The 121,896-nt window shown below is 30.7% G+C and overlaps 1 protein-coding gene across 7 annotated transcripts; it reads right to left on the bottom strand.

The window, feature by feature from the left end:
- Positions 1-1,212: 1,212 nt before the first annotated feature.
- On the bottom strand, positions 1,213-120,765 carry LOC127283019 (transcription factor collier). 7 transcript variants are annotated; one of them, XR_007843281.1, is made up of 14 exons: positions 119,859-120,763; positions 108,900-109,053; positions 103,591-103,654; positions 100,079-100,134; positions 86,590-86,663; positions 85,131-85,199; positions 17,552-17,633; positions 15,870-16,008; positions 9,540-9,694; positions 9,289-9,415; positions 8,689-9,027; positions 6,886-7,107; positions 4,374-4,613; positions 1,214-3,794 (listed from the first exon to the last, which is right to left on the bottom strand). XR_007843281.1 is itself a non-coding variant. In XM_051307656.1 (13 exons), exons 1-13 carry the CDS (start codon positions 119,927-119,929, stop codon positions 3,682-3,684), a joined length of 1,665 nt encoding a protein of 554 aa, XP_051163613.1. In that variant the 5' UTR covers positions 119,930-120,763; the 3' UTR covers positions 1,213-3,681. The 7 variants fall into 7 exon arrangements, 3 of the variants coding, with proteins under 3 accessions (XP_051163613.1, XP_051163615.1, XP_051163616.1); XR_007843282.1 differs by having other exon boundaries at positions 1,215-3,794; positions 15,876-16,008; positions 119,859-120,762; XR_007843284.1 differs by having other exon boundaries at positions 1,216-3,794; positions 8,689-8,991; positions 119,859-120,761.
- Positions 120,766-121,896: the final 1,131 nt, after the last annotated feature.

Here is a 121,896-nt window from a genome sequence, read left to right as displayed (position 1 = left end):
TTTTATTTCCGCCATATAAATGGGCTAGTAGGCTGTGAGACAATTATACGTTTATTTAAGTCAAATGTATTATATTTGGTTCAAATAAAACATTTCTCTGGGTGAAGTAATCGATTATTTGAATCAAATAAATAATTATTTGAATCAAATAAATAATTATTTGAATCAAATAAATTTTTCTTTCATTGTAATAACTAATTATTGGTAGTAAAAATTAAGATTAGTGGTTAAAAATTGAAACAAAAGAGAAGCAAAAAAAAAAAAAAAAATTACTTATAATGACAAGTAAAGTAAACTTTTATTAGAGGCTTGTTTCATTGTGCGCGGTGAAAAAAAAAGAAAAAAAAAAATTGGAGAGAACATGTTACCAGGGTCAACAAAATAGCGACGAAACAGGATATGTTCTCTCTTGAGGACCACTTCGGAACGATTAGTTCACATGGTGTCCCATTACATGAAAACGCACGCTATTGTGGGGTGGCTGTTTGTGTTATTAGATTTAGATTGAGAGGCACGTGCACATAAAACGGGATTGGTCGCGTGCCGAATCGCAAACGTTACAAAATACAAAAACATTGTGTATATGAAATTACTTTCGCGCTTTTTCTTATATACATCCACTAAAAATAGTCTCACATTAATTAGTTATATAATGTATATATGTATCAAATAGCATATTTGCTTTTATGAAAAAAGCACTTTCATCTTTTTTTTTTTTTGTCATTGTGCATACAATTTTACCCTTAAAAAAATTTATAGCTAAATTTTGTTAAAACAATTTTTTTTTTAATTATTATTCTTTTATTATATTCTAAATAATTATCATTTTATCTGTAATTTATTTATAAATAAATTTATAAATATATATATAATTATTATAAATATTATAATTTACTATATTTATAAATATTTTATAATTTATTATATCACTATGTATAATTTACTATACCCAGAGAAATGTTTTATTTAAACCTAGAAAACCTATTCTAGAATTACCGACATAGAAATCTACCTTAACGACTGATGGTAAAACAGTTTTAAAAAAGTTGATAAAAATCTAAAAAAAAATCTTTACCATCAGTCGGTAAGGTTGATTTCTATGTCGGTAATTTTTTATATCTTTCAAAAAAATGCATTTAAAATATAAATAAAGAAAATATAAATAAAACTGTTATTCAGGATAGAGGGAATGAATAATAAAAATTATTTCAGTGAATCCAAAATGTTTAATTCCCAAAAATGTAGTACAATTTATAGTAATATACATAGACATGTTCTTGTTTTGTGTATTTGAGTGAGTTTTTTTTTTTTTTTTTTTTTGTTTTTCTTTAATGTATATTGAAATAGCGGTAACATTATGTGTAGAATGTTATTTAATAAATAGATTAAATAAAAAAGTATACAATAACGAAGCAATGAAGAAACATTCTTTTCTTTTCAATATTATAATTTTTAGAATACAGTAAATTTCAATTAGAAAAAGTGTTCCAGTGAGATATGTATTCTCTTCACTTATATAATTAATATTTATGATATGCAAAAAACAACTTCTATTAGGACCGAAGTTACAATATAATTTATATTCTCTCGTCAATATATATAAATGATTGTTAAATAAAAATTATTTTTCAAAAAATTGTACTTGAGTTCTTGTTTTTTTTTTTTTTTATGAAATTGTGGACTCGTCTTCGGATACTTTGGTTCTTTTCGTATACTTTCATATATATGAGTCATGTATATTAAGATTTGTTTTGTATCGATCTTTTTTCCGAACAATCCAAAACTAATATACGTTTATACATTACAAATGCAGGGTTTAACTTTTCAATGATCCGTGGGAAATTATTTCTTTTTTTTTCAATTAACTTAAAATCTAATTGATATTAAATTAAATAAATAATTTTTTTTTTAAAAAAGATATTGTATTTTAGTCACATAAACATTTTGGAAACATTTTCAAAAGTTAAACCATGTCTTTTTCCATGTGGAATAAACTACGGACTCTCTAAAGATTATGTACACTTATATATAACAACGTTTATTCTACAAACGCGTTACTACGCCTCAAAAACGCGTATCATGGAAATAGCTAATTATATATATTTTTAATTTTTTTGTATTTTGTACATCGCAACAATATTTACAATTAATGTACAAATTATTTATTTTATTTTCGCAGTTGACGTTTATATATGTTTAATAATAATAATAATAATAATAATAATAAACTATCACGATATTGGGTTAGTCTGCTTGTGAGACAATTTTTAAATTTTTTTTTCATTTTTTATGGATTTGTGGACAAAATTCACTTTTGTCTTTCTAAAAACTATTAAGTCTGTTACTCATTGATAAGCGATATGTCCGTCTATTGGAATTTTTCTTCTTTTCTTTTTCTTCTTCCATCTTTTCTTTATATTTCGCAAGCTCTCTTTCTCTCACTATATCTCTAAACTTCCCGAACTGTACAACATCGTCCGACTGATATAAAATATTCACTGTTTTGTTACTTCTTTGCTGGCAGATGAGGCGAAACTTGCTATATTTTCTCCTTAGCTAGGAAAAGAATTCTTCGATAACATGCCCCTTACATTGTTTTTTATATATAAAATTTTTAACAAAAATTTTTTTTTCCTACTTTTTTTTTTTTGCCTTGAATTTCAGTTTTTTATTTTGCACTTATGCGGAAATGAAAATTTTTACAAAATAGAAAATTTCAATTGAAAATTTTAATTGTCAAATGGAATTTTTTTTTATTAAAATAACTAATTGCAAAATTAAATAAATTATTATAATATAAATCTAATGTGAAAATTTTCATTTATACAAGGGCGATATTTATTTTTTTTTTTCATTTACAAAATTAAGAATTTTTGTTAAATATAGAAACAATTCGTTGCATCACAGCTATAAATGGTGTTTTTAATAAAAATAATTGTTGAATCATTTTTAAGTAACTCAATTCCTTTAACGAATCATCAATTTCCTTTAATTTGTTTTTTTTTTTAATCAATTGAAAACAAGGCATAAAAATTGACATTGAACAAAATAATTTCTTTTATCACAAAATATGAATTAAAAAAAGAAACAAAAAAAAAATTATTGATTTTTGAAAATTTTTTTAATTTTACCTGTTATTTTACTGTCATTTCTTTTTTTCTTCTAATTCTATCACAAATCAATTATTTTTTTTACAATAAATGATGCGAAGAATTAATTTTTATATTAGGTAAGTTTTTTTTTTCTTGCGTGAAAAATTCCAATATGAATTTTCCACGAGGAAAATCCTGCTTCCTCTTATTAAAAATTATTATTAGATATGTATACAATATTATATAATTCGACTGTGTCAACTAATTTAGACGATTTCTTTTTCTTTTTTTGTAAATTGAAATTTGCACTGGTCTTTTAATTTTTTTAACTCGTCATTATATAATTTCTAATTACTATTTTAAAAATTTCCTATAATTCAGTGATTGTTATTTCTATTGATACAATTCATGTTATGATGTTTTTTTTTTTGAGAAAAAAAATAAATTTTTTTGCAGGAAAATTGAATCAGCAGATGAGGTGAGTTGAAATTTTTTTTTTCCAGAATATCAAAGCTCCGCCGCAATTTTCTTATTGACTTGCCAATAAATATAAGATATTCACTCTCGGCGTAGCTTACATCTCGTAACACTATTTACCATTCGAGGATAAAAGTGGACTACCAGTTGTTGAATATCCTTGATTACAGGTAGGCAACATAAATGGATTCATATTGAATGGTGATCCAACTACTTCTCCCAATCCTGAAACATTATTTATTTTTACAATTTTTGAAAAGAAAATTATTTTAATAAACAAAGTATCAAAAAAAAAAAAATTAAAAAAATTAATAACATTAAAAGACAATTTTTTTTACCGAAAACAATTTTTTATCACTTTCTTGGAAGGAAAAAAAATTGTTCTTTAAAAAGTAATTGTCTTTTAAAATGTTTCGCAAATTTATTTTTTTTAAAAAAAGAACAAAAAGGAGGTACAGAGGAGAAAATTTAAACAAATTATTATAAACAAGCACGTGCATGAAATGGAAGTAATTAGAGAAATTCATTGTAAAATAACAAATTTTTGTTGAAAAAAAAAATATTTATCGACGAAATTTAGTATTTATATTATTTTAAGAGTAAAATTTGTCTTATAAATATAAAAATTCTATCTTGGCTAAATTATAAATATAAAAAAGGGGGGATAAATTTTTTTTTCATTAAAACATGCAACATGCAAATTTATAATTTGTTTAAATAATTTATGTTTATTATTATTATTTATTTTATATAAAAAATTGAAAAAATGGGAAGAAAAAAATAATTTATGTGCGGAGTACCTACACTCTTTTTCTTAGCCGGATTCTCATAATTTTTTTGTTTTTTGTTTTTTTTTTTTTTTTTTTAATCACAGTGCATGGGGTTGGTGATGGTGGTGGTGGACGGTTAGCGGTTACTGGGCGGCTGTGGCGAGGTGGTGCTGTGTGGACCAGTGCGGTGGGACTGAGGTGGTCGGTGGTCGAACTACAGGGGCGAACGCACTTCCGTCCCCGGACGTATAGAAAATGCCATATTGTTCGTGCGCTAAAATGAAAATCCACAAGGAAAATCATAAGTGTGAATGCAAACAAAAGTGTGATAAAAAAAAGAGAAAGAAAGAAAAAGGAAAATTGTGTGCAGCAAAAAAAAAATGCGTGCCAGGCTCGTGCGCATGCAATTAAAAAAAAAAAATTCTTACATAAGAAAAAAATAATAAAAAAAAAAGAATTTAATATTTTAACAGTCTTCTAAAAACAATAAAATTATTGTATTTTATATTCTGATTATTTTTATTTATTATTATTTTTATTCTTTACTATTTTTATTCTTTGCTATTTTTATTCTTTATTCTTTGATATTTCTATTCTTTGATATTTCTATTCTTTGCTATATTTATTCTTTACTATTTTTATTCTTTATTCTTTGATATTTATATTCTTTGCTCTTTTACTTTTTGATATTTCTATTCTTTGCTATTTTTATTCTTTATTCTTTGATATTTTTATTCTTTCCATTTTTATTCTTTATTCGTTGATATTTCTATTCTTTGATATTTCTATTCTTTGCTATTTCTATTCTTTGCTATTTCTATTCTTTGATATTTTTATTCTTTAATATTTTTATTCTTTATTCTTTGATATTTCTTTTCTTGGATATTTCTATTCTTTGCTATTTCTATTCTTTGCTATTTTTATTCTTTACTATTTTTATTCTTTAATATTTTTATTCTTTATTCTTTGATATTTCTATTCTTTGCTATTTTTACTTTTTGCTATTTATATTCTTTGCTATTTTTATTATTTATTCTTTAATATTTATATTCTTTGCTATTTTTATTCTTTATTCTTTGATATTTCTATTCTTTGCTATTTTTATTCTTTATTCTTTGATATTTCTATTCTTTGCTTTTTTACTTTTTAGTATTTCAATTCTTTGCTATTTTTACTCTTTATTCTTTAATATTTCTATTCTTTATTCTTTAATATTTCTATTCTTTGCTATTTATATTCTTTGCTATTTTTATTCTTTATTCTTTGACATTTCTATTCTTTGCTATTTCTATTCTTTGCTATTTTTATTCTTTACTATTTTTATTCATTAATATTTTTATTCTTTATTCTTTGATGTTTATATTCTTTGATATTTCTATTCTCTGCTATTTTTATTCTTTGATATTTGTATTTTTTGTTATTTTTATTCTTTAATATTTTTATTCTTTACTATTTTTATTCTTTATTCTTTAATATTTTTATTCTTTGCTATTTTTATTCTTTGATATTTATTTTCTTTGCTATTTCTACTCTTTGTTATTTTTATTCTTTAATATTTTTATTCTTTGCTATTTATAGTCTTTTTTATTTTTATTCTTAAAATTTTGTTCTATTCTTCGCTATTTATATTCTTTGCTATTTCTATTCTTTGTTATTTTTATTCTTTATTCTTTAATATTTTTATTCTTTATTCTTTAATATTTTTATTCTTTGCTATTTTTATTCTTTGATATTTATTTTCTTTGCTATTTCTACTCTTTGTTATTTTTATTCTTTAATATTTTTATTCTTTGCTATTTATATTCTTTTTTATTTTTATTCTTAAAATTTTTTTCTATTCTTTGCTATTTTTATTCTTTATTACTATTTTTATTATTATAATAGGACCAATATATTAGGACAATATATTTTAAATTCCTATAATTATTATTAATTATATCAAATTATTTTTTTATTATTATTATTATTATTATTATTATTAATTTTATTGAAAATATTTTATTGGTAGAAATTTTAAATAAGTAATAAAATGAATTAGAAACTCTAAAAGAGTTCTTTGTTTCGCAAAATACACTTGTACTCTTGTAATTGAGACGCCTCGGTATTGTGTCTCAATAACTCGAGTTTTAGTGTATAATAAAACTATAAATTTTTTTTTTCAAACTAGTGTTGAAGATTATTATATATTATTACATTGCAATCAAAATAGAAATTATTATTTAAATTATTAGCAAATAGAAATTTATTTATTTAAAATAAAAATTATTTTCTCAATTTGCAAAAAAAAAATATCTTCATCAATTGTCACCGTTAATTTTTATTAGCAAATTTTCAAAAAAAAAAAAGTGCGATTTTAAAATTGTTGGGCAATTTGAAGTTTTTTCAGAATATAAAATTAATATACTGCTTTCTCGTTGTATCGTATCTTGTAACATTAAGAAGATAAGCGCTTGCGCCATATAATAGAAAGAGAAAGAGAGAGAGAGTGAGAGAGAGAGAGAAATGTTCGCTGTTAATTAGGCTTTTGGTATGGTGGTAAGACTTACGCGAAGTGTAGAGGGTCGGACTTCCGGTGTAGGGATTGGCGACGGAGTAGCTTCCGCTGGTGCTGTGACTGTGCGGCGTACTGGCGGAACTTCCACAATAACCACCACTGGTTACAACCCCCCGTGGACTCGCGCTACTACTTTGCCTATAGGCGTCGACAGTGCCGCCGTTACCGCCGCCACCTCCACCGCCTCCGGCACCTGACGTCACTGAACCACCGTCTAAAAATAGAAACCTGCCCGTCATACAACAAAATCGTCAGTATCCGATTTTTTAACTTCAACAATAACTAAATTTGCCTCAAACAAAATTTAATCCCTCCTATTTAATCCCTAATTTTTTTATTTATTTTATTTTACTACTTTTTTATTTTTATTATTTTACTATTTTTTTTACTATTTTTTATACTATTTTTTTACTATTTTTTTTACTATTTTTTTTACTATTTTTTTTACTATTTTTTTACTATTTTTTTTACTATTTTACTATTTCGGAAATTGATATAGAGAATTTTGTATGACAAAAGCGTTTTTAATTCTTTGTTGGTTTAGTTTCAGTAGTAAAAGTCAGTTTTAGTCAGACAAAATTTTGTCATTATTTTTGTTTAAATTCAGTATCAGTAGAAAAAGTCAAATTTAGTCAGCCCAAATGCTGAAAATTGTAGTATCAGTAGTAAAAATCAGTGTTAGTCAGACAGAATATTGAAAATTTTTATTATTGTATAAAAAGTAGAAATAAATATTTTAGTCAGGTTTTTATTATTTTTAATATCAGTAGTAAAAGTCGATATTAGTAAGACGAAATGTTTCAAATTGTTGTAAATTTAATATCAGTAGTAAAAGTCAATTTTAATCAGGCATAATATTAAAAAACTCTTTATCATTGTATAAACAGTAGTAAAGACATATTTTAGTCAGACAAAAAAAATTTATTATTTGGATTTTTAGTAGTAAATGTCGATTTTAGTTAGACAAAACCTTATAGATTTTTATTATTTTTTCTTTCAGTAGTAAAAGTCGATTTAAGTCAGACTAATGGAATAAATTTTTTGTAAATTGAATGTCAGTAGTAAAGGTCAGTTTTAGTCAGACATAATATTGAAAATTTCTATTATTTTATAAGCAGTAGTAAATAAATATTTTAGTCAAACAAAAAAATTCTTATTAGTAATAAAAGTCGATTTTAGTCAGGCGAAATGCTTAACATTATTGTAAATTTAATATCAGTAGTAAAAATCAGTTTTAGTCAGACGTAATATTAAAAATTCTTATTCTTGTATAAACAGTAGGAAAGACATATTTTAGTCAAACAAAAAAATTCTTATCATTTGGATTTCAGTAGTAAATGTCGATTTTAGTCAGCCCGTTAGCTTAAATTGTTCTAAATTTAATATCAGTAGTAAAAATCAGCTTTAGTCAGACAGATTGTTAAATATTTTCTATAAAATACAAAAATAGTAGTAAAAGTCGATTTTAGTCAGACATAACACCTAAATTTTTGAAAAATTGTATAATTAGTAGTAAAAGTCAATTTTGATCGGACACTGCATTTAAATTCTAGTAAATAAACAATTAGTAGTCAATGTTAGTCTTGTCTATAAAAAAATAATTAAATTTTAGTAGTACAAAAAATTTTTAAATTCTTGTAAATTTAACACAAGTAGTAAAAAAATATTTCAGTCAGACAAATTTCGTTACAATTTGCTAAATCACTGCAATAATATTTAATATTCAAAAATTGTGAAATTTAAATTAAAAAATTTGTTTCTTTTCTTTTTTTTTGTTTTAAACAAATTTACTCACCATCCGTCCATTTGGCGGCGCTGCCATTTTCCTGGACGGTGACAGCAAGTTGACCGGTATATGAATTAAATGCTGTCGCTGAACTTGATGTTGGTGGCGCTGGTGGATGACTCGATACAGGACTTCTTGGCGCTCCTGTGATACTTGCATTACTACCCCTTGGCATACTATAAAGTGCCTCAGCAAGATCGGCAGCTCTTTTTAAAATAATTTCTTTTGGCAATTTTTCTGGATCGCCAGGATGTCGTGGTATTAATTTTTGTAACCTCTGGAATCCATAGTCAATCGTTGGTTCGTTCAATGCTGAAAATTTCGAAAAATTCTCATTTTTTTCTAAACCTAAAAAAAATAAAAACAAAAATTCTTTCGATTGTAATTAAAAAAAAAAAAATTTCCTGTAAAAAAAATTTTTGATTTCTTTGCAGAAAAAAAAGAAGTAAATCATAAAATGTAAAAATAATTTTTTTTTGTTTTATTATTATTATTATAATTACTAAATAATATTATTATTATATAATTTTTATCACTTTTATATCGTTTTATTATTTTTATTTGGAAAAAAAATAATTATAGAAAAAAAAATGAATAATATTTACTTACAGACATAAACAAATCTTCCTGGAGAACCTTTACAGAATTGTTTACTTTTATAGGATAATGTCACTTCAACAACTCCGGGTATTTGTCGTGGTGGTGTTTGCACTCTTATTGCATGGGCCGTTATTAACTGTGAATAAAAAAAAACAAAAGTAAGAAACAATATCTGTATAACGTTGAAAAAGCATAAAGATATATGAGAAAAGTGAAATTATTTTCTGTAGAAATTTCATGCAATTAAAGTTATAACGAACCTCACTCCATACGAGCATTGTGCCGAATACGACTTGTAACCCATCGAAGAAATTGTCACCGATTATTATCACTGTTGAACCCCCCTGCGTCCACCCCTCGCTAGGTGATATCGCTTTTATGCAGGGAGTCGCAACTGGAATTGGTGGATAGATGCCTGTAAAAAAAAAACAGAAAAGAAATTTTTTTTAGTTTATTTTTATAGTAATTTTGGAAAATTTGACATTTTATAATATTTAATATTTTTGTTAATGTAATTTTATTGGCAATAGTAATTTATATTAGTAGTAATTTTATTACTGATAGTAATTTTTATTAGTAATAGTACTTTTTATTATTGGTAATTTTTACAACTAATAGTATTTTTTATTAAGAATAGTAATTTTATTAGTAATAGTAATTTTTATTAGTAATAGTAACTTTTATTAGTAATAGTAATTTCATTACTGTTAGTAATTTTTAAAAATAATATTGTTTACTACTAATAGTAATTTTTATTAGTAATAGTAATTTTTTCATTAGTAATTTTTAATACTGATAGTATTATGTATTACTAATAGTAATTGTAATTAATAAAAGTAATTTTATCACCTATAGTATTTTTTATTAGTAATTGTAGGTAATTTCATTTCTGATAGTAACTTTTAAAATTAATAGTATTGTTTTCTACTAATAGTAATTTTATTACTGATAGTAATTTTTATTAGTAATAGTATTTTTTTATTAGTAATTTTTAATACTAATAGTATTTTGTATTACTAATAGTAATTGTAATTAGTAAAAGTAATTTTATCACCTATAGTATTTTTTATTAGTAATTGTAGGTAATTTCATTACTGATAGTAACTTTTAAAATTAATAGTATTGTTTTCTACTAATAGTAATTTTATTACTGATAGTAATTTTTATTAGTAATAGTACTTTTTATTATTGGTAATTTTTACTACTAATATTATTTTTTATTAAGAATAGTAATTTTATTATCAAAAGTAATTTTTATTAGTAATAGTAATTTCATTACTGATAGTAATTTTTAAAAATAATATTGTTTACTACTAATAGTAATTTTTATTAGTAATAGTAATTTTTTTATTAGTAATTTTTAATACTAATAGTATTTTGTATTACTAATAGTAATTGTAATTAGTAAAAGTAATTTTATCACCTATAGTATTTTTTATTAGTAATTGTAGGTAATTTCATTTCTGATAGTAACTTTTAAAATTAATAGTATTGTTTTCTACTAATAGTGATTTTATTACTGATAGTAATTTTTATTAGTAATAGTACTTTTTTTGATTGGTAATTTTTACTACTAATAGTATTTTTTATTAAGAATAGTAATTTTATTATCAAAAGTAATTTTTATTAGTAAAAGTAATTTCATTACTGATAGTAATTTTTAAAAATAATATTGTTTACTACTAATAGTAATTTTTATTAGTAATAGTAATTTTTTTATTAGTAATTTTTAATACTAATAGTATTTTGTATTACTAATAGTAATTGTAATTAGTAAAAGTAATTTTATCACCTATACTATTTTTTATTAGTAATTGTAGGTAATTTCATTACTGATAGTAACTTTTAAAATTAATAGTATTGTTTTCTACTACTAGTAATTTTTAATACTTGTAGTATTTTTAAAATACTGATAGTAATTTCATTACTAATAGTAATTTTAATTAGTAAAAGTAATTTGATTACCAATAGTAATAGCAATTACTAATAGTAATTTTAATTAGTAAAAGTAATTTTATTACCAACAGTAATAGTAATTACTGATAGTAATTTTAATTAGTAAAAGTAATTTTATTACCAATAGTAATAGTAATTACTAATAGGAATTTTAATTATTAGTAATTTTTAATACTAATAGTAATTTCAATTATTAGTAATTTTTAATACTAATAGTAATTTCAATTATTAGTAATTTTTAATACTAATAGTAATTTTAATTATTAGTAATTTTATTATTACTAGTATACTATAATAATAATTTGATTACTAATTGTAATTTTATAACTAATAGTACACGGAAAAAAAAATCTTCACCTGAAACAGCAAAAGTTTTCACTATTCTAGAGAACAATATCGCTGTTTCAGATAAAGATTTTTTCCCTGTAATAATATATAAATTAAAAAAAAGAGAGAAATATTTTTTAAGAACACCAATTATATTAATTACTGATATAATTAATGAAGAAATCGGTTTAAAAAAAAGAAAATTGTAGCAAAACCAAATTGAAATGCTCATTAGTCGAACAGAGATAAAAAGAAAAAAAAAAAAAGAAAAACCACCCCCCTCCTCCATATAAATTGCGATCTGTTTGTTCATCAGGGACGTTTGCCCCGTAAGTGACTATAGTGAGAGGTAAAAAAAAAAAACCACTCGTGTATAAGAGGAGAATGAAAGGTAAAACAAAATCGTGTGCAACCGCGCGTGGGGGATCCAGTTGGTCCAGGGGGTTGGGATATGGAAAATTATCTGAATATTCTGTTTATTCGTTGGAGGCCGAATATATATATATATATATTTCCTCGCGTTATACAGTACAAGGAGATTTCACATGAAAGTGGGATGAGGGGGAAGGGGAAGAAAATACACGCCTGTAGTTGGAAGAGAATAAGAAAAGGAAACGATGTGAAAGATAGAGAAACAAAAATAGGATATATAGAGAGACAAAATGAGAGAGAGAGAGAGAGAGAAATGGAAGATCGAGAGAAAGGGGGAGATCGAGAATGAGAGTCACAGAAGAGAAGGGTTGTGCAACAAGAGGGAAAAGGACGAACGATTTTCTCTCTTTGCTTCGAATTTATAACCCAATGATATCATTTTGTACCTCGGGAAAGTCAAGCCTCCCCCGTAACACGTTTTCAGCCTTCCTCGGCATGAATCGAGCCACCAGCGAACGTTGGCGGCACAGTGGCTGACATCGTGTGGTATATTGCCAAGCAGTGACTCTCAAACACTTTTCGTGAGCGTTGACTGCGAATAATAAATCTCGTCGTTCTTAACAAACTGCCGCGAGAGTCGTTTGTCGCTCACCCCCCCCCCACCACCCCTCCTCCCTTTTTCTCATCCCTTGTGCGAGCGTTTTATATATATGAAACACTCTATACATTACGAATCTACTCTATTGTCTCTATCTTTTTCTCTCCCTCTCTTCTTTTTTTTTTAAATCGAGCAATTTTTTCTCATTTAGTAATTGTTTTAGTAGTTAATTTTAAATTTAGTTGGGAAAAAACACTTTAATAAAGTAAAAGTTTTAGTAGTAAAAGTCGATTTTAGTCAGACAAATAGTTATTAAAATTGTTGTTAATTGAATGTCAGTAGTAAAAATCATATTTAGTCAGACAGAAGGTTCTAAATTCTTCGTTTTATTAAATCAGTAGTAAAAAAGTGTTTAGTCAGGCAAAACGATTTTTTAAATTTTGAATTCAGTAGTAAAAAAAGTGTTTAGTCAGACAAAACAATTTCTTTAATTTTGTCTTCAGTAGTAAAAGTCGTTTTTAGTCAGACAAAATTTCTTTGAATTCTTGCATATCAAATACCAATTAGTAGTAAAAATCGATTTTAGTCAGACAAAAAGCTTTCACTTGTTGTAATTTTTAATATTAGTACCTAGTAAAAATAATTTTTAGTCGGATTGTATATTTTAATTTTTTTCTATTGTATAATCAGTAGTAAAAATCGATTATAGTCAGACAAAAAGCTTTCACTTGTTGTATTTTTTAATATTAGTAGTAAAAATCATTTTTTGTCAGACTGTATATTTTAATTTTTTTCTATTGTATAATCAGTAGTAAAAGACAATTTTAGTCAGACAAAAGCTTTAAAAAAAATTTTCAGTAGTGAAAGTAGTTTCTGGTTTGACAAATAGCTACAAATTGATGTAAATTTAATATTAGTAGTAAAAATAATTTCTAGTCGGACAAAATGTTTCTATTTTTTTTATAAAAATGTATAATTAGTAGTAAAAGTTGATTTTAGTCAGACGAAATGCTTACAATTGTTGTTAATTCAATATCAGTAGTAAAAATCAGTTTTAGTCAGACAGGATATTGAAAATTCTTCTCATTATATGAACAGTAGTAAATAGGAGTAAAAGTCGATTTTGGTCAGACAAAATGCTTAAAATTGTTTTAACTTTAATATCAGTAGTAAAAACCACATTTAGTCAGACAGAATATTAAAAATTCTTATTGCCTAAACAGTAAAGATATATTTAAGTCAGAGAAAAAGATTTTTATAATTTTAATTTCAGTAGTAAAAGTGGTTTTTAGTCAGCCAAACATATTTTTATAATTTTTATTTCAGTAGTAAAAGTCGTTTTTAGTCAGACGAAATTTTATTCTCAATCTAATATTAGTAGTAGAATACGAGTAGTGTCAGACAAAACATTTTTTACTTTTTTGTAAGTATAATAAATAACTTTCTAAAAAAAATTAATTCTCCTAAACGTACCAGTAGTAAAAGTCAGTCACAGTCAGACAAAAAATTGTTGTTGTTAGTTCCTTATTTCTCTCCTTACTAATCTTTGAAAATTAGAAATGGGCGATAGAGAACGAAGACAAGAGGTGTGTAAAATAAAGAATAAAGAATAAAGAATAAAGAATAAAGAATAAAGAATAAAGAATAAAGAATAAAGAATAAAGAATAAAGAATAAAGAATAAAGAATAAAGAATAAAGAATAAAGAATAAAGAATAAAGAATAAAGAATAAAGAATAAAGAATAAAGAATAAAGAATAAAGAATAAAGAATAAAGAATAAAGAATAAAGAATAAAGAATAAAGAATAAAGAATAAAGAATAAAGAATAAAGAATAAAGAATAAAGAATAAAGAATAAAGAATAAAGAATAAAGAATAAAGAATAAAGAATAAAGAATAAAGAATAAAGAATAAAGAATAAAGAATAAAGAATAAAGAATAAAGAATAAAGAATAAAGAATAAAGAATAAAGAATAAAGAATAAAGAATAAAGAATAAAGAATAAAGAATAAAGAATAAAGAATAAAGAATAAAGAATAAAGAATAAAGAATAAAGAATAAAGAATAAAGAATAAAGAATAAAGAAAGAAGAAATAAGAAGGAAGAAAAATAAAGAAGAAATAAAATAGAAGAAAGAAGTAATTTCAAGCCCCTGTCTTTGCGATTCGTGGCATCCAACCAGACAAAAGGTATAGAAGAGTGGAAATGAAGGGGAGAGAGAGAGAGAGAGAATAAGAGTGAGAGATGGAGATAAAGAGCATAGTGGGAAAGAAGAAGACGATAAAGAAAATCAAGAGGGTGAAAAGAAAGCCTGAGAGTATAAAAGGGAGAGAGAAAGAGAGAGAGAGAGAAAGAAAATGGAATATCCTTTCGCGTTCTTCTCCTTCTCCCATTGATTTACATCTTGTCTTTCGAATAGTGGTAGGAACCCAAGAAACGAACAAACGAATGGTGGAACGCCAACGGGGTTATACTAGTGTAGGTTGCAAGGGGGATGATATCAGCCGTTTGTATGCGCGGCCGAGGCCAAACTTTGCTGAATTGCCCTATGACTCCTCTCCCCGAGACACTCCTTTCCTCTCACTTTCCGCACGTGCCCACCATTTCAGAATTTCTCCATCCAGCCTATATATATATATATATATATATATATATATATATATATATATATATATATATATATATATGTTGTTAACCGATCTTCCCAAAATTTCTCTCGCATGTTATTCCCCGACATATAAAAAAAAACTTTACTGTTATTCTTACATTATTCAAAATTCCCCAGCAATCTTCTTATTGCTAGTGTAAGTTATTTTCTTTTTATAAAAAAAATTAAATTTTCGAAATTTTTCCCCCTCCCCCCAAAAAAAAATATATATATACTGCAAAAAAAAATTAGATTAAGTGAAATACACCGAAAAAAATAAAATCTCATAATAAACGGAATTATTTTATTTCAATTTTAATAAAGAAATTATTTTCTACTAATTATTGTTTTATTATTTTATTTATTATTTATCATCTACCAATGAGAATATATTTTTTTTCAATGTAAAAAATAATTAGCCGCTTAAACTTGATTACCAAGTTATTGAAATTAAATATTCATTTATATCTTGTACTGATAATAATCACCTTTGTTGAGAATCGTTCCATCAGCTAAGTAGTAGATTGTTTCTGCGAACATAGGCTTTATGTTTATATTTATATTATAATTGTTTTAAAAAATTTGCAAATTTGCGGTAAACAAGTTTAAGCGGATGGTATATATATATATATTTTTTTTCAAAAAAAAATTTTGCAAAAAATAAAAATTTCTTTTTTCTTTTTTTCTTACACTCACTATTATATTCGCCAGGATCACTTGGGTCCAACCTCTTTGCTCTACGTCCATGTTTGCTGTTATTATGCACAAACATATTGTCCGAAACAGCCAATAAAGGACCTTCCACACCAACTTGCGTCGATATTACAACCTGTAAATTGAAAAAAAAAAATTTATTTATAAAATTAGAATGTAAAAAAAAATTTTTTTTTTTATTTTTTAATTATTAAAAATAAAGGGAAAGAAAAAAGTTATTACAAAATTTGTCAAGAGGTTATCTGGAGAGAATATACATATATATTCCATAAGGAAAGGAAATTTTCTCGAGAGCTTAGCATTTTAATTTTCAACTTTCAGCGATAAGCAATTCCCAAAGAAATTTCTAAGTGTAGTAAATGTTTTAATTTTGGTTGGGCTTCTTGGCTATAGTACGCGTTGAACCGCCAACTACACCAAACGAAAGTACAAAGGGGTCAAGATATATACATATATATATAAAGAAAAGTTGGTGGGGGGGGGAGAGGTAATATTGTGAGATTTTTTTTTTTATTTTCTATTCTTTAATTCTGTCTTTTGTTTTTTGCTCATGGAAAATAATGAAATGTCTGCAACAAATGTTTTCTGGACAAAATTAGTTATCTTATCTAAAAAAAAAAGTTTTTTTTTGTATTTTGCAAAATTTAAATAAAATTACATAATTTTCTGACATTTTTAAAATTAATTATTCAATTTTACTTAATCTCGGTAATTTACTACGTGATTTTTTATAATTTTTTTTTGCAACCAAATTTTTTTTACATCAAATACATTTTTTTTCAGAAATAAATTATTTTGAATTCAACAAATTTTCTCTCCCACTTGGAAAGATTCCCTGGAAAGTGACCCGTGGAGGTTCTATCAGAATTCCGCCGGAACTTCCAACGTAATTCCGTCGAAATTCCATCGGAGTTTCAAAGAATTTCCGATGGGATTCCGACGGAGTTCTGACGGAATTCCGATTAATTTTTTCCAAAATTTTTAGAGTCCTAATTCCGTCGGAATCTCATCGGAAATTCTTTGGAACTTCGATGGAATTCCGACGGAATTACGTTGGAAGTTCCGGCGGAATTCTGAAAGAACCTCCAGGGGGCAATTTCCGGGGAATCTTTCCAAGTGGGCTAAATTAAAAAAAAAATTTCCGATCCTATATTAAAGAAATATTTCTTTGATTCAAAGAAACATTTTTTTGGATGTAGTCTCTCTCACGCGAGAGGATAAAGAAGAAAAAAAAAGGGAAGTCGCGTCTTTATAAATGGGATTTTTTTTTTGCAAATGGGATGCTGAGCTAATTGCCAGACTCTCTTTCTCTCTCTCTCTCTGGCGATTATATACAAGATTCTTAATAGAGAGCTCATTCTCTCTCTCTCTTTTGACTTCTGACACATTTCCTTATCGTAAAAATGAACTTTTTCTTCAATGTAAAATTTTACTCGTTAATATATTAAAAAAAATTAAATTAAATTAAATTAAATTAAATTGTTTCTTATTCTTTGAAGAAGAAGTTAAAGTCAAACTGTCGCTGATGAATTTTGTTAAAAAGATTCTGATTCTCTTGGATTATTTTAAAATTTGTCAAGTATCTCCAGTTGGTTTTTCTTTGAAAAAGCCCAGAAAGGATGTGAAATTAATTCAAATTAAATTTTCCACGCTCTCACCTGAAAACGTCTCATGTCCCTTGGATTTCCAGCGTTCTTAAGACAGTTTTGGTTGCACTTGAGGAAGAACTTGAGGAAGAATCTGAAAGCAAAGTGAGAAAGAGATGGTGAATGAATGAGTGAGATCGGGTTATATATATATATATACTTGGTGGCTTAAACGGTTGACATGGTACTTAACGCTCTTCAACGTTGGGAAACTTAATTAGAACGCCAACTCGGCCGGAAAGCGTGTCTGAATACTGCATAAGCCAATCGTGACCCTGCTTCACTTGCTTCTATTATTCAGCATTTCTCTAGATTAAACCCTCCCCCCTCCTGCGAACCTGACTCACGTGTATGTGTGTGTGTGTGTGTATGTTTCCTCGACCTTTATAACCAAATGGGGCCGTAACATAGAAAATAGTACGCCACAGGTACGCAGCTTCTTAAATGTCAATAGAAACTTTCTCTCTCTCTCTCTCTCTCTCTCTCTCTCTCTCTCTCTCTCTCTGTATATTTGAATTATTTCTCACAATAAGGTTCACTTGTATTTTAAATTTTAACCCTATAGCCTACATTTTAGTCTATATAAATTATTTATATTTTTTTTTCAAAAAAGTATTTTTTGAAAATTTGCCAAAAAAATTTTGGGAATTTTCCGAAAATCCTTCAACATGGACAAAAGAATGGCACAATATTGGCAGCATTGGCCCAATATTGGACCAACATTAATCCTATAATGACCCAATGGTTACTATTTGCATTTTTCCACTGTGAAATAAATATTTACTTAATACAAATAAATATTTATTTGATAATAGTCAAGTAACTGATTATTCTTATAAATTTTAGCCTCACAGTAGAAGGGTAATGTTTCAGTCAGACAGTAAGTTCGAAATTTTTTCTAACTAGGTACAGAAAAGAAATTTTCAATCAGACTTGACTCTATAAATTCTTGTAAATTTACTGTCAGTAGTAAAAGTCAGACAAAGCTTTTCTAAATTCTTGTAAATCAAAGAAAAGTAGTAAAATCCCGTTTCTGTCAGACAAAAACATTTTTATTTCTTGTAAAATTAGTAGTAAATGTCAATTCTAGTCAGACAAAAAATTATTGTTATTTATGTAAATTTTTGTATCACTAGTTAATATTAAATTCAGTTGAATAAAACAATTGAATAATGTAAAAGTTTCAGTAGTAAATATCGATTTTAGTCAGACCAATTGTTGTAAATTGCATTTCAGTAGTAAAAATCGTATTTAGTCAGGCAGAATGTTCTAAATTCTTCGTTTTGTAAAATCAGTAGTAAAAGCTAATTTTAGTTAGACAAAACCTTTGAAGATTTTTTTTTTGTTTTTCAGTAGTAAAAGTCGTTTTTAGTCAAACAATTTTTTTCTCTGAATTTAATAAAACAAATTTAAAAATTTAGTAGTATTTGTTTTAAATTTGACGAAATACTTTTTAGATTTTCATGTTTGAAACAATTTTGTTTTATTCACTTATTGCAATTTTTTTTTTCCAAAAAAAAAAGAAGATAGGAACAATTTAATAAATATACGACACGAGTGTAACGCAACAAACGTGTTACGCGAAGAAATACAGTTACGGTGAAGCTATATTTTTTGCTTTGGGAGAAAGTATGCGTTTGATTTTTCCATGGAATCCCGGAACGCACTCCGTAGGGGGATGACAATGGCGTCCCATGGGACACACACCAGGCCTACCAACCAAAACCAACGAATCAACCAAACCACCCTCTCTCTCTTTTCTTTTTTCTCCCTCTCTCTCGTCTTTTTCTATCCTTCTCTCTTTCTCTCTCTCTCTCTCTCCTTTTTTTCTCTTTCTCTGTTGCGACTCACTCTCTGGCCCATTCCTGATTGTTTCCTGCGCGTCTCTTCCACTTTCTAGATCCTTCTCGATTCACATATCTACTTCATCCTTTTTTTTTTTTTTTTTTGCCTCTACATTCCCTCCCGTAAAAGTACGCCCGAAAAATTTCACCGAATTCAATATCCCCCCCACGATATTCTACATAATTCATGAAAATTGAGCCTCCGGCTTTTTGGCTACACACACACACACACGACGACGAAGTTGTACCTTATGCGAATCCTTCTATCTTTCTCGTCGCTCCTCGGGTTCAGAGTCGCTTTTCTCGCTTTTACCCTTTCCAACTCCTCGTTTTTTTTTCTTTTTTTTTTTTGACTACGTCACTTTTCTTTTTTCGAACCGCTCACGACCTTCCAATATTCGCGATATCTCCGATATAGTATAAGCGTCGCATAAGTTGGCAAAGAGTGCATACATATATATATATATATATATATATATATATATATATATATATATATATATAATATCTTCCATGCCCGGAAATCTGAATTTTTTTTTTGTATAATATATATAGAAAATTTATATGTCAATGCAAAAAAATTAAATAATTGAGAAATACCCAGGTAGAAATTTTGAAAGGGCCCTGGCAGGGCCCAGATCAGGAAGCTCCAAATTCGCATGAAATAGTGAACCCGATCGCCCACTTGGAAAGATTCCCCGGAAAGTGCCCCCTGGAGGTTCTATCAGAATTCCGCCGGAACTTCCAACGTAATTCCGTCGGAATTCCATCGGAGTTCCAAAGAATTTCCTATGGGATTCCGACGAAGTTCCGATGGAATTCCGACGGAATTAGGACTCTAAAAATTTTGAAAAAAATTAATCGGAATTCCGTCAGAACTCCGTTGGAATCCCATCGGAAATTCTTTGGAACTCCGATGGATTTCCGACGGAATTACGTTTGAAATTCCGGCGGAATTCTGATAGAACCTACAGTGGGTACTTTCTGGGGAATCTTTCCAAGTGGGAGAGAAAATTTGTTGAATTCAAAATAATTTATTTCTGGAAAAAAATGTATTTGATGTAAAAAAATTTGGTTGCAAAAAAAATTATAAAAAATCACGTAGTAAATTACCGAGATTAAGTAAAATTGAATAATTAATTTTAAAAAAAGTCAGAAAATTATGTTATTTTATTCTGCAAAATTCAAAAAAAAAACTTTTTTTTTTAGATAAGATAACTAATTTTGTCCAGAATTCCGCCGGAACTTTCAACGTAATTCCGTCGGAATTTCATCGAAGTTCCAAAGAATTTCCTATGGGATTCCGACGGAGTTCCGATGGAATTCCGACGGAATAGGACTGTAAAAATTTTGAAAAAAATTAATCAGAATTCCGTAAGAATTCCGTCCGAACTCCGTTAGAATTCAATCGGAAATTCTTTGGAACTCCGATGGAATTACGACGGAATTACGTTCCGGCGGAATTCTGATAGAACCTCCAGGGGGCACTTTCCGGGGGAATCTTTACAAGTGGGCGGGGCCACAAAAAAAAACCCTATTTCAATTAAAATCGATTATAACCGGGGCCCGACCAGAGCCTGCTTTGGCCCTGGTTCCCTGTTTCAACCAGGTAAGAGCCAGGTTGCCGATTTTTTGCACGGGTAATTCAGTTATTGTAATATTGCTTAACAATACCTCAAGAAAATTTATATCCTGTGTAGAAATTGACCTACCAGGGCCCTAGTGGGAAATGAAACGCTAATCGGGGTCAAATCAGGGCGGCCAGAACATTTAGATTTGCTAATCAGGGCTAAATCAGGCACGACATTTTATTTTCCTAATAGGGCAGTCTGATCCGGCCCCGATCTGGGCCATGGCAAAATTTATGCACAGGTACTTGACTATTAGCAAAAAATAATTATTTTAATCAATTAAATGGTATTTATTTCAAATAAAGAAATTATTAGTTCAAAGACAATTTAATTAATTTAAATAAAAATTACCCGTGCGGAAATTTTGACAGGGCTCAAATCGGGGCTAGATAAGGCTGCCCTATTAGGGAATGAAACACCGCGCCTGATGTGGCTCTAATTAATGTAACCCCTGATGTAACTCTAATCAGATTTTTCTATAGTCGCCCTAATTTGACCCTGATCAGCGTTTCATTCCCTACCAGGGCCCCGATAGGGCAATTTCTACACGTGTATTTGGTTCAAGTAAATATTTATTTGATAATAGTCAAATATAAACGAGTATTTGAATAAAATAAATTTTTTTCCAGTGCAATTAATTATTTTGCAAAAACAGGTAAATATTGCGAATTTGCTGTTTTCATATATATAGTGATATGTATAATTTAATGAATTTGTTAGCTAAAGTTATGACGAGAGAAAATGATGTGTATAGGAGATTTGAGAAAATTGAATTTCTAGAGTTTGTCTAAAGTACATGAAGATATATATAGAATCTGCTTTCTCGACAGCAAGGCGAATTTAATTTCGTTTACTCTTAGAGGGCGTTAAGATCCTATCGAAATGCTGGATGGGTATTCAAAGCATTGTACAGTGGCTTATCGAGGAAACAGATCTCGCTCTAAACACGATGTCTCTCCTTGCCTGAGGCATCGTACCACACACCTTACAACAGGATAGAAATTCCATCGACCTTTTACACATACTATATATATGTATATATAAGAAAACACCTATACTGTAGGGTTGTTAAAGCCCTTTTCAGAAACAGATGTCGAAGGACTATCAAAATCTTTATTTGAATTCGTGAAATGATTCAGGTTTTTTTTTTTTTTTAATTTTCTTGACACAACCAAATAGGAAAAATAAAAGAATTTTGCTGTGCTTGACCAAAAATTTTGGTTATGCCTACTAATTAGGACAAATAAATAGGGAAAAAAAAGAAATTTTGTTGGCATAAAAATTTAGTTAAGGCAAAAAAAAATAGGAAGGAAAGGAATTTTGTTGACATAAAAATTTAGTTGAGGTAACAAAAGAGGAAGAAAAGGAATTTTGTTGACATAAAAATTTAGTTGAGGCAACAAAATAGGAAGATGAGAAATTTTGTTGGCATAAAAATTTAGTTGAGACAACAAAATACGAAGAAAAAGAATTTTGTTGGCATAAAAATTTAGTTAAGGCAAAAAAAAATAGGAAGAAAAGATATTTTGTTGGCAGAAAAATTTGGTTGATGCGATCAAATTGAAAAAATAAAAGAATTTTATTGTCTCAACCAAAATTTTGATGATGCCAACTAATATTTGATGGGAGAAACCAAAATTTAGTTGACGCAACTAAATAGGAAAAATAAATTAATTTTGTTGGTATAAAAAATAAATTGGCACAACCAAATATGGAAAAAATGAATTTTGTTGTCTTAACTAAAATTTGTTTATGCTAACTAATTGAGAGAACCAAATAGGAAAAAAAGGGAATTTTTTTGGCATAAAAAATTTAGTTGACGCAACCAAATAGGAAAATCAAATTTTGTTGGCATAAAAATTTGGTTGAAGCGATGAAATTGAAAAAATAAAAGAATTTTATTGTCTTAACCAAAATTTTGATTATGCCAACTAATATTTGATGGGAAAAACCAAAATTTAGTTGACGCAACTAAATAGGAAAAATAAATTAATTTTGTTGGTATAAAAAATAAATTGGCACAACCAAATATGGAAAAAATGAATTTTGTTATCTTAACTAAAATTTGGTTATGCTAACTAATAGAGAGCAAAATATGAAAAAAGGAATTTTGTTGGCATAAAAAATGTAGTTGACGCAACCAAATAGGAAAAACAGATTTTGTTGGCATAAAAAATTTAGTTGACGCAATCAAATAGAAAAAAAAAAGAATTTTATTGTCTTAACCAAAACTTAGTTATGTTAATTGATGGGAAAAACCAAAATTTAGTTGACGCAACCAAATAGGAAAAATAAATTAATTTTGTTGGTATAAAAAATAAATTGGCACAACCAAATATGGAAAAAATGAATTTTGTTGTTTTAACTAAAATTTGGTTATACTAACTAATTGTGGGAACCAAATAGGAAAAAAAAGGAAATTTTTTTGGTATAAAAAATTTAGTTGACACAACCAAATAGGAAAAACAAATTTTGTTGGCATAAAAAATTTAGTTGACTCGATCAAATAGAAAAAAAAGAAGTTTATTGTCATAACCAAAACTTAGTTATGCCAACTAATATTTGATGGGAAAAACCAAAATTTAATTGACGCAACCAAATAGGAAAAATAAATTAATTTTATTGTCAAAAGAAATTTTTATCAATTAACGCAATAAAATTGGAAAAAAACAAGAATTGTTGGCATTAAAATTTAGATTAACACAACCAAATTGAAAAAAAACAAATGAATTTTGTTGGCACAACCAAAAATTTTATAAAATTTGTAATAAATATATTACAATAGAAATTTTCATACAAAAAAGATAAATTTATCCCCTTCATTCAATTTTGATATTGGAATATTATTATTTAATGAATGTCAGATGACTATATATACTAGTAACTAAAGCTTAGTAAATGAAATATATTTTGAAGATTATTGTCTTAAGCCGAATGTCAGAAACGATTTTCCTCCCTTGTTGACTACAAATTTAAGCAAATGAAAGAAAGAAAAAAATCCTCAATCTAGAACGAGATGAAAGAGAATTTCAGAATGGATCAGCCTTGAAGAAATGGAATTGACGGCGAATGGATATCATAGTGTTATACCCCCCTCTTCTTCTTCTTTTTTTTTTTTTGCAAGGTCGAGGGTACACTAATCATTCGCGACAACTGAGTGCCCGTTAGCGTTATATGTTCCTTTGCAAGAGTTTCCTTCTTCTTTTTTTTCTTTTTTTTTTTTTTTTTTTTTTACTATTCTGCCCGAGGGAAGTATTGGCTGTTAGAGACTAATGGATTGCGTTACCGACTGATTCAAATGCGAACTGGATTTCATTTCAGAACCGATGGGGCATCGATAGCAAGCGTTGAAGCGCTCGGGCGTTAGTTTCTTACAGAGCTAAACTCAATTCTTGAGGGGTGTCTATTACATTTTTCTTCCTTTCCTTCCAAGTATATATATATATATATATATAACCTAACGCTTGCTCGGTGCAAGTTATTTCGCCTCTTGTCCCAGGGAAAATCTTTTTTTTTTTTCTTTTTTTGATTTTCTACTTTCCAATCATTTTCGTATTGAGCTTCTTCATTCACTTTTACAATTGAGTTGAAATTCAGATAAACTGTATTTATTGATACTCTTTTCATGTTTTACATTAGAGTTTAACTTTATTCTTTCATGATATACTTTTTTTTTTTTAAATTGATTATCAATTTTCACATTTTTGTCTATTTTTTTCTTAAATTTTAAATATCAGTAGTACAACCTAGTTATAGTCAGACAATGTTATTTTATGTCTGACTGTAACGGATTTTTCTACTTATTTTTTGGAAAAAATGATTGTTTTTTCAAGTTGCTTTTATGAATAAATATCTAAATTTTTCATTTCAGTAGTATAACCAAGTTATAGTCAGACAAGGTTCATAGTTTCTATTTGTAAATTAAAAAAATGTTCTACTTATTTATGAATAATTTATAACTAATTTTTTTTTAAATTAACAAATTGTTTTAACGAATTTTTTCTTAAATTTTAAATATCAGTAGTACAACCTAGTTATAGTCAGACAATGTTATTTTATGTCTGACTGAAACGGATTTTACTACTTATTTTTTTTGGAAAAAATGATTCTGTTTTTTCAAGTTGCTTTTATCAAAAAATATATAAATTTTTCATTTCAGTAGTATAACCAAATTATAGTCAGACAAGGTTCATAGTTTCTATCTGTAAATTAAAGAATTGTTCTACTTATTTTTTGAATAATTTATAACTAAGTTTTTTTTAAATTAACGAATTGTTTTAACGAACTTTTTAAAAAATTTTAATATCAGTAGTACAGCCTAGTTATAGTCAGACAATATTATTTTATGTCTAGCTAAACTTATTTTTGCCAAAACTCATAACTATCTTATTTTATTAAAGTTAAACACTTTTTTTTAAATCTAGTTTTTCAGTAGTATACCCTGGTTACAGTCAGACAAAAATTTTTATTTTCTGTCTGACTATAATAGATTTTTCTACTTATTTTTTTGGAAAAACTAAGTAATGATTCTGTTGCTTTAAATTTTAATAGTTATTAAATGTTTAATTATTAATAAATAGCAAATTTTTAATTTCAGTAGTTTAGCCAAGTTATAGTCAGACATTATTTTTATTTTCTGTCTGACATTAACAAATTGTTCTACTTATTTTGGAAAAAATAATAACTATTTTTTTTTGAAAGTTGTATACTTTTTCCCTCTTGTTAAACTTTTTTTCTCCTAAATTTTCAGTAGTACAGCCTATTTATAGTCAGACAATGTTTTTATTTTTACATTCTGAAAAAAACTATTATCAGTAGTATAATCTAATTATAGTCAGAAAAAATAGTTGTTCCCCTTAAATATTTCCTTAAAATAAAAGTATTCCTTAACTTATATCAATAAAAAAATTTTACAAAATCGTTATTATAAATTACAAAATAAATTCCTCAAAAAATGTTAAATAATCAAATATTTTTGTTTTGATGTCAATAAAAAAAAACAATTCTCCAATATTAAATTAATTCACATTTTTATATATATATAATTAAATAGCATCTCAATTTCAATAATATTTTTTTATTGTGGAAAAAATTGAATATAAGTTTTGTGTTCGATAAAAATTATTGGGAATTTGTTTACAATCAGAGTGTTAAATTGCTTACTGCGTGAGAAGCATTTGAAAACGGATGGTGAGTTATGAAATCGTTAATTGGTACACGCGGAAAAGGCAAACAGAGTTCGCTTTGCAAGCCGGGGGGATGATTTATTGCAAGGTTTGATTGAATTCATTGGAGTCTGTTTGCCCGTGTTCGGCAAGCAACTTCCTCGCCTCCTCCTACACCCCTTTTTGCAACATGTAAGCGAGACTCGCCAATATTTAGGTTTTTTTTTTTTTTTTTTTATCTGCGTCGCTAGTACAACCTTCTCCCCCCCCCCCCTTCTAAACCATATCACTTTTTTTTCATTCCAATGCCAAGTTGCATGCTATAAAACTGAAAACAGCGGAACACTGCACATTTATTGGATCTCCAATCCACCCCCTTGTACTGAATGCTCTCTCAACTTGATTCATATATATATATATATATATATATATATATATATATATATCCATCGAGCATCATTTTATTTCATTTTATATTGGGAAACCGAAAGGCACGTTAAACGATAGCGATCACTTTTTTTTTATCAATTCTATATATTACTCCTTTTTCCCCTTCTTTTTTCATTCGCCAAGATATTTTTTAATATTTTTAATATTTCTTCGGTTAACTTTTTTTTTTAGTTTATTTTACTCTCTAAATGTGAATTAGTAAAAATGTTTACTAATTTGAATTAGTAACTCACTTTTTGCTTTAGAATTAGTTAAATTTTACTAATTGTTAGTAAAAGTTACTATTAATTAGTAAAATTTCACTATAATTCAGAAGCAAAAAGTGAGTCACTAATTCAAATTAGTAAAAATTTTTACTAATTCAGATTTAGAGAGTATTTAATAATTTTTTAAAAATATAATTTATAAAGAAAATATTTTTTTAAAAAGAATAAATTTATTTATAAAATAAAAATATATTTATATTTTTTGGCATTTAAACAATTGGTTATTTCAATTTCTTTTAAATATTAGAAAATTATAATGAACATAGAAACAAAATATTTTTATTATTATCATTATTTTTATTATTATCATTATTATTATTATTATTATTATTATTATTATTATTATTATTATTATTATTATTATTATTATTATTATTATTATTATTATTATTATTATTATTATTATTATTATTATTATTATTATAATTATTATTACGATGAATGTAAAATGTTTTATAGAAATAAAAGTTACTACAACCAAGTGAAATAGTTGGTTTATGTTTGAGTGCGCAATGAATGTAAAAATGTTGTTCCAGAATGAAGGGAGAGAGAGAGAGATAGGGAGAAGGGGAAATAAGATGAGTAAAGAGAGGCTTTAAATATTATACTCTACAGTATGTAAGTACTCTCTTTCTCTCTCTCGCTCTCTCTGATGTCATAAGTATATTTCCATCAGGGGGCAAAATGGATGTAGGGGACTTACTGACAGACTTACGAAGTAATAGTACCAAATAGGGTAGCATCAAGTGCATTAGGAATCTATTTTCTCCAAGGTGGTAGAATCCTTAATCACGTTTTCAACGATCGCCCTTTGGCCTCTTATATCGAGAAAAAAAAGTGGAGCAAAAACGCGAAAGAATTTAAAAAAAAAAAAAATCCGAATTTATTTTTTATTTCACGTAGAGCAAAAAATTTTTTTTTTATTTTTTTTAAGAGGATTTCAGTTAAATACTGACTAGTTACTATATTTTCTTACAATGGAAAAATATACTTGTTACTTACGTATGTTTTTCAGTTGTAGGACAGTGTATATTTAACACTGTCCTACAATGAAAAAACATACGTAAGTGACATGTAAATATAGAATCAAAATTCTCTATTATATTTATAAACATAAACATAAATTACAATCAATAAAATTGTTTTAAAGAAAAAATAAAAGTAATTCCTCTCAAAGGAAGAATATTTTTTTCAATGTTTAATAATTGGTTTTTTTTGGTCTTTATTTATAATCCTTCCTGGAAGTGTAGGAAGCAAGGAGTATATGAGGAAGGTGGATGACGACGATGGTTAGGGTCGGGGGCAGAGCGGGGGTGGCTTAGTGCAGGGGACGTAATGGAAGCTTGTTAAACATTAAGCATCCCCTGATACCTTCCTAACCCCTTCCTAACCCCAGTTAAGGTGTGTGCATAAGAGGAATACAACTCTCGATACATACATATTTATATATATTTATATATAAATATTATCGACCTTCGTGTGTATTTTTCTATTAATTCATTTGCAGATATTTACCAGCTATTTAGTAATTTTTTGGTAGCTATTTACTAATTATTTAGTAACGGTTTAGCAGATATTTAGTTGTTGTTTAGTTTCTAGCTATTTAGTAGCTAACTAATTAGTATATATTTAGAAGATATTTATTTATTATTTAGTAGTTAGCTATAAGGTAGCTATTAAGTAACTATTTAGTATTTATTTAGTATTAATTTAGCAGATATTTAGTTGCCATAGCTATTTAGTAGATATTTACTAGTTATTTATTATTTATTTATAAAATATTTAGTAACTATTTAGTAGATATTTAGTAGCTTTTTGGTATCTATTTAGTATTTATTTAGTAACTATTTTGTACCTAGCTACTTAGTAGATATTTAGTAGCTAATTAGTAGCTATTTAGTAGCTACTGAGTAGCTATTTGGTAGTTACTTAGTATCTACTTAGTAGCTACTTAATAGCTACTTAGTAGATATTTAGTAGTTTTTTAGTATCTATTTATTAACTATTTAGTACCTAGCTATTTAGTAGATATTTAGTAGCTTCTTGGTATCTATTTAGTATTAATTTAGTAACTATTTTGTACCTAGCTATTTAGTAGATGTTTAGTAGCTACTTAGTAGCTATTTGGTAGCTATTTAGTAGCTACTGAGTAGCTATTTGGTAGCTACTTAGTAGATATTTAGTAGATTTTTTGGTATCTATTTAGTATTAATTTAGTAACTATTTTGTACTTAGCTATTTAGTAGATGTTTAGTAGCTACTTAGTAGCTATTTAGTAACTACATAGTAGTTATTTGGTAGCTATTTGGTAGTTACTTAGTAGCTATTTGGTAGCTATTTAGTAGCTATTTAGTAGCTATTTAGTAGCTATGTAGTAGCTATTCAGTAGCTATTTAGTAGCTACTGAGTAGCTATTTGGTAGCTACTTAGTAGCTACTTAGTAGATATTTAGTAGATTTTTTGGTATCTATTTAGTATTAATTTAGTAACTATTTTGTACCTAGCTATTTAGTAGATGATTAGTAGCTACTTAGTAGCTATTTAGTAGCTACTTAGTAGTTATTTGGTAGATATTTGGTAGCTACTTAGTAGCTATTTGGTAGCTATTTAGTAGCTATTTAGTAGCTACTTAGTAGCTACTTAGTAGCTATTTAGTAGCTACTTAGTAGCTATTTAGTAGCTACTTAGTAGCTATTTAGTAGCTACTTAGTAGCTATTTAGTATTTATTTACTAACTATTTAGTACCTAGCTACTTAGTAGCTATTTAGTAGCTATTTGGTATCTATTTAGTATTTATTTACTAACTATTTAGTACCTAGCTATTTAGTAGATATTTAGTAGACATTTAGCAGCTATTAAGCTATTGCCAAAATATTTAGTAATTATTTAATTACCAGCCATTTAGTTGTAATTAATTAGCTACATTTTTAGTACCTTTTTAAAACTATTTCTTTAATAAGTTTATGAATTTTTTAATTAAACACCTAAATTTAATTTTCCCCTCAAAAAAAAAAGTTCTAAATTCCAAAATTATAGTTAATTTATTTTATAAATCTTATATCATGTATATAGAAGAAGAAGTAAATTAATCTCTCCACCGGAAATCTCTAGACAACTATTGCTGCGATCGGTAACAACGCGTCTTTCAGGGTATATATATATAGTAAATGACATAGAAAATGCTTACGGCGCACTAATCGTTTGAGTGTATATATAGAGAAGGAAAAGTTAATGGATCCTTAAAGTAAGTGTCCCTTTGCGTGGTGATATCAAGACAATCACGAGGATTCGATTATCCCTAGTTGGAAAATTTCTTTGTCTGCAACTACCAATTCTTTTGTTGAGTGATAACCAACATCTCCCAAAAGTGTACCTATAAGATCGAAAATTGCTTCTCTCATTAATTGGTGACTAGTACACTTTAAGAAAAAACAGGTGATACTGATCGGATAATTTTCTTTAATCTTTTACGTCACATTTTTTACTATTTTACTATTTTTATGTAGTATTTGCATTTACCATTTTTTTTTGTATTTTTCGAGTTGGAATTTTTAATTTATATTTAAGAAATATTTTATTAATGTTATGTATAATTGTTTAATGTAATGTAATAAGGGAGAGAGAGAGAGAGAAGACGATAGCTTCTGTAAATGTAATGAAGGGAGAAAAGGGACTTGTATCATCAAGTTTTCTATAGGCGGAAGTAACCCAGGCTATTCAACAGACCTCGAGCAGGTACTACTAAAACGCTAAATAATTCATAACTAAGTAATACGTCTTACGTTCCTAGGTTACATATATATGAACCTAAGGATCGCGTTCGACATTTCAAAATTGGCCTCAGGCTTCGTTTGTCCTTCCCTTCAAAATCCAAATATTCCAATAATATAGCGCACTTGTAAACTAAATATCAAGAAATATTCCTTAATATTCTAAAGATAGTCTTTCGATTATTTGCCAAATTAATTATTACATATTAAATTAAGTTAAAATTAGCTAACAATTAGTAAATACTAATAATATTATTAATACTAATACTAATAATACTATTAATACTAATACTAATAATACAATTAATACTAATACTAATAATACAATTAATACTAATACTAATAAATACTAATAATTAGTGAATTAAGCAGTAAATACTAATTCAAGAAGAAATTTTAATTTAGGTTTGATTTCAATTTTTTTTTTTGTTATTTATTTTCTATGTGGGAAATTTGTCTTTACAAAAAAAAACCTGAATAGTCAGTGGTGAGAGTAAGTTGCGTCGAAGGAGAAATTTCCAAGATTAAATTTAACATTTCCCGAATACTATATATATATATGTATATAGTTGGACACAACTGAATCGTGTATATGAATGGCAGTGTAGACTGAAATTGCCGAATTATCTGAGCGCCTTGGGCACACACTCGGACAATGCTCTTGGCTGCCACCATTTCCATAAACGCATCAGAACCACGTCTACCAGTGCGAAGCGTCTCCGCACAGTTGTGATATATATTCTATGTACATATATATACTATATATATATATATGTATATATACATGAACTGGAGAATTACGCACATTGCCATGAATAGCTACGATTTACAATTCATGTATATATATATCTCTCTCTCTCTCTTGTTCGGAGATATATGTGAATACACTGTGACTTATTAATGTCCACATTTGGATAGGGAGTTCTCTTGGGAGTCTTAAAAGCGATTAACGGCACCCACATCATTTTCCCTATAGCTGTATTTTAACATTCTCGTCAAGACGCTTGATTAATTCACTAATTTATATATTATTGGCAGCGTCACACTTTGAAATTTACAATTGGTTTCAAAATTTTTCTTTTTTATTTTTCATTTGTGAATTATATGTCGATTCAATTTTAAGGGAGAAATTTTATTTTCTATCCTTCATGTAGTAGAATGTAGTAAAATTATAAATAAAAATATGAGAGAAACAGGCGCATGGCGCATCCATCGCAGGGTTTTGTGGCCAATATTAATAGTACCGTTGTTAAGGGAAAACATTCTTAGCAACCGTTGCTAAGGAAACAAAATCCTTAGTAACCGTTGCTAAGAAAAAACAATCATGGAAACGGGTAGTATGGAAACGGTTACTATAGAAATGGTTACTATAGAACCGGTTACTATGGTACCGGTTAGTATATGATACCAGTTACTATGGTACCGGTAGATACAGTACCGATTTTGATATGGTACCGGTTACTATGGTACCGAATACTACGGTACCGGTTAATACGATACCGATTTTCCTATGGTACCGATTTCGCTATGGTACCGATTTCGCTATGGTACCGGTTACTATGGTACCGGTTACTATGGTACCGGTTAATATGGTACCGATTTTGCTATGGTTCTGGTTTCGCTATGGTACCGGTTATTATGGTACCGATTTTACTATGGTACCGGTTAATACGGTACCGACTTTGCTATGGTACTGGTTTCGCTATGGTACCGGTTACTATGGTACCGGTTAATACGGTACCGAATACTATGGTACCGGTTAATACGGTACCGACTTTGCTATGGTACTAGTTTCGCTATGGTACCGGTTATTATGGTACCGATTTTGCTATGGTACCGGTTACTATGGTACCGGTTAATACGATACCGATTTTGCTATGGTACTGGTTTTGCTATGGTACCGGTTACTATGGTGACGGTTAATATGGTACCGGTTAATACGGTACCGACTTTGCTATGGTACTGGTTTCGCTATGGTACCGGTTATTATGGTACCGATTTTGCTATGGTACCGGTTAATACGATACCGATTTTGCTATGGTACTGGTTTCGCTATGGTACCAGTTACTATGGTACCGGTTAATACGGTACCGAATACTATGGTACCGGTTAATATGGTACCGACTTTGCTATGGTACTGGTTTCGCTATGGTACCGGTTATTATGGTACCGATTTTGCTATGGTACCGGTTATTATGGTACCGAATACTATGGTACCGATTTTGCTATGGTACCGGTTACTATGGTACCGGTTAATACGGTACCAATTTTGCTATGGTACCGGTTAATACGGTACCGGTTTCACTATTGTACCAGTTAATACGGTACTGATTTTGATATGGTACCGGTTACTATGGTACCAGTTACTATGGTACCGGTTTGACTATGATACCGATAACTATGGTACAGGTTGCTATGGAAACGGTTACTATGGACACGGTTGCTATGGAAACAATTGCCATGGAAACCATACGGACGAACGGACGGACGCTAAAGCGATACTATAAGCCTTTTGGGCCTGAGCCACATAACCTTAAAACCCAGAGTTTTTTATTCTAATGAAAAAAATTCGTATTTTAATAAATCAAAATTTCGTAAATTAATAAGTAAAAAGTTTTTGTAGTTAGAAAATAAAAATTGTAAATAATATAAATAAAAAAAAAAATAATTTTGTTGATGAATTTGTTAAATATCAATTTTACAAACTCAATTTGTGGGTGTTTCATTGACACAATCAGTCTTGCGAGAGTGAATTTATTAGAGTGAACCCGCAAACTAATGAACTATATATGTATATATATATATATATAAGTTTGCCGTAGCGGGTTCAACTTAATCCCTGCTAACCTCGTTGCCGCGCGCTGCTATGTGGAAACAAGAAAGGGCGAAAGACAGACAGAGAGAGAGAGAGAGGGAGGGAGTTTGTCGAATGAGGTGGCTAAAATGTGATTTTAATATTCTCGGTTCCTTTGAGAGGAAAACTCGCGAGTCTCACTAACTGGCTTATATAGGAGAACTCTCTCTCTTTCTCTTTCTCTCTACCACGTTCTTCTTGTCTTCGTCAAGGGATTCCCCTTTGAGAAGTGTTACACAACTTGTTCCGATATCTTGTAAAATCTTTGACTTGTCACGCTTTGCAAACTTTAACGTTCAACTTTTAGATTTTCATGTCTGTTTTCTTTCATGCAAGAAAAAAAAAAAGGAATCCCTTTACTCTCTCGCGCATCACTTATTTATTCACTTTTCTCTCTCTCTTTCTCTCTTTCTGACCTAGATAAAAAATCCAGGTCAACCATAATTAAATCTTTATCCTTTCTGTATTCCTCAAGAAAATGAGATAAATTCATTTTACAAAATTATAACGGAAAATCGAATCTTTTTTTTTTTCTTTTATGCTTGCGACTAAAGTTTAAAAAAAAAAGAATTTTGATATAAAGATTACAATTGTAAGAAATTGTACAAAAAAAAAAGAAGGGTAAATGTCAACGGAACTAGAATTTCATAATACGAAATGTAATTCTACATCCTGTTGAAGGAAGGATGTGACATTAAAAAAAATTTGTCTTAATTTTGCCCGAGGTATAATCCTTTTTTTTTTTTAATTTCTACCACTGGAGGAATTTTTTTCCAACCCTCCGCTCTGATGATGAGAACGAAAGTGTAAAGGAACTTGTGAAATTAATTATATTTGTCCAACAAAAATTTATAATTATAAAATTATTTCATTGTCAGTAAAAAAAAATGAACTGATGGATCGATACTAACGATCGATGATATATAGAGAGTTTATGTGAATTTTTCTTTTCCTTTTTTTTTTGAAGTAGGAAATAGTTATGCCGTCTGACCTGAGGGTGAATCTTTCGTGTATTGCGAGAGGGTGTACAAGAAGAAGAAAAAAAAGAAGAAGGAATAGAGTCAAGAAAAAAAAATCAAGGATATAAGCGGGTTATCGTTATCGGTCGAAGACGAGAGTTTGGGAGGTTAGTCGCGTCGCCATGTTGGCAGGACATGGAAAGCACGCAGGACACGGACGCCGTAGCGGGCCGTGCAAGGGTTGCCATGGTGACTTGATAGGGAGGGCATTTGCCCTCTCTCACCCTCATCCAAAGATGATAATGCCGCCAAGCCAACCTTTCTACCGATGTTGTGTTGCCTGTACATATATAAAAGCCACACTCACATCAGAAGCCAAAAGGACTAAAAAAAAAAATATATTTCTTGATAACAATAAATTCTTATCTTCTGTAAACAATAATTCACAATATTTTTCTAATATTTTTTCTAAAAGAAACAAAAATTTTCTTTAATGATAACGTTATTCTTAATTAAAAAAAAAATTACCAATATTATCAAAATAAATATTTACTTCAGTCAAATAATTTTTATTTGAATTAAATAAATTGTATTTAAACCAATAATTTTTGTATTTGAAACAAAAACCATTTAATTGATTCAAATAATAATAATAATTATTATTAATTAATAATTTTTAGTAGGGACAATACACGCAAAAAAATCTTCACCTTTAATAGTGATAAGTTTCTCTGGATCAGCGATATATTTCTCTAGAATAGCGAAAACTTTCGCTATTTTAGGGAAACATATCGCTGATCTAGGTGAAAATTTTTTTGCGTGTATAATAACATTTTTTGGAGGTGGGGATTTTTTGCTTATAAAAATTTGCTGATCTTTAAAAAAATCTTATGACATCTGAAATTTTTCTTTAAATATCAGCGAATATTTTCGCAGAAAATTAAAAGGCATTAAAATAAGCTTATTATTTTAATCCAATTTTGCTTATTTTAATCCATTTTGGAATTGAAATAAGTAAAATTGGATTAAAATAATAAGCGTTGCAGCTTATTTTAATACCATTTAATTTTTTGTGTTGTTATACAAATAAAAGAAAAATATCGCTAATTTAATGTGAGTAAAAATTTAAATAAAATTAAAAAAAAATTGAGAAAAATGAGATGATACTTGCTTGAAGTGTACTTAGGAAGTTGAATATTCGTAAACATAACGCAGTGACGGATACTCGAGACGTTTTTTTTTTTTTTAAGACATAACTGTATATAGCGAAGGAATGTCGTCGTATTTTCGGTTTACGACGTCTGAGGGTTTGCGACGTTAGAGGTTTTGAATGGTGTGGGTGAGTACCTGAGCGCTTCAACGCTTTGGAAAGCTAGGTGAAAGAGAGAGAGAGAGAGAGAGAGAGAGAGAGAGAGAGAGAGAGAGAGAGAGAGAGCAAGGAACGACTGAATACCGGCCCCCAAAGGTGTCGTTACAATTAGACAGTGCTGCCAACTGCTACGATCTCAACCGCTAAATAACTTACCAGAGTGCTGACAACCTGATCGTCTATCGTTATACCACACTTTACCCGTATGTTTAACTAAATATCACTTTCAAACCCAATAACAGTTTTAATTAATTCTCAAATAAAATCCTTTTCTTTCAAATAATCCAGTAGTACTATCTAATTATAGTCAGACAATGTTTTTTTTTTTTTTTAATAGAAAAAGCCCTTATTCTCTTTTTTAAAATACTTGCCAACTCATTAAAAATGTGAATATAATTAAAATTTATAAAAAACAATTTAACTTTTTAAACCTCAAGTAGTGTAGACTTATTACAGTCAGACATTGTCGTTACTTTAATTAAATATTGTTTTTTCTATATTTTTCATTTTTCTAAATTGTTTATTTTCAATTTTTATTTATTTATTTAATTATTTAATTATTTATTTATTTATTATTCATTTATTTATTATTTGTTTATTTTATATTTATTTATTTATTATATATTTATTATTCATTTATTTATTATTTGTTTATTTTTTATTTATTTATTTATTATTTATTTAAATTTGTTTTGATAAATTTTTGTTATACTCTTTTTTTGCATTAACATTAAAAATTTTAAACAGTTTTATGTTAATCTACAGTAGTATAACTCAGTAATAGTCAGACTTGTAAATTTATATTCATTGAAAATAATTTAGTTACAGCAAAAAATATCATCAATTAAATGAATATATATTTTTTTATTTTCATGTGCCATTCTTATAGTTTCAGTAGTAAAAGCTGTTTATCGTCAGACAAACTTATACTCTATATTATTTAATGTATAGAAACTAGTAGTATAGTCTAATTATAGTCAGACAGAAAAATAATTCTCTTATTATGGATTTATTCTACTTTTTTTTTGTCTAAGAATTATTTTTTAAATTCTAAATAAATTCACAAGCAAAAAAAAATATTTACCTCGAACAGCGACAGGTTTCACTAAAACAGCGAAAGTTTTCGCTATTCTAGAGAAATATATCACTGTTTCAGAGAAATTTATATCGCTGTTCCAAGTGAAGATTTTTTTTTCCTGCAGTTGTCAAATTTATAAAAAAAGGTAATATTAAAATAAAAGGTAATATTATAATAATTTATAGTTGAATCAACCAAATGTTTGTTTAGCGTATATATAGCATTGCATTAATTTGGTAGCTTCAACCAAAATTTGGTTGTTTCATACAAATTTTTCTTAACACTATATTATAAAAATGTATTTATTGCAAAATGTTTTTCTAAAAGAAAGTATAACGGTAACAATGGACCGAGCATTTTTTTTTTGTGTTAGAAAGATCGTAAATGCGCGTGCGCCTTGTATTTAGGAGTGTAATAGTCAGAGAAACGAGGAGAAAGGACAATGAAGAAGCTTGAACCATTTCTGGTGGAGAGATAGAGACAGAGTACATATATATATGTATATAGTATGAGTGTGTTAGTGAGGGAAAGAGTAAAGGAGAGGGAAATATTGTGCGAGAAGGATGGCAATGTCCCTGGAGTATCGACTCGCCCCACGGGACTCAGCAGTCGATAGTCCCGTGGGATTCGCCGTCTCTTTCTATATCTCTACAGCTGACGATCTTTCCTCTTGCTTTCCTCTCACGTCACACGCAAGAGGAAGGGTGGAGTCGAGAGGGAAGAAAGGGCGTTGCAGAATCAGGGATGAGGGAAATCAACTGAGATAGAGAGAGAGAGTCTTTCTCTCTCGATTTGCTCCCCTTTCTAAGAGAGAGAGAGAGAGAGAGAGAGAGAGAAAGAGAGTTTCTCCAAGATTGTATGAAATTATACGCCTTGTATTGCAGCCAAACCATTCCCCCCCCCTCTTGAAGTTTCCACCATTCCAAAGGCTCTCTTCTCATAGCATTCTAACGCAGCCTCTCTCTCTCTCTCTCTCTTTGGCTTTTCCAAGAATTATTCGCGCAACTTACAACCCTCATTTTTTTTTCTCCTTCATTCGCGGATTCGCTTTGGATTTTTTCTGTTTCGCTTGTGTGCACACGAACCGCAGAAAAAAAAAATAAATAAAAAAGAAAGGAGAAAGCAAAGGAAAAATGAAAGTGAATCTTGAAACGTTATTCGGTACACGCGCTTCAAGCTTTTGGGGGCGCGACGTTTTAAATAATTGAGCGAAACTGTTCAGCACCGCGCGCGCGGGACTCATCATCTTATACATATATGACATTTTTTTTTTATTTGCAAAAAAAACGTTCCTCTTTCTTTTTTTTTTTGATAAAAGAGTCTGGTCGGTGTTTTAAAATAATATAATTTATTCGTACAGTCAAACCTCTTTAATTGAGACTAAATTTTTTTGTTTTGTTTTTACAGAATATTATTTTTTGTTAAGTGTAATAATTCTTTTTTTTACGATTATTTATAGAAAGAGAAATAAAAGAGGTTTAAGAAAATATGGAAAAAAAAGATAATATAATAAAAGACTTTTTCTGCTTTTTGTCTCACTTACAACAGGTTTGAGTGTATTTCAAAAAGAAAACACTGACATTTATTTTGTAACAAAAAATCTTTTGTATATATGAATTAATAATCTCTTCAATACCTCGAATTTGTTTATTTTATTGTCTCACTTTAAGAGGTTTGAGTGTATTCAAAAAGAAAAAAAATCTCCCTACTCATTTATTGCGCAAAGTCTGGATATATAAAATGGCGTTATATTGAGGGGAAATGAGAAAAAATCGAAAGCCACGTCTCGCTTCTATACTTGCAAAGCACACACACACACACACACAGGCAGTATAGATATTGGCAGGTGAATATATACTATGGTCCTTGAAAGAAAGGCGGAAGATCTTTCTTATTCGTAAAAGGGCTTCTTTTTTCACACTCAATTCTCTCTCTAACTTTGTCTCATCTTTCGTCGCAACAGGATTTCAAAAAAAATTTTTGCTTTTCTTTTTTTTTGGGAGAAAAAACTTTGAAAATTCGCAAAAATATTCCGCACAGAGCATATATAATATCTTTTTTTTTTTTTATTTTTTTTTTTTTGCGAACACACGGAGGTAAAAATATTGACCAAGTAACCCCTTGGTCCAGCCTAACCCTCAATGCCATGGGACAACATTTGATCGGTCAACATAGTCTCTCGAGACTTCCATTTTGACTCTGGGGATTAGGCGTGACTCCGCCCATATATCCAACTGAAAATATTTTGTCCGCTTTCACCCTTCAGACGGCGGCCGGAGATGGCCAGAAGCGAAAGCCACGAGATATTGATGACTTTCTTTCTCCACCGAGTAGATGGGAAGGTATGTAAGGTTTGCAAGAAAGAGAGAGAGAGAGAGGAGGTAAAAAAAAAAACCTAAGGAAAGCTGTTGTAACCCCTACTGTCGTAAGCAACTCCCCCCCTCTCTCTTTACCCTCTACCCCTCCCCCCATCATCGGGACCAATTGCGAAAAAATCTGTAATGCGTCTCCTTGTGTTTTTTTTTTTTCTCTTTATGTGTACATCTCTCAGTATCAAGATTTCTGAAAGCTTTCTTTCCCCTCAATTAATAACAGTTTATAAAAGGTTTATTTTTTTTATAAGAAGAAAAAATTGAAATTTTGAAAAAAAATCACTGATTTATACAAAAAATTCCTTTACAGTCAACTCTCGATAATTGGGACACTGTAGAAATGTAAACAATGAATAGAAAATAAGAAATAAATTTAAAAAAATTCCGTAAATTCCACTTTTACTATCATTAATTCGGATAATAATAAACAATAGTAATAATAATAATAGTAATACAGTAAAACCTCGTTAACATGAATTTCGCTTTAGCACGAGTAAAAATTTCGGTCCCTTGAAAATAACATATGGACAACATGTTAATGGATAACACAAATTTCGTTACAACGAGAACAAAATTCTCTAGTCCCGTCGAATTCATGTTAACGAGGTTTTACTGTAAATAATAATAATAATAATGAATAATAGATAATAGTAATTAAATAATAATAATCATCATCGAATTCAGAAACTTCCTACTGCAGTTTATAATCGTTAAGTTATAAGCGTCTCAGTTATCGAGAGTTGACTGTATAAGAATTTTTTCTTCTAGTATAATTGTTTAAATTTCAAAAATTCAAATCCACTTTCATGTAAATTGATATTTTTATGGTAAAAAAATAAATACAGATGATATATATATAAATATGAGAGTAGATAATAATCTCATTGATTTTCGCAGTAAATGGTGAATGTTCTTTGAATGTGTAGAGAATTTTTTTTTTCTTTTTCTTTCAACTCTCTCTCTCTCAGAAGGGGATAGGGAAGTTTTTGGGGTTGGTCGGACAGTGGCATCATAAGTCGGGAGTAGTTTGGAGGTTGGGTGGTAAAGTCAGGGGTGGCAAGGGTCCCTGGAGGCGGCAAGCTAAATATATCCACCCCCCGACAAACCCCCGAGGGAGAATGTCAAGACAACATGGCCGACGCCCGTCATCCTACTACCACTATAACCCTATATGTACACAATGTTCGACCGTAAGCTTATAACCAAGAACATAGACATATTTATATATATATATATATACATGTATATCACAAATTTACTATTTACATATATTTTTCTCAGCAAAATTTTCTTTTATCAAAATACCTCGAAACAATTCTCTGGTTTTTTCATTTTTAATTTCTCTCGTCATTTCAATAAATTGACAGAAGAAAATTTATCAAATTTAATTTACTAAAATATTTATAGTAAATAAATCATTTTTTTTTTGTTTGAATGAAAATTTGGAATTTTAATTGAATTTGATTAGATTTAAAAAAAAAAAAAAAGAAATGAATTGAACAACTTTTCAGCGACAAAAGAAAACGAAGAGGGCATGATATAGACAAACAAAAGAAGAAATAGCAGAGATTAAAAAGTCACAAGAGCAAGTAACCCGGCCGCGCGCGTTTGCGTTGAGCGCTTTAAAGGGGGTGAGTTGGGTGTATAAGTTGGAGAGTTAAAATTAGCCACCCTCAAGATTACCCTGAATTAACAAATTGAAAAAAAAGTCCTTTTCCCCTCGCCCATAGGTTGCGCGCGGCCTTTAAAGGAACCAAAACCGCCAACTTCAAGTGGCAACTTATTCTCTCTTGAGCTTAAAGTGCGATCTTTGCCAAGGATATCGGGCCAACAAATTCATGCAAATGGTTACTCTCTCTCTCTCTCTCTCTCTCTCTCTCTTCTACCAACGTTAGGCAATGCACGTTGTATCCCATTGCTACATTTACCGCAGTAACGATAGTACTGGGTGAACAAATTGACCTCTACCACCTGCAGATCTATACTATACAAGCGACGTATCTCTATCGCAAAAGTGAGATTTTTTTTTTCTTTTACTAAAAAATAGAGTATCTCTCTCTTTCTCTCCATATATATGTATATACAAAGAAAGAAAAGTTTCTCAAAGAAATGTTTTAGAAAGTTTGAACCTTTATACAGTGGTCCCTCGATAAGAGAATTCTTTTCGAGAAAATTGTATTTCATTTAATTATTATAATAATTATTATTAGAATTATATAGAAAGATATTTTAAAAAAAGTCGAAGTATTACAGTTGAACCTCGATAAGTGAGGCGATTGTTTACATTTATAATAGCCACATAACTTTATGACATTTTAAAGTTATTCTTTTTTATACAAGAAAACAAAAAAAATAAATAAATATAATAAAGAAATAATTATAATCAAATAATTCCAAAGACATTTAAAGAAAGTCGGAGTAAAACAGCGGAACCTTGATAAGTGAGACGGTTATTTACATTTAGGGTATAATATAAATACATATAACACTATGACATTTAATATTTATTCTTCTTTATACAGAAAAACAAGAAAATTAATAATTTATTAAGAAATTATTAGAAATAATCAAATAATTAGAAATACTATAGAAAAAGTCAAATTCGAACAGTGAAACCTCGATAAATGAGACGATTCGTTACATTTAGGGTATAATATAACCACGTAAATTTGTGATATTTAATATTTATGTTTTTTTATACAAAAAAATAAAGAAATTATTAGAAATAATCAAATAATTACAAATTACTTTAGAAAAATTCGAAGTAAAACAGTTGAACCTCGATAAGGGAGTTGTTTATTTACATTAAGGAAAATAATACTTTGTGTAACTGTGCGTTTTTTTCTCTTTGTTTACATTTCACTACTTTATTACACACATAGATGAAATTTACCAAATTTTTTTACTGCCACAACAAACTTCGCGTTATGTTTTCTTTTTTGTTAATGTTCTTCTGTCCGCTTAATGAGGTTCAAGTGTATAAGCTAATTTCTAAACAAATAACAACTAAAAAAATATTACATTTTTCTTTCATTTATATTTTAATTAATTTTTGTATATACAATCCTTGCAATTATCTTTGTTTTTATTCCCCTCCTCCCTGTATTGTCTCATTTAGCGAGGTTCAACTGTACTGAAAAATTGTTAATCCAGGAAAAAAATCATTACATTTTTCTTTCATTTATATTTTAATTATTTTTCAATTGATTAATTTTTGTATTTTCTGTTTTCATTCCCCCCCCCTTCCGGTATTGTCTCATTCAGTGAAGTTCAACTGTACTGAAAAACTGTTAATTCAAAAAAAAAAACATTAAATTTTTTTTTCATTTATATTTTAATTATTTTTCGATTGATTAATTTTTGTATTTTCTGTTTTCATTCCCCCCCCCCTTTCGGTTTTGTCTCATTTAGTGAGGTTCAACTGTACTGAAAAATTGTTAATTCAAAAAAAAAAACATCAAACTTTCTTTCATTTATCCTTTGATTAATTTTTGTAGTTCCAATTCTTGCAATTTTCTGTTTTCATTACCCCCCCCTCTCCTATTGTCTCATTTAGCGAGGTTCAACTGCTGAAAAACTGATTATCCAAGAGAAATTTTTTTTTCCAAATTCTCAAGAAATATTGATTAATAGTTTTACTTATATATATATTTGAGAGGTGGATTATAAGGGTAGGAGGGGGGGAGGGGTGTAGATTCCATTCAAGTTATCATATGATAGTCCTGACCGACAATTGAGAGAAAGAGAGTATATATATAGTATAGCGAGAGAGAGCAGGCCTCTCGCAGAGCGTTGGGATGAAAACGTGCCACGACTTCAGAATCTTTTTTCCAAGGAGCCAACATGAAATAACTGCACTGGCGAATTGTCTGCATAAAATATTCAAAGGGAAGAAAGGGGGTGGTAGTGGAGGGTAGCTCACCCGGAATATACATATATCCGGGTAACCCGAAGCCGTTATCCTGGAGAGAGAGAGAGAGGGAGGGAGAGAAAGAGAAAGAGAGAGGAACCCTCGAGTTCGCTTACTCGACCTCGATATTCCTGGTAAATTTGGTTTGGAGTCTCCTTCCCCCTTTCGAGACTGACCTTGTAGTACCGCCGCCGACTTTACTCAGAGGTATATATGTTTGTATGTATATATATATATATATATATTTACCTATATCTATGTATGTATGTTAAGGATGAGTATAGTGGTTTCGAGATACGAGTAGGTCTATTCGGGGAGGGTTACGATTCCCGTACACACAAAGCGTGCGAGAACATCGATTCTACAATAGGATACACCAAACCTTCGAAACCTAACCTCAACTTCCGACTGTTGTCTCTCTCTCTCTCTCTCTCTCACTCTCCTTATCTTCATATCATGAGTCTGAATTCCAATCAAGTGAAAACTGTATACAATATAGTGTGCATCATGTTGCAATTATTGGGATACAGTTGTCAGTTTGTGATAAATAAAATACCCTAGGGGCGGTTATACAGTTGTCCCTCGATAAGTGGCCACTCCGATTGTTTGAAACTTATTTATTTTTAATAAAAGAAGAACTATTTTACCACTTTTAAAAGCCGAAAAAATGAGTTTTATATATGAATTTTTAGTTATAATTGTTTTTCAAATACAGTATCACCTCGATAAGAGTAAAAAAAAAAATTATAAAATAAAAGTTAATTGTACAAAGTATATATATACAAAAAAAGTATTTTGTAAAGCAAACGTTATATATATATATACACGGAAGGAAAGTAACTTGGAAGTTGAAACTTTAGGGTTGGAGAATTGAGAGACTGTACGTACAAGAGTGGAAAAGAAGAAATGAGACAGATAAAGAAAGTGAAGAGGAAAACGAGTCTGAAAAGGAGTGGAGAAGAGAAATAGAGATACCAGTGAGTGCTGGTCATAAACTTCCATGTCGTTTGCGTTTTCTATTTAGTCATTTCAGTTTCTCCACTCGGTTTTTCGACGTTTGACTCTTCCTCACATGACCTGACAAGAAGATCGAGTCTCTCAATTCGATTTCACAGTTTCTATATACGTCATTCAAAAATATAGTCACAAACTTTTCTAGTCTTATCTTCTTCTTTTTTTTTCGTATCCATTCTCTTGTCCAAGATTTCCCATTTTTTTAAATTCAATTTTCAATGTCGATAATATTTAAAAAAAAATACATATTTCGATTTTTCGAATCAATATATATATATATATATATATATATATATATATATATATATATCGATTAGAAGCTCGATTTATCGATTGTTATTTCAATAATATTTTGATTTTGCGATATTTAATGCAGATAAAATAATCTCGAATAATTCGATACTACGATACATCGATTGATTTATCGATCGCATATCAATTTTTTCCTCGATATATCGATATCAATTTTACGATTGTATATCAAATTTTCTCTCGATATATCGATTGTATATTCATTTCTGCGATATAACGATCGATACTACGATATATCAATTAATACTTTGATTATCGATTGTATATAAAATTTTCGATATATCGATTGACACATCGATTTATCGATTTCATATATTCCATTATTATCTCGATATATCTATATTTTAATTTCGATATATCGAATGATGTTTCAATATATCGATTGGTGTAGCGATTTATCGATTGCATATATTCCATTATTATCTCGATATATCTATATTTTAATTTCGATATATCGAATGATGTTTCAATATATCGATTGGTGTAGCGATTTATCGATTGCATATATTCCATTATTATCTCGATATATCTATATTTTAATTTCGATATATCGAATGATGTTTCAATATATCGATTGGTGTAGCGATTTATCGATTGCATATCAATTTTTCCCTCGATATATCGATTGATGCTTCGATTTATCGATTGTATAACACGATATATCGATTGTATCGAATTTTTAGTCGTATAAAAATAATTTTTTTGAAATGACAGTTAATTTTTCCAAAAAAATACATAAATAGAATTCTTTAGTTATATTTATTTTTATTATTTCGTGAAGGGAATTTTTTTTTCTAGAATGGGACACGAATACATGGAGATATCTGAGGTATCGATAGGTGCTTATATTCGTCAGGGATGGGTATACCTGAGAATTGGTGTATATATAGTATAAGAGGGGAGGGGGGGGGGTGTCTCTACTATATCGGAAACGCCGTTTGCCGTACATTTATTGCCCCTGCCAACCTCTCTCTCTCTTTCTCTCTCTTGCTCTCTCTTTCGCGCGCGCTTTCCTGAGGATACGACGTTATATTTGATATTGGATAGACTTCGTATACGTATCATTGGCGTCGTAAAACCTGCCGTAAATAATATTAAATAAATGTAATACGTCGGGTAAAATATCGTTTAGCCGAAGGTATAGTAGACGCGACACTGACGATAACCCCGTGCGCTTTTATATATATAAAGTCGAAAATTTTATTCGAGATATTCTTATGGGATATTAAAAAGAAAAAAAAATAGAAACCCCTCCCACCCCTTTTTTATAGCTTTACCGATCACAATACTTATAACTAGAACATCATTTTTTTCAATTTATTTTAAAATTTTCATTTCGTGGTTTTTATTTATTTATTTTTATTTATTAACTTGTACTTTATATTTTATTTATATTTTTAGTTTAACTAGTTTATTTTATTTTATTTATTTTTGATTTTGAAATTTCGTATTTATTTTTGCCAATTATTTTAAATATATATATATTTATAAACAATGAAGTTGTATAGGAAAGAAAGAAAAATTATATAAATTACTTTGGCAAAACGTTTAAAAGCTTCGAAACAAAAGTTGCGAGCTACTTGATCGTAATTTCTCCTGATCCACACACACCAAGTGGACATGGGGTGAGGCGCGCGAACGTATTTATAGCCACCGTAAAACTGGTCAGTTAATTGAATGTTGGAGTGACCTCGATTCGACAAATGTCGACAATTCGATCTCGTACGAATCTCAAATCTATCGCTTCTTTTTCAACATTTGTAATATAATTTTCCCTTCGACTTGAGTTTTACCAAAAAAAAAAAAAAAAAAAAATGACGTTAAAATAAAAATTACAAAAAGTAAAAAATTTTAATTTCCCAAGAAAAATATTCAAGAAATGTTAATTTCACTTCTAAAATTGGCAATTTATCGCAAACTTGAGTAACTTAAAATACGAATAGACCAAAAAAAAAAAAAAAAAAACCGGCTCCTCTTTCGTCACAGAAAAAAAAAATACTAACACCTCCTCGGGTCTATTAGGTAACATTTCAACTCCAGATGGAAACTAAACATGATATAATTGCACGTCAAAAGAAATTTCCCAAGAAAAAATATATTTGAAAAGTGCACAGTTGTGTTTAGTAAAAATATTTTAGTAAAATTAATGACGAGTAAAAGACGTGTAACATCGAAAAGATCTTTATAATATATACGAGGGGGGGAGGGGGGGGGGAGAAAAAAAATGAAGAAAAACCAGAGGCAAAAAAAAACATAACATAGGAAGTGTCTCTTAAAATATATATATATATATTGACAAGGACGTGAAACAGATAATTTCGGGGGCGCCTGGCGTTTATAGTAAAACATGAAAGTTGACCCGATTTTTCTTATTAGACAACACACACATTTGTTAGCGAGGGTGTTAAAAATTTGTCTTCTTAAAATCGTAAACACTCGCTAACATGAACCGGAAAATTAGCCAAGTGAGTATTTTATGATATCCGGTTTGAGTTGAAAATCCCTAAGTCACGTGGCACATATGAGTCTTGTAACGTGTGAACATTCACGAGATCCTTCTCAGAAAATTTACGACCCTTCAAATGTTCGAATCACACACGTGTTACACGTCTTTTTATATAACATGGATCATTGTCATTCCTATAATGTTCGATTCTCTCTCTTTATTTTTTTTAAAGATCACAAGAAAGAAATTTAATTTTCAATTTACCTGTTGGAAAATTATTATTTTATTTATTATTATATTTTATTATTTTAAAAAAAACAAATTTTAATTGCATAATTTGAGAAATTTAGTTTGAGATTTTCGAAGAAGTTAATTATATAAGGGATCGAAAAAAACAAGAATATAAAAAATACCTTTTTTTTTTGTTTAAGCATGAAACGGCAGAATTTCAACGCGTCACGTGATAAATTGAAAAGATGAGTGAATGACCATATATGATAAAATCATTGCTTTTGAGTGATTACAATGAAGAATACCGTTCCTGTTTTTTTTTTTTTTATAGTATAGAGGACAAAAAAAATTTGTTAGGAAATTTTAAAAAAAAAGACGACGCAATTTTCTTTTGTCCTTAAAAGAAATATTAAAAAAAATATAAAATGCAGAGTTTAGAAGGCAAACCCGTGTAGAAATTGCCCTATCAGGGCTCTAGTAGGGAATAAAACGCCACACCTGATCAGGACGATCAAAGAATTTGGATTTTCTAAGCGGGGCCACATCAGGTGCGGCGTTTCATTCCCTAACAGGGCAGCCCTGTTCCGGCCCCAATTTGGGCCCTCGCAAAATTTCTAAAGAAATTCGCCAATCTGGCCCTGACCTGGTTGAAACAGGGAAACCCGACCGGGGCCAAACTAGGCCATAGTCGGGACACGAGTTAAATCGATGTTAATCGGGCTGAAAGAGGGCTTTTTCTGTGGCCCCAATCGGGTTCCGTGTGTTTTATGCGAATTTGGAGCTTCCTGACGTGGGCCCTGCTAGAGCCCTTTCAAAATTTCTACACGGGAACTGATAGAATTCAGATAATCGTGAGGAGATATCTGTTTCTGGCATTGTCCGTGCACTTTATGCGCGATAACATGGAGAGGCATGAACAATCAACGTCAACGAAATGCCAAAACGACGACACTGGCCGTCACAGTTAAATGCCTCATAACTAACTCAATTTCTAGTTTCCTAATTAAATATCTATCGTTTAATTAAGAATGATTTATTGACTAGGCATTGAGTAGTCTGCCTGACGTCGAATCTATATTGTATATATATATATATATATATATATTTACGGGAGGAGACTATATAGACAGTCGGAGAGCAATAGCTTTATATATATATATATAGAATTGCGTTCGATGGCGCCCAATCAATGCAGGAATTATCCTCATTAGGTCGATCCGCGGTCTGGCTTCGCGTTTCCTTCGAGTTGGCCGCACGAAGTCTCGCAATGAACCGAACGGAGAAAGACAGTAGAAAAAGTCGAAGGCGGGGGGATAAAGACAAAGAAAGAGATTGCGAGAAATCGAAAAGAGGGAGAAAGAGAGAGATGGAGCATCAGAAAGAGAGCAAAAAGCAATAAGGAGAGAGATGGAGAGAAAGAGAAAATAAAAAATCTGTTTGGTGTAATATTAAATAAAAATTGTATTGTCTAAATAATTTTTTTAAAATTTTTTATTGTCTCAATGGTTACTATAGCACCGGTTTAGCTATGGTACCGGTTACTATGGTAGTGGTTACTATGGTACGGGTTTCGCTATATGGTACCGGATACTATAGTACAGGTTTTGCTATACGATACTAGTTACTATGGTACCGGTTTGGCTATGATACTTGTTACTATGGTTCCGGTTTCGCTATGGTACCGGATATTATATGGTACCGGTTTTGCTATGATCTTAGTTACTATGGTACCGGTTACTATGGTACCGGTTTTGCTATGATACTAGTTACTATGGTACCGGTTTTGCTATTATACTAGTTACTATGGTTCCGGTTTTTCTATAATACTAGTTACTATGGTACCGGTTTGGCTATGATACTAGTTACTATGGTACCAGTTTCGCTATGGTACCGGTTTTGCTATGATACTAGTTACTATGGTACCGGCTACTATGGTACCGGTTACTATGGTACCGGTTTTGCTATGATACTAGTTATTATAGTTCCGGATTGGCTATGATACTAGTTACTATGGTTCCGGTTTCGCTATGGTACCGGATATTATATGGTACCGGTTTTGCTATGATACTAGTTACTATGGTACCGGTTTTTCTATAATACTAGTTACTATGGTACCGGTTTGGCTATGATACTAGTTACTATGGTACCAGTTTCGCTATGGTACCGGTTTTGCTATGATACCAGTTATTATAGTACCGGTTTGGCTATGATACTAGTTACTATGGTTCCGGTTTCGCTATGGTACCGGATATTATATGGTACCGGTTTTGCTATGATATAAGTTACTATGGTACCGGTTTGGCTATGGTACCGGTTTCGCTATAGTACTAGTTACTGTGGTACCGGTTACTATGGTACTGGTTACTGTAGTACCGGTTACTATGGTAGTGGTTTTTCTTTGGTAACGGGTATCATGGAAATGGTTTTGTATGGTAATGGTTGCTAAGATAACGGTTATCATGGAAACGGTTGCTATGGTAATCGATTAAAATGGATTAAAGACAAAAGAGGTGGAGGAGTAGGCAAAAAAAAATGAAAAGGCAGGAGTAAAATAGAGAAAGATGGACAAAATAAAAATTGAGAGAAAGACAGAGAAAAGAATGAAGAAAAAGGTAAATACAGAGAGAAAAAAGGAAGAGGGAAACAAATGAAACAAAAAGAGAGTGAAAGAAAAAAGAGACAGAGAGGGTGAGGGATACAGAGAGAGGGAGAAAGACTTAGTAAGAGAGGGGAGGGAGGGAGCGAGATATAGAGAGGAAGAAAAGAAAGTCGTGCTATTAGATCCAGAGCTGGTTGCGCCCGGATCGAAGAAAAACTGGAAATCTGCGGACTCTTGACGGGACCAGGGGGTTCCCAGAGGGAGAGCCTCAGGGTACCCGATGCTCACTCACTCTCTCTCTCTCTTTCTCTCTCTCGTTCTTTTTCTCTATCTTTGATTCCCTACCTCTCGCTACTACCATTTAGTAAAAAAGACTCGCTGACTTCGAGTGACAACTTAGCGAGCTACAGCTCACCTCGATCAGGCCACACACAGACTCTGTGTTTCTGTTCTCTATTGACGCGAAAGATACTTTACTGTGTTATTTAATTTTTTTTCAATTTCTCATATATATATCCTTTTTTTTTCTCTTTGACAAATTTGGTCATTTTATGTTTTTCTTTTTTTATCATCAAAAATTTTAATTATTTCCATACTTATAATTTCATAATTTTAGTGTCAGAAAATTAGAAAAAATACCACTTTTTTTATAGTGAAAAATTAAATTTTTGATTTGATTATAAATTAGAAAATATAGAATATAATATGACAAAGACTTTCTTTGTACAGTAGAATTTCAAATGCAGATAATATATACGAGATATATTTTTATTGCACTCTATTATTTATATTATCAAATCCTTTTTTAATAACTTGTAAAAATCAATTAGAAACTAAAAAAAAATATTTACTGCTTTGATTATAAGAGTGATTAGAATTTTATTATTATTTTCTTTTTTAGTCAATTTAGAAAAGAAAAACTTAATTGGGAACAAACGACTTTAATTATCAGGCGCACATTATTGAAAAAAGAAGAAATATAATAAATGATGTTTACGTAATATGAGAGTCTCGTTTGGAAAATGGATAATTATAATCGTGGTCAATAAAAAAAAAAAATCGATATTGCATTCTTGAAATGAGTCAACAACTTTCTTGATGTTACTATATAGAAGAAGAGGAGGAGGAAGAAGAAGAACTGGATTTCACTATTAGTAGAGAGAAAGAGAGAGAAAGAGAGAGAGAAAATCGCGGATATACTCGCTGTCAGTCATAATGATAGAAGAAAAAAGACATACGAGACTAGTTGGCTAGCTAATACCGCCATATGTCGTGGTACGTATATATACGAGCCATGCGTTCACGTTTAACCAGAGAATTGCCTTAGGCGACAAGGGGGTTAGCCATATAGTAAATGTACTTTATCCGTTTCTATATGAAATTCATTCTATTTCCACTCGAGCTTAATTTTTGGCTTTTACATTCCCTTTTTATCTTAACTGCACTTTGATTTTAATATAAATTTTATACATATATTCTTGAATATTATATTTATACAAAACAAAATAATTGTGATAATAATAAATATATGAATATCACAATTTCGTTATTGACAAAAAAAAAGTAGATACAGTTTTGAACGTGAATTTTATTTTTTCGGTAGTTACGGTTTTTTTTTCCTGTAGATACGTCTTTCTTTCGTGGTACTGCGAATTAAAAGTATACCATTGTTTAAAGAATTTAGAAAAACAGTAATAAGTAAAAACAAATAATAAAATCAAATTTCGTAAATGTAGATACGGTTTTATTTTCTGTAGATACGTTTTTATTCTGTCGGACTACTAATTGAAACTGTCATTGTAAAACAAACCGTTTTTTAAAATGACGATACATGGTGTTAACTTTTGGTAATAGAGTCTCGCTTATCCCGGTTCGAGTCTAATTACTCATGTAGATACGGTTTTATTTTCTGTAGATACGCTTTTATTTCGTGGGACTACTGATCGAAACTGTCATTATCAAAAATTTCAATTTAAAACAAACCGTTCTTTAAAATGACAATACTCGGTGTTTACTTTTGCTAAACTCGTTTATCAAGGTTCGACTGTATTTACTCAAGTAGATACGATTTTCTACTGTGTAGATACCCCTTTCTTTCATAGTACTGCGAATTAAACGTACCATTGTTTAAAGAATTTAGAAGAAACAATAGTAAAAGAAAACAAACAAAATTTTCGTAAATGTAGATACGGTTTTATTGCCTGTAGATACGCTTTTCTTGCTTGGTACCACGAATTAAAAGTACAATTGTCAAACTAAATATAAATATTTTTCTTAATAAAAAAATATATTTGTTTATAAAAAATCTATGTAAAAAAATATATTTGTTACAAAAAATTAGTTCGGTTAATAAAAAAATTAATTCAAATATTTTTTGTAGATACGCCTTTCTTTCATAGGATTACAAATCAGGCAAAAAAAAAAAAAAAAAAAACATTCTTTTGAAAGCAAATTTCCTTTTTTGATAATAAATAAAAGGAATTCGGCGGGAAAAAAAAAAATTGAAAAAACCCCAGCTAGAGAAAAATGTGTCCATTAAAAGACAATATCTAGAATCGTAAATGCTACGACGAGAGTTTTATCGTCGTGGAGCATCGTCCGCACGTGAAAGGTTACCAGATGGGATTTTGGTTACGTTTATCCATCTAAGTCCACAGTGGTATATATATATATATATATATATATATGAGGTGGTTGGGTATAGGGGGTGAATGTGTATATGTGAAGAGAGAAAGAGGAGGGGTTGTGCAAGTCTGGAATGTCCTGTAATTGATAGCGGCACACTGGGCTCCATGAGCCGTAGGAAAATAATAAGCCCCCGGTCGTAGTAGCTTGGTAGTACGCTGGTATTATTGGCTCTCGTGGGGTGTTACTGGCGGCTTGGAACGTCGCCGAGACGAGGGTGCGAGAGAGAGAGATAGAGAGAAAGCCAGAGGGAGAGGACGACGTTTCGATACAATGTATGCACCCTCGTATGCGTTGCACAACCATCGTCCTATACTCGAATATCTCGATTTCAGGCCTTGGTTCAATGTCTATATATAGAGACAGAGAGAGCACATCCATATATACACTTTGCACCAAGAGAAGACGACAAACTCCGCGAAATTATACATTATACTGCAGGGGAAATTCTACCTTTCCAAAACTAACCGATATTATCTGATTTATTCATTTAAATCATGATCTAACCGAATTTAGAAATACGAGAAAAAAAAACCGTATGTACATACTGTATAGTTCAAAAATTTTAATATCCCTGAAAAAAAACCCGTATCTACTTACTGTAATTTTTATTTGGCAAAATTTTTTATTCCCTCGGATAAAAAAAACCGTATCTACTTACGGTAATTTTTATTTGGGAAATTTGTAATTCCTTTGGATAAAAAAATACCGTATATCTACTTACGGTAATTTTTAATTTCCTCTTAGATAGAAAAAAAAATCGTATGTACTTACTGTAATTTTTATTTGGCAAAATTTTTTATTCCCTTGGATAAAAAAAACCGTATCTACTTACGGTAATTTTTATTTGGGAAATTTGTAATTCCTTTGGATAAAGAAATACCGTATCTACTTACGGTAATTTTTAATTTCCTCTTAGATAGAAAAAAAAATCGTATGTATTTTTAATTGAATAAAAGAACCGTATGTACTTACGATGATTGAAACTATTAAAAAAAGTAGGAAAAAGCAAATAAGGCAGAAAGAATACAAAAAATTAGAAAAAAAGAATTTAATAATAATAAAATAATTGCTGACTATATCGAGACGTAATAAAAAGTTCTAACCCTCACATATATCTAAATTGGAACACGCAAGAGACTTGAGTTAATCGACTAATTAGCTGTCGTTCTTGAAATTGTGTGTCAAAGGGGGTGGAGGGTTGATTTTTATAAATATGGTCGAGTAAGATGATGCTGTTGTAATCGAATCTCAGTTGAATCGAAGGACACGAACGTTTCCTATATATATATACATATATTGAGGGCTCGGAGACTCGATTAGATTAGGGTGGATTAGCCAATCAAAAACTACAATACTCAGCGACCCTTCTCTGGTTAGGCGGCGCAGTGACATTTGATGCTGCAGGCACTCTATTAGATTTGCGCCGTCGCTAACGCGATACAGAATCGAATGATCCGCGAGCAATGTTGGATGAACGATCATTCGAACGGCCCAATAGTTTTCTGCATTGAAAAAAAAAAAAAAAAAAAAAAAAAAAAAAAAAAAAAAACCGCTGCCGCCGACGATGCCTTTTTTTTCAGGCCAATTTCCATTCGCTGGAAATTGAAGTTGCGTGAAATTCGTCAACGGGGTCAAATGAGATGGTTCCCTGTGACGTTTTCCCGTGACAATTATTTTCAGCGTGAGAGAGAAAGAGAGAGAGAGGGACACGAATTTGTTTAATCTCATTTACTATTTCTAAAATTCGATTCGTTCTGATCGTATATATATATATATATGTACATTAAAGTTATCTCTATATTGGAAACACTTTTTTTTTCAAAGCGAAATGAACTTTCAAATGTTTCTAAAAAGTTGATTAAAATGTTTAAAAAATTTTTCTAAATAACGTCCGAAAAATTAAAACAGATTCTGTTCTGTTGTTTTACAGAAATAATGAATAATTTATTAAAACAAAAATCGATATTTCAGGGGGATGCGATTTTATAATTTCAATTCGCCTTTCACTTTCGCTTTGACTTTCACTTTGACTTTCACTTACACTTTCACTTTGACTTTCACTTTGACTTTCATTTTCACTTACACTTTATATTGTTCAGTGAAAAACTTTAGCTAATTTCAAAATAAAATAAATAAATTCAAATTCAAATTCAAATTGAAAGTGGAAGTGAAAGTGAAAGTGAAAGTGAAAGTGAAAGTGAAAGTGAAAGTGAAAGTGAAAGTGAAAGTGAAAGTGAAAGTGAAATTATACAATCGAATCTAAATTGAAAATGGATATTCATATCTTGTTTTTTTTTTTTTTTGATAGAATCGAGTAAACCAGATGGTTGAGGTTAATTCTAATTTTGTACAGGATCCTTTAATAGTCCATATCGTTTATGATTATATATGAAAAAGAAAAAAAAAAGTGGACAAAGCAGAGGTGCGTGAAAGAGTTTGACACGCAATGGATGTCGTTTGGAAGCGGGTGTGGCTAGTGTAATTAACTTCTTATCACATCAGGTTTTTGACTAACTCTTGAACAAACATACACACACATAAACTCGTTTATATACATATATATATATACATTATCCAACCTTTCTCCCCATTCCTCTTTCGCTTTACTATGTACTTCGGTCACCGAGAAATTGGGTCCACTTCCAACTTTCGCTACGTTATGCTAATCACAAGCCACAACCCTTTAAGTGCTTGGCTTTTTTTTTTCATAAACCGCAGGGTATTTAACGTTTTAGGAGACCACAACTCTGTCAACTAAACACCTTTCGTTATCTCCGAATCATGCAATTTAAAAAAAAAAAAAGATTTAAAATGAATCCAATTTTATTTTCATGTCAGAAAATAATTTCTAATTTTTATTGATTGCAGTTTCTATTTTTAATTAAAAAAAAAGCAGAAATTGACAAAAATTTCCATTTTTCAGAAGTAAAATTTTTTTTAAAAATTAAATATTGAAAAATAATTTTTTTTAGTCAACATTAAAATGTCTTTTAAAATAAGTATAAAAATGCTTTTAAAAATGATATAAATGAGATAATAAAATTAGAGCCATCTGTTCTGAGTCGTCAACAAGGCATGTAAACGGAAACTCAATCCGGTTTTAAGATATTCTACACCACACTGTTGAGAGAATGTACAAAGAAGAGAGAGATAGAGAGAGAGAGAAGGAGGCGTACCCCCCGTTGATTCTGCAAATTTTCAGAACCTTCTCAACTCGTCCTTTTTGTCTATTGTCTTCCATCAACCACCCTTCTTTTTCATTTCTACTGTCTCTTTATAAACCCCCAACGCCGTCGGAAAGAACAATTAACAAAATTTGCATTATATCTCTATCGAATTACACGATTCGTATTATCGATAAAATTGCCAATTTAGGGAGAGTAGGCGGGAACCCCTATATGAGGGGGAGAAAAAAAAGAAAAACTGGACCGAACAATAAAGAGGGAAACGAGACACACTTCTACTATATATACTCATTTATAAATGATGTATCGAAAAACATGTTTTTTTTTTTCCTTTCTTATATTCATCTCCTCTTTCATCAATCTCAATTTCTATTTCTTTAATGATTTTTTAATATCACAACAATGAACTAAAAAAATTGTTTTTTATAACCAGAATTAAAAAAATCAATTTCTTTTTTGAAAATAAAAAATTTTCAAAAATAATAGGAATAGAATATTTGCAATCATATAAGTCAATGGTTGATAGAGGGTGACAAGAGAAGTGTAACATCATCAGCCAGTAATGTTTGAAAGTTGATACGAGAAAGGTTTACGCCCCTTCCCAGCACTTTGACAGTTCGACCTTATCACATATATATGTATATATACGATAGTGGACAATCCAAGTCGTATCTCCTCGTTTTATGAATTAGTCACAGGATTATATATAGTTCTCGTAAAATAAAAGAAGAAAAAAAAATGCCCATACGTGATAACGATTAATCGAAATAGTCATTTTAACGTAACGCATTAATAATAAAACTCATTTTGCAAGTGCAATGAGTTGCGTTTTATCAGTTGTATATGTCAATTATCATTTTGATCTTGGTTTAGTCCGTATCTAATTTTTATTGACCAGTGAAAATCGTTTATATGGAGATTATGTAAATTAATAATGAATTTTTATTTGCAAATTAAAATTTTTTTTAAATACAGTTAAACCTGGTTAAGTGAGATTACTTGATTCTATAGTTAAATAGGAATTTCACTTATGAGAAACTCAAATTTTATTTATTTAAGTGATACGTTGAGGAGATTTAAACATTAAAAAATATTTCAACATATACTATTTTGCAATATACAGTCAAACCTGCATAAGAGGGAAATGTGCAATAATTGAAATATTTGCTTTAGGTTTCGATAATTTTGTAATATCGTATTTCCTGCTGGTTATGTTAGGAGATAATTTTTACAGTGGAATTTTATCAAATCGTCCCTGTCTCACTTAAACAGGTTTAACTGTTTTTTTTGGGTGGGAGGGATTTTTAGGGTTTCGTGACCCAGGATTTTTTTTTCTTTAGCAACGGTAATATTAATTTTTGTCCTCGAATCCCTGCGACAGAGGCTTATTTATAATTAACAACACCACCTCGGATAAAGAAGGTTTTACTGTATTAATATAGAAACATAATTGTTTCTTCAAAACTATCATCAAATAAATATTTATTTGTATTAAATAATTATTATTATTATTATCAAATCTAATCGAATTTCCGAAAGAGAGAAAAATTTGGTACTTTAATAAAATAATAATAAAGAATAATTGAAAATAAAAATCAAATTACAGTAGAACCTCGATAAGAGCTTTCACAGTTTAAAAATTTTCAAGTATAAGCAAATTTCCAAAAAAAATATAAAAACTATAAATGAAATAATAATAAAGATTAATTTAAATGTATATTTGTTAGCTTTATGTCGATGTACCTTTTATCGAGGTTTCACTGTCAGTATAATATGCCGCATAATGGGAGTAATAATGAAACGTATATATATATATATATATATATATAGGAAAAAGATCGTAAAAATATATATAAGTCTTTTCATATATGTGGAGAGAGAAAGTAAAAGATGCCTCCGGGTGGTGGACTTGCAAGGTAGTTCGTCGACTTATCCTATTCGTATACCAGCAGCTTTGGTAAATTTAGCTATACCCCGTGAATAAATATGGTTAGTGGCCAGTCAAGCCCCCAGCCAAGCAGGGTTGTAACTGGTAAGTGCCCTAGGGCGACCATCTGTGCCCTTGTGCGCCTATATACATATATATATGCAACAGCCACGTGGACTGCATTATCGTTTACGCGGCATTTGTTGTGTAGCACGAATACATTATATCGGGTAATGCGCTCTCGTGTATACATATATATATATATATATATATATATATATACACACACACAAACGAGGTGGTAGTGTAAATATCGATCGCACATCAGGAATATCTTTATAGTGGTCAAAGAATTTTGCCAAATAAGCCCTCCTTCCCCCCCGTTAGGAAAAAAAACTACATAAATTTTAAGGGAAACGTCAATTATATTTACGAAAGAAAAATTGTTTTTCAAATTCAAGTGCCCTCTTGTTAGAGAGACATTATTGTAATCCTCATTGAGAATTCTTCAGGCAATTTCACTTTTGTCATTATTCTTTGTACTGTCATATGATCATTTGTTTCTATTTAGTCTATTTTAGATTGCTATTTTTGGGGATTTTAATTTAATACAGTTGAACCTGATCAAGTGAGACGACTTATTTCATACGTTTTTAAAGAGATTTTTTTGCTATCCATGTGAATTTTTGTCTCTATTGTCTATTTTAGTTTACTGTCTCATGAAAATTTTTCAACAATAACCCGTTTAGAAATTTTTCCAGGGCCCAGATCGGGGCCTGATCAGACTGCCCTATTAGGGAATGAAACGCCACGCCTGACGTGGCCCTGATTAGAAAATTCACATTTTCTGGTCGCCTTGATTTGGCCCCGATCAGCGTTTTATTTCCTACTAGGGCCCTGATAGGACAATTTCTATACGGGAAATACAGTTAAACCTGGTCAAGTGAGACGACATGTTTGACCCGTTTTTTACAAAGTTTTGATGTTATTCATGTCATTTTTGTCTCTATAGCCAGTTTATTTTGCAGTTTTTGAAAATTTTTGAACAATAAATACAGTTAAACCTGATCAAGTGAGACGACTTATTTCATACGTTTTTAAAGAGATTTTTTACTATCCATGTGAATTTTTATCTCTATTGTCTATTTTAGTTTACTGTCTCATGAAAATTTTTCAACAATAACCCGTTTAGAAATTTTGCCAGGGCCCAGATCGGGGCCTGATCAGACTGCCCTATTAGGAAATGAAACGCCACGCCTGACGTGGCCCTGATTAGGAAATTCACATTTTCTGGTCGCCTTGATTTGGCCCCGATCAGCGTTTTATTTCCTACTAGGGCCCTGATAGGTCAATTTCTATACGGGAAATACAGTTAAACCTGGTCAAGTGAGACGACATATTTGACTCGTTTTTTACAAAGATTTTATGTTATTCATGTCATTTTTGTCTCTATAGACAGTTTATTTTGCAGTTTTTGAAATTTTTTGAACAATAAATACAGTTAAACCTGGTCAAGTGAGACGATGTAAATTTAATCCGTTTTTAAAGAGAATTTTTTATCGATTTAAAAAGACAAATGAAAATATATGTTTATTTTTAATAAATTGTTTAAATTATTATGGAATATATATGAAAAATTATGTTTCCATTGGTAATAAATAATTGTTTAAACAATAAAAATTGTGAAAAATAAATATTATTTTCAGCCCTTTTATATATGCGACAAATTGAAATACGCGCCTTAATTGAGGAAGTAATAATACCGCGTGAAATAAAAAAAAAAAAAAAATGAAATTACCCTGAAAGAACGTATTTTTGATAAGAAAGCTGATTAAATTTTGTGGGCCGAGAGAGCTAATTTATAAATAAATTATTGACGCACTTCTAAAAGCAAAGTGTTTTTTTTTTTTTGTTGTTTCAAAAGAGAGGGGGAATTTTTTTTTTTTTTGTCTCTCGAGTTAAAATATAACCCACATATAATAGCTACCGATATATTTAATAATGTGTGTAGGACAGTCGTGACAGATAGGAAAAGAAATATCTGCACACTAACAAGTTTATCGTGCGCTGTTTAGCCTCTCTCATGTAACCTCCCTTTCCTCCCTCCTCCCCTCCCTTCCCCTATTTCCCTCCATACCGCACGAGATCACTATGGCAAGTGGTCCGCTCCACAAGATAAGTTTGATTTATTTTAATTTCTCAACGCGCGAGAACCAGAGAGAAGAGAAAGAGGGAGTATAGCGTAATATATGAATTATTGCCAAGTTATTTTCGAGTTTCGTCTGATTTACGACTGGTTTCCGGATATCGTGAGTACTTTAACATTATAACAAGGGGGTAAATAGGTGTGTGCGAAAAGGGTTTTTGAAATGACTACACTGGGCTTTCTCGTGTTGTATATATTGTAAGTCAGAAATCCTTAACGTCCCGTCCGCGTTTTCCATTGTCTTTTCTTAAATGAGAAAATTCCGAAAATTGTTCCCGTATATTCTCATATATATTCGCGCATCTTGACATTTGAAAAAGAAATTGTATTCTTTTCACGCAATAATTATTATTTTCATTTGTTTGTTTCTTTCGAGAAATTTTGATGAAAGAAAATTTGTAATTTAAAAAATTTGTATATAATTTTATTATTGTAATTTATTCTAATTAAGACACGTACAGAGAAATGATTTATTTGAACCAAATAAAGTATATTTTAGTTGTAAATAAACGTATATTTGTCTCAGAGCCTACTAACATTTATTTGGCGTAAATAGAAATTTTATTTAGCATAAATAAAAATTTTTATTTAGCATAAATAAAAATTTTTATTTGACATAAATAAATTTTTCTTTGGCTCAAATAAATTTTTTATTTAAATGAAATAACAATAAAGTGAACTCTGGCAATTTTGGATATAATTATTATTATTATTATTATTAATTCCCACTTGGAAAGATTCCCCGGAAAATGCCCCCTGGAGGTTCTATCAGAATTCCGCCGGAACTTCCAACGTAATTCCGTCGGAATTCCATCGGAGTTCCAAAGAATTTCCGATGGGATTCCGACGGAGTTCCGACGGAAATCCGATTAATTTTTTCAAAATTTTTAGAGTCCTAATTCCGTCAGAATTCCGTTGACACTCCGTCGGAATCCCATTGGAAATTCTTTGAAACTCCGATGGAATTCCGACGGAATTACGTTGGAAGTTCCGACGGAATTCCGATTAATTTTTTCAAAATTTTTAGAGTCCTAATTCCGTCAGAATTCCGTTGACACTCCGTCGGAATCCCATCGGAAATTCTTTGGAACTCCAATGGAATTCCGACGGAATTACGTTGGAAGTTCCGGCGGAATTCTGATAGTACCTCCACGGGGCACTTTTAGGGGAATCTTTCCAAGTGGATTTCTGAAAACAATAGAAAAAAATATCAATGATCAATTTTCTAAACTGTTGTTTGAACATATTAAATTATTAAAACCTAATTTCTAAGCGTTGAAAAATGAAAGGAAACAAAACAATTCGAAACGAAATTGCCAAACAAAAGAAATTTTACGGAAAGAAACTCTTGGAATTACACATAAAACTGGAGCGCGTAGGTGGCAGTGAGAGGGAGAGAGGGTGAGAGAGAGAGAGAGAGTTGTGTTAGTTGCTCCCTTGTTTGTGGCATTAATCATAAAATCACCCTTGCCCTTGGCTCGTGAGTTTCGTGGAAGATTGTGTTACTGTATTAACGTCCTTTGATTGTGTTGGCACTAATTAATGTCTACCAACATTTATTTGTAAAATATTAATAACCATGCGAAAATTTGTTATATATAATTTAAAAAAGCAATAAAGAATAAATCAATAAAATTTCCATTCATAGAGCATCTCTTCTATATATAGTAATATAGTCGCCTCGCACCATTTGCCAGGCAAAGTAAGCGGAGAATTAATCGGGACTTAATTACGAGAGTAGTATATATATATATATAGGTAGAAGAGAGTATACTTGTTGCAGGGCGAACAAGTCGTAAGGGTTTGGAGAGCGCTAAGGGTGTAATAAGATTCCCTTTAATGGCATTATACGCCTCATTGGGACTTTCCAAGTCCGAAGTTAACACGACTTTGCGCCTTGTTTGACTTAACCCGGAAGTTACCGCCTTTCACGAGGATAGACACTGATGCATCGTCCCTCAGTTTTGCAAATTTTATCGTAAATCTTTCTTTTTTTTTTTTACCAACTGACATTTAATTTTTCGAATTAGTTATACTAAAGAAATATTTTCAAGGGCGCACAGAATGAAATCTCGAAAAAGGTAAAAAACATTTAATAGCTTAATTTATAATTCTCGCTGCAAGAAACGTTGGAACGAGAGAAGGATTCAGGTCCGCAATAAGGTATATATATATAAATACAAGCGGGCCGCGTTCTTCTCAAGAGACAGCTTTATATGGAGCGTTGTCCCCGTGGGTGGTCCACGGCTGGACGTCCCTTCAGGCGTTATCCGGTAGCGCTCCAAAACGTTGTTGTCGCCGCTCATTGAGAACCACTCGTCAAAAAGAGCCACTGGAGAAACCCAGTGGAGAGTGAGATCGAGCCACGACGCGTACTGAATCACTCATCGTTCATTTTCTCTTCGTCTTTACTTCAACGTTCCTTGTCTATGTAGTTGTAGTCGTCGTTACGAATGTCCTCTCGGAGTCTAAAGGCGTGCTATTAACTCTCTGACCATTCTACAAGATTACATTATTCACTAAATATATATATATACTATTTTCTCTCCTTACGGCAAAATTTATAACCGTTACTGGTATAATGAGTTTCAAACAATTATTGCAATGATCAATTATTTTGTTTGATACTTTGTATCGAAATTTTTGGATTAGAAGAACTAGAATTCGGTATGTAAATTCAGTTTAGGGTGACAGTTGAAGATTAAAACCAAACTAGGGCTGGTTCCACTTCAGGAGATTGGCGAATTTTTCTATGGGTTCAAATAACCCTAAATCTGCAAGAAACGTTTAGTGTATATACTAAATTCGGTTGGAGTTCCAAAGAAGCACTATTTCAGCCTGATTAAAACTGGGGTCCTACCAGATTCCCTGTTTCATACAGATTAGGACAAGATTGGTGAATTTTTGTACGGGGTAGAAATTTGAACGGGTATTGGTAGGACCCACATCTTGAAGATCCGAAATCTGCACGAAACACTAAATCCGGTTGTGGCTACAGAAAAAAATTAAAATCAATTAAAACCGGGTTACAATTGGGTGTCCTGGTGTTAAATACCTGGTTCATCAGGATCAGATTGGCAAATTTTTAGTACAGGGCAGAAATTTTAAGCAGGCATTGGTAAGGGCCTACATCCGAAAGATCAAAAATCTGTAGGAAACACTAAATCCGTTTGGGATTACAAAAGAAGATCAGATTAAAACTGGGGTTCGACCTGGTTCTGTTTCATTTAGATCAGAATTACATTGGCAAATTTTTAGCACGGGGCAGAAATTTTCAGCAGGAATTGGTAGGACCCACATTGTAAAGACCCTAAATCTGCATGAAACACTAAATCCGGTTGGGGCTACAAAACAAGCCTGATTAAAATCAATTAAAATCGGAGAACAATTAGGTTTATTGGTGTTAAATACCTGTTTCATTAAGATCAGTGCCAGATTGGCGAATTTTTAGTACGAGGCAGAAATTTTAAGCGAGCATTGATAGGACCCACTTCCGGAAGACCCTAAATCTGCATAAAACACTAAATCCGTTTGGGGCTGTAGAAGTAGCCGGATTAAAATCAATTAAAACCAATTGGGTCAATTAATTGGGTGTCTTGTTTCATACACATCAGGGTCAGGTTGGCGAATTTTTAGTATAGGGCAAAAATTTTGAGCTGCATTGGTAGGACCCACATCCGGAAGACCCTAAATCTGCATGAAACACTAAATCCGGTTGGAACTACAGAAGAAGCCGGATTAAAATCAATTAAAACCAATTGGGTCAATCAATTGGGTGTCTTGTTTCATACAGATCAGGGTCAGGTTGGCGAATTTTTAGTACAGGGCAAAAATTTTGAGCTGCATTGCTAGGATCCACATCCAGAAGACCCTAAATCTGCATAAAACACTAAATCCGGTTGGGGCTACAGAAGTAGCCGGATTAAAATCAATTAAAACCAATTGGGTCAATCAATTGGGTGTCTTGTTTCATCCAGATCAGGGTCAGGTTGGCGAATTTTTAGTACAGGGCAAAAATTTTGAGCTGCATTGCTAGGATCCACATCCAGAAGACCCTAAATCTGCATAAAACACTAAATCCGTTTGGGGCTACAGAAGTAGCCTAATTAAAATCAATTAAAATCGATGTACAATTGGGTTGTTTTATGGAATACCTGTTTCATCCAAATCAGTATTTGGCAAATTTCTCCACATAATAGATACTAACCAAAATTAGTAATTAGATTTGATTCGAAAAAGAATTAAAAACAGTCTGAAGCAATGTGTGGAGAAAAGATAACTTTTTAGATCTAGACACGTGACAATCTGTACGCGTTTGTAAGAAACCCGTAAGTTTTCATTTCCTCTTCTTTCTTTCTCTCTTTCTTCTCTCTCTCTCTCTCTCTGCCTTTAACTCTGACACGGACGCATCGTATTCACCCTGATAGTGAAGAGAAGGGACCCAGGACGACCAGGCTATTCTCTGAAAATCCAGCGATTCTTTCGGGCGTCTTCGGAGATGATATTTACTCGGATCAATCCATATGGTCTCCATGGCAACCGGTCAGCCTGGCTTGTCCACCCCCTGCAGACCAAGTCCGGAGGTTACCGGCTGTTCGAACCGACGAATGGACCCGGGTCGTGTTTGCTGGCGATAGCGAGCGGGGGTATGGTCTCTTGCGTACCTCTCAAAATTTGCCTCGCGCTCGCGAGAGAAAACAGTTTCCAACATAATGATATAAAGAAACCCCTTTATATTTTCAGAAAAATCCAAGGCACTACTTTCTAAAATCATCTTATCAAATTATAGTTTCTTAGAATTATGGTTTACGGATTCATTATTATCATTCAAATTATTAGTTATTTCTATTCAAAGATTTTTTCTTATTAAATAGAATTTTATTTACCAATTATTTTTTTTCGTAGTTATAATTCTGGTGAGGAGTTTAAAAATAAGAATGAACGGTAGTATTCTACATGCAAATTTATAGAGAGGTTCTTTCGGACACGAGCGCCTCGAGGGGACCCCCCCCCCTCTATATTCTCGAGGGATAGGTACAGCCGCACCAGGACTAAGAGCGCTTCCTTGTACTGTCACTCCTTTACTTTTCGAATCAATCGCATAAATCTCGCAAGCATCAATCGACCTTCCCATAGTAAAAAAAAAAAGAAGTCGTTTTATATACGAAAATCTTTTATTTCCTTTTCTTGTGACACCTGTCTAAAGTTGTAATTCCTTGTAAGAATATTTTGTGTCGCAAGTTTCTCTTTTTTTTTCGTTTCTGTATCATTTTTATAATAATGGTATATCAAATTGATTTTTTGATGTCAAAATTTTGATTTATTTGTTATAGCAGATTTAGGGTCTGTAATTAATTTCTTTGTAGTTTATTTCAATATTTATAAATATATATAGCTAAAAGCTGCGGGATAAAAGACAAAGTGGCATGGCAGGTAGCATCATTGAGAATTGTCTCGAGGCAATGATTGTGGTTACACAAGGAGATAAAGCAGTGGATCATCATTAACCTGGTCGGCGCAAAACAGTCGACGTCTGATTGACAGGGTGTGCAAAGAGTTGGCGTTTTTCCTAAACCTGCCTTTTGAGTTCCCGGTATACACTCTTGAGGAGAGAAAGAAAAATATATACGAAACAAGGTGAGATAAAGCGAGAGAAAGAGAAAGAGAGATTGCTATACGGGACTGATGGACAACATCCAAGAGGCGCCAAGCAATGTGAGCTATTCGGCTCTTATTTTATGCTTGTTTCGCACATTATTACACACTTACGTTGTGTGTGTGTGTGAATTTCTGACACTGTCGTCTGCCTTCTGCCGATAACCAAGGCGAATTCCGAGATGTCAATTGACGACGACCTCGCATCAGTGCTTTTTCGAATACTCTTATTCCATTCTTCTCGATTCGTCGTCGGGGTAATCGGCAATACGCAAGAAGGAGATACATTTTTTTTTTTAAACAAAACTACTATAGCATCCATTTCTCACAAAAGCATACTTTTCCTTCTATGCACATCTTGCTATTGCTTCTTATTCTCCATTCTTTTTCTCATTAATCTCTCAGTGGCAAATAATTTCTTTTTCTATTTTCGACGAATTTTGGTTTTCCAAGGTACTGGTCCATTTGGAAACCGCAAGACAATTAATATCACACGATCCTGTTCAACCACTGGATAGTCAGATACAAATTGATTTTGGCTTTAGTATGTGATCAAGTCATTCTTCTCGATTGCTTCTAAAATTAATCATTTCGGGAAAATAAACAATTTTGGTTTGAAATTACTGACAAGAAAATTACAGCAAAAAATTGCACTAATTTTCGGGGTTTTCATTCTTTATAAATTGATAAACAGCCAGATGATGGGACAACTGTCCGGAGTGTCAGTTATCTTTTTTTTTTTTAAACCCAGAGTGGCAGGAGAACAATGGGATGATACATCCTCACCACATACGGGGCACACACTTTATACAGGCGCTGCATCAATATAACGCTATTGGCATTAGATGCAAGAGCACTGGCGTTTCGAGGCCCTAGAAAGTAATTGAGTTGGCCACGCGACTCTTCGAGTGGCCCCCTGCCTATATAATACAAACAGGGTCCCTAGGCGGTACTTCTTCTCCCTAGTAACCACCTGTTTCGAGTGTCGTCCGCTTATACGAGTTCACGTTGATACAAATCACATAAAAACTATTTCAATTACAAATTTGTAAATTTTTATTTATTTTCCTATTGAAATTCATTTATAATTCATTTTATAATTTTTCTAATTTTTATAATTTATAACTTTATAATGAAAAAAAAAATTATATCTAATTAAAAGAGAAATGTAGGCAAATAGAGGGATTTTTTCATTGATCGTTTTGACATACGGTCAACGGGTATTCGGTACGGGTTTTATCAACCCCTTTTGCTTATATCTTCACCACAATCCCCTATATATAGTAGACACTCAGTTTGTTTGAACTTCTTCTTTTAGAGAAATAAGCAATTCATAGCAAGCTATTATATATTTAGAATTAACATTTATTGATGCTATAATTAAATAAAATGCTCTTTCGTTGTATATGTAATAATTTTTTTTTTATTTCCGATAGGAGCAACAGCATCCGAACTACGATGGACCAAAGAGAACAACTAATTTTCCAGATCCGGGAATAACAAGAGAGTTATCTCAAGATAATTCCGAGGATATAATTCTGTAAAACAAGGGATACTTTTTGATACTAGGACTCACAGCATCCGAGCTACAATGGACCAAAGACAAAAATTTTCGAAAATTCAAATTTTTTATATAAATTTTTGGAAATACCTCTGGAGGTATATTAATATAGTGCTCTCAAAAAATGTATGAGTTACTTTTGGATAGGACGTACAGCATCCGAGTTACGATGGACCAAGGAGAACAACTAATTTTCGAGATCCAGGAATAACAAGAGAGTTATCTCAAGATAATTCCGAGGATAATTCTGTAAAACAAGGGGTACTTTTTGATACTAGGACTCACAGCATCCGAGCTACAATGGACCAAAGACAAAAATTTTCGAAAATTTAAATTTTTTATTTAAATTTTTGGAAATACCTCTGGAGGTATATTAAAATAGTGCTCTCAAAAAATGAATGAGTTACTTTTGCATAGGACGCACAGCATCCGAGCTACGATGGACCAAAAGAGGACAACGAATTTCGGATCCGGAAAATACAAGAGAATTATCATAAGATAATTCAGAGGATAATTCTCTAAAAGAAATGTATGGAGTACTTTTTGATAGTAGGACACACAGCATCCAAGCTACAATGGACCAAAGACAAAAATTTTCGAAAAATTAAATTTTTAATAAAAATTTTTGGGAATACATCAGGAAGTATATTAATATATTGCTCTAAAAAATATATAAGGCATTTTTTCATAAGACGCACAGCATCCGAGCTACAATGGACCAGAGAGGAAAACAAATTTTCGAAATTTAAAATTTTCGAGTTCCGGTTATTAAAAGGAAAGTTATCTCAAATTCTCTAAAAAATGTATGTATGGGACACTTTTTGATAGAATGACACACAGCATCCAAGCTACAATGGACCAAAGAAAAAAAAATTTCAAAAACTATAATTTTCTATACAAATTTTTAGGACCACTTCAGAATGTATAGTGCTCTAAAAAAATATTTGAGCCACATTTTGATAGGACACACAGCATCCGAGCTACAATGGACCAAATAGAAAAAAAAATTAAAATTTTTTGATAAATTCTGTCTTTAATAAAAAAAAGTGTCGATATTTGCCCTATATAAATTTCCCTTTAAATATATATATATATATATATATATATATATCTTCAAATTCAATTTCTCTGGAGATTAAAATGAAGAGACTAAAATTGACTAGTATTAACATAAAGTAATGAGATTAAAGTATAAAGAAAAGTGGCTAACATAAGATTAAAAAAAAGGGGATTAAACTATACTGAAAGAAAGTATATATATATATAGAGAGAGAGAGAAAAAGAGAAAAAAAAAGAAGAGAAGGATGATATAACATAAAGAGATTAAAATATATAAAGAAATGATTGAAATCGCAGAGAAGCTTTCATAACAGTGTATTAAATTTTAAAAAGGTGCACGATAAAATGAAATTACGAGAAATCGATTTCGCGGATAGAATTGGGGGCATGCAAGAGGGGGTGGGAGGGGGAGGGGGGAGCGGTTGGTTGGTAGGTGGTTTTGAAGGGGATGAGGACCGAATGCCATTTAGAATCATCCACCGTGTCTCAATCTGGAAGTCACCCTTCCAGTCATCGTCGAGCCGTGACGGTTGGCATCTGTTCTATATGAGGCGACTACCCTTAGATTTTGTATATACATCCTGACACTAACACCAAGACAAGACGCACCAAGGCCTAAGGAGCAAAACCAATGATCGCCATCGCAAAATGTCAAGGGTTTCTATATACAATAATGTTAAAGTGACTATGTTCTCTATTTTCGAATTTGTGCCACGAGCCAGCACACACACACACTTTCCAAACCATTTCACATGGTAATCGGCTGGAAATACTTTCTTGTTGGGCGTGCTAAGTGATTTCAATATAAGTGGAATTATTCTCCATTTTTTTTTTTTCAATATTTTTATTCGGAATTCAGAATTTTTATTTGCTCGAATTATTATTTTGCAGAATTTTCATTAAATCGATTTTATATTACATTTTATAATGAATGACATTCTTAGAAGGTGAAAAAAATAAGAAATTTAGAAAAAAGGGTGTAATTGTTACGGAATGACCCCAAAAAAATTCAAAAAAAACTGTTATAACTTCTAAACAAATTATCGGATCGTAACGAAACTTGGTAATCATGTTCTTTGCAATGAATGACATCCTTTAGAGAAAGGATAAAAAAAATAATGAAAATGAAATACAAATTTAGATAAAAAACTTATTATTACGAATTGTCTCCGAAAAAAATCCAAAAAAACGTTTATAGCTTCTAAATAAATTAACGGATCCATATCAAAATGATTTGATATTTTCTTCGCACGTCATTCATTGCAAAGAACATAATTACCAAGTTTCATAACGATCCGATAATTTCTTTGGAAGTTACAATTGTTTTTTTGAATTTTTTTGGGGTCATTCCGTAACAATTACACCATTTTTTCGCCTTTTGGATGACATTCTCATTAATTAAATAAAATTAAAATGAAATTTAAATAAAATTTAATTCCATCGTAAATGGAAAAAAGAAATATCTACACTGTAAAAAAAGGTACTAAAATAGTACCGATTTTAGGTATTAAAATAGAACCAAAAGGCAATTCAGTACCTAAAGTTGGTATTAATTTAATACCTCTCGTTTTACAGTGTATAAATTAAATTTATTATATTCCAAAAAACAAAAATTCTTTACTATTTCGTTTATTATTAAATTAAAAAAAGAAAAATGCCATCAGTATATTGAATTACACTACTTGTGCAAGCAATGATTGTTTCAACACACTCTTAAATAATGAAAATCTCAGGAAAAGCATCTTGGTAATTCGAGAAACCAAAAACCGAGTGCGGGAGAAAAAAAGTATCTGCGGGATGAGAAATGAGAGAAAAAGAATAAGAGAAAAAAAGGAAGTTCGAGTATAGCTGAGAGGAAAGGAGTAAAAAAAGAGAGAAAGAGAGAGAAACGAACAAGACAATGCTACTTCTATCCTTGCGAGAGAGGGGAAAGGGGGGTTAGATCGATGGCGATTTTTCACTCACTTAGCTTGGTGCGCATCAATATGCATTAAGCTGATCGGTCCTCCCTATTGGATTCTTCTTCGCTTTCCAAAAAGAAAAAGAATTGAAAGAAAGCCAGCAAAAAAAAAAGAGAGAGAGAGAGAGACAAAAATTATTCAAAGTATAAGAGAAAGAGAAGAAAATTGCACGCCTAACCAAAGAGAGTTCTTAAAAGATATATTCTTTAGAAAATAAGGATAGTACCATATCGAGGTATGGGTAATTCTCAACAGTTGGAAATAACCGTAAGAAAATTGTACTCAAAGTATTGCTAAGATTTTGCCACCTTCATGGGACTCTAGAGTGTCCTTGAGAATCTGCACAGGTTCTCTTTTAAAGGTTCGCGGTATCTTGGCTCATTCTCCTGTTTTTTTTTTTTTTTTTGCCCCCTTCACATTGTCTTGAAATTCCACAATTAAAAAAAAAAAAAAAACTTTCTTTAAAAAGCTAAGAGAAAAAATTGAATTTTTCAATTGAAAACACAATGAAATATTGGTCAGGATCAGAAAATAGAGTGTTTAACATAAGTTTTCCATTAGTAGGCAAAATAGATCAAGATATCGGTAATATCCAATATACATTCTGTATACGTATTTTTCGCGAGTTGCCACCACATTAGTATTAAATTTTCTCTCTCATTCCTTTTTGCCAACTGAATTCACAAAAAAGAAGAACTTTTTTTATTTTGGTGATTTCGCTAATTGGATAAATTTACGATATGGTCCATTTCTGATCCACTGTATAGAGTAAAACTGCAAATCTTTTATAGTATATTGCGCACGTATAATGAATCAACCACCGGAACTGTTCAGAATTTCTAAACTTGAAGATGATGATGCCCTGTGTATATATATATATATATATATATATATACAAGATAGGAATTGGAGAGACGAAGATGACAACGATAATGAGAGCAAGAAGCGGCTATCGAGAGACAAACCAAACCATTTACGATCGACTCTCAAGTTCGGAATACTTAACTAAGTGCGCAGGGCTAATTATCCAACAAGAACTTGAGCTCGACCTTTCAGTTTAATTTAGATATACACCCCGATTCGATACTGTCTATTAATTACCCCCTTTTATACCAGCGCGCTTAATTTACGTTATTTTTAATTGTTTTCGCATTTTAATTCATCACTATTGTTATTCACTTGCTGTTTTTTTTCTATTTCACGTTTACTAATGAATAATTGATGTAGACAAATAATATTCTTAATAATAAAATAAAATAGAGAAGAATAAAAAATAATAATAAAGAAAAAAATAAAAAAATAAGGAAAAAAGACTGAATAAAAATATCTGATATTAAAAAAAAATAATATTCCTAATAATAAACAAATAATACAGTACAAATAATAATTTCCGTTGCTAAGGAAAACCTGTCATGGAAATTGTTGCTATGGAAACGGTTGCTATGGATACAATTTCCATGGAAACGTTGCTATGGAACAGTTGCTATGGATACGGTTTCCATGGAAACTGTTGCTATAAATACGGTTGCCATGGAAACAGTTGCTATAAATACGGTTACCATGAAAACGGTTACTATGGAAACGGTTGCTATAAATACGGTTACCATGGAAACGGTTACTATGGAAACGGTTGCTATGGATACGGTTTCCATGGAAACTGTTGCTATAAATACGGTTGCCATGGAAACAGTCTCTATAAATACGGTTACCATGGAAACGGTTGCTATAAATACGGTTACCATGGAAACGGTTACTATGGAAACGGTTGCTATAAATACGGTTACCATGGAAACGGTTACTATGGAAACGGTTGCTATGGATACGGTTTCCATGGAAACTGTTGCTATAAATACGGTTGCCATGGAAACGGTTACTATGGAAACTGTTGCTATAAATACGGTTACTATGGAAACGGTTGCTATGGATACGGTTTCCATGGAAACAGTTGCTATAAATACGGTTCCCATGGAAACGGTTACTATGGAAACTGTTGCTATAAATACGGTTACCATGGAAACGGTTGCTATGGATACGGTTTCCATGGAAACTTTGCTTTAAATACGGTTGCCATGGAAACGGTTGCTATAAATACGGTTACCATGGAAACGGTTACTATGGAAACGGTTGCTATAAATACGGTTTCCATGGAAACTGTTGCTATAAATACGGTTACCATGGAAACGGTTGCTATGGATACGGTTTCCATGGAAACTGTTGCTATAAATACGGTTGCCATGGAAACAGTTACTATAAATACTGTTGCCATGGAAACAGTTGCTATAAATACGGTTACCATGGAAACGGTTACTATGGAAACGGTTGCTATGGATACGGTTTCCATGGAAACTGTTGCTATAAATACGGTTGCCATGGAAACAGTTGCTATAAATACGGTTACCATGGAAACGGTTACTATGGAAACGGTTGCTATGGATACGGTTTCCATGGAAACTGTTGCTATAAATACGGGTGCAATGGAAATGGTTTCTATGGATAGGGTTTCCGTGGAAACAGTTGCTATGGAAACGGAGGCTAAAGTTTTCGGGCCTGAGCCACGAAACACAAAAAAGAATAAATAAAAATAATAATATACAAATAATAAAAATTTATAATTGTCAATTAAAAAAACTGAATTTATTTAATGAATAGAAAATCTTTGTTTGATTTGATTGTTCTTTGGTTGGTTAAATTTTGTGATTGCCAAAACCGAAAAATAATTAGCGGGGTAAATATGGTTCCCTATTTATCGAACGATTTTTCGGTCCAATGACCAAATAGTTATTCCTCTTTGCAAACGAGAAAACACATATAAACACATTTCTCTATATATATATATATATGTGTGGAAATGTATCAATGTATTAGATTTACGCATACAAACGTGTTTATGAGTTCACTGTTCATCCATTTATTTTCGGGGGTTAGGGAGGGGAGAGGGGGCTACATGCAGAACGAAGGGTGTGACACCCTAACTATATGGGGCCCCATATGCTCTCTTCAGTAAGGTCTATATACCATGGCTGAGTATGTTTTGATTTCCCTAATAGACGCATTGGAAAATAGGTCCTATATAGTACCAGTCCAAATGTGACGCACCCCATCGAAAAGTTTAGTTATTTTTGGAAGCCCACTTTTTTAACGATCAACAGAGAAAAATAAACAAACACTACATCCACGTTGCACAATATATAAATTTTTTTTTTTTTTTTTTTTTGAAAATCAGATAAAATAAAAAATATATCAAAAATTATTGGAAACAATTAAATTATTTTATTTTTTAATTAAATAAATTAATAGGGCAAGAATTAAATTAATAAGAGGAAAAAAACGAAAATGTATAGTAAAATAAAAAAATAAAAAATAGTAATATAAAAAATAATATAAAAAAAATTAATAAGCTTTTGTTAATAAAGTATTTAATAATTTTTTTCTGAAACAAAGTTAGCGTGTTTTATTTTTATATATATATGTACTGACAACGTGGAGTGTTTGATAAGTTGTTTGATTTATATCGTGTGATATAAAATGTAATGCGTCGAAACCTATTATTTGACGCCTGCTATCAACCAAAAATCATTTCAATGATTCTCGTCAAAATGACTACATATATAATACCTACACATGTCATAAATAACCATTCTCATATTTCTGATTAATAAGCGTGTATAGGATGATAACGTCTAATGTACATCCCTCAATTACGAAACTCGTTAATTTTTCTTCCACTCGCTTTTTAATTTTTCCAAAAAAAAATTATATAATTTCCATTAGGATCATAAATATAAATTAACTCTTATCAATAAAAAAAAAATACTTTTTCATAATTATGAAAAAATTTCATTTAATTTTTCTTTATTTCAAATATTTTTCGTTAAAAAGAAAAAAAAATTTTTTCCCGCATGTAAAATAATTTTACAAAAAAAATTTTTAACAAAGAGAATTGATTTTCTATACGAAAATAAATTCAGTTTTTAAAATATACAAATTCATGGATTCAAATCAAATAGAAAATAAAACAATATTCGTATAATAAAATATTGAGAAAATGGAAAAAATATTTCAATAGTTAATGAACAATGAATGTATATAAATAAGAAATAAAAAAACAAAATCGAGAGTAGAGAAATCATTTGGAGGAATTTCAAGTAATGTAAAATGCATGACAATTTGGTAAACAAAAAAAGAAAGGAAAGCAAAAAAAAAAAAAAGGAGAAAAAAATAGAAGTAGATTCTTGTATCATGTTGATTCAAGAGGATATATATTGGAAAGAACGAAGAGAACATCGTGGTAGTGGTTGGTCAGATTTGCATGCATCAACGTGACAAGCGCGACTGATTGTCAATCCGTACGTCATTGTGACGTCACTCAAACCACTCTACCACCCGGATGTCCACCACGAGTCGCAATCAATTAAGGTAACGATTGATTGTTACGCGTTTCGACTAAAACGCTGAAAATATTGTATATATATATATATACCACCGCGGACTATATATATATATATATATATAATGCTCTAATATTTAATCTTTTAACAATTTAGTTCCCCTAAAAAAAAATTTCGTAATTATATATAGAACAAATATATTTCCATTTATTTATTACTATTATAATTATTTTTTTCTTTTTTTTAATTATTGAATAATTTTTATTCTTCATTGGTTATTTGACTAAAATTTTACAACCGTTTGAACCAATCAAAATGTCAATTACAATTTTTTTTTGGTAATATTCTTATTTATCAATTTTTATTTTCATGTAGTCGAAATTTTCCCCTACCCACAACACAATGGATATTCATTTTGAGAATAAATTATTTAAAATGATAAAGAGTAGAGGAAGGGAGTATATAATACCAATTGGCGGCAAGATTCGGTGAGAGGACCAAAATCAGAGGGGTTGTGAGAGAGAAAGAGAGAGAGAGAGAGAGTGCCGAGGGTATAACCCTATGATCGATGCGCTGGAATTAAGGGGATGGCGCGCGTCGAGCGAAACAAAGTTAACCAATCACTATCTAGCGAAACGGCGCAGTTTTTATCGTTATTGGCTGACGCTTTTATTCGCCGTGTCAACCCGTTTATTCGCATTTATTTTACGCGCAATGTGCGTGTTATTTATTATCGGTTTCATTTTTTTTTTCCCACCGGTAATTTCTAACTAAAATTTAACCTTATTTCTTCAAAACAGAAAAAAAACCTGAGCTCAAAATGAATAACGTACCTAGATATAGTATGTAAACTTGCAGCAACTTTGCGGCAAGCTTGCCGCGCAATATTGCCAACCTTGCACGGCAAACTTGCCGCAAACTCCAAATGTCCCACCTGACCCAAGCTTGCATGGTAAACTTAACGGATGATTGCAATGTAAGGTTACTGGAAGATTGCTCTGTAAGCCTACCGAAAGATTGCAGTGTAAGGTTACTGTAAGGTTACTGTAAGGTTACTGTAAGGTTACTGTAAGGTTACTGTAAGGTTACTGTAAGGTTACTGTAAGGTTACTGTAAGGTTACTGTAAGGTTACTGTAAGGTTACTGTAAGGTTACTGTAAGGTTACTGTAAGGTTACTGTAAGGTTACTGTAAGGTTACTGTAAGGTTACTGTAAGGTTACTGTAAGGTTACTGTAAGGTTACTGTAAGGTTACTGTAAGGTTACTGTAAGGTTACTGTAAGGTTACTGTAAGGTTACTGTAAGGTTACTGTAAGGTTACTGTAAGGTTACTGTAAGGTTACTGTAAGGTTACTGTAAGGTTACTGTAAGGTTACTGTAAGGTTACTGTAAGATTGCACAATAAGATTATCGGAAGATTACTTAGTAACCTTACACTGCAATCTTTCGGTAGTCTTACTGAGCAATCTTCCAGTAACCTTATATTGAAATCTTTCACTAAGTTTACCATGCAAGCTTACGTACTATCTAGGTACGCATGTACGTACGTAAATTTTGAAGTGCAACAAAAATGTGCCTCGTAGGTGGCGCCACGTTCAATGTGGCGTCACATGTTCTATGGCGTTTAAATCATTTTTAACTGTAACAAAAAATGAGACCAGATTTTTTCTATGTGACACCAAAAAAATTCTCCTAGTTCACTATTGGCGCAGTCAATTTTTGACAAGGCTTATTTTGTCAAGCGATAAAAGAAAAAGAAAAAAAAGGTGAAGAAGAGAAAAAAGGAGAAGAAAGATCCTTGCGTAATTATGTAACACCATCAGTCTCATGGGATTTGTGAGACAGTAGAGGACCGACACTGGCGCGCGGACCACGACAATGCCATTTTAATTATGCATGTTAATTGCTTTCCGAGCGTCCACTGTATTATACGTACGCTTCTCTAGGCACTATACATACATAGATATATATTCACACACACGTCTATCCTCACCTTCTGTTCATATACTCTCTAAACTTGGAAACTCGAGTGTGCTTAAATTTCACTCAAGGTAAAATGTGCAGTGATTCGTGTGAATGCAGTATAGTACTCTAACCAGCAAAAATTTAACGAAACTGTTACGAAAAAAAAAACGAATCCTCAAAATAAAATTATAACAATTTTTAATGGAAACAAAAAAATTCATAATATTCCTTACGTGCTACTTGGGATTGAAGAAAAGGCAAAAAAAATAAATAAATAAAAATAAGTACCAAAAAAAAAAGGCGACAAAGGAGTGAAATTGTGGTAGAGACGACACGCAGTTTCTCATTGTTTATACATATATTATTTAGAGGTTCTCTTGATTCAAAACTCGCGTTTTTTTTTGTACTTTCTGGTTTACACTCGAGTGAGCATGTCACAATTCAGGATGGTCGCTTCAATCAAACTCGGTGTATTGATATCCCTTGCCTACAATACGCCCACTATTGTTATTTGCCAACATCTATATATATATATATATAGTAGACGAAAAATCTATTAGCCTACTTTTCATACATAGAAGAAAGCGACAATGAAGATTGTATATTCTATTATTCACAATATATATGTTATAAAAAAAAAAAACCTCCATATCTTTGCCATCAAGGGACTTTTTTTTCAATTAGGGAAAAAGATTTCAGAGGGCCACAAACAAAAAAAAGATCCAAAAAATTGATTCCACATGAAATTAACTTCGAGGGCGTTGCAAGTGACACGCGACCCATAACCACACACTGTTATATATATATATGCATTTATCCTACAAAGTGGCTATTTGTTATGTGCGTGTTGCATACGTCAAACGAACATTTTTCTCTATTAATTTTGATATTACATAATTAAAAAAAAAACATCTTCTTGTTTAAAAAAAAAATTATAGTAAAATTATAATAAAATAAAATTTTTAAAAACCAAATGATTTATTTTCAGGAGAAATTTGAATTTTTAATTGTTTTGTATTTTTTTTTTTTTGATATTTAAAATATCTGTTTCGACATGAAGAAGAAATGTAAAGGTGAATTTAATAGAATAGCGTGGGATGGAGGGGAGAAGATTTTCTTGAGAGGAATAATATGGAAGACAGTGGTTGAGATCCACTGAGAGCAAGATGTCCTCCTGAAGACTATCTCGGCCCAGGGTCCCGCGGGAAACCTCTTCCTACCCGACTACGTTCCTATCTCAAGACACTATAGCCCTATTCAGATACCAGGCTCACTCTCTACTCTACCACGTTAGCCAGGATACGAGAGCCTGGAGAATCCAGCAATGTTTCCTAGTACGGGCCACCCCGTTTGTATATATATATATATATATATTATGAGAGAGCGAGAGAGAATCAAGAGGATGAGTATATTGCTGAGTACAAATACTCATCCAACCCCTTGTGTATCAAGGTGGATACTATATATATATATATATATCTCCTAGACAACGTATTTTGCAAGCCTAAATATCCCTGGATTCCATTCAGCAAGTTATCCCTATACACGTGTAACTTCATATCATCGATATTTTATATAAATATATTATACTCAAGCAGCACGAAATATTACCTTAATATCAAGGTAATATTACATCTAAGATTTGTAATATTACAGTTATCTTAAAATTTCCGTCTGATGATAATATTACATGAAATAATGAGGGAATATTCCAAGTAATATTGAAGAAATATTACATGTAATATTGAGGGAATATTCCAAGTAATATTGAGGGAATATTCCAAGTAATATTGAGGGAATATTACATGTAATATAGAGGGAATATTACCTGTAATATTGAGGGAATATTCCAAGTAATATTGAGGGAATATTCCAAGTAATATTGAGGGAATATTACATGTAATATTGAGGGAATATTACCTGTAATTGATACATGTCACTGATGGGGGTAACGAGAATTCATAAAGAATGCAAAAACTTTGCTACATCTTCATGAATTCTTGTCCTTAGCCGAGTCATTGGTGACGTGTTTTTCTCTACACTTTTCCAAACATCCTATCGGCGCGCCCCTTTACACTCCACGCTTTCCACTCTTCTCCCTATTCGCTCTCTCCACTTTCGCCTTACGGCCCATCTCTATTCATCCTTGCACCTCCCACTCTCAACGCGACAGGCCCTTTGCTTTCCTCGCGCCACTTCTTTTAACTTTCTGTTCGCCGGATACTTTTCCGAGCCGAATTTTCAATTATTTATTTAAATAAAAGGTTATGTTCGAAGTTTGATGTGTTTTTATATCTTGTAGATCATTTATAGCATAATTTATTATAAATAATTATTGTATCATAATAAATTATTATTAACTAATTATTAATTATAATTGTTATTACAATAATTATAATTTGTTAATTGTTAATGGTGGATATTATTGTTATAGTGATTTATAATTTATAATGTTATATATATATATATATATATATATATATATATATATATATATATATATGTGTATATATATATATATATATATATGTGTGTGTGTGTGTGTGTGTGTGTGTGTGTTTAATACGGATAATATTATATTGTTAACTTATAGTAAATATATATTATGTTACACATACATATCTGTATTTGTAACATATTATATTAATAAACTATATTTTAATATAATAATATTATTATCATATATCACACTTATTAAGTAAGATTAGTTATTAATTAGGTTAATTAGGAATGGTTAAGCAGGGATGTGAGAGAATTTCGGGGATAGAGGTGAATCTCGCGAGAAGACGCGCGACTTGGCTCTTGACTCGCGGTTTTCCGCGGGTCAAGAGTAAGAAGTGCATAGACGGAAGATTTGCCCCTCTCTTGGAAAATTCTCCCACTATTTTCGTCGTTTTGGAAGAGTCGTGGGCTATAAAAGCCGATGCACTGGACCAAAACGTCAGTTCTGTTGCAGAGCTCACTCAGGGTTGGTTGCCTTCCCTGCCTAGCCTACCCTATACTACGCAACAGCTTCCTACTTAGAAAAATTCCGAGTTAGTGGACTTAGAAAAATTTCTACTTATTCGTACTTAGAAATTTTTCCGAGTCTTGGACTTTGAATTTTTCTTCGCCTTTCGAACTTAGAAATATTCTACCCTTGTGGGACTTAGAATTATTTCAACAAAGTGTACTAAATGAAAATAAACGATCACTTGTAAATTGACTCATTTTCATTCACCCCCCCCCCCCGGCACTAACTTGAATTTCGATCACCACCATTATTGAGAATAGTTGCTGTTCTCAATAATTGAGGTACTTGCCAGAATAGAAGAGTTGCTTTTCTATTGTGGGGTGGTGAATCGACTCGCGAATATGATACCTAACCTATAAACTACTTTTGGACTCCATAGTTTCCACACTGTCAGTCGGTAGTTTTTTTTTTAAGCTTTGTATCACCACCATTATTGAGACTAGTTGCTGGTAACAATAATTGAGGTGCTCGTCACAACGGAAAAGTTGCTTTTCTCTTGTGAGGTGGTGACACTCTCTCTCTCTCTCTCTCTCTCTCTCTCTCTCTCTCTCTCTCTCTCTCTCTCTCTCTCTCTCTCTCCCTCCCTCTGTTCCAAACTTTAATGAAATTAAAGTTACTCGGCCACTATTTCGCTGTACCTTTGAATGCTCCCCATTGGTTATAAAAGTGAAAATAGATTTGGCCTTTGGCCCGGTGGCTCCCTCTACAGTGACCGGTGTCAAATTGGCGCCCAACGTGGGGCTCGAAGACTTTCTTTCGTGTCTGAACGGATGTTCGGATGGACCACCCATTAATGAGCGGTCTCACACTCTTTGCTGAGCTAACCAAACCCATGTCTCAAATAGTTTACAAAATTATGTAGACTAACTTTTCAGTTTTCTTCCCATCACTTAAGGGGGGGCAGTCTTGTAAGATTGACCCCATTAACCCCACTCAGTTTCAAGAATACACTTCCGGGAGTGTTCTCTAAAACCCGGTGGCGCCCAACGCTTCCCCTCTCTCAACTAAAAAGCTTCTCCTCCAGCCGCAAAAGCTTTAACCATTCTCTCAACCAAAAAGCTTCCTTATGAAAAGCTTTCACCTCTTCTTAATCCAAAAGCTTATTCCCAAATCGGAAAAGCTTTCGCCTTCTTCTAAACCAAAAAGCTTCTTTATGAAAAGCTTTCACCTCTTCTCAACCCAAAAGCTTATTCCCAAATCGGAAAAGCTTTCGCCTTCTTCTAAACCAAAAAGCTTCTTTATGAAAAGCTTTCACCTCTTCTCAACCCAAAAGCTTATTCCCAAATCAGAAAAGCTTTCGCCTCTTTCTAAACCAAAAAGCTTACTCTCAAAAATCAGAAAAGCTTTCAACTCCATCGCAACCAAAAGCTTCTTTAAGAAAAGAGCTTTCACCTACTCTCAACCAAAAGCTTACTATTAAATCAGAAAAGCTTGCACCTCTATCTCAAACAAAAAGCTTCTTTATGAAAAGCTTTCACCTTTTCTCAACCAAAAAGCTTATTCCCAAATCAGAAAAGCTTTCACCTCCATCTCAACCAAAAGCTTTTTCCATTAAAAGCTTTTCCCTTTTATCTGTTACCTCTACTATAAATTATTTTCGAAAATAACTTATCTATGCACACACTATGTACCCACAGCGCCTTTTGACTAATTGGGATACAGTCAGCTCGAAGCCATACCGACTGATTTCTCTCATACAGGAGGCGCTGCTGAGCAAGACAGTTAGACCATATAGTATCCTAACTCTCGAATCCCAACCTTTTCGTGCACTCAATCCTGACACTTTGATGTGCTCAGATGAAGAGTACAAAAATCTTGATCTCTTCACCATGCGTCAAAGAACCCTAGCACTTAAACCTCACATTTTCACACTCTCTTCTCATCATTCCTCAACTCAAGTTCTATACCCAAGCAGGCGGGGGTAACCTTTCTTCTGGTAACCCCATCTCATACGTCTGTGATTGAAAATCTTCGCGCTACCCTGACTAATCATCCTCAAAGGTACCTTTTTCCATCAACTTCGGTAAAAGGGGGATATCGCCTACACGGCTCATGGCCAAGCGAAACAGTCCGATCGGAACTTTTCCTTGCACGCCAGCTTGACGTAGCTATCTCTACTTTTCCGTTGGGCCAAGCATGGTCCATACTTCAATAGGCACAATGAACTGAACAAGTTCGATGACCTATTCACCTACGATGACTGGACACCAGGAGCCAGATAGTTCAATACCAGATAGTTACCAACAATTGAGTCTTCTGCTGACTACAACTTCTTTCTCCGATTTCAAAAAACCGTTACTACGAACGTTCTTATTCTTATTTCCTGAACAAGGAACGGATAGAGAAGGCTTCACTAGTGACATTCAGAACACTAGAACACTTACCATAAAAAGCACAGATCGATCCCACTTCTATAATCTACTAACGAGTTACGAACCTTTCATAAGGTTTCGTCGACGGCCACATTACCACCATTACGTTGTTACTCCTGCTAGAGTAATTTTCTAAGAGACTCCATCAAAATTGAGGGGGATGACAGATGACCCGGACGGGTATCTAATCATGAGGCTGAACAAGCCTAAGCCGTCAATCCTCACAATTTTCAAGCGCCTCTACTCCTAGTTCTCAGCCTTAGACTGCGGGTCGACCCTTTCCCCCTGTCTAAACCGGGCCAACTCCTGCCCCAGCCAGCGCAGTTGCCCATCACACAACACTAGGATAGAGCAGCTTTCGGTCCCTCGGACGAGGCGACCATTGCAACACATGCAGCTGAACAAGCTCGTTGCACATCTCAAAACAAATTCCATTACCCACCATCATGGAAAAGGCCGAACAACGCTCTCTTGAGGGGGATGACTGCAGCGATACCTGTGGCTGAACAAGCTCAGCTATCCAACAGCCAACCACTCATCATCCATCCAGCGGATGCAGAAAAGGATCAACCACTTTGTAAAATCTTGTACTCATCAAAATCATGTTTTCAAAAAAAAAATTCTGTTACATCGACATCACTCGAACTTCGAACAACCTTTAGTAAATTTTAGTAACCAATCGTGACCAATGCCTTCCTAAGGGGGGGATTGATACATGTCACTGATGGGGGTAACGAGAATTCATAAAGAATGCAAAAACTTTGCTACATCTTCATGAATTCTTGTCCTTAGCCGAGTCATTGGTGACGTGTTTTTCTCTACACTTTTCCAAACATCCTATCGGCGCGCCCCTTTACACTCCACGCTTTCCACTCTTCTCCCTATTCGCTCTCTCCACTTTCGCCTTACGGCCCATCTCTATTCATCCTTGCACCTCCCACTCTCAACGCGACAGGCCCTTTGCTTTCCTCGCGCCACTTCTTTTAACTTTCTGTTCGCCGGATACTTTTCCGAGCCGAATTTTCAATTATTTATTTAAATAAAAGGTTATGTTCGAAGTTTGATGTGTTTTTATATCTTGTAGATCATTTATAGCATAATTTATTATAAATAATTATTGTATCATAATAAATTATTATTAACTAATTATTAATTATAATTGTTATTACAATAATTATAATTTGTTAATTGTTAATGGTGGATATTATTGTTATAGTGATTTATAATTTATAATGTTATATATATATATATATATATATATATATATATATATATATATATATATATATATATATATATATATATATGTGTATATATATATATATATATATATGTGTGTGTGTGTGTGTGTGTGTGTGTGTGTTTAATACGGATAATATTATATTGTTAACTTATAGTAAATATATATTATGTTACACATACATATCTGTATTTGTAACATATTATATTAATAAACTATATTTTAATATAATAATATTATTATCATATATCACACTTATTAAGTAAGATTAGTTATTAATTAGGTTAATTAGGAATGGTTAAGCAGGGATGTGAGAGAATTTCGGGGATAGAGGTGAATCTCGCGAGAAGACGCGCGACTTGGCTCTTGACTCGCGGTTTTCCGCGGGTCAAGAGTAAGAAGTGCATAGACGGAAGATTTGCCCCTCTCTTGGAAAATTCTCCCACTATTTTCGTCGTTTTGGAAGAGTCGTGGGCTATAAAAGCCGATGCACTGGACCAAAACGTCAGTTCTGTTGCAGAGCTCACTCAGGGTTGGTTGCCTTCCCTGCCTAGCCTACCCTATACTACGCAACAGCTTCCTACTTAGAAAAATTCCGAGTTAGTGGACTTAGAAAAATTTCTACTTATTCGTACTTAGAAATTTTTCCGAGTCTTGGACTTTGAATTTTTCTTCGCCTTTCGAACTTAGAAATATTCTACCCTTGTGGGACTTAGAATTATTTCAACAAAGTGTACTAAATGAAAATAAACGATCACTTGTAAATTGACTCATTTTCATTCACCCCCCCCCCCCGGCACTAACTTGAATTTCGATCACCACCATTATTGAGAATAGTTGCTGTTCTCAATAATTGAGGTACTTGCCAGAATAGAAGAGTTGCTTTTCTATTGTGGGGTGGTGAATCGACTCGCGAATATGATACCTAACCTATAAACTACTTTTGGACTCCATAGTTTCCACACTGTCAGTCGGTAGTTTTTTTTTTAAGCTTTGTATCACCACCATTATTGAGACTAGTTGCTGGTAACAATAATTGAGGTGCTCGTCACAACGGAAAAGTTGCTTTTCTCTTGTGAGGTGGTGACACTCTCTCTCTCTCTCTCTCTCTCTCTCTCTCTCTCTCTCTCTCTCTCTCTCTCTCTCTCTCTCTCTCTCTCTCCCTCCCTCTGTTCCAAACTTTAATGAAATTAAAGTTACTCGGCCACTATTTCGCTGTACCTTTGAATGCTCCCCATTGGTTATAAAAGTGAAAATAGATTTGGCCTTTGGCCCGGTGGCTCCCTCTACAGTGACCGGTGTCATAATATTGAGGGAATATTACCTGTAATATTGAGGGAATATTACATGTAATATAGAAGGAATATTACATGTAATATAGAGGGAATATTACATGTAATATTGAGGGAATATTACCTGTAATATTGAGGGAATATTACCTGTTGCACGCAAAGACATTTAATTCAATGAAAAAATGTTAACGAGGCGGGAATCGAACCCCGAACCTAACGCACAACAGTCGAGAGTCTTAACCAATAGACCAATTATTGTACTTGAAATATTGGTTAAGCATTTGGCAAAATATGAATATCTAATTGTAAGCAACAAGAATAATTATATTCTATATTGATTTGAACCAAATATAATATATTTTGCGTTAAATAAACGTATATTTGTCTCACAGTCAACTAACCCAATTATTTGGGATAATTAAATATTTTTATTTAAATTAAATAAAAATTTTAATGAATCAAATAAATATATTTATTACCTAGTGAGGAAAATATACCATTTTTCTTGATTTAGTATATAGAATACGATCAAATATATTTTCTATAAAGGTTTTTTTTTTTTTTTTTTTACCAACAGATTTTGCAAGATGCTTGTGCATTTTTCATCTTGATATCACATTATCGAATCTATAATACTAGAGTAGAATCGATTTTCTACAAAGTTTTCCACGACTTTCAAGTGCGAATCTTATGAACGACTTTATTTTATATGGGTTACTTCTATTTTCTCTCAGTCACTTTAGTACACACACAGACATACATACATGTATATAAACATAGAGAGAAGGGAAATCAATTATTAAACTCACCGATCGATGATAACTGGATCACTTGGAGTTTCATTTCTATTTCCACAGCTCTTTTTATCACAGCAACGACTAGAACAATCATTTAATAGGTTTTTCAATTTATTGTTTTTTAAATAGAGAAAAATTACTACAATTTAGTATAATTGTAACTAAATCTGAATTAGTAACCATTTTGACTAATTTTTACTTTAAAAAAATGACTAATTGTTAATAGAAAACAACTAATTAACAACATTATAATGAATAATTATTATTTTTTACTAAAAAAAAAGAAAGTTAAAAATATGTAAATTATTTTTTAATAGAAAAAATTTAGTACTACTGTTATACTTATTCAAAAGTTTGTTAAATATTTTGTTTTCATTGCCCGTGCATAAATTTTGCCAGGGCCCAGATCGGGGCCGGATTAGGCTGCCCTATTAGAGAATAGGCACGCCTGGGGGTCAATTACGTAACTGTTTCCGGATCCCACATTCCGGATCCCACTTTTCACATTTCGGATTCCACTTTTCAAATTTCACATTCCAAATTCCTCTTTCAAAATTCCGTATTTTAGATTCTAGATTCTACATTCAGAATTCCGGATCCCACATTTCGTATTCCAAATTCTGGATCCCACTTTCAAAATTCCGTATTAGGGATTCCATATTCCGGATCCCACTTTTCATATTTCGGATTCCACATTCCGTATTCCACTTTTCATATTCCGGATTCAACTTTTTACATTCCGTATTCCGGTTTTTACATTTTGGATTCCACTTTCAAAATTCCGGATTCCATATTACACAATCTGAAAGTTAAGTTCGGAATGTGAAAATCGAAATATGGAATACGGAATGTGAAATGTTTGATTCGGAATGTGTAATCCGAAATGTGAGAGGTGTAATCCGGAATGTGGAATTCAGAATTCGGAATACGGAATGTGAAAAGTGGTATCCTGAATACGGAATTTAAAAAATGGAATCCGGAATGTGGGATCCAGAATATAGAATCCGAAATGTGAAATACAGAATGTAAAAAGTGGGATACGGAATTTGGAATTCGGATTTGTGAAAAGTGGATTTCGGAATACGGAATGTGAAAAGTGGTATTCTGAATACGGATTTTGAAATGTGGAATCCGGAATGTGGGATACAGAATATGGAATCCGAAATATGAAATACGGAATGTGAAAAGTTGGATCCAGAATTTGAAATTCGGATTAGTGAAAAGTGGATTCCGGAATACGGAATGTGAAATGTGGAATCCGGAAAAAGTTACGTAATTGACCCCCAGATGTGGTTCTGATTAGGAAATTCACATTTTCTAGTCGCCCTAATTTGGTCCTGATCAGGCGTTGCGTTTCATTCCCTACTAGGGCCCTGGTAGGGCAATTTCTACACGGATTATTAAATATCACTAAAATTATATTTGTTAATCATTTAATTAAGTAATGGAGAATTATTGTTAAATTACTCACCTGCACATGACTTCGTGAGTCAGCAAAACACGACACATCTCAGGATTCTTATCCTGACCCTCGTACATAATAGCCTGGAACAGAAAAAAAAAGACTCATTTATGACAAAATAATAAAAAGTAGCCATGTTATTAATATTATATATATATTGATTTTTTTATATTTAAATTATAGTAATAATAATAACAATAATAGACAAAAAATTAAAAAAAATAATAATAATTAAAATCGGTGGTAATTATAGAAGAAATAGAAGAGAAATTAAATGTAATCTCTCCAATTTCATAAAATTAGTCGACTTTGAGATAAATTGAAAGAATCATTTAGAAAACTATGAATGTTACAGACAATGAGAAGTTTGGTGTCCGCATGGTTGGAAATAGAAGGGCGGGGGGTGCGCGGATGCGTCCCGCAGGACTAGATATAAGCCGTGGGCGTCGAAAGCAAATCCGTTAAGCTTCCTTCACGACCTTCTGATTGATTTTTATTTAATGACAACACGTTGTTACCCTGTATTCATGTATTTATGGATTGGGGGGAATGCTTCGGTTGCAGATTACCCTTAGAATATAATAAAGCCTTTTGCCGCGCTCGAGAATCTTCCTTTTGGCTTTGATGTTATGCTTTCGTGAAGCCTTTGCCAATGTTATACATATATATAGGAAAACTTTACCATCAATTACAAGAATATACTTTTCAAACAATTTCAATTCTTCATTTTTGGATAAATTAAATTTTATAGTCAAATTTTCTTTACAGATAAAATAAAATAAAAAATAAGCCAGGGTCCCGATCGGGGACGAATCAGGCTGCCCTATTAGGAAATGAAACGCCTGATGTGGCCCTGATTAGGAAATCGACATTTTCTGGTCGCCCTGATTAGCGTTTCATTCCCTACTAGGGCCCTGGTAGGGCAATTTCTAATTTAAAACAAAAAAATAGAATAATTTTTTTTCACTTGATCGCGAGAAAGGAGGGAAAAAATATATATATAGCTTCCCTTTGGTTTCGTGTATCGTGGTTATAAGAAGATCAAAACTTATTAGTCTCAGGAAATAATTAACATAAGTGTTCATTATATATGAAAATGGATCTTAAACATTCAATAAAAAATTTATTTCTTATATTTTTTATAATTATAATTTTTTATAATCTAATTAATTAAAAATTATTTAACTAAAAATTCAAGAATTGAATAATTATTTTCTTTCTTCAATTGCATTTAATTAAAATTTTTACATTCATTCTATTTTCTTTCACTTTTCTCACAAGCGGTGAGAAAAGTATATATATATATATGTATAGTATTTTATGTACTTGCAATTATTATTTTATATTATGTGTTTCGCACCTGTAAACACATTTTCACGAAACAGTAATCACTGTTTAAACACGAGTTGAAATATATATATATATATGTATATACATTCATATACATATGTATAGTCAATGTCATTTGAACAAAACACGCGACATTATTTACATGCTGGCTATTATACAACCAGTTTCATTTACTTTTCTTCCCCTGTTTGGATCAACAATTTCAAGCAATTATTTTTTACAAGCCTCTCATTGCTCTTTTCTATATATTTATGACTTCTGCGAAAGTCTATTAATTTTTTTTCTCTCCTTTTTTTTTTTTGCTAAATACTTCAATTATATCATTTTGAGAATTATAATTATCAAATTCGCCGAAGGTGTAACATTTATATTTACACAAAAAAAAATTGCTGCATAATTTTTAATTTTTTAAAATATATAATCAATTATAATAATTAGAATTATTATCTATTAAGTATAATTAATTAATTATTATTATCTATTAAGTATAACTAATTAATTATTATTATCCATTTAATAATAATTAGTTAATAATTAATTATTATCCATTTAACAATGATTACTGATAATAAAAATTAGCTTGTACATTAGTAATTAGTTAATTAGTTAATTATTACCAAACTAAACTTTAATTATTAATTAATTACTAATTATTATTAATAATTATTTGTTTTCTAATAATTATAAAACTGTGATCTGATTTATAATAACACAGATTTTAATTTTCCCAATTTTCTTTTGCAATTATTTTTTAAAGTTAGGAAAAACGAAAAAAAAGAAAAAAAAAAGAAAAGTGTTTCAAGGACAGGGAAGTGAAACGTTTTAAAAAGAGATTTAAAAGCAGTTATATGTGAAGTAGTCCTGTAACTTGCTCCTTCGAGTTAGTACAGAAAGTCTTTTGGTCCCCGAAGAGGTTCTCCGTGTGTCCCTAGACAAATCTCTTGCTCACTTCCACCGAATAACCTGTAGTTACAGTATCCCAAGTCGCAGATGAGAAACTCTATATATATATATATATATATATATATAGAAGAGGGTAAAAGCAAGCACGTCAGTTGGCGTGTCCTGGGGGTGCGACCAGTCAGTATCAGTCCCGCGGGGGCCTTTCTTCGCGCAATACCATCAAGTCCCACCAGGAAACGCACTCTTTACCCTCTCCCGCACTTCCGATTCCCACGGGAATTACATGCCAAGGACTAATAGCGAATTGATCTCAAAACCTGTTTCTTTCTTTTGATTATACGAATTAGATATAGAGACAAAACAAAATTTGTGAAATTAAAAAAAAAAAAAAGAAAAGAAATGAATTTTTAGATTATATTCTCTTGAATTTGTACCTCATTCGAGGGAGATAGAGAAAGAAGGAGAAAAAGGAAGAAAAAAAGAAAGAACAAAAAAAGAAGGAAAGAAATAAGAAAGAAATAAAGAAAAAAAGAAGGAGGGAAAGAAAACAAAAAAGAAAGAAATACATTTTTCCAGTAAAATTGGAATACCTTATTTCATTAATTGCTAGTAAAGATAAATCAGAAAGTCACCGTGGCTTCGTGGTAACGTACAGTAACGTCAGCAAGGTCCTGGGGTTCGATTCCCGTTACGGGAGAAAATTTTAATTTGTACATTTAAGTATTATATTTACAGTAATTGTTCATTAGTCCTAACCCTATCAAAAATTGACTACTGGCACAGTACTGTCGCGATACAAATACCAGTACTGAGCCAGTACCTCTACAAATTTCTAGTAGGAAAGTCAAAAAAGTCTGGTAAAAATCGAAAAAGGAACTCCATTTCTCAAATTGATAGTAAAAATAAATCGACAAGTCACCGTGGCTCCGTGGTAACGTACAGTAGCGTCAGCAAGGTCCTGGGTTCGATTCCCGTTACGGGAGAAAATTTTAATTCGTACATTTAAGTATTATATGTACAGTAATTGTTCATTAGTCCTAACCCTATCAAAAATTGACTACTGGCACAGTACTGTCGCGATACAAATACCAGTACTGAGCCAGTAGTACCTCTACAAATTTCTAGTAGGAAAATCAAAAAAGTCTGGTAAAAATCAAAATAGGAACTTCATTTCTCAAATTGATAGTAAAAATAAATCGACAAGTCACCGTGGCTCCGTGGTAACGTACAATAGTGTCTGTATAAGGTCCTCGGTTCGATCCCCGACGCGTGCGAAAAATTTTAATACTTAGATAATACGTACTGACGCGGTTACTAGTACCACTACTTGTCCATTAGTGAATTCCGACAATTTCCAGGAAGGCAGTATTTAAAAAGTGGTAAAATCTAAATAAATAATAAAAAAATAAAAAAAAATAAATAAATAAAACACCTACTAAATAAAATAATAAATAAAATCCTTGAAAATTATCCAGTATTCTAGATTTTGACCAGAATAACTGGCGAGATAATTCTGACCAGTCACTCCAAAAGCAGAGCGTTACATTTTCAATCAAAAACTAACCAGATTTCCTATCCAGCCACTGGCCAGTATCTAAAAACTAAGTTGGCTAATACCGAATTAAAATTTCTACCTGGAAAATAGAGACAGAATGACACAGGGACGAGAGGATCATTGCGAATTATCAGAGAGAACGACTCCTGATTGGATCCGGTTCTTGCTGTCTTCTTGGACTTTTTTTTTCATCTCCTTTTTTTTTAAAGTTCGTTATATACCTTGGCCGTCATAACTGGTTTCAATTATCGATATCGCTTTGCACTAAATCATCTCGCAGCTGACATCCTTGTTTGACTTTGCATTGTGGATTGTATAATAGATATCCATATAAACTTTTTTTTTTTTTTTTTTTTTTTTGTTCTTGTCGGATTATTGGAACTTTGATTGAATCTTAAGGATGCAATATATATGTATTGCATATATGCGCAATATTGTTCGACGCAGGTGATCTTCGAAAAATATACAAAAGTTTGAAAAAGCAAATGACTTTTTTTCATGATGGCGCTCGAGACATACAGATACATACACACATACACATACACAAAATTCCATCTCTCCGGGAACTTATTAAGAAATTATTTCCAGATTCCCATTAGAAATTCAAGTTCCCCTTTTCTTCCTGTCGTGTCGCGTAGTTTTTAACAAGCAGGAGATGCCGCTGCATTCAAGACGATTTTTATCTTCTTACAATATACCTATATATACTTATTCTTGATGCAAAGACATATATATATATATATTGGAAATATGTGTTTTCTTATTATTGACAATCAGTGGGAAACTGTATAATCAACGTAATTGTTAATCCTTTCTGGATTTATGTCAATTTTTTTGATTTTTTAAAATTTCTTTTTCTTTTTTTAATTTTTTGTAATTTTTTTCCACTAGTAGTAAAAGAACGTTTCAGTTACACAATTTATTGAATTACAGTAGTAAAATTCAAGGGATAAATTTTAAAATCTAATATCAGTAGTAAAAATAGTTTTAGTCAGACAAAAAAAGTTAAAAATTGACATAAATTAAAAATAAGTAGTGAAGGTTTGTTTCAGTCAGACAAAAATTTCTTTTATTAGTATAGAAGAAAACTAGTTTCAATTAGACAAAATTCAATTCTATCAGTCCTACAATTTTCGTTATACATTTCCTACATTTTTTTCATACATCGTTACATCAGTAGAAAAAGTGAATCGCACTCAGACATATCGAAAACTATAAACAATTTTAAAAAAAATTGTCTCATCGAAATTTTTTTCTTTTTTTTTTGCATCTCGAAGAAACAATCTCTTAGCTATATGTTAATATTTGTTATACATAGAAAAAATAAAAGTTTCTTATAGTTTTGTTTTTCATGAAAAATAGCGACCTATCTTTTATCAGAGAAATGAAATCATTTATCAGAGACATATCGCTCATCGTCAAAGTAAACATATATATATATATATGTGCGATTATCATATGACTGAATCACATTTTATTACATGCTGTTAAGGAAAATTGTAAAGAACCGTGGAAATAAAATGCGAGTATCATATATATATATAGAGAGCTTGGAAGAAAGATGAAGGGGGTCAGAGAGGGGAAGTTGAGAAGGACCAAGATAAATTCCAAGATAGTCATTCAAATCTGCCTGTAATGATTTCCATCCCGAATCGATTTCAAAAGTCCCATGGGAATCTCGTGTATTGGGGAGAGTGCGACCCTCTATAGTATATATATAGTACTGATGAACAACACATATACACAATGTCAACCCTCACACCCTCGTTACTTTTATGGGTGAGCTGCATTGCGAGGGTTGCAACCTCTTTCTCTCGTTCTTATCTATCCAAGGATTAACTTATCTTGGGCTTATTATTTTCTTAATCTACGTTTAAATACTCATATTTTAGTATTAGCCTCGCTCATGATCGATATTATGTCCTTCTATTGTTGATGACTTTCACTTTGTTTTCTTTCTTTTTTTTTTTGCATTATATTTTTCAATTTATTACTCTGCAAATTTAAATTAGTAAACATTCTTTTACTTATTCAAATTAGTAGAAATTTTTACTAATTTTTAGTAAAATATTATTACTATTTGATTTAGTATTTTTTTTACTCAAATCTGAATTAGTAAAAATGTTTACTAATTTAAATTAATGACTTACTTTTTGCTTCTGAATTAGTTAAATTTTACTAATTGTTAGTCAAAGTTACTAATAGTTAGTAAAATTTTACTAATTTAGAAGCAAAAAGTTAGTTACTAATTCAAATAAGTAAACATTTTTACTAATTCAAATTTAGAGAGTAAGTTGTAGTCAAAACTGACTTAAAATTAGTAGAAATTTTTACTAATTTTTAGTAAAATACTAGCAGTAACATTTAGCAATATTTTTTACTAAAGTTTTAGTAAAAAATAATTAAAAATTATTGACAAATTTTACTAATTTTTTTTTGTAGTAAAATATTAGCAGTACATTTAGTAATATTATTAGTAGTAATAAGAAATTTCTACTAGGTTTTAGTAAAATATTAATAGTAATAATTTTTTTTTTACTAAAGTTTTTGGTGAAAAAGGAGTAAATTTTTTTTAGAAATTTTCACGAATTTTTAGTAAAATATTATTACTATTTGATTTAGTATTTTTTTTACTCAAATCTGAATTAGTAAAAATGTTTACTAATTTAAATTAATGACTTACTTTTTGCTTCTGAATTAGTTAAATTTTACTAATTGTTAGTCAAAGTTACTAATAGTTAGTAAAATTTTACTAATTTAGAAGCAAAAAGTTAGTTACTAATTCAAATTAGTAAACATTTTTACTAATTCAAATTTAGAGAGTAAGTTGTAGTCAAAACTGACTTAAAATTATTAGAAATTTTTACTAATTTTTAGTAAAATACTATCAGTAACATTTAGCAATATTTTTTACTACTAAAGTTTTAGTAAAAAATAATTAAAAATTATTGACATACTAATTTTTTTTCTAGTAAAATATTAGCAGTACATTTAGTAATATTATTAGTAGTAATAAGAAATTTCTACTAGGTTTTAGTAAAATATTAATAGTAATAATTTTTTTTTACTAAAGTTTTTGGTGAAAAAGGAGTAAATTTTTTTAGAAATTTTCACGAATTTTTTAGTAAAATATTATTACTATTTGATTTAGTATTTTTTTTACTCACTCACTAAATCTGAATTAGTAAAAATGTTTACTAATTTAAATTAATGACTTACTTTTTGCTTTAGAATTAGTTAAATTTTACTAATTGTTAGTAAAAGTTACTAATAGTTAGTAAAATTTTACTAATTCAGAAGCAAAAAGTTAGTTACTAATTCAAATTAGTAAACATTTTTACTTTACAGAGTAAGTTGTAGTCAAAACTGACTGAAAATTAGCAGAAATTTTTACTAATTTAAATATTAGTCAACAAATTCTTCTTCACTACAGCAATGAAAGATTTCTACTATTTTAAGGAAACATATCGATGGGCCACATAAAGATTTTTTTCCCGTGTATTATATATTATTATATTATTTATAAAAAGTCACAAAGGATGAAAAAAAAATAAGATGAAGAGATTTTTTTTTTGTCATTTGAATGAGCCGCGCGCGGTTGTAGAAAATGATCAAGTATTCGAGATTGTTTAAGCTTAATGCAAGCTCGTTCATGGGTGCGTGTTGGGGTTGAAACTTGAAAGTAGGAAGAGCTTATAACGGGCTTGCGAGTTAGTTACAATTTCCTGTTGTTCATTCATTTAAAATAACGGCGCGGCGCAGCACGAATCCCAACCCCCCCCCCCTTCCTCTCTCTCTCTCAACCCCTCTGTACCCTTTCACTCCCCTCCCCCTCCCTTTGACCCGCACCTCGAACCGTAAATGTTTTCCCGGAACTAATTAGCATTTAGCATTTTTAATCCGGTGAAAAAGCTCGCTCACGTGTACTTGTTCCAGTTCGTTAGAAATGGTTTTGGCATTAGCGTGATTCACGATGCTCGCGTCTTTTCCAAATTAAAATATTTACCTTTTCAATATATGTATATAAAAAAAGCTCTTTATAATTTACAAAAAATTTTTTTTTTTTTATTAAAAATAATTTTTTTTTTATTTATTATACAATTATTTTTAAATTATTTAAAATCCAATTATAGTCAGACATTAATTTTTTTAAAAAAATGACTGTTTTGAGAAAAATATATTCAAAAAAAAAATGTAATATCTCACAATCAGTAAATGAATTATATGATATTATAAGGTAAGGGAAAATGTTCCCATTAGACCATATGTGATATTTTATATTATATATATATATATATATCTGTGGTAGATATAAAATAAGTTGCGTATGAAGAAGAAAAGGGTCGAATAATAATACAGAGAAGGAAATTGGAGAAAATCTTAAAGGTCGAATGATTTCGATTTGAGAAAGTAAGAGAGCTTCCGTTCTTGTAAGCCAATTATTGCGAATTTATAACCAAAAGAACCTCATTCAAACTATACATATATATATAGGAGTGCATTTTCCAAATCGGGCAAGAATCAGCACACGATTTACATGGCTGTTATAAAACTCGTATTTAGACTCGTAAAACTCACACTGGATTTTATATTATTTGTACATATATATATAAGTGTCCGAGTTTCTGTGTGTAAAGGTGTTTTTCAATAGTCGATTCCTATCAGAATTCGTTCTTGCTCGCGCGAATACAATACAAATTTATATCGACTTTTTGTGGTTTATATCACACTATGCACACGATACACCCGATGACACTTGCGATTTTTCGAGAACAATGCCATAATAAAGAAATGCTTATATATAAATATATATTCTTTACGTTGCGTTACTTTCCTAATAATAGTAACGCGTTACTGTTACTTATTGAATAAAAAAATTGAATCGTATTATAATTATTTGGACAATTAAGTTTTAATAGGAGATTTTTTTTCTATCAAATTTGTATGTTATTGTACAGTTTGGTAAAAGAAAGAATTGTAGAGTACACGTACAGTAATGTACAGTAGAGAACAATAATGTACAGTAGAATACAAAAACGTACAGTATAGTACAGTACAATAATGTTTAGTAAATTACACAATAGCGGAATAAATAAGATAACAGTAAAATAATATTGATTATTATTATTTTTATTAATATTATTATTATTATTATTATTATTATTATTATTTACTGTTCTCTCATTTACTGTACTATAGTGTAATTTACTATACTTTATTGTACTGTACTAAACTGTACGTTATTGTATTCTACTCTACATTATTGTAGTTTACTGTACAGAAAAGTATAGAACAGTACAGTACAGAACAGTAATGTAAAGTACAATGTATTACAGTAAAGTACAGTATAGTACAGTAAAGTACAGTAAAGTACAGTAAAGTACAGTAAAGTACAGTAAAGTACAGTAAAGTACAGTAAAGTACAGTAAAGTACAGTAAAGTACAGTAAAGTACAGTAAAGTACAGTAAAGTACAGTAAAGTACAGTAAAGTACAGTAAAGTACAGTAAAGTACAGTAAAGTACAGCAAAGAACAATAAAATACAGTAAAGTAAAATAAAGAACAGTAAAGTACAGTAGAATACAGTAAAGTATAGTATAGAACTGTAAAATACAGTAAAACTAAAAGTAGAATACAATAGGGCCCAGTACTGTGAAGTAAATAACAGTGTAGAATAGTAAAGTAAAGTGTAAAATACAAGAAAGTATAGTATAATACACTAAAGTGCAGTATAGAAGAGTACAGTACGATCCAGTAAAATACAGAATAGTACTGTCAGTAACAGTAAAGTACAATAGAATACAATAAAGTAAATTACAGTAAAGTATAATAAAGTAGAGTATAGTACTGTAAATTATAGTAAAGTACATTAATGTACAGTAAAGTAGAGTAAAGTAGTATAAAGTACAATACAGTACTGTAAATAATAATAGAGTAATGTAAAGTATAGTAGAGTAAAATAAAGTAAAGCAGAATAAATTAAAGTACAGTTATGTCCAGTAAAGTAAAATAAAGTAAAGTAAAGTATTGTATACTTCTGTAAATAATAGAAAAGTACTGTAAAGTAGAATAAAGTAAGGTACAGTAGAGTACACTAAAGTACAATAAAGTAGAGTAAAATAAAGCACAGTAGAATGAAGAAAAGTACAGTTTAGTTTGGTAAATAATAGTAAAGTACAGTAATATAGAGTAAAATACAGTTAAGTACAGTACGATACATTAATGTAGAGTAAAGTAGAGTAATGTAGTGTAAATTACAGTAGAGTACAATAGAGTAGAGTAAAATAAAGCGCAGTAGATTGAAGAAAAGTACAGTTTAGTTTTTTAAATAATAGTGAAGTACAGTAATGTAGAGTAAAATACAGTTAAGTACAGTACGATACATTAATGTAGAGTAAAGCAGAGTAATGTAGTGTAAATTACAGTAGAGTACAATAGAGTACAGTAAAGTAGAGTAATGTAGAATGAAGTAAAGTACAGTATTGTAAATAATGGTAAAGTACAGTAATGTAGAGTAAAATACAGTACAGTACAGTATAGTACATTAATATACTATAAAGTAGAGTAATGTATTGTAAATTATAGTAAAGTATAGTAGAGTACAGTAAAGTAGAGTACAGTAAAGTAGAGTAATGTAGAATAACTAAAGTACAGTTTAGTATTGTAAATAATAGTAAAGTACAGTATAGTACATTAAAGTACAGTAAAGTAGAGTAACATAAAGTAAAGTAGAGTAAAATACAGTAAAGTACAGTCAAGTAAAAATTATATGTTTCGTGTATCGAAAATTTAATTGCCTAATTCGACATTTTGTATATATGTATATCTATATAAGTGTAGATTTGAGAGGAAAACGAATCCAATTTGAGTTGACGCCGATTAATAAAAGGAATGGAACGCGAATAATCGTCGACCCGTCGTCTCTGCCTGTGCACAGCTACCACGGCTTAGTAATTTAATCAGCTAAAACTAACATCGTCTCTTCCTCCTCCTACCCTCCCTCTCTCTCTCTCCCTCCCACCCTTCTTTTGTAACCTAGCTCCGTTACAAACCAACCCCAAGATGATTTAATCTTGCTAAAACGGTCGCGCTTACCTATAGGCACTTACCTATAGGCCATTGTAGAGTTCACGACGCGATACAAAATAATTTCAGAAAGTAGGTAACGTCTACTATTTTAAACAAGTACTTGTCACGCGACGATCGCTTATATATATATTTTGTTCTTCAACCATCATTACTTTAATATTAAAAAAAAATCATATCCATAAACTTGTTATCTAAATTGAATTTTATTTTTATTCGATATTTATTTATTATAAATCTAATGCAATCACTATACTGGCGGAGTACTGGTGTATCGTGCCACTCTCTAAATCTGAATCAGTGAAAATTTCGCTGATTTTCTCAGTGACAAAGATTTTCACTGAGAATCAGCGACTATCACTGACGAAACAGTGACTTTACTGAAGTTGCTTCTGCGCCGACGCAGTAAATTTCAGAGCGTCATTTGGTGCAAGAGAAATCTGGGCAAGTTAGGTTAAAAGTTATATCAACATTTGCGTTTTTTAAGCGAAAAAATTGTTTAAATACTTAGTAAGTACATATTATACACTATTATTTACCTTCTGGATCATAAGTTCATATACAGTAGTTGAATTTATATCAAAATTTGATCAAAGATTACTTTGGTTTATACAGTGTTATTTTTAACTATTTTATAATAAATTTAACAAAATACGTAATGATTATAATTAATTAATTAAATTTTCTTTGTTTTATAGATGGTTTCGATTATATAAAATTCATAAATTGTTCAAATTATCATTTGAAAACTAATTCGTTTTCGTTTGACACGAAACATAACCTCACTTATATTTTTCATGCGATATTAATATTTATCACTATTTTTGCGCATAATTTTAACTATACCGACAATTGATTTTCCCTTTAATTACTTCTGCTTTGTATTTTGTAGATTACACTTTTACTCGGAATCAGCAATAATTTCAATAAGATGGATTTATCGAATATATCTATACATTGCCCTTAGAATTGTACACCAAGTTAAGGGACAATAATATTCCAGAGGAAATATTTCAAATTTTAGAAGGTTTGTGTAAAAAGATTTTAGTTAAATCTTTTTACACAAACCTTCTAAAATTTGAAATTTTCTATAATTTCATTGAAAATTATGTTTATGATCTTCACACGGGAACTCGCAGTGTAGTTACATCGATGCACATCAATGTGTGCAACGTTATCAACGAAGAATCGTCAAATTAGTTTTATAGTTTATCAAACAAGTCATTGAAACTTCGATTAATGTGTTTTCTATTTATTTTCAATGGATGTTTCATTTTTTATAATTTTGTGTTTTTATTCTACGTTTTAAACTTACGTTTTCCTAATATTAATTTACGAATAATTACTAAATAATGTTCAGTTTTCCTAATTGATGTACGTGTTTCAATAAATATAATATTTTTCATTAAACTAATATTTTATCTTTTGACACAGAAAAAACTAAGAAATATTTAATTCACTGAAAAATCAGTGAAAAACTACTAATTAGATCAGCGAACTTTCACTGTTTAAATCAGTGAAATAATTCCTCGCTGATTGAAACAGTGAAATTCCACTGATTCCCAGTGGTATACTTATAGCTATTTCAATCAGTGACTATTCACTGAGAATCAGTGGGATTTCGCTGATTCAGATTTAGAGAGCAGTACGAAAAAATTAATTTTAAAAAAGAAATCCGCTACAATTTTTTTAGCTGAAAATAATTTTCTACAATTAAATAAAGGGAAGCATAATCCCTTTAAAAAAAAAACCTGTAATATTTGGTAGGGCTTTATGTATCAAAACAAAGATAATTCTAAGGTTTTATGGAAATGTGACTTAGTTATATAATATAACTGTATGTATATATAGAGAAACGTCTTTGTATGAAAATGATTATAGTAGGTGCGAATGTGAAGTTGCCGCACAGTAAAATGAGAGAGAGAGTGAGAGGACTGAAAAAACCACCCTTTGCTAGACATAAAGTCCTTATCCAAACTCGTAATCTGTCGGCGTATTTGCGTTTGCTCGAAGGTTATGATCCTTCTTAGGGTGCTATCGTCGCGTCAGGATCTCCTCTCCCCCCCGTTCTCTTTCTCCCTCTCTCTCTCTCTCTCTCACTCCATATCCTTTTGAATTGAGTACGGGACATGAGGAAGGATGGGTGGTGAACACGTGGTTCCTGTATACGTATACATTGAGGGTTCGCCACGTGGCGCAGATAACGGGACGCTACAGCCGCGCATTGCTGGTATTCCTGGGGGTTTGAAATCAACCCCCCGGAAAATTAAGTGCTTGTACGAACGACGATAAGGCCACTTTAGCGAGCATGCGCGACACCAACCATAAGCGCGATTTGTTCTCAGTGCGCGCTCAACCGGAAGTTACCCTTGAGCTGAGTGGTATAATGGTGCTGGTGGTGGAGAGTATGGAGGCTTACAATTTCAAAAACATAATTGTAAACAAAAATAGGAGAATATTCATCCCCTTTTTGTGGTTTAAGATTAGATTTCTGTATAGAGAGAGAGAGAGAGAGAGAGAGTCATAATTCTTCAGAATTTATCGCTTTTTTTGTTTGTAGATAAAATAATAAATAATAGAGAATAATTAAAAGTTGATTCTTACCTGTTTTGTTACAGAATCTATCAGCCTCACGAAGATATCCTGTTCTTGTCTGACACCTGCAACAAAAAATTTGTGTTATCAATTTCTTTTGCTAATTTCTTTCTTCCTTTCGCTATAATTTTAATTGTTTTCAAATAGAATAATAACTTAATGGTATTAACCATTAAAAAAAACTTAAAATTTACAAGTTTTTGCTATTCTAGGGAAATATATCGCTGTTCCAGAGAAACTTATTGCTATTACAGGTAAAGATTTTTTTACGTGAAGTATAGTAAAGTACAGAATAGTATAGTAAAGTACCTTAGAGTACAGTAAAGTACCGTAAAGTATAGTACAGTACCTAAAGTACAGTAAAGTACAGTAATGTACAGTAAAGTAATGTAAGGTACAGTAGAGTACATTACAGTAAAGTAATGTAAAGTACAGTACATTACAGTAATGTATAGTAAAGTACAGCAAAGTACAGTAAAGTACAGTAAAGTCAGTAACGTATAGTAAAGTACAGTACAGTATAGTAAAATAATGTAAGGTACAGTAGAGTACTTTACAGTTAAGTACAGTAAAGTCAGTAACGTATAGTACAGTACAGTATAGTAAAATAATTTAAGGTACATTAGAGTAAATTAAAGTACAGTTAAATACAGTATAGTAAAGTAATGTAAGGTACAGTATAGTACATTAAAGTACAGTTAAATACAGTATAGTATAGTAAAGTAATGTAAGGTACAGTAGAGTACATTAAAGTACAGTTAAATACAGTATAGTATAGTAAAGTAATGTAAGGTACAGTAGAGTACATTAAAGTACAGTTAAATACAGTATAGTATAGTAAAGTATCTAAGAGTACAGTAAAGTACCGTATAGTATAGTAAAGTACCTAAAGTACAGTAAAGCGCAGCAAAGTACAGTAAAATGATGTAAGATACAGCAGAGTACATTACAGTAATGTTCAGCAATGTACAGCAAAGTACAGTAAAGTACAGTACAGTATAGTAAAATAATTTAAGGTACAGTAGAGTACATTTTAGTAAAGTACAGTAAAGTAATGTAAGGTACAGTAGAGTACATTAAAGTACAGTTAAATACAGTATAGTATAGTAAAATAATGTAAGGTACAGTAGAGTGCATTACACTAAAGTACAGTAAAGTACAGTAAAGTACAGTAAAGTACAGTAAAGTACAGTAAAGTACAGTAAAGTACAGTAAAGTACAGTAAAGTACAGTAAAGTACAGTAAAGTACAGTAAAGTACAGTAAAGTACAGTAAAGTACAGTAAAGTACAGTAAAGTACAGTAAAGTACAGTAAAGTACAGTAAAGTACAGTAAAGTACAGTAAAGTACAGTAAAGTACAGTAAAGTACAGTAAAGTACAGTAAAGTACAGTAAAGTACAGTAAAGTACAGTAAAGTACAGTATAGTACAGTAAAGTACAGTATAGTACAGTATAGTACATTAGAGTAATGTACAGTAAAGTACAGTAGAATACAGTAATATTAGTTATTAATGTAAATTTTCTAATAAGTAATAAAAGCAAATTTTAGTCAGACATAATTATCAAGAAAAGAAATTTATTTTTTATGTAATTAAGAAATAATCAGTCTAAAAGAAGGACATTTTGCGATAAGATAAACGCTGTTTTCAGGTGTTTATTTAGTTGACGTCCTTCAGGTAACAGATGCCCTCGTATATAGCTTTTGTCTTGCACGTCCAGCATAATCTAGTGTAATCCCAACATAAGACTTCTAGACTCTGTTGGCCCTACACAGCCGGCTGAGGTACTTACTTACACCGCATAACGTTCATACCATGGATTATGATAGTCCACCCGAAACTAGCTCACAAATTACCTCGAGAAACCTTCGCGGCTTACCGGAAGTTACTTTTGCGGCTACACTATCTTCACTGAACAATTCATGTTGTATAAAAAAACTACCCATTTCATTAGTCATCTACATCATTTTGTCAGAATCACTGAACATCAACAATTTTTAATATTGCACAATCGACAATATAAGGAATATATAAGAAATTAATATTTAATATAATAATAAATAAATATAAAAATGTAAATGAATATATATTTATTGTCTCGTCTCTTTTTTGTGATACAATTAAAATAGTTTGAATTCGAATTTTTGTGCAATAATTTCTTTTTCGTTCTTTTTCTCTTTTTTTGTGCGAGGGCAAAAAACATTTCGGTCCATCTTTTATTGAATTGTTTAAAAAGGGTAGAGAGAGAGAGAGAGAGAGAGAGAGGGAGCAGCCATGGGATGAAGAAAACGAGAGAAAAGAGTGAGGGCAAAAGAAGAAAAGAGAAGAAGAGAAGGAAGCCTGAAGAAGATGACAAAAAGAAGTAGATCCTGATTTGGACGAGCTCGTGACGACTGTTGGATGGGCATCACTCCTTATTTATTATTTAATTATAGATTTATTACCCCGTCGGTAGATCGAAGAGATGTGATGACGTGGACACCTGTATTTCAACGCAACAGAGTAAACTCCTTATCGTTTGCAATTTGTCTTTACGCTATAAAATGTCCAAATAATCCTCTATATGTATACTTTATTTATATAGAAAGATGAAAAAGGAGTTTTTTATTCGTCACACCATTTTTTTCTTTTTGAATTTTTCCCCTCGTATTAATAAATATACATAATACAATAAACTTATTTTTAATTTGAAATAAATATTTACATTTTTGCTTATCTAATTTTTAAATTTTTTTTAAAAATGAAAATACAAGACCTAATATTGAAATATTTGAAAAATTATCAGGGTAACAATTTTTATGGTTTTCAAAATTCAAAAGAAATTATCGTTTTTTGGTAGAAGAAAAAGAAAAAAAGAGCGGGAAAGTCGTGAGGCCCAGTTGCGATTCTTAAAAGCGATGTGCGTCAGTTTTTCTGACTTTTGCAACAGTTAGTTATTTCTTGTTCGCAATGTTGGCAACACGTTTTCGTATCCCAAGATGGTAGGACGGCCCTTCAGAAAGTTTCCAGCGACAAAAATCTCGCATTGATCGATCGGAACTCAAAGCGAATGAATAAAAAGGGATTCGCGCAATGGAGAGCAAAAGAGAGAGAGAGAGAGAGTGAGTGAGAGAGGGAGAGAGAGAGAAGGAACTAAATAAGAAAACCGAGCGTATTTTATGATCCATGTGGGAAGAAAACATATATGGCTCACACACACACACACACATTTACAATAAAAAATTGTGCACTTATTTCAAAATCATGACCTTTTTTTCAATCTTCAACATTAATGAAAATTTAAACTCATGTAATAGCACTTGTGATGGTTTTTGTCCTTTTGAGACTGATTTATCTAAAAGAATTACTTTATAAAATGATTTTTCATTGAATTGTCGAGATTCAGTTTGATTGATCAACTCTCTTTTCTTCCAAAGAAAAATATTTTATTACTGCCCCTAATCAATTTATTGTAGATTTGTAATTCAAAAATTTGACAAATTTAAAAAATTTTAAAAACCAAATAAATTATTATTACTTACCATTTGCATAAAGAAGTTGAAGACGATATTGAATTCCATTATTTGTTTTTTGACCCTCACTTTCCTGTAACAGAAATAGAATTTTAAAAAAAATTAATAACAAAAATTTGTATATGAGAAAAAAAAATTGATTCAATTATATAATTATTGAGGGAAAGAAAAACATGATACTAATATATATATGCATTTTCGTGCATTGTTATCATTGATCATGGTATATAACATGCATATTATCAGAAAACAGGTCACCATTTTTGTATATGTATATACGACTCGCGATTCCTTTTTGTTTAATTAAAATTGCACCCGAGAAATACGATACCATGATATATCTATCTGTCTCACTTTTTTTTTTTATATCTCCCGCACTAATTATTAATTTCTTGATGTGTGCCCCATAAGAGTTGTGTGTGCCATTACAATTTATATCGCGTGGTTCGTGATGCATAATTATTATCAAACCCTGTTGACGAGTCATGCGTGCATCACACCATCTGCCGCGCATCGTCAGTAATGCATTTTTAACAATCAACCGCAACAGCGTAAAAGAAAGCCCACTTTTTTCTTTATTTTTCAATTATCATTTTTTTTTTTTTACTTTTAGAGTATATGAGGAGTGACGAAAAAAAGATTTTTTTAATGACTTTTTAATAAGTTCTTGAAGTATGTACCGAAACTAGCTGGAAATGTAACGCTAGGACTAACAAGTTCTAAGAGGCTTAATTATACAGAAACTATGTAGAAACTATGTAGAAACTATGTAGAAACTGTGTAGAAATTATGTAGAAACTATGTGAAAACTATGTAGAAACTATATAGAAACTGTACTGCATCTATAGATAATTTCCTATCAAGTTTCTTGATACTTAATTATACCGAACTTGTGTTGTAAATATGAAGAAACTATGCAGAAACTATGTTGAAACTATGTAGAAACTATATAAACGATTAAATATATAAACTATAAACTATATACAGAAATTATACAGAAATTATACTGCCTCTGAATATTACTTCCTATTAAGTTCCTTGATACTTAATTATACAGAAACTATATAGAAACTAGATAGTAACTATAATGCATCTATAGACATATAATAAGTTCCTAGATACTTAATTATACAGAAACTGTGTAGAAACTCTATAATTTATATAGAACAATATAAAAAACTACACAGAAACTATACAAAAAACTATACAGAAACTATATGGAAATTATATAAAAACTGTATAGAAACTATGTATATAGAAACTATATAGAGATTATACTGCTTCTATAGATTACTTCCTATTATGTTCCTAGCTACTGAATTACACATAAATTATATAGATACTATACAGAAACTATTTAGAAACTAGATAGTAACTATACTGCATCTAGAAATTATTTCCTATTAAGTTCCTAGATACTTAATTATACAGAAACTGTGTAGAAACTATACATAATTTATATACAAAGTAGATTAAAAAACTATATAGAAACTATATGGAAACTGTACTGCCTATATATTTCACTTTTTTGTGTAAAAAATGAAAATAATGAGATTAAATACATTTTTTAGAGGGTCCGGAACATAAAAATCACCCTTTATAGAAACTATATAGAAACTAGACAGTAACTATAATGCATCTATAGACATATAATAAGTTCCTAGATACTTAATTATACAGAAACTGTGTAGAAACTCTATAATTTAAATAGAAAAATATAAAAAACTACACAGAAACTATACAAAAAACTATACAGAAACTATATGGAAACTATATAAAAACTGTATAGAAACTATATAGAAATTATACTGCCTCTATAGATTACTTCCTATTAGGTTCCTAGCTACTGAATTACACATAAACTATATAGATACTATACAGAAACTATTTAGAAACTAGATAGTAACTATACTGCATCTAGAAATTATTTCCTATTAAGTTTCTAGATACTTAATTATACAGAAACTGTGTAGAAACTATACATAATTTATATACAAAGTAGATTAAAAAACTATATAGAAACTATATGGAAACTGTACTGCCTATATATTTCAGTTTTTATGTAAAAAATGAAAATAATGAGATTAAATACATTTTTTAGAGGGTCCGGAACATAAAAATCACTCTGTATAGAAACTATATAGAAACTCTGTAAAAACTATACAGAAACTATATAAAAACTATACTGCATCTACAGATTAGTTAATAAGAAATTTCAAAATCTAAAAATTGTCCTTGTCAGAAACATTTAATAATTAATATTTTTACTATTATAATTATTATTAGTTGATGTAATTATAATATTTAGAAGCAAATCAAATTTTTCAAATATTCAGAATATAATAAAAAAGGGAAAATACCAAAAAATAAGTAAAAAAAAATAGAGTAAATTCAATGAAAAATTGGCAGTTATATATGGAGTTTTAGTTGAAAGGTCCATAAAATGTTGACAGCATTTTGATAAAGTGGAACCTTTTCAAAACCTGATGAGTATGTTAGTTCATATCTTAAATAATAGAGTGACGTGAAAATATGTAAATTCCTCTACGGGGTTGGGTTTATGTTGGTGTGTGAGGCTGAGGGAACATTGCTAGAGGTATATGGTCGTGAGTCGCTTCTACTCAGGGGTTGATGTATGTCCGTGGTGCATGACCCTAATTAATAGGGAGACCACGCGATGCAACTGTCCACCAACGTGAATTATATACGCGTGTAAGAGAGTGAGAGTGAGAGGAATAGAAGACATCCCAGAGAGAGGAGACACGTACATATAGGAGCGAGAGAGAGAGAGAGAGAGATAGACATTTACAAAGCCAATGTAAACACTAGCACGTGGTCATGTGTAATTAGTTAAGTAGGTTGACCAGTGCGTTAAATTGCACATGCCTGAGCAACCAGGTGACTATTTCGTGAAATCATGAGTGCAGAAATTTCGGAGTAATTGGCTTGATTCTCTTCATCTCTATCTCTCACTCTCTCTCTCTCTTTCTCTCTCTCTGCTGTCGTTGATGCTGTAAACTGCGAAACTTGCTTTTGAGATCTATTTGTAACCACGAAATAAGTGCATTTTTTTTTTTTTTTTTGCAAATTTAACTAACACGTTTTTCCAAATAAGAATTTTGTATGTTATCTGAAAAGCCAATAACATTTACGTGATTTATTTATTTTCTTATTTGGTTATTTATTTAAATATTTATTTCTCTTTTCTATTAAATGGAAAATTTTGTTTTCCACAATATTGCGAATATTTCACAGGGGGCGATTACGAAAATCCATTTCCTATTTCCTCTTTCACTTTTTCTAATTCCCACTTCCATTTCCATATTTTCCTATTTCCTCTCCCGCACTTTTTCTAATTCCTACTTCCATTTCCACTTCCACTTATTCCAATTTCCATTCATCCTTCCCTTTTCACTTACACTTTTTCCAATTTCATCTACTACTTTTTCTAATTCCTACTTCCATTTCCACTTCCACTTATTCTAATTTCCATTCATCCTTCCATTTTCACTTACACTTTTTCTAATTTCCTCTCCTACTTTTTCTAATTCCTACTTCCATTTCCACTTCCACTTATTCCAATTTCCATTCATCCTTCCATTTTTACTTACACTTTTTCCAATTTCCTCTCCTACTTTTTTCTAATTCCTACTTCCATTTCCACTTCCACTTATTTCAATTTCCATTCATCCTTCTATTTTCACTTACACTTTTTCCAATTTCCTCTCCTACTTTTTCTAATTCCTACTTCCATTTCCACTTCCACTTATTTTAATTTCCATTCATCCTTCCATTTTCACTTACACTTTTTTCAATTTCCTCTCCTACTTTTTCTAATTCCTACTTCCATTTCCACTTTCACTTTTTCCTAATTTCCACTTCCATTTCCACTCCTACTTCCACTTTTTCTAATTTCCACTCCCACATTTTTTCTAATTGGTAAAAGTTAAAAAAGAAATAGAAATTAGAAAAATTGGAAGTGAAAATGAAAGTAGGAATGGAATTAGGAAAAAGTGGAAATGAAAATGAAAGTGGAAATGGATGTAGGAAAAAATGGAAGTGGAAATTGGAAAGAGTGGAAGCAGAAGTGGGAGTGGAAACTGGAAAAAGTGGAAATATAAGTGGAAGTAGAAATTAGAAAAATTGGAAGTGAAAATGAAAGTGGGAATGGAATTAGGAAAAAGTGGAAGTGAAAATGAAAGTGGAAATGGATGTAGGAAAAAATGGAAGTGGAAATTGGAAAAAGTGGAAGCAGAAGTGGGGGGTGGAAACTGGAAAAAGTGGAAATATAAGTGGAAGTGGAAATTAGAAAAAGTGGAAATGGAAATTGAAAAAAAGGGAAATGGGAATTGCAAAAACAAATAATTTTTTCTCCTTCCTTTTTAATTATTTTGCATTAAATTATATAAAAATGAATTAGAATACCTACATATAATTTTTTTTTCTTTTTTTTTTTTTGAATAAAATTAAAGAAACATGAGAAAGTAATCGTCTAATATTTTTTATAACCAATAAATTGTAGCTTTCTTCTTTTGAAAAACTCGATTTTTCATGAATTCCAGTTTGTCGAATTAGGTCATGATTTATGGCATCGAGATTTATTATAGGTATGGTTTTCTCCCTCGTTATGGTTCGGACATGGATTTCTTATATATATTTATATCAAAATACGGCCCTAATCAGGTCCAAATATTTAATTTTTTTTTTTCATATGCAATTTGACAAAAAGAGCTTAAAATTATTTTTAAAATAAACAATTGCAAAAAAAAATAACTAATTAATAATATAACAATTATAACAGAAAAAATAGCAAATAATTTGCATATCAGAAGGAAATTTCAAATAACAGATGACAAACGTATATATTGTATCGAGTTGATATTCATCTCATGATCAATGGATTTTCGAGCGTCCATCTAATCGTTACAACAACGCGCTTGTACATATTGTGAAATCAGCGATTTAACGAGATGTATAGTCAGTTGTTTAATATTTGACGTCATACTTGGATGCGAAAATGGCAATTATCGAGATAACCAATATAGGGCTCTATATATATTTACCCGAGGGCTATATAAAGGTCCTATCACTTTTTTCTCCCCCAATATATATATATATATATATATATTCCTCTTTTGTATATTACGTTATCATGAGCCTTAAAAATATTTTCCAACACATATACAAAATGAAAAAATTAATTTCTTCATATTTTTATTAGAAAAAAAAAATTTTTGAGGTAATCTTTTAATTTTTCTAATATTTGTAATTGCTTTTTTTCTTTCTTTCTTTCTTTTTTTTGAGAGAATAAACTTTACCTGGTCCTTCTCGACGAATCCAATGAAAGCCGTCCTTTCGATTTCAATCGGCTGTCCCCCTCGATCGTAGAGAGCAATAACAAAGTGGAAAAAGTTACTCTTCCTTAGATTGCTCGGAGGCTGTTTCTCGAAATGGGCTCGACCCACTCCAACCCTGTAATTTAAAATGGAAAGATTTAAGAACAATTGTGAATTGAAATTAAACATTTATTTTATCTTTTTCTGCCGTCAAAAAAATTTTTTACTTTATTTGTATTTTAATTTAGTTTTTTTGAAGGGGGGGAATTATTTATATTTTCAAAATTTGAAAATTGAAATTAATTTTCATAAAGAGAGAAGGTGATTTTGAAGTAATCTGGAAAGTTGATTTGTCTTTTTGGTTGTGAGTATAACAATATAAGAAAGTAAGACTTGTCCAGATCGTGGAAGAGAAAGACAAACGAGGTTCGGCCACGGGAAAGTACGCAGGTGGTCCTGACGCCTTAAAATCCCATTAAGGTCTCATGTGCTGAGATTAGGCCGCTACCGGACTCCGGTGCCATCTTTGAGTAATGGCACAGAAAGTCCCCTTTTCGTGTACAATATATATATATATATATTCCATGATTTAGGTTACATATAGTTCTCTATATGCACCAAGTTGTCGAATCATTTTCATATTTATATTTATTTCTATATTAAAACAAAATTTCTTTAAACGAGACCTTCGGGCGCTGATTATTGTTTTTTTAATCATTACATTATTTTGTATTAATAAACCAAAAAATCATAAGCAACCTTTGCTAGGCAAAAAATATTCTTAGCAACCGTTGATAGGCAAAAAAAATATCCTTAGCAACCGTTACTAGGCAAAAAATGTACTTAGCAACCGTTGCTAGGTGAAAAAATGTTCTTAGCAACAGTTGCTAGGCAAAAAAAGTTCATAGTAACCGTTGCTAGGCAAAAAAATATCCATAGCAACCGTTTCTAGGTAAAAAAAATGTTCGTAGCAACCGTTGCTAAGCAAAAAATATCCTTAGCAACCATTACTAGGCAAAAAATGTACTTAGCAACCGTTACTAGGCAAAAAAAATGTTCGTAGCAACCGTTGCTAAGCAAAAAATATCCTTAGCAACTGTTACTAGGCAAAAAATGTACTTAGCAACCGTTGCTAGGTAAAAAAATGTTCTTAGCAACCGTTACTAGGCAAAAATGTACTTAGCAACCGTTGCTAGACAAAATAAATATCCTTAGCAACCGTTACTAGGCAAAAAAAATGTTCGTAGCAACCGTTGCTAAGCAAAAAATATCCTTAGCAACCGTTACTAGGCAAAAATGTACTTAGCAACCGTTGCTAGGCAAAAAAATGTCCTTAGTAATCGTTGCTAGGCAAAAGATATCCTTAGCAACCGTTACTAGGCAAAAATGTACTTAGCAACCGTTGCTAGGCAAAAAAATGTCCTTAGTAACCGTTGCTAGACAAAAAAATATCCTTAGCAACCGTTTCTAGGTAAAAAAAATATTCGTAGCAACCGTTGCTAGGCAAAAGATATCCTTAGCAATCGTTACTAGGCAAAAATGTACTTAGCAACCGTTGCTAGGTGAAAAAATATTCTTAGAAACCGTTGCTACGCAAAAAAACGTCCTTAGCAATCGTTGCTAGGCAAAAAAAAATTTTTTTTTTTACAATAAAGCGTTACGCATTACGTTTTGGTATGACACTTTTTATAATAGAAATAATGAAATTTTTTTGTTTCATTGAATTTTTTAAATAAATAAATTTAAATACTGAAGAAAAATTAAAATAATTTGCCAGGAAAATATGGAATCATATTCTATAGAAATAAAAATTCAAATTGAAGAAAAAAATTCTTTTTCCATTTTGAAAAAGATTCTCACTGTGAGACTATAACAAAATTTCTCTGGGGACGTGTGTTCGAAACCAAGATGCCGCGCATGTTTTTATAGAATTATATAGAAAACTAGAAAACCAAAAAAAAAAAAAGGCGGTAACAGAAAATATGTGTGAGAATCGGCGCATAATCGAATAACAATTTGGCAAACAATTTTTCAAACTGTCAAAATAGTTACCGCTAAAGTCCCACGAGAGTCATTTCAGTGTATGTCCCTTTTTTGACCACAATCACAACTATATTTTTATTATTTTCATTCAACAAAAAAAAAATCGGTTTCCATTTTTTTTTTTCTAAACACTCGCACAAATAAAATTTAATTCAGAAATTTTTTTTTCTACAAAAATTTTTTTTCACCTCACTAGAATTATAAAAATAAATTTTTAATTACAAAAATTTTTACTAAATAGTAAGTGCAATGAGGAAAATAATTTGATGTAAAAATGTTTAAAAAAAAAAACAGATGGAATATAAGAAAATATAAATTTTCATTAAGTTAATTACTCACGGTAAATATATTAATGTGGCACATTGACAAAAAACGAACATATTTATTTCTTTTATATATATATATATACCTACTCAACGGCAATATAAGGGTTTCTGTATAAATTTTAATAACGAATACGAGGCACGTTTCGGACATTCGAATCTAATGGGGGGGATTTAACGAGCTGAGTTTTTTTTTTTTTTTTTTTTTCTTTTGTAGATCCGAGTCGTCGGTGTTCGAGAAAGAACTGATTTTGTCGCCTTTTTTCCCGCAATTAAGCCAACCACCTGAATATTTAACACTGTGCCAACACACTGCAGCATCTGCTCTTAAAACGCTTTTCAACGCGACTCCTTCTTCTTCGTTTATAATTATTCTTATATATATACTTTTTCACTGATACCTTTTGTATATATATAGTAAAGAGAAAAAAGTGGACATCACTTATTATTTTTAATTTTAACTAATTGGATTTATTAAAATTTTTTTTTTTGATAAGTTAAATTAGTTTATTTTTTAAAATAATTAATTACTTTTTACTAATAATTAGTTTTTATATTAATAATTAATTATTTTCTACTAGCTGAAGCAAAAATTCAACTAAGATTTTTTTTAGTTATTGTTAACTAATTTATATATTTGCGTGACGCGTTCTGAAGAAAGGGACCTTAGAAGCTAAAAATTAAAGGTTATGTTTGCAATTTTTGAAAATAAAATACAAAAAAAGGTCAATATAAATGTTTGAGTCTTCATTACAACTAAAATATTTCATAAACACTGATTTTAATTTGCAATAAAAAAGAAATTTTCAATTAAGAAAAAACTAACACAAACATAACCTTAAAATGATTTGGTTCTAAGGTACCTTTCTTCAGATCGTGTCAAATTTAGTTATTTAATTATTAGTCACTCTTTATAAATAATTAGTTTTTTTTATTATTGTTTTATTCAATTATTAGTTACATTTCAAATTAGTTATTTTTTACTAACTACTAAAGCAAAAATTCAGCTAAAATTTTACTAACATTTTTAACTAATTCGCTCTCTAAATTTGAATTAGTGAAAAGTGACGAGCTACAAATTTACATTAGTAAGAATTTTTACTAATTTTTAGTAAAATATTACTAATTGATTTAGTAGTTTTCAATTTTTTTACTAAAGTTTTAGTGAAAAGTGACTAAAGTGAAAATTCTTACTAATTTAATTTAGTAGCTTACCTTTCTCTATAATTCAGATTTAGAGAGCGTATTTGCATAAGAAAGTATCACAGAAAATTATAAGGTATTAAAAAAAGCTGCAACGCTTATTATTTTAATCCAATTTTGCTTATTATAATACCAAAATGGATTAAAATAAGCAAAATTCCTTTCTTAAAAAAGACAGTGCATGCAAAGCACATGAAAATATATCGAAATATCTCGATGGTCGAAAAAATCGAATGTAAAAAAAAATGAACTTTACTTTCCATAGCATCTAAATAAATATTCATTTTTTGCATAACTTACTTAATTGCAATAAATATACATTTACAAAGCATTTATTTGTTGTAAATATTTTTGCAGCTGTCATAAATCAGACACGAACATAACCTACATTTAGTTCAAATCACTTCATTGGCCCAAGAGACAAAATAGCGCGCGCTTATTTAAAATAATGAAATTTATTAAATTATAATAAAATAATTGTAATAAATTAAATTATTATGAAAATAATATTACCTTGAATAAAAAAAGTGTTTTTAGTTTTAAAAAAAATTATTCAACAATTATTATTATTATTTTTAGACAAATAATAGATATTATTATTTTTCTGTTTGTAACTTTCTCTATAATTACATGCCTTTCTTGCATTTTGTTAACAATATTATTAAAAAATTTAATAAAATAATTTGTAATAAATTATGAAACATAAATTGAAAATTAAATTGAATGGACAAAGAATAGAAGCAACGGCCAAAGGCCGTCGGAGGCTCTAGTGTATTAAAATAATAAGCGTTTTGCAGCTTATTTTAATTCCTTTTAACTTTTCTGTGTAAATATAATTATTTATTATACAATCAAACCTCTTTTTTTTGCTACGTCTCATTAAAACAGGTTTGACTGTATTAAAAAAATATAATAACTTTGTAAAAAAAATATAGTTTCCAACTTTTCATATTATAAAAACCACAATTCCAGCAAAAAAAAAAAAAAAAATGCTTATCTCGAACCTCGTGATTCTCGAATTGCGTTTAATCGCTTGAAATTGGCCTCTAGTCATTGGGGCTATATATATATACTATATCCAAGTGATGATAAAAATGTGTTCGGGCTATTGGGCGTAAACTGTATTATCGGTTGAGCGTTTCCGATCAGTTTCTGTATCGACGATAAAACTATATCGGGTTTTGAGCAAAAGGGTTTTTGGTTTGGGTTTATATGAGATTCTCGCGCGCGATCCTGGAAAACTGAATCGAGTGCCACGAAAATGAATAGCGGCAGTTTTGCAGCACATTTGCGAAATAAATGATGGTATCGGCGGTGCATTTGTCACGCCAGTCGTATATATATATATACGTATAGGAAAGGGGTGGTAGGAGGTAAAGGGTGGATGGGTCACCTAAATTTAGGGGAGGGGGCTTAGTGAAGAGGGGAAACATAGTGGGGGTCCAAATATATATATACATATACAAGAGAATCATGGAAGAGAGACGGGGACTCTGATGGGGCCAGATGGGAGGTATGAGGTGATATACTACCCGTGTCGATAATTATCGGTGGCTGATTAACCGGCTGGCGGTTCGCGCCCCATAACTCTCAACGTCCGATTATTTTGTCCCGTTTGCCATGCACCAGTACCTATATATATATATATATATATATACACATGATTACACCTGCATTAAGTCATGTCTATTCTATCTAGATGAATTTACGTTAGAAGAGAAGAAATTATCTAAATTTGATATTTTTTTTATTTCTATGTTCCTTTTTTTAAAAATAAAATTACAATATTTCATTAATTGAAATTTTTTTGATAAGGTTAGGAACATGGATGCCAACTGTGAAACAAAAATATAACGCCGCTATACCTTACTTCAAAATAAAGCGACGATATTTCATTATTAAAATGAGAATGTAAAAATTAGATGGAATTCCATGAAACAACACAGAAAAAAACTGTACTCATTTTTGCTGCTTATCATTTTGAGTAAATTATCAAAATGAGAAAATGCCAAACTTCACGTTACTCAAAATGAAACTGATTAGTAACAAATGTCAGGTTATGCTAGATAAAATTGTTTACCACTATTATGTTGGTACTAACTGTGAACTATTTCATAGTGCGCCATCTGACGATGAAAGAACAAAGTAATTCAAACGTAATAAACCAAAATTATAAAATACAATTTATGTCTCTAAAATTTTTTATAAATATTAAATAAAAAAAAAATTATTAGCATTGCAGTTAAAGTTAAAATATTCAAAATATTATTAAAGTTTTTATTTTCTATCGAAACAAATTTTTATCACATTATTATTAAAGTTATGTTCATAATAATAATAATAATAATTATTATTATTATTCGTATTATAATATTATATTAATAATATTAATAATTATGAGTTAATTTAATTATATAATAATATAAATTTATTTTTATTTTAAATATATTATACATAAGAATTTTTAAATAATAAAAACTCAATTTTATAATATTATAATATTTTTAAATAATTATTTCGTTTATTACAAAAAAAGCAAAGCTTTTCGTCCATTGACAATGGATTTTTTTCAAATACACTAAAACGTCAATCGAGAACAGACGAATGTGCAGTGCTGTTCTCGATTGACGCGATTTTTATCGCTCGAAAATAAAAACACTCAGGGCCGTATGAAGGGCCTTACGCAACAATGTGAATTCTATCTAGGGGATTTTCACTAGTGGGGCACTGAATCCACCTTAAATTTAAAAATCACAAGTACGACTTTGGCGTCAGTCATAACCTAAATTCTACCTGCTTCCCCACTTCCCTTCAAGTGTTCCCTTGCTCTGTTCTCGACTGACGTGTTCTCGATTGACGTTCTAGTGTAAAAAAAAGAACAACTTCTACTAAAAATTATAGATCCTAAGAAAAACTACATCAATCACATATATTTAATTTATAATTTTTTATTAGTTTATTGATCACAAAACAGTGATTTTAAGAATTAAAATTTATTTGTTAAAATTTTTAAATATAAATTTTTTTTTATTTATTAATTAATGTGAAAAAAATTTAACACAATATCATTTTGTTTCGTAAACAATATTTTACTTTTAAATTTTTTAAATAAGGCGCCATTACCTTTGGTTTTTAGACAATAGCGCTTTCTTTCTCTACTTCATGTTAACGCAGTTGGTATTACTGCCTGTCGTTTCATATGTTTCTTAACCTAAAACTTGATTTATTTTATTTTATAAATAATAATAAATTGACTTTAAGAATTAAAGTCTTTTTAGTTTGAAAGTGTTTATTTATGAAAAACAATTGTTTTAGTACTATTTTAAATTAAATAATCATTTGTTATTTATCTATAATTCATAGTTAAACATATACTCAAAATGAAACTGACGTTGTTCATTTTGATATTTTTTCACTGAAAACTCAAAATGAATAAGAGCGTAATCATTTTTGCTGCATATCAAAATGAGTATGATTTCGTACTCATTTTGAGTACAGTTTTTTTCTGTGAAAAAAGTAGCAGATTTTGACTTCAAAATAAAACTACGATATTTCATTAATAAAAAAAAATAGATGAAAGTATTTACAGGTTAGGAACATGAATGCCAACCATGAAACAAAAAAAAAATTAACGGCGCTACTCTCGTTAATGGCGGGAAATTTGAAAAAGAAAAAAATCTTTTTTGTTAGGTTACACACGTGTGGCACAAACAGTATTATGATTCTGATGCACGTACTAAACTCGAGCGTATATATATATATATATGTATATATATCAACGAATTTGCAACACTCGGATGCGACAGATCGGCTCATTTGTGTGCACACATACACTCAAGTATATAGGCGACGCGTTGTTTGCAGTTTCCAACCCAACACCGACAACCGAGGTGATAATTACAAGCTCGATTCGCGTTTATCGCGTAATTTGCCACGAGTACAATTTTCAGACCTGATAACGATTGCTTCCAAATGTAGCCACACGTTTATCCATTTACCCCGGATGATGATGATGATAATAATAATAGTAATGAAAAAATCTAAAACAAAATTTTTTTACACGAAATCTTCATTTGTTACAAAAAAAAGTTTATTAAATTATTCTTTTGTCCTAAAAGCGGAAAAACTATTATTTTCATTACAATAAATTTCCATGAATGTTTTTCCTTTGTATATATATAGAAATTGATTTGTTAAATGGTGACAGCGGTGGTATTCACTTGTTTCAATAATAAATCTCAATGGTTTCGTTTTGATAAAAATTTTTTTTTTCTGCCTCAAGAAATTTTTTTGTCTTAATTAATTCAATTTTTAAATTAAAATATATCAATTAGAAAGAAAGGGATTTTTGTTGTCTTAACTAAAATCTGGATTGAAATAATAATTTTATTGAAGCAACAGAAATATTTTGATTTACCAAACAAAAAAATCTTTATGAACAGCGATAAAACTTTCCTCAGTTTTAGCAAAACATATCCCTATTCCAGTGAAACTTATTATCGCTGTTCCAGGTAAAGTTATTTTTTTAACATCAGTTTGTTGTAAAAATCAAATTTTTTTCAGTGCCATTTTTGTTGAATAAGAAAAAGGATTTTAAGAAAGGATTTTTTTGTGTTATGTGAAATTGTAAGGGAAATAATATTTTGCAGACGTTTGCACTATTTGCACACACACACACACACACCAGGTATTTGAATCAAGGGATACGCGAATTCGTGGACAAAGCAATCGGGTGCAGAGAATCACAATAAATCCAGAGTTAATGCACGATGCGCCAAGCGTTAGTTATTATATGAGTTAGCCCGAGAGAGAGTGAGAGAGAGAGAGTCTATTTACGCAGCATCCCAACATGATTCATAATGCACTGCGAGAGATAATGAGCAATTTGTAATGGGTATATCCGAATATAATCCGCGACCTTTCGCGAGTATATATATATATATATATATATACATAAATGCGATGAGCTGAGCTCTTTCATTAACTTCTTCAATATCCGAATGCTTTTAAATTTTCAAAAATCATTAAAATATTAAAATACACGCGAGAGCGTTGCTAATAATGGACACATGTAACTTCATTATAGCATTAATTTATAGAGATATATATTCTCTTCGTTTCAAATATGGGCAAAAATTGTTTATTATTTCTATTTCTTCTTCATATACATTTGGTGTAAATAAAAATTTTGTCAGAAATTTATTTAAATTAAATAAATAATTATTTTGCAACGAATAAATAATTATTTTGCAACAAATAAATATTTATTTGCCTCTGAGAAATATATATATCATTTTTCTTTTGGTAAATTATATTTGCAATTTGAATTGTATTTGTTTCAAATACAGAAATTATTGATTTCAATAAAGTTTATTTAATTCAAATAAAAATTATTTGTTTCAAAAGTAAATTTTTTTTATTTACCTTTTTTTCATTTCGTTTTCTTTATCTATAATTATAATTTTCTTTTTACTTTTCTATTATATACTTTCCATTTGATTTTATCTCTTTTTTTACAATTTAAAAAATAGTTTAAAATTTGTCATGAAATACAAATACTTTTAAAACTTGATTTTTCCGTTTGTTCTATAGAACTTTTTTTTTGTTCAAGCAGTAAACTTGTGCGTTACAGGTACAATTTTTAATAGTATTTTAAGAGTAAGAAAGTTTGTCAACGCTTTGCAGGAAGTTTTAAAACACTTTGCAAAGGCTTCCAAACACCATTTCGCACAAAGATATATATATATATATATATATATAAAGTTAGTTGGGCTTTTGCCGTTCCTTATACTACTATATAACGAAAACGAAAGTTCGGGAACAGTTCCAAAACAAAAGCAACTAACTTGTATGTATATATATATATATATATGTATACTGTTTAATCGCTTAGAAAATTGACGAGTTTTTGTAATTGATACACTATTTTGGTGAGAGAAATAAAAACCAAAATGTCGTATAAAAAGTAAATAAAATATAAATTTAATCCTTTCCTAATTTGTTTTTAAACAAATATCAATTTTTTTTAAATATAAAAATTTTTTGTTGAATAAAATTTTGAGAATTTTAATATTCAAAGCTTCATTTGTGAGAAAAATAACAATTTTTCAGTGATTTTTAATTATATATTTTCAATAACAATTTTATTACAAAATTTATACTTTTTTATTTTAATTATTTTTTATTAATTAATTATTTTTAGATTGCAAATTTAATTTTTGTAATTACATTATTGCAATTAGTTACAATTATTTACACTTAGAATATTACTTTAAATTTTTTTTTTTGGTTTAATACAAAATTTCATTGCAAAGAATTGAAAATTGAGGAATTATTAAAAATTGCTAATTCTGCTAGTAGTACAAGTCAACGTGCGGCGATCCGACGGAACGTAGAAAAGCCTTGTCCGTCGGATAAATCCAAATTTCACTTATTCAATTCATCAAAAATTATATAATTTTTATATTTTCAAAGAAATTAACAACTTATTTTTCATCCCTGCACCTGTATCTTTATCTCCACGTTAATGATTTTTTAAATTATTTTTAAACAAATATTATTCTATTTATTTTTTTTCGCTAATTATATTTTATTGTTTACTATTTTTATTTTAAATTTAACTGATTGTTACTTATAAATTAGAAATACTAATTGTTATTGAAAATATATTTTTTATAATCAATAAAAATTAATAAAGAAAAAAAAATTCCGGAAAAGTTTTGTTTGAACCAAATAAACCATTTGTTTAATTCAAAAATTTTTTTGATAATTAATAAATCATTTGGTTTATTTTTAATTTTTCGATTGAAGTAAGAATTTAATTGGGCACAATAAACTTTTGGTTGATTCAACAAAAATTTTGCAAACTAAATATACATTTATTTGGTTGATTCAAATAAAAATTTATAGTTGATTCAAACAAAATTTTGGATTTAACCAAATTTTAATAGAGAAAATTTTGGATTTAACCAAATTTTAATAGAGAAAATTTTGTATTTAACCAAATTTAAATAGAGAAAATTTTGGATTTAACCAAATTTAAATAGAGAAAATTTTGGATTTAACCAAATTTAAATAGAGAAAATTTTGGATTTAACCAAATTTACTTGTTTCAAATAAATTTTAATAGAGAAAATTTTGGATTGAACCAAATTTGGTTGTTTCAAACAAATTTTCATAGAGAAAATTTTGGATTTAACCAAATAAACTTTTGGTTGATTTAAACAAAATTTTCTTTCAAATAAATTATTTTCAAAAAAATTGTTTAAATTGATAAATTTTGCCAAAAGATTAGGAAAAATTTTGGGTGCCAAAAAATATTAATTATATATTAACAGTAAATAAAAGAAAAAAAAATGAAACAAAAACTCACGGTCCATTATCGGCGAGGGCAGGTTGTGGCCAGGCACGTGGTACGGGTTCCTCTTTTAAAATTTGCCGCATGTCCTGTGGGGCAAAAACAAGTGGGGCACGTGGATGATGATGTGGTGGTGGCGGTGGTGGTGCCACACTTGCCCCATATAATTTTCTGCCCCAATGTCCTTCGAGTTCCACAGGACTTCCTGAACCGGTGGTGGCACCAGCTCCACCTCCGGCACCAAGGCCCAACCATGGTGACCCCCCAGCACCCACGATAGTGGAGCTGGGCAGGAGACCGCTCCACTCGTCGGAACGCGTCGTGAGGCCGTAAGATTCTTCTTTTTTTTATTTTCCTCTCACTCTTCTTTTTTATTTCTTCCTATTTTTTTCCCCTCTTCTTCTTCTTCTTCTTCTTCAAGTCAATATTAGTTCAAAATCACTGATCATCAGTCCAAAATCATCGTTCGAAAAAAATTCACAACTTCACTAATTAGTCAAAAAACTTCACTGAATACCGCACTGAATTGGTTGCACGAAAAAAAAAATAAGCTTCACTTATTGTCGATTTGAGGATTCCATAATCACACCAATCCTCTGGTAAGGAAGAGAGGATTTTGGAGCACAAGTGTGTCGTTAGGGTTGAAACCAGAATTGTTATAATCCGATGTGGAATAGTGATGCTGGAGTTTGTTGAATCATGGTGTGTGAAGAGGGTTTTTTTTTTTTGCCCGGAGAGTAAAAGAGGGTGTGAGAGGTCACAAGGCGGTCAGAGTAAGAGAGAAAGAGAGAGAGAGGAGAGAGAGAGAGAGAGACAGGCAGACACCAGAGGAGAATTCTTGAAAGTCCCTAGTCGCACGTTGCTTCCCGTTACGGCGCCGCTTGTCGAATGTGTCACGGCCGGCAGAGCCAGCGTGGCTCGAGTCCCACGGGGTTGTGGATCAACCCAAAGGCGTGGCTACTGATTCAATGCTTCGGCGCGAATGTATTTTAGTTGCACCCATTCACAATATCACCAATCCGTTCTTCACATTCTAACCAATCATCATTCATTCAACGCCCATTTAACACGCCCCCATCAAGGACTAAAAAGTATGTGGCGCCACTGTTGGACATTCACTGAGATACTCATTCCGGCTTCTGCCGTCTTGCCATCACCTATGAATTTCGTTCATCTCATCTTTGGAATTACGGAAAATTACGAATTTTTTAGGAAAATTACATTTTTTTTTTTGTTAATAATGCTGATAGGATTGAATATTTGAATGGGATACAAAAGATTATTGAATTTTTGATAAATATTAATGATTTGCAGGTATAATCATGGTTGATGAGATTCAGTTTGAGCGAGTGGAAAGATGGAAGAATTATGGAAAATTAGGTATGGAGGAATGACAAAAGCAATATGGGAAATGGGTTTAAGAACAATGGAAAAATAGCTGAATACTGTAAAAAAAGTATAGTTGAAAAATACTGCGAAATTAGCTAAAGAATGCTTCAAAATTAGTTAATATGCTGCAAAATTTGCTTAAGAGAAAAATTAGTTGAAGAACACTGCAGAATTAGTTACAGAAAACTGCAGTATTAGTTATGAAGAATACTGTATAGAATTATAGTTAAAGAATACTGCATAAATTAGTTGATGAATATTATAAATGATTTTGCACTACTAAACCAACAAACAGATTAAGCATACATTAAAAAATCTGTATCCCAAAATGGGTCATTTTTAATGCGATTCTATTTCTAAAATTTCTTTCTGTCTTCAAAATTTTAATTGAAAAGGAAACAATGTGTAATGCCTACAATAAATAAACCTTCATTATTGTAGATCAAAATCAGGTTTACCAAAATGCTTAACAAATTATTTTTGATCAGTATATCATATTTACTAAATAGTTCATTATTTATAGTTCAAAATCAGGTTTACCAAATCCTTAATTACAGAGATTATTTAACATCAGAATCAGGTTTATCATACGTTTAAATACCGATTATATTATTGCAGATCAGAATCAGACTTGCATTAAAGAAACATAAAATGCATATAACAA

This window comes from Leptopilina boulardi, unplaced genomic scaffold, assembly GCF_019393585.1.
Source record: "Leptopilina boulardi isolate dan_hultmark-lab unplaced genomic scaffold, ZJU_Lbou_2.1 LbouV2_305, whole genome shotgun sequence".
In the NCBI taxonomy this organism is placed as follows: Eukaryota; Metazoa; Arthropoda; class Insecta; order Hymenoptera; family Figitidae; genus Leptopilina; species Leptopilina boulardi.
Note: the sequence above shows the minus strand (reverse complement) of the source record. Positions and strands in the feature narration are given on the sequence as shown.

Excerpts from the sequence above, each read along its gene's own strand:
- LOC127283019 (XM_051307656.1), bottom strand. The coding sequence starts at position 119,929 with ATGCGGCAAATTTTAAAAGAGGAACCCGTACCACGTGCCTGGCCACAA. Across the intron at positions 17,634-85,130 it reads GATCCAGTTATCATCGATCG|ATTCTTCCTCAAGTTCTTCC; the intron begins GTGAGTTTAATA and ends CTTTGCTTTCAG. Across the intron at positions 3,795-6,885 it reads TCCGACCCTCTACACTTCGC|GATTGGGAGAAGTAGTTGGA; the intron begins GTAAGTCTTACC and ends ATAATGTTTCAG.